At 40.3% G+C, this 144,179-nt stretch overlaps 2 protein-coding genes across 2 annotated transcripts; one reads left to right on the top strand and one right to left on the bottom strand.

Annotated features, from left to right (window-relative positions):
* Positions 1-45,770: 45,770 nt before the first annotated feature.
* Positions 45,771-101,100, bottom strand: LOC124232937 (cysteine-rich hydrophobic domain-containing protein 2). The gene is made up of 6 exons (XM_046649883.1): positions 100,971-101,100; positions 77,548-77,602; positions 77,249-77,404; positions 51,273-51,329; positions 51,047-51,106; positions 45,771-47,194 (listed from the first exon to the last, which is right to left on the bottom strand). The coding sequence occupies exons 1-6, from the start codon at positions 101,087-101,089 to the stop codon at positions 47,144-47,146; spliced, it is 498 nt and encodes a 165-aa protein (XP_046505839.1). The 5' UTR covers positions 101,090-101,100; the 3' UTR covers positions 45,771-47,143.
* Positions 101,101-132,107: 31,007 nt separating this feature from the next.
* LOC124232935 (GS homeobox 2) lies at positions 132,108-133,706 on the top strand. Its single transcript, XM_046649882.1, has 2 exons — positions 132,108-132,681; positions 133,366-133,706. The coding sequence occupies exons 1-2, from the start codon at positions 132,108-132,110 to the stop codon at positions 133,704-133,706; spliced, it is 915 nt and encodes a 304-aa protein (XP_046505838.1).
* Positions 133,707-144,179: the final 10,473 nt, after the last annotated feature.

The raw sequence follows: 144,179 nt of genomic DNA, 5'->3' as shown, positions 1-144,179 counted from the left end.
AGGATTTCATTTCACCCAGTAAGGATTTCATTTCAATTTCATTCAACAGGCCTGAACCGAAAGGCTGACTCTCATCCAAGTAAGAGAGAATTCTTTCCGCCTGATGGTCTTTGAACCAGGACACTGGCTTTTTTCCTGTCTTCAGACTCAGACTGAAATATCAGTTCCTCCTGGGTCTTGAGCCACTCCTATTAAAGATGACGACGTGCATGTTCCTTGACCCCAGCAGCTCCACTTCCCAGCAGGCAAGTCCCTAGTACAAAGCACAGTGCCTGGTTGACTGAATGAAATATGACAGGTAAAAAGGCAAGATTTAGAGTTACGATATCCCAGATCCATCAGTTACGAACAGCTTGACTTTGGGCAGGTAACTCCATCCCCAGTTTCTTCATCTGTGAATGACAACACCTCTCAGCATCGTCATGAAGACGAAATAGGCTAATCTAGGTGCAGCACAGTGCCTGGCACATGGTAAGCATTCAATAAATGGTGGCTATTGTTTGTTATTACACCTCAAGACTGGTTGGTGTCCTCTTTCTACAGGGCGGAATCCCCTCTGATTACACTCATGTGCCGCATGACGATGTTTTGGTCAACAGCGGACCGCATATACGACATTGGTCCCCTACGATTAGCACCATAGAGCCTAGGTGTGCAGTAGGCTATGTCATCTAGGTTTGTGTAAGTGCACTCTGTGATGTTTGCACAACAATGAAACCTCCTACCCATGTGTTTCTCAGAACATATGGCTGTAATTAATTACAATAGATAATGGGAAAGGAGTTTCAGTGTTTTGAATCACGGCATCTAGATCAATGACTCCTTGCACTTTTTGGTGACAGCAAATAGTCTTTACATACCTCAAAAACTTGTGAGACCTCCCTTGACTATGATAATAATTGTAAATTTTTAAACTTTTGACTGAGGAAACAGGAAGCCAAAAAGCCTCTCTAAATTCAGCCACACTTTAAATGTATTTTATTGGCCTCAACAGCATCGACATACATGTTAAAAATAGCAGCGCGTTAGATGTGTGAGACAGATCTAGAGACAATTATTGGTGGGCATCTGGGTTCAAGACCCCACAGGCTTAATTCCAGGGCCTTTCATGGGTCTGAGGCCCAGTGGGATGAAAAACACTGATTTGGTTAAGTAACCATGCAAGTCAGAGAAAAGCCCCACCTTTTCCTCCTTGGGAATTTGAAGTAGTTGTACTTCCTTCTCAAGCTTCCAACAACGCAGCCCTGCCCAGGCCATCTCCTCTTGAGGGGATGCCCTTCCACAAACGTCAGTCATTTGCTCAGCTCTTTTATAGACTCCAGTATGAATATGGGACTATGAGTTATTATTTTGTTCTCAAACTATATTTCTGAATGCATTTGTCAGAAAGATTAAAAACCTAAGGAGATCACACATAAGCATAAGTTGGAGAACTGGACATCTGGTCCTTTCCACAGGAAAGAAGTCATGATACTGAATGTCCAGAGTTGTGATTCTGGCTGTGGTCCCAAAGCCCAGAGCGGCCCATCTGGAGAGAGATTGTGGTCCCCTGGGCCTATGAGGCTTTAATTCCACCACCTCCCGAGGACAACATCCCCATTGGTAGAAAGGACTTGCTGGAGAAAGGAAGACAAACCCAGCATCAAGTCCACAGTCCAATATGTGAGCTATTCCCTCTTCTAGAAGCTAGGGCAAAAATTGGCTTTTCAGGAACCCTCATACACTGCTGGTGGGAATGCGAGCTTGTGCAACCACTATGGAAAACAATATGGAGATTTCTCAAAAAATAGAAATACCATATGATCCAGCTATTCCACTTCTGGGTATCTATCCAAAGAACATGAAAACACTAATTCGAAAAGATATATGCACCCCTATGTTCATCTCAGCATTATTCACAATAGCCAAGACTTGAAAGCAATGTAGGTGCCCATCAAAGGATGAATGGATAAAGAAGATGTGGTATATATACACAATGGAATACTACTCAGCCATAAAAAAAAAACAAAATTGTGCCATTTGCAACAACCTGGGTAGACCTTGAGGGTATTATGCTAAGCGAAATCAGTCAGACAGAGAAAGACAAATGCTACATGATTTCACTCATAAGCAGAAGATAAACAAACAAACAAACATAGATAAGGAGAATATATTGGTGGTTACAAGAAGGAAAGGGGGTGGGGGAGAGGGTGAAAGGGGTAAAGGGACACATATGTATGGTGAGAGATAAAAATTGGATTGTTTGTGGTGAACACAATGCAGTCTATACAGAAGCTGAAATATAACAATGCACACCTGGAATTTGTACAATGTTACAAACCAGTGTGGCTTCAATAAAATAACTCTGTAAAACACTGGCTTTTCAGAGCCAGCCCTGATGGCCTAGTGGTTAAAGTTTGACTCTCTCACTGCTTCCGCAGCCCAGGTTCGTTTCCCAGTCACAGCACCACACCACACATCTGTCAGTTGCCATGCTGTGGCAGCGGCTCAAGTAGAAGAACTGGAAGGACTTACAACTAGGATAGACAACCATGCACTGGGGCTCTGGGGAGAAAAAAAAAAAGAGGAAGATTGGCAACAGATGTTAGCTCAGGGCCAATCTTTCCCCACAAAAAAATAAAATAAAATAAAATATTGACTTTTCAGTGTCTCTAGACGGAGTTGCTTCTAGAGTCTGATGTCTATAAAGGGAGGCCGAGAAGTCATTTGCCCCATGTCCTCAACATACAGCATGCAAATCAGAAAGACCAATGATGCTCCAGACACGAAAAGGGTGATGATCCCAAAGTAACAGATTACGGAGATCCTCATTTATGTGACACACATGAAAACCAGCAGGAAAAAACAACTCCTCTTGGCCACTACTCATTCATTCATTCATTCATTCATTCAAGAAAATATTTATCAAATGCCTACAATGTGTCACACACTGTAGACTAGGTCCTTTACTTTGGAACAAGTACCTCAAGCAAGGCCTGTCTTCATGGAGCTGGCCTTCTACTGGGAGACAGATGGATTATTAGTCAGATAACCACACAAACAAATGCAAAATTGCAAAAATGACACAAAGGAGAGGTTCACAGTATCAAGAGAGCAACAATGCAGAGTATCAACTAATAAGAGAGGACAGGGAAGGCTTCCTGGGGACAGACGCAGAAGTGAAGAGGAGAGGAAAGCCTTTTCCAGGCACAGGGAACAGCCTGTGCAAAGGCCTGTGGGTGGGGACAAGTCTCAGGAGGAGGAGGTTTAGATCTTCTCTACCTTGAAGTTGGATAAATAGGCAATATTTTTTTCTTGCTCTTTTATAGTTTCAATTTTTACTTTTTTTTTTAACCACCCTGGAAAAAAATTCAGATCGTGATGGTGTGAACATCACTAAGAACCTCTGTTCATTCCCTCCCTGATTTGAAATACCTCCTCCCCTTGGATCTGTTTCTAGTTTTCCTTTCAGTGTCATTGATTTATTTTTGTGCAAAAACTATACTATTTTTATTATCAAGAATTCGAAATATCTGGCAGTGCAGACTCCACATCCCCCTCAGTCTTCTTTTTGGAAAAAGTAAAATGAAAACAGAAAATCGTGGAGAATAATATAACACCACCTACCACATAATATTAGCAAACGTTAACATTTTAAGATAGTTGCATCAGGCATGTGTCTTAGCAAAAGGAATAAAATATAACAGATCAACCAAAGTCCCTTATGGGCTCCCTGCCCACTCCCCTTCCTCCCACCATAGAGGAAACCACCAACATGCACTTGACGTGGAAGATTCCAGTCCATGTTGTAAAACTTTAACTTCCTATCTATCTACTCATAAGCAAAACGCTATATTGTTCTGTGCATTTTCACTTCTTTATTCTTCCAGGTGAATTTGAGAATCATCCTGTCAAAATCCCTGTAGGCTCCTTTTTTTTGGATTTTTATTGGAGATGCATTAAAGGGATTTATTACTTTGGATGGCATTGACATCTTTACATTATTAGTTTTTCCCTCCAGGGACAGAGTATGTTTTTCATCTAGTCGAGCCTTTTTTATGTCCCTTTGTAAAATATTGCCATTTCTTTCTTGTAGGTCGAGCACATTTCTTGTTATTTCCAGGTAACTTATGATTTATGTTGATGTCAAGAATAGGATTTTATTTTTGCATTACAAATGCTAATTCATTCTTCTGATATAAAAGAATTAAGTTAACTTTTTAATACTTATTTTATAACTGGCCATATCACTGGATTCTTATTATATCTAATACTGTAGCTTTTCAGTTGATTCTTTTGTGCTTTCTTGGTAGACAATTACACGTGATAACGTAAGTCACGTGCCGCATGACAATGTTTCAGTCAACCACAGACTGCACACGTGACAGTGGTCCCATAAGGTTAGTACCACAGAGCCTGGGTGTGTAGCAGGCTATGCTATCTAGGTTTGTGTAAGCACACTCTATGAAGTTTGCACGACGAAGAAATCAACTAATCCGCGTTTCTCTGAAAGTGTTCCTGTAGCTAAGTGACACGTGACCGTACTAGAAATTTGCAAATAATGATCATTTGATCTGTTTCCTACTGACAGTGACATCCCATTTCTTTTTCCTGTCTTGATGAATTAGCGAGGACTTCCAGATGATGTTACATCATGACGGTGACAGCAGGTAGCCTCATCCCGTTCCTGATCATAAGAGGCGGGCCTTGCATGCTGCACTTTTTTAGAGTGTCAACTGCTGTTTGACACAGCCTTGATCATGTTTTTTTCTTTTAGGATAGTGAGAGATTTTTTTCCAACCTGTGCATTGTTACAAAGCAGAGTAGTTTTAAAAAAATCAAAACACTACATTTTTTGGTAATACTTTGCATAATTGGAGGTTCAACCCTCATCAGCAGTCTCTTTGGTTACCTGGGTTGGAAGGAACATGAGACAGGTTCCCATTCTGGCTGTGGATGGTTTCATGGGTTGGGGGGGTCCTCTCACTTCTCTGGGCCTTCACTGCAATTTGTTAATAGTTTATTGCAGTGCAGACTATTTTTTTTTTAGGCAAACTATTTTACAAAGTCAGCCACACCTAAGTTGATAGGGCTGAAGATCATTGAAAGTTTAGCTTGAGTACATAGAAAATTGAACTGAAAATGGCTCAAAATAAGCAGACTGTGAAACCTACATGAAGTTCATAACTAAAGTTTTAAAAATAATAACTACTTATTGATGTTTACTAGGAGTAAATTTACTATGAGTATTTACTATGTCCCGGTAATAGTGTTTTACTTACAATATAGCCTACTAATTTCTTAGACTAACTCTGTGAAGTAGATAAAATCACTATTCCCATTTTATAGATGAGGAAACTGAGGCATAGTGGGGTAGGTACTCTGTGGATTAGCTTGCCCAATGTCCATTCCAGTTTCCTTCTGGCATACCTTCCTGTATTACATAGCCTGGAACACTAAAGTCCACATTTCCCAGACTCCCTTGCAAATAAGATTCCAGATATGATTTAGCTTTCATTAGTCAGCTGCATTGGCTGGAGACTTGATTTTGAAATGGAGTTCGGCAGGGAGGGGGCAGCATGCAAGGCTATGTTTTGCAGACCATTGCAGGCAAATGAGGCTCTGGTGCCTACAGTTCTGGGAGTGGCTTCCTCATCCCCAGATCACAGTTAACACAGGAGTCCTGGACGCAGTGGCTGGGATAGCAACTTTCTGAATCTCCAAACTGAGGCAGAGAAGTCAGTTCCCCCACAGGCCAGTTCTACAGTGCCCTTCTGGAAGCATTCCCAGAGGCCAATCTATGGCTGCTTCTCCAGCCCTTCCAGCAATGTTGTAAGTACCTTGTCCCCTTATTAAATCCCCTTCTGTTTAAACCAACTAAGGTGACTTCTATTATCTGTGCTTGAACTTGGATCATTATACGCAGTGTAATCTTCCTTTGCTCCTATGCCCCCTTCAGCTAAGTAGGAGAAGCCACATGGTATAATGGACCAGACGCTGGACTTGGATCAGGTCACCTGGGTTCCAGTTCCACTCTATTGTTTATAGCTGCATACTCTGGGCAAGTTCCTTTATTCTTCTGGGTCTCCGTTTTTTAAATCTTTGACATGAGGGAATACAGTGTCACCTCTCCACTAACATTCTGTGATTATCCTCGACCCAGAAGAATATTAAACACCCAAGATGCAGATCACCTGCTCAGCAGTTCACAGTAAACCAGTTACAGACCTGAAACTAGCAAAGCTATGTCCCAAGTCTTGGTTCTTCCTTGGTTCAACCCATTTGGAAGAATGCTCTGTGATGGGCCTGACCCAGACCCCTCCCCGGAGAGGGCCTTGAACCACTGGAGCACCACATTGGAAGTGGGGAGGGGGTCCCAGCAGCAGGACTTAGCTTCATTAGGAAGCTGCTGAGCAGGCAAGCTGAGTGTTACAAAGCCTGTGGCTGCTAGAGATCAAGCCAAGCAAAAGGTCAGGAAGCTGGAAAATCAGGACAGGACCACGGAGAATTCTGAGGGCAGAGGTCAGTCACAAGTCAGGGATGGAAGCCAGGAAGTCTAGCCTGAGGCCAAGGAGTCGACAGCTCATAAAGCTGTGGTCCAAATGGGGGACAGGGACGCGGACAGGCAGTCAAGCCTCACCAGTGAGGACAGACAAAGGATTCAGAGTCCAGGCTGTTGGGTAAGATGAGGGTTCTCATCCGCCCTCCACTTGCCTGCTCAGATTCAACTAACTCAGCGCCTTACATAGTCTGGAAACTCGGCAATGCTTGTTGCATCAGATTGACTTGAGTGAGTGAAGACCTTAGGGGTCATAACAGAGTAGACCTAGTCTTGGAACAGATGTTTCCAGCCCCAGTGGTAAGCAGGAAGTGTTTTTATAAGTGAGCAAATCAGCTGCATTTGGGGAGAATGGTTCTGGCTGACAGGACAAAATACTGAAGTGCAGTTGAATTCTGGCAAATTGTCTGGGTGATGGGGGAGGGTGGGAAGGGAGCTGGAAGGAGCTGCGCTCTGAGCACAGAAAGGTGGACTTCTGGTGTCCCCCCATCTTTCAGGGAGAATAAAGACGCATTCTAACATGAGAGTGTGTCTTAATAGTTTGCTATCTCCAAGTTGATAGTTCTTTTCAACCCCTCTAGTCCACATCAACTCTCTAAATACTGCCCCTTCTAAATTTGCTCTCAGATAGGTCCTTTCCAGCAAGGAAGCTGATAAACAAATTCATAAGATACAAATGATTAAAATAACATAATTGGTTTCCCTTCTCAGAGGTTCTTGCCTTTTAAGAGGCAAACGAACCATGATGAATTTAGAACATAGGGAAATACTGTGGAACAGGAACCAGGTTTATGAAATCTTACCCTGAAGGATACACAGTCAATCTTCATTATTTGTGCATTCTGTATTTGTGAGTTTGCTTACCCACAAAAACTCATTTGTAACTCCAAAATCAATACTTGGCAGTGATTTTGTAGTCATTTGCAGACATGTGCAGGATGGCAAAAAATTCACCCAACCCACACATCCCAGCCGAGGTTGAGCAAGGCGACGTTCTGCCTTCGTGTTTCAACCCTCATACTGTAAACGAGTGTCCTTTTCATGATCTATGTGGTTCCATGTTTTTCACACTTGTGTGCTTTTTGTTGGCAATTTCACAGTTTACAATGGCTCCCAAACATGGTGCTGAAGCGCTGTCTAGTGTTCCTAACTCAAGAAGGCTGTGACATGCCTTAAGGAGAAAATACGTGTATTCGAAAAGCTTCCTTCGGGCATGAGTTATAGTACTGTTGGCCATGAGTCCAATGTGAACAAATCAACAATGCATACTAAATAAGGTGTCCTTAAATGGAAACATTCATGAAGCAAGGTTATGTATTGATTGACTGATAAAAGTCTTGTGACCAGAGGCTCACAGGAAGCCAGCCCTGTATTTCCCCAGAAGCAAATGGTTCAGTATTTGCTAATTCATTGTTCACAGTGACTTTACAGAACATAACTACCGAGAACAAAGAGAATGGACTGCGCTTGGTCTATCTCCAAATGCTTCCTCATCCTCACACTATTGCTAGGAAATGCTTACAGGAGCCTCCTGCATGAATGTTGCAAAGAATTACAATGAAAATATTTGGAACCATTTTTCAAGATCTTTACTTCTTAACCTTTTTACAGGCATGGTCTCAAATTCTCACTGACAAGCCGTGAATGTGACGGCCCATTTAGGATTGCATGTGCTGCTCCAAAAACTGGGAAAAAAGACTGCAGTAATTCTACCTGAATTTTTTTTTTTTTTTACTGTCCTACAGTTTTGAGGGATTTTTCCCCCCAAACAGATTTCTGATGTGAATGGAAAACTCTTGAAAGGGGCTCCTAAGTGATAAATAATTTCACTAAAAAGTGTTCATGTAGAGTTTCCACATGGGATCCTGAGCAGAAAGCTGGGTCCAGGGCAGAGATGGGTGGGCAGAGGATTACAAGGGAGTCCTTCCTCGCTCTCTAGCAGAGGATCTGATTTAGTCACCAACGAAGGGAAATCTTTCTTTGGCACTTAATCTGGACTGTTTGTGAACCTTCCAAAATTATCCTGACTGCAATTGAAGCCTGATAACACTCTGGTAAGAATAAATTCAAATGACACCAGGAGACCTCTGCTAATACAGACGCCTGGTAAAAGTTTTTCTCGATGCTCACTGCCACAGCCAAAGACAAGACCACTGTGTTTGTGTTTAAGCAGTGACACCAGGTAATTCACTTCCCAAAATTGAGTATATTGTAAGGATTTGAGGCGCTCAAATATTAGCTAAAAGTTTTGCTTTCCTGGAAGAAAAGACATTTCAAGGTGACATGGAGTCTCTTTTCTCTGTATTTCTCTTTCAGTCAAGCTGGGGTGAATTTCTTTCCTTGGCATTTAAATTTAGGGGATAAAAAGGAAGCTCTCCTCCCCATCACTCACCGCTCCTCAGGCGCTTAATTGCCACATATTCTGAACTCCACACCCCAGATGCACATTTCTCACAGAAGAGAACTCAAAGGCCTCTCCGGGCATCCTCCCCCAGCCAAGGGGCCCTCCAGCCTGGCCTCCCTCAGGGCCTCGGCAGCTCCCAGCTCCAGGCAGAGCATTTGTGTGGCTGAGTCCAAGGAGGAATTTCTAACTGGGGACTGGGGTCAGGCGCCTTCCGGTTTTCTATTCAGTGACATGCTTTCTCACACAGGGGTTGAGAGTTAGGGCCTCACAAACTCGTCCTTCGAGATGAGCTGCTAGAAATGTTTGCTTAATAAGAGTCCTTTCCTTTTCCCTTGAGACACTGAGAGTTTGAACCTCAGACCTTTCGATCCCTCGACAGAAGCTGTAAACCACAAATGTGTTACATGTTGAAAGGACACGCGAGTGACCAGCTCTTTAGTCTCTCCCTCGGCCGAGCGCTTGGGCAGGCTGCCCACACTGTGGGGAGAGCAGCGGGGAGCAGCTTCCCCCGCCACCAGGGAGCCATCAGGCCTCAGTCAGCTCAAGCTGGCCGTCCATCCTCAGCAGGCCTTTGCTCGGCCCCAGGCCGGGCCCAGACACCAAACCACTCTTGGCGTGCTGTGGATGGCCAGCTTGTTGACCTCGCCCTCTGGGAAGCCGTCGGAGAGATCTCATTTGGCCTGTGCTGTGAGACAAAAAGACTCAGCTGCTGCTCCACGGGGACATGGGGAGCTAGCACCATATGGCCAGTGGGGACCAGGAGAGCGGCCACCTTGTGCTCCACCCCAGAGCCAACGGGTGTGGACTGTAGAGAACTCATCACGGTGCAGGTTTCCTTCCTTCCTTCTTTTTTCTAATTGTTTTTGCAAATATTTTTAGCAAGTGTTAAAATGGACTACATGTGTGTCTGTGTTTAGGTTTGCTTTCTTTCGGAAAAGGGAAAAGCCTGAAGAGAGTGCAGGAGGCCACGTGGAGGTGAGGGCGAGGCCGGGGGCTCAGTGAGCGGGGGAGGGCCACCCCTGTCCTGAGCCAATGCCATGAACTCCGTGTCGCTGCATCTGAAGCCCTGACTCGGGCCTCCTCCCCACACCTCGGCCTCTGCACTGACTGCTCCCCAACATGCCTTCACCCTCCCAGCTCTCTCTCCTAGACTTCCCAGGACAAGCTGCAGGGGCTTCTGACCGTAGGTGTTCTGGATGGTGGCAGGGGATCCACAGGTGCGGCTGGCCTATAGAGGACAGAGTAGGGGTCCATGTGGCGGGGTCCTAGGTGTGAGGGAGGGACCCCTTTTCTCTCCTGGGTCCTGCTCAGGTTCCTGACACCCGAAGTTCTCTTCTCACAGCTGTGTGTTTTGACTTAGAATTTGTCTTCTCTCAAAATGCAAGTGTCCTCAGGGAGAGAGAGCACTTTAAAAAGTGTGACTACAGAGACCATATTATCCAAACACCAAATCAGAATATTTTACAAAGCACTTTGCCTATCTTTCTTTTTCATTTAATGAATTTTATTTTTCTAGAAATTTTTTTCTATTATCCAAGCCAGTCTTAATTGTTGTAAAAGAATTTTTTAAATAAAACAAAGGAGTGAAAGGAAACCTACTCCTCCCCACACATCATCCCTCTCCCATCTACTTTGTAGGAAGGATAGCCTGGTTAACAGTGTGTGCTGTATTCTTCCAGGTGTTTCTCTGTGTGTCCATGTGCGTGTGCATGTATGTGTTGTTTTTAACAAAAATGCATTCCACTTTACACACTTCAGTGGTATTTGATTTTTTTTTTCACTCATTGCATTAGAAACGTCTTTCTAGAAAGAGCTTTTTTCAGTCTATAAATAATACGTGAAAAATCTTCGAAAGTTAAATGTCATTTAATATACATTTAACAGATCACCTTTGTTTGTGTTATTGTCCTTGGTTTTTATTAAATAGAATAAAATCACAGGAAATCAAGGATTTTCTAGGGCAGTGCTGTCCATTAGCACTTTCTATGATGACGGAAAAGTTCTATATCTGCGCTGTCCACTATGGTGGCCACCAGCCACTTGTGGCTATTGAGCTGTTGAAATAGGATAGTGCTGAGGAAATGAACGTTTAATTTACTTAATTTTAACTAATTTAAATGCTAAATTAAATAGCTACATGTGGCTGGTGGCTACTGTATTGGACAGTGCATTTCTAGAAAATTTGGGACGAATCCATCATCTACTCCTAGAGGAGCAATAGGAGGAAACTTTGAAGCCAGACTTCCTGGATTTGAACCACAATTTCTTCTACTTCCCAGAGGTGTGACTTTGCACAAGTCACTCAACCTCTCTGAGCCTCAGTTTGCTCATCCATAAAATGAGGGTAATGACAGAAATACCCTATTGTGTTGTCATGAGGATTCAGTTCGTTAATACTTGTAAAGCAGTTGGACCAGTGCTTGAGCACATAAGTGCTCAATAAATATTAGATATATTCTTTCCTAAGAATAGGAATGGAAGGGGGAAAAAACCTGGGGAGGGGAGGAGGCTGGAGAGAGGAACTTTTGAGAGAATGAAAGGGTGCCTCATTTCCTCAGGAAAGCTGGTGGGTGGTGCTAACGAGCCACTGGAGCCGCTCAACTCTTCTCAGACCTTCCCTGGACCAAGTCTTTCAGTGACAGGGACTGAGCAGAAAGTGTCTTCTGGAAAGTGAACTCCTTCAGCCCTTTATTGAATTCTTCTTTTCCCCAGAGGAGTCCTCTCACAGTGGCCCAGCCTGAACCCTGCCTGGGGCCATGCCAGACAAAGCCCGCTCACCAGCCACTCTGCCCTGCCCCTGCAGCCTCAGCCTCCAGCCTTGGTGGCTGCCCAGGCCTCAGGGCCTGCGGTCAAGCCCTCAGCACACTGTCCCCAGTCCCCAGGGCAGACCTTGTCCCATGGCTGCTTTAAGACTAATTCCACTAAAGGGCAGGGAAGAAGAACCTAACTTTGTGGCAGAAGTGGGATCTTTCTTCCACAGGGAAAACAGTCTTCATAGTTGGAATAAATTGATGAAGTGAAGCAGGTATTTTTCTCTCAGGCTCTTTAAGAGTTCACAGATTCATTCAGATCCTTAGCCCTTCCCTCCCCCAGACACACAACCTCCCATCCAGAATGTGTGGAATGCGTTTCTCCAGTTATTGCTACCTCCTAAAACACCACAATGGCTGCAAGATTGGTTGACCTATTTGTCTCTCTAACCCCTGCCCAGTGAGTGATTCATGAATGAATGAATGGATGATAGATAATTGAGTGAGCCCCTGAAAACATATTCTAAAATAGACTTTCTCTGAACACTAACCTTCATAAATTATGAATGGGGTTTAAATAGGAGAACGCAGTATGTTATCAGCCTTGTCAGCGTGGATTATAAAGGATGCCAAGAAACATGCCCTTGTCTTAGGAAAAGGCACCACCACCAGACTGGCCCAGGACGCCTGGGGTCGAGTTCCAATTCCGCCTTCCAGCACAGAGCCTCGACTTCCTTTTTGGTCAAAATGTGAGAGAGATACAGATGACCTCCAGGTAGAAAGTTCACACAGCCTACACCAGCCAGGCTTCCCCGGGGTGAGGCGTCAGGCATTTTCCCAGCCAGGAGGCCCCTGGGCAGGCTTTTTCAAGAGTGGCAGGAGATTGCTGCTCTTGCTGCAGCTTTGAAAAGGCCGATTATCCCAGAGGCACCACAGAAAGGTCCACAGCAGTTGTCTTCCAGGGGAGCCAACCCCATCCCTCCAGACACTAGTTACGGCTCCCATCACCTCTGTGGCTTTTGAGGGGGGATTTCCATTCACAAACCCCATTCAGAGGCTTTTTGGAAGCCTTCTGTCCTGGTGCAATGAAGCAGGCTGTCCCTTTTTCCACCAAATGTCCCAAAGGGAAATGACATTCACCAAGAATTTGGACAAACTTTTTTGGGAGAAGAAACAGTGTGAAAATTGCACAGATCCTTGTTCCTTAAAGCATTTGAGAAGAAAACTGCAGGAAGTGGGAGATTGGGACATAAAGGACATCATTTGCCTGCCTTATTATCTCATTTTTCAGTGGAGCTGACAGGACAGCTGCCTGTTATTACAGGGCACACCAGGAAATGTTTAGCTGCCAAACAGAAAAGAACGAGTGAGGGATTAGCAGCCCTGTTCATGCCACACAAATAGAATTCTTGCACCTGGTCGTCACGCAGTTAGATTTATCATCTTCGTAGCGTATGTTACTTAAATCCCATTTACAAAGACACAAAAACAACCCAAAAAGGTGCCTTAATGTCACTGTAATTATGGTAAGTATTAGTAACCATTTTGCAGGTTTTAGTCTAGATTAAATTAATTGGTGGTGGTTTCCGTTTAATCACACTAATCTTTTATTTGGTTTCTGTAATGTTGTAAATTCACTATTTCATGTTGCAAATCGAAAGTGTACTTAAAAAGGAAAGATCGATAACAGTTTAATCCCCCAGAAGGCTGCTATCATTAATGATGCTGTGTGACCATAACAATCTCTTTGCAAGGTAGCAGATCACCTACAGAAGTGATATTTCAAAGAAAGTCAGTAATTTCCTTTCTCAGTTTCATCTTCTAACGTCCAGGGGTGGAGAGGTGGCGGTATGGGAGCCAGCTCCTTGAGTCAATAGTGTAGCACAGATCCTGAGCCCAGAGCCAGAAGACTGCTGACAGACAGCAGGAGGCCTAAATGGTGTCCTTGTTCCCACCAAGAGTGAATTCACTTCACTCCTGCCAAGCCCCAGGGAGGAATCGAGCAGGAGGAAAAAGTGAGTCTTAGATCCTGTGAAAACTATCCTTTAGCATGAACCTTTGACTTAATAAAACAGCGAACTCCTCATGGAGACTTGTTGCTTAAAGCATTAGGGTAGTAACTTGAGATTGTCAACCCTTCATTCCTCTTTTGGGATCTCCTAGGACCTCTCTGTGCCAACCCTTGATATAAAGAAGAAAGAGACCAAGTTGGACCCTGTAGGAGCTCCTCACAGTCTGAGAGCACCAACTCTGTCTGGAGGCCTCAGGAATGTTTCTTTCCAAGGGGGTATTAGTTCTCCAGGGGGGCAGGAGTCAGAGGCATTCCAGACACAGGGAACCAAAAGGTACACAAAAGACACGAGAGGGGACCTGCAAGAAGTCGGATAGAACTAGAACTCTGGGTGGCTACAGAGGAGGGAAGGGAGAGGAGGCTGGAGCCAGAGGATATAGGGCCTTGAATGCCCTTCTAAGGGGCATGGTCTTTGTCCTCCACACAATGGAGGAGTAACATAGCACTGGTGATGTTTGTGAAATTTACTCCTACAACATGAATTTGAAGAGGCTGAAGAGAGAAAAACGTAGGAGACGCAGGATAGTCTAAGGAGGAGATGCTGAGGCTGCACAGTAGTGAGCATGGAGAAGAAACAGGTTCCGGAGAGCCTTAGGGCATAGCTTTGACAAGACACCTATTGGATATAGAAAAGAGGGCTGGATTGCCTCCTTGGGCACCTGTGTGAAGAGCAGTACCATTAATAAGATGGGGAATTTAACAGAAGAATGGATTAGGGATTGAGGAAAGAGTTGATTTGCACCCTTGGAGTACGCCAAGTTCAAGGTACTACGGGATGTCCACGAGGAGATGTCTGTCAGTAGAGAGTATGAGCATTCAGGCACCAGTGACCTGGTGCTCAAAGGGAGCTCAGGAAGGACAGATTTGAGACTTATCCTTAGAGCTATTCTGTACTCATCTGAATAGAGATAGAGGCTGAATCCACTGGATTCAATAAAATCACTCAAGTAAGATGCGTTGTGAGACTAAATACAGACTAGAAACCAGGGTAAAAGAACACCTCTTGGTTCTTTTCTGAATGTTTGTGTCCTCCAAAATTCCTATGTTGAAGTCCTAACCCCTCAGTGTGATGGTATTTAGAGGTGGGGTGTTTGGGGAGTCATTAGGTCATGAGGGTGAAGATCTCATGAGTAGGATTAGTGTCCTTATAAAAGAGACCCCATGTGAGGTCTTGTCCTCTTCCAATCTGTGAGGACACAGTGAGAAGATAGCCATCTATGAACCAGGAAGCAGGCTCTCACCAGACCCCGAATCTGCCAATGCCTTGATCTTGTATTTCCCAGCCTCCAGAACTCTGAGAAATAAATGCTTGTTATTGAAGCAAACCAGTGTATGGTATTTTTCTTATAGCAGCCCAGATGGGCTGAGACATTACTCTTTAAATGCAGACGTAGAAAGAAGAGATAGGAGGCCGGCCCCGTGGCTGACTGGTTAAGTTAGAGCGCTCTGCTTTGGCAGCCCAGGGTTTTGCCGGTTCAGATCCTGGGTGTGCAGACATGGCACTGCTCATTAGGCCATGCTGAGGCGGCATCCCACATACCACGAATAGAAGGACCCACAACTAAAAATACACAACTATGTACTCGGGGGCTTTGGGGAGAAAAAGGGGAAAAAAATAAAATCTTTAAAAAAAAAGGGGCCAGCCTGGTGGTGTAAGGGTTAAGTTCATGTGCTCTGCTTCAGTGGCCATGGGTTCACAGGTGCAGATCCTGGGCATGGACCTAGCACCACTTATCAAGCCATGCTGTGACAGGCATTCCAGATATAAAGTAGAGGAAGATGGGCACAGATTTTAGCTCAGGGCCAATCTTCCTCAGCAAAAAGAGGAGGATTGGTGGCAGATGTTAGCTCAGGGCTAAATCATTCTCAAAAAAGATGAGACAGCAGAGGAGAGCAGTAGTCCAGAAGCCAGGGGAGAAGAGAGTTTTCATGAAAAAGGATGTTAGCAACAATTTCACCTGCTGGACAGGCCAAGTCTTCATAGCAGTTGACAATGAGGAGGTCACTGATCAACCTAGCAAGAGTTTTCCCTTTTTGAGGGGTAGAGGTGGGGCTCTGGTAGAGAAAAGTCAGGGCCTTGAGTAGAAGTGCAAAGTTGTACCGAGACGAGGAGAGGAGAGAGCTGGAGGGCGTGAAGAGTATAAATACAGACTTTTTAAAGGACTCATAGGAAGGAAACCCAAGAGGAGATACAAGTTTAAGGGAGGATTTTTGTTTTTAAGATGGAGAAAACCTGAACCTGCGTGAGCTGCAGGCAGGAAACCAGAGGAGAGAGAACGGAAAGAGGAGATGAATCAGAAGCAGAGGTGAAGCTGTTGGCCTTGTGCTCCTGGAACAAATGACTTTTCTCTTTGGTAAGAAGTGGTAGGACTGGGAAGAGGGCAGCTGAAGTACTTGGTTTATTGACCCAGTTGCATTTGCCTTTGCTTAAGCTCCTCTCTCCACTGGAAGGGCTCCCCTTTGTCCCTCTGCCCCCATCGCGTCCAAACCAGAATCTGCACCCTTCAAGGTGCCCTCAAGTGCCCCTGATTCTTCCGTCTGTGAGCGAGCTTTCCCTTAGCAGAATCCTGGCATTTCATTAGCTCTGTTCTCAGGGCCCAACATGTTCTGCCTTGTGCCATTGTTATCTGAAGTCACGACGTGTCCCCGCTATTAGATATTTAGTTCTGTGGGGGGAAGATCATACCCTGAATCATTTTGTGCCTTCCACATCCACCCACAAACCCAGAACAGTGTGTTGCACACATTAGGCATTCAATAATATTCTTTAAAAGAACGACTGCATAACCTGAAACTAATTTTAATCTCCCTCTGGCTTCAATTACTTCTGATTCACTTCCTGCCGTCATCAATTTCTATTCTCTAAAAATATAAAATGGTTTTCGTTTTAGCTTGTATAAAACGTATTGGAAAGATAAATCTGCTGTGATCAAAGTCAGATATAAAAATATTTGAATGATCTTTGCCATCCAGGGCAAGTTATGTAACCTCTTAGAGTATGTTTTCTAGATCAGGAAAGTGGGAATAATAATAATACCTACTTTTTAGGGTTGTTTCAATCATTAAATGAAATAATGTGTATACAGTGCTTAGCCCAATGCCTTGCATATAGTAAATGCTTAATAAATAATAGATATTATTATTATTATTAACCAACTAGGTAATCTCTGAGACCTATTCCAGTTAAGTTCTATGATTCTTTCTCCACTAGTCAGGTAATTAAGAGTAGAACTTACCTATAAAATATGCACTTATTCGATAATACACTAAGCTCATGAAGTTAGGGTTAATTTTACACTTAAAATTTAAAGTAGAAAAAAAGTCAGAACTTGAAGCAAACTGAGAAAACACCTCTTCGATATTCCTTTCTATAAACCTTTCTAATGTAATAAATGGCTGTTGGGGCTCATTCATTTGCTCACTGCACAGACAGCTGAGCACTTAGAATGTGCCAGTTGCTCTGGAAGGAGCTGCAGAGGAAGACAGGATGAATGAAACACAAGCTTTACTCTGGGGTACTCTGGGGTGGGGAAATAAGCAAGTACAGTATACACAAATTACAGTTCGCTGTGATACCAGAAGACACTGAAGGAGAAACTAGGCAAGGCTTCAGGAAGAAGGGGGTGGACGGGACAGCAGCACTAACAAAGAATTCTGCACCAGGCACGCCGATTTAGAAGCAAAAGCCTTAAGAGCTTGCCCTTCACCACACCGGAGTGAGAGAAAACACGCTGTTCTTAGGCTACCTTCTCTCCTTAGTGCAAACTCTTCACAAAGGTGGGGAAAGGGACAGACTTGTCAACATCAAGCACTCGATGGGGCTGCCACTGACCACTTTCAAGATGACTTCCATTATCCAGCCAGCTGGACTTATCAAGTCCTGAGGGGCACAGCGATTTCTATAGGAAAGTTTGGTGGTGAATCTTTTTTTCTTCTTTTTGGAAGTCCTCAGAAGAGCCAACAGAATCAAAGCCTAAAAGAGAAGTAGTTTGGGGGCAGTGCATGGAAGCCCAAGTCTTCCTTAAAGACAGACATCTAGCAGGCTCCCTGACATCACTATCAGCAGGGAGGCGGCCTCGTGCCCCAGGGAAAATACACTCCTCAGAAAGCCCAGCAAAAATCACGGGTTTCTGAATGTGAAGCCGAGGGGACTTTAGACAAATGCTTGGTCGTGGCAGGGATTGCACGAGAACCGCCCTAGAGGCCACTTGTGTAGTCTGCTGGCCTGTCGTCTCCAGATGGTGTCCAGAAGTATGTCACCAGCGAACCTGAGGGTCAACCCTTAAGTCTTATTTCAAGAGCAGTGTCCCACTCTTACCAAAAAAACATGTCCTTGGCTTTAAAAATGTCGAAACTGACCAGATACTGGCAACAATTTGAATTATTTGTGTCAACACGAGTTTTTGACGTCCTTAACAGAAGCTTTAGAGGACAATGAAAACTATTTGCAGATACCTTGGATTTTTTAATTAGTACAAAATTCATTAGAGGAAAAAATTTTAACTACTAATGCTAAAACCTAGCTTTCCTTAAACCTAAAGTTCATTGTAGAAACCTTATTATTCTATATAAATCAAGTAAATTTTAACTCTCAGTTTCAAGGGGATTAAAGCTCTGTCGACTAAAAGCTGCAGGAACTAAATTCTCCTGAACAGTCTCATTTACATATGCAATTAATTGAATTCCATTAAAAATTTTAAGCTGCACTATATACTTAATATATTGGATCTTTTCCAGCACTTCAAATGCTGCTTTTTTCTTTTTTTAAAGATTGGCCCTGAGCTAACATCTGTGGTCAATCTTCCTTTTTTTCTTTTCCTTCTCCACAAAGCCCCCCAGAACATGGTTGTATATTCTAGCTGTGAGGGCCTCTGGCTCTGCTATGTGGGGCGCCGCCTCAGCGTGACCTGATGAGCGGTGCCATGTCTGCGCCCAGGATCCAAACCAGTGAAACCCTGGGCCGCTGAAGCGGAGTGCACAAACTTAACCACTTGGCCACGGGGCTGGCCCCCAGAAAGGGTTTAGAAACTCAGTCAAAAGAAATTTTTTTTTTTTTAAAGATTTTATTTTTTCCTTATTCTCCCCAAAGCCCCTCTGGTACATAGCTGTATATTCTTCGTTGTGGGTCCTTATAGTTGTGGTATGTATTATGCTGCCTCAGCGTGGTTTGATGAGCAGTGCCATGTCCGTGCCCAGGATGCGAACCAACGAAACACTGGGCTGCCTGCAGCAGAGTGCACGAACTTAACCACTCGGCCACAGGGCCAGTCCCATCAGTCAAAAAATTTTTAAAGGCCTCTCTATGAGTTTCAACTAAAGATGACAAATTATACTCTAAATTGGGGTTGCATTTCTCTAACAGGTCAAATGCTCCCTTACAAATGTTTGAAATACCAAACACTACACATCATTCTCAAGATTACAAAAATCTCTTCCTAAATTTACAGAAACATGCTAATCCTATGGATTTGATTTACTTCACCGCCTCTCTACTTAACTCTTTTTTGTTCAGTTTTTTTTTTTTTTTTGGCTGAGGAAGATTCACCCTGAGCTAACATCTGTGCCAATCTTCCTCTATTTTGCATGTGGGTTGCCGGCACAGCATGGCTTAATGAGCAGTGTGTAGGTCCTCACCTAGGCCGCCAAAGCAGTGTGCATGAGTTTAACCACTAGTCCACAGGGCCTAAATCTTAACAGTGTTGAAAATTCCATTAAGAAAACAGGTATGCCATCCCAAAGGAGTGGAGGTCCCCACTTGAGGGAACCAGCATTCATGTGGGCAGGAGGGTTTGGGCCGAGGTATGAGTTTATTCTCCCCTTGATGATGACAACACAGTGTGCTCTTTTTACAGTTACCATAGCAAAAACAACTCCAAGTCCAGCCCCCCTAGAGACTGTTGTTTTCTCCCAGTTTCAAGATACATCATTACTTGTCTATGTACATCCAGATCCTGCCCATCTTCTTACTACTTTACTAGGCAGAATTATTCATTTATGCCTGATTCTATTCTGAATTTTTTCTTATTCTTCCAGTCTGGTCAGGCCATGACTCATAACGATCTAAGTGCCATCCTACAAAATTTTGCATATCTCCCTTTCCTTTGTCTGGCTCTGCTTATCGCTTGATCAAAGTGATGGCCCCCAACCAAACTGTTCCCCTTCAAATGACCCACCTCAGCTCACAGGAAGAGGGAAAGCTGACATGTGCTCTCTTCCTTTTCCCATTAGGTCCAACTCAGATACAAGGAGTTTTGTTTGTTCCTGAAGGGCTCCACTCAAGTTCAAACGCAGCAGACCAAGTGAGGTAGAGAAAGTGGCTCTCTTTCATAACACTGCCTGTCAAACTCTACAGTGCACATGACTCACCTAGGATTTCATTCAAGTGCAGGTTCTGATGCAGCAGGCCTGGGCTGAGGCCCAAGATTCTTCATTTCTAACAACCTCAGGTGATGCTGATGCTGCTGATCCTCAGACTGCACATTGCATAGAAAGAGTTTGACAGTTGATCATATTTGAGCTCTGTGGTCAATCTGGCCCCCAATTTCTATACATTATGCACAGCAAACATCTAGTTTTCCCTCGCTAAAGTCTTTCAGTCTCTTTTATTACTCATGGGTCCTCAGCTCATTCTCTGTCTCTCTCTACTCTCTCTCTCTCTCTCTCTCTCTCACATACACACATGCACACACCCCATTGTCTTTTTTTCTGCCCCTTTTAAACCTGCCAGTGAGAATCTAATTCTTTAGTCACTCTAAAACTACTCTCTATGTGGAGTTGGAAAGATGGCTATAGAGAGAGAGAATACAAATTTCACCTATGTATTAATAATAATAGTTACCATTTATTGTGTGTTAGTTACATGCCAGTCACAAGAGCTATTTGTCTCATATAGTATAATCCTATGAAAAAAGGTATCATTATTTACATTTTAAAGGAAGAGGAAACTGAGGCTCAGAAAGGTTAAGTATCTTGCTCTAGGTCAAAGAATACATGACAGAGCATGGCAGCTAGTCAGACATTCTCCAAAGCTCATCCCACCAGGCTGGACTTGTGACTAACTTTGACAGAGAGAATGTGGCAGAAGAGACTTCCAAGCTTAGAGCTCGGAGGGCTTGCAGCTTCTGCTCTAGCCTTTTTAGAACACTGCCGCCTTGTGAACAAAATCAGGCTCATCTCCTGGAGGATGAGACTTCATGGAGTGGCCCAGTTAACCCAGTTGTTCCAGCCAAACGAGACATATGAGGCCAGAGAGGCTATCTGGGACCTGCCACCTCCCAGCTGACCTGCCAGCTGACTGTGGACATATGAGTGAGCCCAGCCAACACCACGTGGGGCAGAGATGAGCCATCCCAAATGAGCCCTGCCTAAAGTGCCAACTCAAAGACTCATGAGTGAATAAATAGCTGTTGTTTTAAGCCACTAAAACATGGGATGGTCTCTTATGCAACAATAGACAGCTGAGCCAAGATTTGAACGCCAAGGATGTCTGACTCTGAACCTCTTCCGGGCCCAAAGCTGTGACCCATCAAACCCTAATTCGATGCTCCATAACTGGTTTTGGTCCTGCTTGCTCCTCTCCTAGTTCCAGCTCTAGGCCTTCTGATTTTCCTTTGCCCCCTCCTGCCACTCCCCTTGGACTGTCTGCCTTACATTCTTTCTCTTTGGGTCCCAGTTCCCCTTCAAGACTGCCCTTTCTGCTCTTCTTTGAGCTATCGTCCCGGTAATCTTGGTGTGGGGTTCAAGTTCTGGTCCTCCCTTGACTCTCTAGGCCAGTGTTTCTTACATTTTAGTGTGCTTAAAAATCTTCAGAGGATTTTGTCAAAATGCAGATTCTGGTCCTGGTGGTCTGGAATGGGACCTGAGATTCTGCATTTCTAATAAGCCCCTAGATGATGCTGAGGCTGCTTGCCCAGGATCACATTTTGAGTAGCAAGGTTATTCTGTGGAGCAACTATCCCCCTGCTCCCTCGTTCATATCAACAATGATCATAACTGATGGGGGTCGTAGCCGGACTCTTCAGCCGAACAGGGAGCCTCAGCTGTGCACTGATCAATGATCTTCATGCCTGCACAGAGAGGAATCTGAGGTCATGTGCTGCTATGAACTCATCATGCTTAACCCAGGGAACAACGTAACAGAGAGGAAAGGATAAATGATAAAGATTCCATTTTTGAGGCATGCATTCAGTAATACAATAAGTATTTACCAAACACTTATGCCAAGCACTATGTGGTAGTATCTATGTGGGGAACCTCAGGACACCCTCTTTTGGGGGCCTGGATCCCCTAAGCAAATACCATTTTATAAGGAAACTTTCTTTCTCAAGTCACCAGACAGTCCACCGAATTAGATGAAGCCTGCGGACTTTAAATATAATGCTGGTTGATGCAAATTTGACTGTAATACAGCAATTTGGGCTTAGGAGCCAATGTTGTGTTTGAAATGTCAGAGAGTGGTTAGCATTTACCTGCCTATATGTGGAAGAATGACACTTCTTAAAAAATGTGTGCCTGGGCAGACCACCCCTGTCTTAATAAGAGCAGGGAGGCACAAAGGTAACCTCGTGAATAAGGCCAGATACTTGTCTTATTTGATCTGAGCCCCAGCAGTCTTTGCTTAGGGAATACAGGCCCCCAAAGGAGGATGCCCAGGGCTCCCTAGACAGATACTACCACACACTGCTTGGCATAGTTACTTGGAAAACGTTTGTTGTATTATTGAATGAATGCGTTGAAAACTATCTTTTATCCCTTTTTCTCTTTTACCTTCTGAGGCCTCCTACAACAAGTGCTGTCTCTGCCCTAAGTAGATGAAGGAACTAGTTTCCCTGGGGACCAGTCAGATGCAAGAACAACCCCACCCTCCTCTGACATCAACGTCATGCCCTGGCCTGGAAGGGTGAAGCACTATAATTCTTACTTCTCTCTCCAGTCAGGGATCCACCTCCTTTCTTTCCCCCTGTGCCTCAAGAAGAGCAGAGTGAGATTACATCTTGCTTTGTTTTACCCATTCCTGGGTTTGCAGTGCAAAGGCCTACCTCTGGAACTGTAAACTTAACCTTTAGTTAGCCTAACACAGGTAGGCAATGAAGAAGCAATGGTGTGAGACAGACACAGTCCCTCCCTTCTCGATGACCTAGTGAGAGATGCAGAAAAGTACCTGGGAACTAAAGATAAACACACCGCAATGGGGAACATACCGTGTTACCGTAGTAGTGCTTAGGAAGGACACCCACCCTAGTCTTGGGGATGGAGGGGGTGGTTGGGACAGGAAAGGCTTGCTTAGGAAGTTGTCACCTAAGGTGGGTATTAAAGAATGAGTAGCATCAATCTAAGCAAAAAGGAAGGGAAGGGTGGTAAGAACATCCTGAAAGAGAAAAGCCATTGTCTAAAAGAAGCTTGAGCAAATTGTTGAATCAAACTCAAACCAAGTGGCAATGCAGTACGATACGTGGCTAGAAGCTCAGTAGCTTGGTTTCGGCTGAAGATGGATTTGAGGAAGTCCCTGGGGCCTTTTTAGTTTAAACTAGGTATACCTTGGGCCGGGCCGGTGGCGCAGTGGTTAAGTTCGCACGTTCCGCTTCTTGGCGGCCCGAGGTTCACCAGTTCGGATCCCGGGCGGATATGGCACCGCTTGGCACACCACGCTGTGGTAGGTGTCCCACATATAAAGTAGAGGAAGATGGGCATGGATGTTAGCTCAGGGCCAGGATTCCTCAGCAAAAAGAGGAGGACTGGCAGTAGTTAGCTCAGGGCTAATCTTCCTCAAAAAAAAAATTAAAAAATAAAAAAAAATAAACTAGGTATACCTTATCATTGTTTATAGAAAAGAAATAGAATGCAAAACATGCTGTTTCTTAGTATTTGGAGCATGCTCCATTCTTTACAACTGAGCTCACTTCCAGAAAGTGAAGGCCACACTGGAAAGCTTCCCTGGGGAATACGTGACAGTGGACAAAGCTGGGCTGGTGTTTACCTTCGCTTCACCTGCAAAGAAATGATTTGCTAAGACAATGAATAGAGCAACTGAAAGCAGGGCATGGACTCAATCTACTTCAAGGACATATTTTATTCAGCATTTTGTAACTACACTATATGCAAATGATGTTATGCATTAAATTAAAAATCAGCCTCACCTAGTCATCAGAGCAAGCAGTGGCTTAACATCTACTGGGAAACATTCAGCCATTATAAAAATAAATTTGAATTCAATTATACAATGCAGCGTTTCCTAAGTATTTCTATTAAAACTTTGTATGAATTCAGCCTACCTCCTTCTAACTCATCTGACCTGTGAGTTTCACCAAATTTGATGGATGCTGAATTGCCCATGATGACTTATATTCTTCTTACCCTTGCGTATGGAAGGTTTCTAATTTTTCTGATATTATCAGTTTAAGCCAGACTATAACAGTCAATCAAAATAAGCTCATTTATTAATACAAAACTTAGGCCCAGCCTCTTTACCTAATTGTCTTATGGAGAATTTATTAGTAGAACAATTTTTTTTAAATGTTCAGCAAAAGGTATCAAGAAATCATAAAATGTTGAGCTTGACAGTAGCTCAGACATTTTTTAAACTTGAAGCCCTCTTTTTACACTGAAATAATTAATATCTAGAGAAATGAACTCATCTCCTGTAAATTCACAATTCTTAGTCAAAATATCAGTATTGGTTCCCCTTGTCTCATCTGCAACTCTGAAATTTCAAAGGCTCTTAAAAACAAAAGTTGTTTGTTTTTTAAGTTTAGTGCCAAAACTTATTTAATAGCAAAACCTGGCGTAGGCCTACATGAGGCTATGTATCTCTCTTAATATGAATATTCATACATGAATACATTCATGCATACATTCATTCATGAATATTCATATATTTCACTGAAGAAACACAAATGCATTTGATTATGGAAAGTTTTCCAAGCTTTCGATGGAGTGCAAATGCAGCATAGATCCTTTCTACAATCTGAAGAATTCTGGATTATAAAACATATCTGGTCTCAAAGATTTTGGATAAGGTATTATGTATTCCTAACAATAGGTATTAATTATTGAGCATTTGCTTTGCACCAGATACTGTCCTAAGATTTTAGATGCATTTTCACAATCTTAATCTGACACGTTCCACTCTGACCTCACCTCCTATCTTTCCAGTTCACTCTCTCTAGTACGCCAGTTCCTCCAGTCCTTCCAACCCGTGGGGCTCTCCAATCCACTGGTCCTTCCCTGCATTTTACTTGAGGATCTGTCTTCTCCCCTCGCCCGGCTTAAACTCTTTGGTCAATTATCATGCCGTCACTACTCATTTCATCACTCCTGAAATCCCTTACCACTCTTGCTTTGTCACACTTACTTAGCAAAACCACAACCCTGGCAAAACCCAACTCTTTGCCTGTACCGGAATGATTGAACATATCTGATGAAAAACTCAACTGTGCTGACCGGCCTCATTTTGAGCTCATGATCATTAACCCTTCAGTGGGCCCTTAATGCTGCCTGACATTTATAGCATGTTCCTCCAGACCATTCACTCTCCTATTCTCCTAGAGAACAAGTTCATACTTTCTTCTCCCCCCTCACTCTCAGCTGATTACTCTGCTTCCTACTTCTCTAAGAAATTTGAGAGAACCAGAAGAAAACTTCCACAGACTCCCACAACCACATCTACCCCCCTACCAGCAACTGCACCCACATCCTCTGCCTTCCTGCCTGTTACCATACAAGAACTCGCTGTGTGTCCTCTGAGAGCTAATCCCTCGCACATACTCAAGCACATCCCTCCAGTAACTTTTTCTCCTCTTTCCTGCACCATCAATATGCACTCAACTGGATCATTCACGCAACTGGATCATCAGCACACAAACCTGCAATTATTTCTCCCATAGCCACCCCCCCTTCCTCCTACCATGACCAGTGATCTTTGAGAATATTGGTCAATTTTAATTAAAAAATTTTTTCATATAAAATAAAATATTGGTCAGACAGGCTCACCATAGCACTCCAGGTTCTGAGAATAGCCTCAAGGTCCTATGCAACTGAATCTGCAGTTACTTCTTCCCTCCACGCCACACTAGCTTCTTTGCTCTTTGCTCTCAAACATGCCTGGCACCCTCCTGCCCTCTGCCCTTTGTACTGGCTGTTCCCTTCACCTATCCACATGGCTTACTCCCTTGCCAACTTCAAATCTTTGCTCAAGCATCACCTTCTTGATGGGGCCTACCCTGTCTACCCTTGTCTACCCTGTATAAAATTGCAACCACTCCCACCCTCCCACATCCCCCAACTCTGTCTTTGGAACTCTTACCTGTACTATTATTTTCTTAGCACACAGAACTTCTAACATACCATGTATTTATGTTATTATGTTTATGGTTTTGTTTTGGTTATGATCCCATCTCCCTATCCTTGCTAGACTACAAGTGTCACAAAGACAAAATCTTTATTCTGTTCACTGATGCATCCCAAACACCAAGAACAACTCCTGGCACGCAGTAGGCATTCAGTACATGCTCATTGAATGCAATATTTTACTTAAACTTTACAATAACTTTATGACTTAGGTTTTATATTATCCTTATTTTCTGTATGAAGAAACAAGGCTGGGAGAGGTGCCCATGGTCATATCACAAGAAAGTTGACAGCTAGGAATTCAGTCTTTCTGACTCTACAGTCTGCTTGCTAAATGGCCATATCATGTGGCCTCCCTACCTTGTGGCTGCCTCAGGGTTTGGAATAAACACGTTGAATTACATACACCATAAATAAACCACCATCCAGTGCCCCAGCATCTTACTATGTCCCCTTGGGCACACAACAGTTTGGTAGTTTTGATCTAAGGTCAAATGTTACTCAATTTACTTCCTTACTCCAGAAGACAACAGACCAAAAAGCCAGCCAAGGGCTTGGTTTTCACTCATGTATCCACTCATTCCTTCAGGGTATATTTATTGAGCACCAATGTACTGAGGCTACACCAAGGACGGTTGATCTGGATGCAGTCAGTAAGCCAAATCTCCCCCTTAAACCACCAGGAAGGAAAAAATGCCCCCATCATTTTTGGAACTAAATCCACAAATGAAAGATGATCTTTTCTCGAACTTTATCAGAATAGTGCTCCCCTCAGCCTAGAAAGAGCCTCCGGTCCCAGCCCCTAGGGCATCCAACCCGGGGAAGTAAAAGGCCTGCCAGCTGGGGCCAGATCGGGTATCTGCTCAGTTAATGGCTGATAGCTTGCTAGTTCTGAATAGCCTTGTGCTGGAATTTGGAAGGAATGTGTATAGTGCTCAATATGAAGCTCAGTTTGGCTTCAGGGACCATTTTAATTAAATTAATTATCTCTAGAAGAAACACTTAGTGCCGCTTAAGCCTCAACAATAGGTACTTGTTCTCATTTCTAATAGGAGCCGCCTTGTGCAGAGTTCTCTTGGTGAGCTGAGGACAATACCACCACCGGATATTTAAGGAAGCCCCTCCCCTCTCGTTCCCTCTCCTTCTCTTTTGCTCTCTCTGCACACACAGTGAAGGGACTTTCAGAGAAGGTCGCAGAGCCTGCAAGATGTAAATGTCTGGAATCTACATGAGTGTGCCCTACCACTTCATGGACTTTCCTAACTCATCTATGTCTTGCATTTTAGTTATGGACCCTGAGTCATACTTCCTTGCCCTGTATGGTTGGTATTTCCAGGAAAAAGGGTCCCATCTTAGTGGCCCTTGTTGTTACCCTAAAGGAAAATGTGTCACCTCTTCTCTATTATGTTCTCCCCTGCTCCATTTCCGCCTAGTGTTTCCTTGTTTGCAAGAACTCCAGGTTGATTTTTTTTTAAGATAACGTATACCTGCTTCATTGCAAAAAAAGATTAGATCTGGCCCATTTGTTCCATTCTACCTGTTTTTTTAAAAAAAATTGCAGTGCAAGGAAGTAAAGTCAGTCAATATCTCCCCTGCCTCAATCTCCTCTCCTGCCCCTCACAGCCAGCCATGCCCCACAACCTTGTCACCAGAGAAGGGAGGGTGAGGGTAGGGGGTTCCCTTTAGCCTCAGATTCACTCTTCAGAGCTGTGTATTATCTTTCAGGGTGCCTCACTGTTTTGTGAGAAAGCCTTGACACTGTGGGCATTTTTTTTCATTACAATTGCAAGGGAGATGCTTAAAGCCTTTCTGTGCTGTACTAAGCCCTCCTCCCTGAGCCTTCCCTGAGTTTGATTTACCCTCAGCAGAACCGTAAATGGCCTCTATTCTTTGGTGGCTCTCCCAGTGCCCAGTGGACATGGCACACAGCTGAGAGCCCTGAAGGCAATCACTACGGTACACTGATGGACAATGGCACTATTAAATGTCAGAGGGGCTGGTTTGCTGGAATGAGTGCAAAGTAAGGACCAGAGCTTGTCAAATTAGCTTCCCATAATAATAGTGTGCAATGATGTTGGAAGAGATGGCTAAAGCCCAGGACACAGGCTAAACAGGTCCCGTCCATCTGTGACTATCTAGTTATTATTTAGCAAGTAGGATTTGGTCTGTAGCATAACTGGTAACTCCACTATTCCGGAACTAAAGTGATAAGTAATAATGACTGTCCAGATAATTTTAAGCTTACTTTTGGTATTCTAATTCATTAATGATGGGCAATAGAGAAAAGAAGGAAAACAGATTTATTTTATCTCACATAGTTATTTAAGGGGAAAAAATTTTGTTGTAGTTAAAATCTCATGACTAATTGTTAATGTTTTCTTTTTTTCTTGATGATCCCTTTACAACCTATTTGGCAAAAACTGTCCTGTTGTTTTGAACAGATAGTAAAATTCCAAGTCTTTTCAACAGCATGTGTTTACAGATAACAATCAAGTGGGTAGACCATGCACAAATGACCACTTTTAAAGTTTTTGCAATCTGTCTCGTTACCATCAGTTTTGTACCCTAACAATAATGACTAGAAGACTATTGCCTCCCTCAGATAAGGAAGCAGAGACGTAGTAAAAATTAACAGCAGAGAATGCGGTAACGGATTCGATTGAGACAGCCCTTAATTCATGAACTGCTAAACTTTGCTTTAGCCCACGAGCTACCCGTTTCCTAAAATCAACTATCTTAGGATACAGAAGTTTCCATAGTTGAAAACAAATTTTGAGTAGGAGAAACAAGGTGAGTTCATCACCCTCTGCTTTCCACCTGTAAATGCTGAGCAGAGTTCACCCAGTACACACACGTTCTTACACCAGGAAATACATTTGGATTAACTGAGACTAAGTTTCACTATTTCATTCACTTGAAAAATTAAAAACAAAAACAAGCTTATACAATTTCGAGACAGAAGGATTATTCTCTGGTTGGAAAAGCGAGTATTGCATTCTTGGGACTATCTTCGAAACTCTACTTTGGACAAACACAAAAGGCTAGAAACGTTTATGCTGCTTCTCTTTCCTGTGCTTTTCTTTATGGGACAGTCTGTGTGTGGTCTAAAATCATGACCTGTCAGAGATTTACATATTTTCAAAGTAGACTCAAGCCTTTGCCTCTCTTCACATCACATAATACTGTGGTTTTACCTTTTACCAGTCCCGTCAGGGAAGTAACCAGGTTTATTCAAGTAGAGTCAAGCCAGATACTCAAATGTGTGGGAGATTTTTATGACAGTGTCTCTATTTTTCGTTTTGGCCTATACTAATAACTTACTGATAAGCTTCCTCACTGATGTTTATTCAAAGACACTACTGTCCTTCTTTTCATTCTGAAGGGGTGTGGAGACTGTTATTTTTCAACAGTGGCTGGTGTAGATGAAAGGAGTGACACAGCTTCTCAAAGTAAGGAATGAGGTAATGAAGCCACGGACACACAGAGCATAGGAAAAACAAGGCACATTTTCCCAGGGTCAAATTGGTGTAGTAACACCAGTTTTATAATAAAACAAATATGGCTACAAAATTTATTTATTCAACAAGGTTTATTGAGCACTTATCTGTCAGTCAACGTCTTTGGTGCTGGGAACTGAAATGGCCAAACAAGGTCCCCAATCTCATGGGATTGATGTTCTAGTAGAAGACATATCAAATGACAAAAATATGAATAAGATAAATGTAGACAGTAAAAAATATAACAAAGAAAATAAAGAGAGGGGCTAGCCTGGTGGTATAGTGGTTAAGTTCATGTGCTCTGCTTTGGTGGCCAGGGGTTCACGGGTTTGGATCCGGGCACAGACATATGCACCACTCACCAAGTCATGCTGTGGCAGCACCCCACATAAAATAGAGGAAGATTAGCACAGAAGTTAGCTCAGGGGCAATCTTCCTCACCAAAAAAAAAAAAAAAAAGAAAGAAAGAAAGAAAGAAAAGAAAATAGGTAGGCAGCTGACTGGGTAGAAGGGCTAATTCAGACTGACTGGTTGGGAAAGGTTTCACTGATGAAGGGACATTTGTGCTGAGACCTGGATGACAAGAGGAGTGAGTCGTTCTAGGCAGAAGGGACAGTGGATAAAAGGCTCTAAAGGAGGACTAAACTTTGCCTTTTTTAGTAACCAAAAAAGACCATGCAGCCAGATGGGAGTGGGTGAGACTGGGTACTGGGAGGTAGGAAATGATGTCAAAAGGTAGGCAAGGGCCAAATTATGCAGGAAGTTGGAAGAACAGTTAAGAGGCTACTGCACTAATTCAGGTAAGAATGGACAGAAGCTAATGGAAGCTTAGACAAAAGTGAAAGCAATGATATGGAGAGAAATTAATGTCCTGAGGATGTATTTCTGAGGTAGAGTATGGGAAGCATGGGAAATGAGGAGAAATGACAACTCCTGCGTTCTTGTCTTGAATATCTGAGTGAAAGGAGCTGCCATACACTGAGATGAGGAAGAATGAAGAAAAAACAGTTTTCACAGAGGAAAAACCAGGAGTCCTGCTTTGGCCACTTTAAGTGTGAAATGCCTGTTATGCAAGTACAGAAGTGTTAAGCTGGCACCTGGAAATCCAATTTTATAGCTTAGTGGAAAGGTCAGAGCTGGCAATATAATGAATTTGCATATAGATAGTATCTAAACCACAGGATTAGATGAGATTGGATATAAAAAGAGAAGAGTAGAAGTCAAGTCCTAGACCTGAGCCCTGGAGCACCCCAACATTCGAGGGTTAAGAGGAGGAGCTGGAGCCAATGGGTGGAGCAAGGAGCAAGAACCTGGGAGAGCATGCTCTCAGAGAAGCCAAGAAAAGACAGTGTACGAAGAGGATGGAATGGTCAACTGAGAAAATGCTTCACACACAGAGAAGTCACTACTGATTTGGCAAAGTGGAGGTGTTTGGTAAACTTGACAAGAACATTTTCAGGAGTGGGTGGGAGGGGGTAACCAAAATCTAGTTAGGGTGAGCAGAGGTAAGCTGGAAGGTGAAGACGCTTTTGAGAAGCTTTCTGTGAGGTGTGAGAGAAGTGGGAGACGGGATGTGAGGTCCAGGGAGAGTTTTATTTAGTTTAAAGATAGGAGGCAAAAGAGAATGTTTGCTGATGGAAAGATCTAGTAGTAAGAGAAGGTTGGCGCTGGACATTTGAAGAGGGCAGTGAAGGTATGACAAAATAACTTTGGTGAGTAAGAGAACAAACATATTTGGGAAGCATAGTAAGATCTTTGGGCAGTAACTATTTGACACTTGTGGTAATGAACTGAAAAGAAAATTCATCAGCACTGGTTCCAGGCTTTTCTCCTGCCCCATTCAGCTGATAGGTGCAAGCACAGAGTAGGGGATGGCTGTGTCTAAAACAAGTAGAGACTCCTAGGTGACGATGACAGAGGGAGAGCAGATAGAGGAGCTGATGTAAGTACAAAGCAGCCATTGCTAAGGACAGGCTTGGATAAGTTGAACTCCTAGTGCAATACAAGATGACATTTGATGAATAACACAGACCTGGAATCGAGTTTTATCACTTCCTAGCAGGGCAAGTTATTTAACTTCAGCTTAAGTTAACACCTCCTCTGCAGAATAGAGCTACTAGCGTTATGTCCAGGATTTCATTATAACTTTTGTATAGTGCTTCAAATAGTACTTGGCATTGAGTAACTACTCAATATATCTAAGTTTCAGTTCTGCTTTCCAAGCACTATTTCTTTTCTCTTCCTTCCTCAGTTATTCAACAACCATTTCTTCAACACTTCGTCTGTGCCAGGCATTGCACTAAGTGCTGGGGATAAAATCACAAGGCTAACAGGGACCTGCTTTCATGGTGTACCAGGGAACACATATTCTATAAACTACACTCAATAAATATTTAAGGTCAGTCATGATAAGCACTGTAACGGTCGACAGTGTTACATAAAACGAAGATGTTGGAATTAGATTTTAAACTGTCTTTCAGTTCAACTTTTGTAAAAGTGTTCAAAAAATCTGTTGGGAGAAATTTAACATTCTGATTTATTCTTTTTGAGCATGAAAAATACTAACTCAAAGTCTAAAACATAAGAAAACTCTATTCACATAGAAAAGGAGTAAGAAGGGGCTGGCCCATAAGGTTGGAACAACACTATTATATTAATCTCAAAAGTAAACCAAACTGTTCATCATGCTAGGGTCAGAAAGCATTTGAATTGGGCTCAAAATTACAATTCCTTAAGAAATATTTTTGAAGCTTTAACTTTATGCCAGGCATTGTGCTAAGTGATGAAAAAAGAGAAAAGCAGCCCCTGGCATCTGGGAGCTGGCTTGTTACTATCAGCTGGCCTCAGTGTTCTCCTGTTGGACACAAACTTAATCTCGCAGGGCACTAATATCAGGCAAGGTCACTCTATGACCCTGCTGAAATGAGACAAACAGATAAGAACTCTTCATAATTTTGCCTAAGTACAGATGAAAACAAAGTCACAGTGCAAAGCACAAAATACCAAACTTGCCCCTCTCCTACCTTCTACTAGTGACTACTACTTCTTTACCAATTACAGCTTTAACTTCGCTTCATCTTCCCACCTTCTAAACAAGATCCATTAAGATACCCAATAATAGAATTACCTCACTTTCTGAGAGAATCTAAGTCCAGAGCAAACTCTTGCTTCCTTGGAATCTTCCAAATCACCTAACATGAGCCCAAATACTACAATAAGGCCTTTTCAGCACTCTGAGTGAAACACCCCCACTGATTCCCCATTGTGTGCACTCTAGTTTCAACAAGCAATAAACCCAATTTTGTTCAACTCCTTATGTGTTTCTGGTGGGTCTTGGTTGGGTGGCATTGCCAGTGGAATATATACATTATATGGTTTAATCCTCACAGTTATTTCTTGAAACAGGTCTAAATCTATTTCACAAATGAGGAAACACAGGGCTGTTAAGTAACATTTCCAGGGTCACACAGCTACAAAGCGGCAAAGCCAGAATTAGATTCCAGGTTTGACTCCAGAGATTCCTTGATAATGTCCCACATAATTATGCAGAATTGTCAGAAGGCTAGTCTTTCAGTTAAACAAAGGGTAAAACCATTTTCAACACCTCCATTCCTTTCATCTTACTTATTATTTGGTCTTATTGCTAAAATAGTTAAGTTCTCTAAGGAATTTTGACTTGTTAGCTTTATAGGTTAAAACAGATTAACATTGGGGCTTATTTATTTTGGCTTATTTCAGGGTCAGAGTGAGCTTTATCAATTACAGATCTGATCAGGTCCACTCACCTTCTAAAAACTCTTCCATAGCTTCAGGTTAGAGTTAAAATTTCAGCCTGATTCACATGTCCTTTCTCCCTTTTCTGGCCTTATCTCTTGATGCTTCCCCATCATTCTTTAATTTAACAGATAATTACTATGTACCAATCTTCCTGTTTTCCAGTCATGCAGAACCCCTCAGTTTTTGAACGCAACATATTTCTCTCTCTGCCTTTGCACACATCCATTAAGTTTTAACAGATCTTTTGAAATCACCTTAACTCTTTTGAGGACTTCATTGACCTTCCCATCCAAAACAAAACTTATCGCTCCTTTGTAGCCCCACCGCCCCCTGTAATTCCCTTGATGACTGGCACCTATCATACCATATTACATCCTTATTCCTCTAGCCTCAACTCTTCACAAGCAGAGAGTTGTTACTTCCCTTGATAGCCTTTGTACTTGGCACAGTTCCTGGGCATGGGCGAAGCTTAGCACATTCTTTGAACCCTTCCTTCATCAAACCAATTTAAAGTATAACTCTATTAAGGAGAACAATTCAAATGTGTCCAGTCTCATTAGTAACATATTTCTAGCTCTGTTACCTGGCACTCAAATCTACATTAATCATTCAGTAAACTGTGCATTAGCCATGATGGTGGACAATTGGTTTGCAGACTGTTTGCCTAAGATCTTTTGCGGATTGAAAGAAAATTACGAGCTGGATTTTTTTTCTCACCCAAGAATAGAAGTTCAACAGGTCTTTAGGTTACAGCAGCATCATTTCTCAGAAGTAAACCATGATTTTTTTTTGAGGAAGTCTTCTTCTGCTATTCCAGGCTACTATTTACATAATTTGGGTACACACTATAATAAATCTCTTTGACAACTAATAGGAAAATAAATACTAATAACAAAAACAAAAACACCTCATGATATAATAATGACTTTGTGGAATCAAACTGAAGAGAATGGAAACTAGCAACCACTCTCTTTTAAAAAAAAACTGAATTCTTTTTTGTTTCAGGAAAAAAGGATTAACTAACCATTTATTTAAAAAATGTTAAGGATAAAATTGGGATCAAAGAAAACACATGCTAAAAGTGGTATTAAAATGACAATAATAAATTTTTAAAATTTGTTTTCTCTTGTTTTTAAGAGATGTCTTTGAAAGGCATTGAGTAAATAGATTTGCTGTAACAGTAAATTCTATCTTGTTTGAATTATATTTGACATTCTCTTTATTTCTATAGATTTGTATTAAAAACTTTAACATTTACATCTAGCAGTCTCAAAAAACTTCAAAGCCTTAAACTCTCTCTTGTTGAAGAAAGCAAAATATCTGTTTTGTCAAAACAAACATAAAAATAAAACTTAAATTCTGAAATCTAAACAAATGTTATTCCAAGGCAAGACTACTAAGGACTTTCTGTCTCTGGCCAACACTTTGAATTCCTTATAAACAAAAATCGATTTTCTTTTATTCCTTCTGTTTTCAGCTTAAATTACCCCAAGTGATTTTAAACATCACCCCAAAGCATACTTCGAACAAATTTCAACATACTATTTAAGTCGCAGGTTTCAGTATCGCCAGCTCCTGTACATCATTTCATCCTCCTATTTAAGTAAAAACATTCTCCAGTTGATTTTGAATGATTTAATAAATTTCATTTGTGATCTTGATACAAATTCATTCCAAGAATGCAATTTTGATAAGTAAATCAGAGTAGTTCAATGGGAAAACAAAGGAGATAACCAAGAAACCATTCGTGTTTACCCATCCACGTTTGAAAATCTGGCATTCAAGAATCACAGTGCATTTGCAGCATAGTTATAGGGACTCCAAACTGTTTGAAGACGACAGTGTGAGAGGCAACTGTCAGAGTTCAGTAATCTTGCAACATCAAAAGGCTATATTCTTCACTGACGGCTGCTTCTTCAAGAAGAGAACTCCAAACTATGTAAGTTTCTGAGAGTGCTCCAGGCATTCAATAAAAGAAAAAGCACATTCAGAAAAGTATTAAAAATTCCTGTGATTTTTAAAGTATATTCTACAGTTTTCTTTTATCAAAAATATATCTGAAGCTAATTTTTTTTAAGCTGCTAAATTTTCAAACTGGAAAAGAATAAGTTCTTAAATGAGAGATTCTGATCAGAAGCCTTTCAGTCAATAAAAAACAATTTTAGATGTTGCAACTTTTCTGCAATTGAATAGTTAACACACTTTATATTCATGATACACAATTTTACTCCCAGAAAATACCTTCTTCAATCATGGCCTAAAGCCATAATGTCATTATTACAGATGCCAATAATTAAACATAGGGCCCTTCCTATCATTTCTCAGGCACCTGCCTGTCAATTACCCCTAACTGGCAGCCTGCTGGACAGGCAGCTCCCTTGAGCACAGAGTTCTTAGTTCCAACATTTAAATTCATTAGTCAGCCACTATTTCCTCTACAACTTTCAAATTTCTTGTAACTTCACAGAACTTCCCAAAGTATAACATGTTTGAAGGAAGGGCAAACTGGAGTTGAATAATTCTATCTTAATTTTTAGTGAATATTAATTATCAAATATTACATTTTTATACTGTCACTCACTATCAAGATGGTTGATTTCTACCCATGTGGAGGAAGAACTAGAATGGCAAGCCTGTGGTTTACTACATAGCTGAGCAATGATCCTTAGAGTGCCTTTCATTATCCCAAAGCATTTATTACATAAGAGAACACTACATGGAGTTTATGTGCATAGATCTATAAATAATATAACGTAGGGTTCACAGAAATTAATGCTACAACATATTACAGTTACCTTACACTTTAAAATAAAAAGGTAAATTAATGGTGAGGAAACAGGATACAGTTAGCATTACATTATCGTTTGCTTGGAAAATGCAATGAGAACACACACACACAAATCAGTATTTGTAGACCTGCCTTTGTAATTTAAAATGTTAATGAAATGTAAATTTTTTCAGTACAAAATTCATGAATGTTCATCTCTAGGCTGCATTGTGTTCGACCTTGTTGGAGTCCTTTTTTTATTTTATTAGTACCAAAAGTCCCTCATTGTCCATTTCTCTTCCATCTCGCCACCACCAAAGAAAATACATTTGACAATCACAATCGGAATGGTGGCAGTAAAACATAAAATAATTTTAATTTAGAAAACAACACACCCCTCGCATTTTTCTGCAACAAAATCGAGTTTTTGGGTTCCAAGCTATTTATCATGAAGAGAATGTGTTTAATCTGATGTGAAGTTGGCTACCCAGCAGTCTAGTCAGGCTGTCGAATGTTTAACTCACAGTCTGGTAGGCTGCCAGCCATTCTAAATGTTTTCACATGGACTAGCAGTAAATAATTAAATGTCTAAGTCACAGTTCTCAGGTTGGGCAGTACACAGAGATAAAATGTCATCGCTTATGGAGATAAGCGATTTTAGATTTTTTGGTTCAACAATTTGCCTTTAGGTGCTCTAGATACTCTTTCCAGTTACAGAGAAGTAGTTTTGTTAATGTTTTCCGGATTTTTCAAATGATCACTTCTAGGATTTCTTTTAATCCCCAGATTTTCGAAAAGGAAGATTCTATTTTTAGTATTTATTGCAGGAAAGACCTCACATTTGTGAACTAGTGGTCAGTGCCTGGGGTTTTAGTCCTGGGACTGTCACTAACAATCTATGAGACAAGTGACAAACTCCTTAGGTCATTATAAGGTTAGAATGGAAAGGGAAGATGTCTTACCATAATTGAGAAAATTCTTCAAAATATACCTACTCTCCTCCCCTCCCTTCCCAATTCTAATGGGGAAGGGTACAGCCAAGTGTATTTGAAAAAACAAAAAACTCTCCAGCTGATTCTAATGCACATCTCCACTGGACACTTCTGGGGTTTCTTCCAGCTCTGAGACTGCACCTTTTTAAAATGGATGTGGGCTACCAGCAAGACTCAGTGCTGACAGAACTGGGAAAGAAGACTGTGCTTTCCCACACACGTCCTTTCTTCAAAGCTCTCGTTCCTGGTGCAGCTGAATGTCGATGGTCTTGGTAGTATTTAAAAACATGCCATGCACTTATAAACGACCTAACTCAACTTTGCTCTAAGCAGTATACAGATGAAACGGCAGTCAGACAGTCAGGGCAGAGTGGTTGATTTCTCACACTTGCATTCTTTGACAAAATTACCTTCCAGCAGGTAGTAGTAGGATACAAACAGAAGACTACGAAGAGTTGGCTTTTCAGAGTTCACAAATCTTAGAATACTTCTGGTAAATTTTACCTATCACTGAAAAATAATTCCATGAGAGTTCCTGTTACATGTGTGATGCCCAGAGTGAAACCATACTGCTTATGTTCTATGCATATGAACACAACAGGTTTGCCTACCTCTTCAGGTCAGGCTTTCCAAGCATAAGAATTTTAAACCTTCAACTAATTTAAAAGTCAGTTTCAATAGATTCACTCTAATTTGAAGAAAAATAAAGCTCTCAATATGTAGTATAAAAATATTTGTTTCTCACAACCTTTCACCTATAATTCTTAGCTATTTTCCTCATTCTTACAATTCTTAACTTTAGGATTATACCATGGGAGAATGGTATCATTAATATAGAAACCATTGACAAATATAGCCAGAAATACCAGTTGAAAATATAAATTCATCCCTATATTTTTCAACTTTAGTCTCTGATCTGTACCTAATTTTAAAAGCTTTAAAAATATTATGGGATGGGGCTGGCCCGGTGGCACAGCAGTTAAGTTCGCATGTTCCGCTTCTCTGTGGCCTAGGGTTCGCCAGTTCAGATGCCGGGTGCGGACATGGCACCGCTTGGCACATCATGCTGTGGTAGGCATTCCACGTACCAAGTAGAGGAAGATGGGCATGGATGTTAGCTCAGGGCTAACCTTCCTCAAAAAAAGAAATATTACAGGAAAAAAACTGCTCAGAAGTACACGTAAACCAAGATTTGGGGATATAAGACAAAAATTGTTAGTCTGGAAACTGGGATTTTATCCATGAAGCACAGTAGTTGATAGGCATCTTTTGGGGGGAAAATCTACTGAAAATGCACTATAAGTATAGGAATTAAAGATTTCCTTTTCAGATTTTTTTTTATAAATTTCCTATTTTCCACTGGTGGCAGAAAGCCTCTGCAATTTAAGCTTCTTGCCCAGATCATTCAACATTAAAGGACTGATAATTCAGACTTTTATTTTGCTGAGGTAATTAATAAATTGTTTTGACAGAAACAGTCACTTTTCATTTCCAACTAATGCAGGCTTGTTCTTTTAACACTTGAGATGATTCCCTTGTGATCGATTTTTAATTTCCTCAGACTTGTGTAGCTATTTTTCCTCATAGTTTCTGTATTATTTTTGACACTTCTAACTTAAAATGTCTAAGCTTCCTCAAGTTACATCAGTGCAGTATTTGTGTTCTGATTAAAAAACAATATACCAGGCTGTGTGAACAATGTAAACCACTCAAGGGGTGTGACTGTGCCACAAAGGTAAGCCTTGGCACTTTCAGCGACTGCAGCCAAAGCAAATCACTTCACTGGCTCAAGACATGTCTAGCTGGACTCTCCTGCCACTCACAGACAGAATATTTGAGTTTTATAGTAGAAAAGTCTCTTTGGAGTTTAGAATATGATACAAAGTAAGAAGCATATAACTAAAACTTTCAATTTAATCTAGTTAACATCCTTCTCACCTAGAAAGACATACCAACAATATTTGAATATGCTAGTCCTCACAACCAAAGAACTGGTTCACTCATTGGGCTTCCTTTGAAGGACAACTTAAGGTCATAAGGTATAAAAGTCTAGCCTGTCACGCTTGAGGAAAGACTCAAAAAGAGATCTAGGAGTGAGAAAGAACCATGTCTTTTCCACCTCAGTAAAACAGTTTCTCACTTTTTTAATGGCCCTATATTAGTCAGTGAGGTAATCTACGATGTGCCAGCCTGGGCTCCAAAAAGCGGGTGGTCTTTACAGAGGGAGGTGCTCACTCACTCTACCTCTGGCTGGAGCCAGTTCCTGCAGCTGGACCGAAGGCAGCCCACGGACTACACTCAGCACATTTCTTCATTTCTCACTTGAGTGCCCTTCTTTAGTTCCCTTTCAACTGCCCACTTTATATCGGCTTCATTACACCACCGCTCCATTTGTAATGTAAATTGGGAAACTCGGGGAAGTTTTTCTTTTGGCCTTGTCTGCAGAAGAATACGGAGAGGTATTCAAAACGTATTAACACAAATCAATGGCACCAATAAAAGCAAAATCTCCTTAGCAACATAATCTTGATTGCAAAAGGAGAACTGAGAGCATTTAGCAGAACAGTGGCCCACATGGAATACGCATTTGTCTGGAAGAATCCAGCACAAAGCCTAAAAGAGAGATTTTGAAAAAATCCAAAATTAACTCACAGGGAACAGTTACTCTTTTTTTCAAAAGTACACAATTGGCTACATTAAATCTATCGTGTGCTTTTGGCTCAGCAACATTGTATCACACCGCTTTGCAAACTGAAATTACAACACCCTGCATGCTTCACATGAGTTACAGGGTGTTTTTTGTTTGTTTTGTTTTTTGAGGGTTTTTTTTTTTCCTTCGTTGATTTCTTTAGTAAAGCAAACAAAAAAGTCTCAAGAAATATTCATCTCACACACAATGCAAAGAAAACTGAATGGCTATCTAACAATATCTAAGACTGTAGGTACAAAAGGTTAGGCTATCTTTTAGGCTTTCTGTGATGGATTCTAAGATAGTAACCGCAAGCAGTAGTAGCATTTTTGCTTAGGTCTCCATTTGTGAAAAAGGAAACTTAATGCACTTCTGAGAACTCTCACATTTTTCTTGTCAGGATAAAAAAAAGCAAATGAAAGACTAGGAATTCAGAAAATGAGGAATCAATTCTTTTCTAACTATGATATTGAGATGATTCAAGAAAACAGAAATGAACCACAAACACAAAATTTCCCTCTTGGTTTTTAAAAGTTTCAAATAGAATCAATTGTCAGTCTGTATTTTAGCTGTAACAATCCAGGTGAAGGTGGTAAAAGCATCTTTACTGCCTACTGCAAAAAGATGCCTTAGTGAATCATGCATGTGTGTGCGTATATGCACATGCATATATTTTTTTCCATGTAAAGGAAACTATTTTTTAAATGTTTGCACTAGAATTTGGGTCAATCAATTAAAATGAAAAATAAAAGTTTGCATGACAAATAGTCACTTGATACAATGCAAGAGAAAAACTTTAAATACTGCTAAATATGTGTATTTACAGAAGTAGTGATTAGAATTATTTCTGCCTCTTTCTGAAAGCTTAAAAACCAATGCTAAACCTAAACAGGATAATGAAGAATCCTATTTAAAAGCTGTATTGGCTTTTAAAATTTAGAGACAGCTTAAATACGATCTTTGGAGAAAAAAGTAATGCATAAGTTGTATTTTTTTCTTATTCTTTTTTCCAACTATAATGCAAGTTCACGAATACATAATGTAAAATTATAAGTTTACTGTGCATAGTCCCTAAACTTATATTCATAATGTCAATTATTTTATTCCCAGATATTTGTACAGGCCATGTCTACAGAAGAAAATACGTGTGTACATATTCATTCATACAGTCATTTCAACAGATATTATTAGTTTGGTCAATTTTCTTTAAAGTGATTTGATCACTAAGTTCCAGACTTCCTTTTGCAACTTCACCTAAATTGGTTTAAAATTTTACGTAATATACTATGGTCTTTAAAGACCAAATGCTGTGAACTAGCCCGTATTTTAATTTTGAGCAGGGAATCATGTATTGAAGTCACATGTTACAACAGACCCACTTAAAGACAACAAAAAATCCAACTAGCGCAAGCAAGCAAAGAAAAAGTCAGAAAAATCCCCTAGTTCAAATTAGGTCTCCATTTGCTTACTAGAAAAACCTTGTCAACGAAGATTTAATTTTACAAAACTAAATATACTACAACCAACATGGGACCAAAAACCAAGCCACCTTAAATATAACCCATCTACATATTTGTTCACAGTTATGAAGGCCAACAAATTTGTATCTAACCAAAAAACCCTCATTTTAACAAAAACAGGTCATGTTTGACAATGGCTTTAATTTCTTAATAATGAAAGAAAAATATTGTATCTTTAAAATTCAACTGTATATTTTACCAAAGTTATTTTCATTTTTAAAATGTCACTAGACTACCTGAATATAGCTAAAATTACCTGAAAGCATAACAGGGACCCTGATCTTGGGTCTGTATAATTGCTCACCCATCAGAAGCTTCTGATGACTTATTTCATTTGAAAACTATTCCATGCTCATTAAGGACATAGGAACAAATTCCTATAATCACTTAGTATTTTTAATTGTCACACAAATTATAAAAGATAAATAGAATACTTTATTCAAAGGACATGACAGCAGAAGACGACTATCTAGAACAATATTTTTTCTTTTTTTTAAAAAATAATTTCCATTGCAATACATAAAGAATGTGTAAAAGGATACATAAAGCTGTGTGCAGTTCCTGGCCATTGCATAACCTTCCCCCTTGTAAACTAAAGTGTAGGATAACAACGCAGATATTTCTCTCAGCCAACAGATTTCAGCACACTGCTTTCCAATCATGTCTGCCTTGCTTCCACTGCCAGTTTCATAAAGGGTAACTCTTCTGAGAGAACAAAGTGTCATTAGCTCCAACAAACGTAAAAAGAAATAGAGACTTAAGAAGGGCTTTAAAAACTTCAGTTAAAACAGACTTCTGTTTATGAAGACTTCATGGCAATGCAATGAGATTGCTGTAATTACCTAAGTAAATAAGTTGTTACTAGAAGAGAAGGAGGAGGTCTTTTATTTAGTACAAAAGGTTTCTTGAGGGAATAGGATACTCTTCTCCTTCTAGAACATTTTTAATGTATATAGTATTTGTCAAGAAAGAATTGGAACTAAATTAAGAACTAGTAGGACAGGCAATAGGAGAGAAAAACCTGCAGTTTGAGAGTACATTGTGGTCCAATAAAGGAGTAGCCAAAACACTGACCTGTTAACATCTCTTGAAGGGTGGCTGACATTATCTTAAAAAAAAAAAAAAAAAAAAGCAATAGATAGCTTATCTGTCAAAATTAAGACTGTCTGGTGTGGTTAGTTCATTAAACCATTTCTGAGACAAAGAGCTAGGAAAGTAATATACTATTTTTCATAAAGAGAAAAAAAGCAATCAACTCTCAAATTCAGAGCACCATGTTTATGAAGTAGAGGAAACGTTAAAAAAAAAAAAAAGGCATGATTTTGCTTAAGTATACACAATGTAACTATATTTTAAAAGATCTTATTAGAAACTGTTCTCAAGTATTATATTGAATGTTTACCTGACTTTTAAACATGCAAAGCATTATTATAAGTACATATAAGGAGTACTCACTCTAACTCGTTAATATTAAACACAAAATTCGATAACACAAGTTTCTTCTGACATTGTAAATAAGTCAAAAAAGCTACTCAGTCACTACTATTAAACATCTAGCTACTTACTTTTATACAGGACTTAATAAATAATGGCAAAATAAATGATTAAAAAATATGAGGTAGTCATAGTATCTTCCTTTTGTGGAGATGAAAATAAAAGCAAAGAGGCCAAGTAACTTGATGATCTTGCAGAATATCAGAAATGAATTCAAAATCAGGATTAGCATTCTAAATTCCTGTTTTCAGTATTGTCTGTTAAGGCTACAATCTCTGTTGTTTCAATTTGTCATGGGGTGGGTGGGCGGGGGGGTGGAGAACATTGCTCCTGACTACAGAAACAAACACACAGAACGATATTTAGGCTTTTCTTAAATTACTATCTAAAAATCTTTGTAAATGTACAGAACAAGATAACCCAAGATTTAAAGGCAATCCCCTTCAAATCTCAACTCATATAAAATAACTCCTAAAAATAACATAAAGTTAACTATTATATCTGTGGAAAATTAAGAGTTACTTTATTTCATTTTTAAAAGAGTATTTAAATACAAACTATTATGAGATAATCAATAGTTTGGTTTAGGATTGGCCTTGAGCCTATTCTTTCTGCCCTAATACTAGATATAAATCAAGTTTCTTCAGAAACGGTGGTTTGAGAAGCCTCAGATGCAACCATCCTATTACTCCCTCCCTGGAAAGTCTGGACTGATAGGGTCTGTTGGAAAGGAAAACATCAATTGTACCACTCACCAATAGGAAATTTAAGAAACTCCCTTGTAAAAATGCAAATACCACCTTAGCAGAACTGAGCGAGTCAGCTATTCATTACTTAATGTGACTGACTCACTTTAATTGCCCTTCTAAACACCTAGCCAAGAATGCAAAGGAATAACATTGTTACTGGGAGCTTTGGAGAAGGAAGAAAGAAAGGCAATTCTGAAATATGTCCATGCCTGGATGAAGACTCTGGACATCAAGAGGGCAACAAAAGGACCCACAGCGCTTCAGTAGGATAGGAGAAAGAAAGAGGGTCCAGGACTAGATGTTGGAATTCAGTCAAAGACAGTTTAAACACACTGTACTTTTGATTTGGTACTACTGACCAACAGTTGAGCCACAGCCAATATTTACAGTGAAAAATCAGGCATGCAGCTAAAGGTTATAACTGTGAAGCAGAATACCATAAAAGTTGAAAGTCTATGTACATAATGTTATATAAAACTAGTGTAGTTTGAACTCATGCAACTGTGGGTCCAACTATACATGTTACTATTTAATACCATTCTTCTATAACCAAAGATTAATATAGATGATGTCAGTTTTATAGGATTGGTCTGTGTCTACTAATACAAAGAAGCAATCAGAAGCTCTCTACAAATAACACTGAAAACACAACCATGGAGAAAGTTGTGGTTCTTCCTGGTTTAAAATTATTCAATTACAAAACTAGTTTTTATTGTAAGAAAAAGAAATCGTTGTTTACCACTATTCAAGGTTTGAACACTTCCTGATTTTAGGCCAAAATTACATGTTTGTATTTTAAATGAATGAGACCTAGTCATTAAAGTGGCTTAACAAAGCATCTGATGACCATTTTATATAGGTAAGGTGACCCACTTGTGAGACAGAGGCAATATCTACCTTAGAAGTTAAATGTGTGACTTCAGTTCTACTACAGTCATTAGGTTTTGGAGTATACATTTTAAGTCAGATACACAAAAGTCATGTATTAAAATATAACAGGGTTTGCAAACTATATTATTTGATAAAAGAATGTTTCTACACAGGAATAGTGAACTGACTGTAAAATGCCAGTGATGTATAAACAAAGATCATAAATTATTCACTTAGCCTATGTAAAATCTATACTTCAGATTTTCTGCCGATCATACCTTTTCTTGAACAGTTTTAAAAGAACCCATGGCTCATGTCTCACAAACTTCAAACCATATAACAGGAACCGAAGAAACATTTCCTTTGGACTGATGTTCACATCACGTATGCATCTCCAACATTTCCAATTCCCAGTAACATGGGCACTTAGATTCATGATTCAAGAAAGGATAAGCCAGAGGGCTTATACTGGGGGCTACTAATGAAAACCCAAGCGCGGGAATCTAATCACTCTAGGCATAACTGGCTTATGGTAATGCCACATATTAAGCAGTCACAGTTCTTTTCTATATATATATTAGAAATATAAGAGTGCACATTTCTAGGGAATCTCAAAGCAACTGACACATCTCTCAAAATTAGAAAAGCTTTTAAAAATTCTATACTTAACACAACTACAAAAACTATCTTATTGTTAAAATATTCTTATGGGACTAAAATAATTTTAAAATTATAATTTACGGAAGACTAATGACAAGAGAAAAAATTATGTGTAAATAGCTACAGTTCTTCCTACCAAGCTGATCAATATGGTGCTCTATAAACTTACAAAATTTCAGATACGGAACACTGTGTTGCATAGTCTACACAGTCATCACATTTTTCTGCTCTTTCTGAATCCTGAGGCTAAATCACATTCTCCAAACAATAATCTTTCACACTGAAACTACAGAGGAATTCTAGAGTTTTTGAATAACATTACCCTTTAATTGTACTACTCTAAGAGGGTCGGACACACTGTAGACACAAGGTAAATAAAGTGAGAAGTATTTGAATTCTTTGTACTTTGAGCTCTTCATAGGAAAAGTGCTTTATGAATTCAAGTTGGTAAACGTCTTGGGGGGCAGTGAAAACAAATAATTCTCAGACCAAAAAAAAAAAATCCTAGTTTTTAAGATAGTTCCTAATGTCCAATATAGGATATAAGATACTGGCATTCAGCTATTCAAATTTATACAGAATTACAGTACTTTGGAGAAGTACAAAGAAATACTTTAAAAAAATACAGGTATATAAATTAATGAAACTGGTATTTAAAAGATTTAATACAAGGAAAAAAGGTATTATATAGTGGTACCAATTCTTAATACAAATTATTAAGCATAGTTTATATAATTTCAAAAGTTATTCACATTATTGCTCGATACCACAGTTGTATGGAACAAGTTCTAGACACACATTAAAACTTGTATAATTTCAGGCTTATAAAAACAAAAATTTACTACACATAGGCCATTCAGAAATTTAGAAAAGTTTTAAAATGCATGGAGATATACAACCAAAAGGAGAAAAAAGAAATGTATGTTTGTATATATTTAAAAGAAACAAGCTGATCTGATTTGAACTTATATGTCAAACTCTCAATCAAAAAAGTACATGTAATTGTACTGAAAGCAAACTAGTAGATAAAAATAGTACTAAATATGTCCTCCAATTCTTAGTAATAATCTGTTCTAACTATCAATGGGGGTATTAAACACCTGCTTATTTTTAATTCTAAGACTTGCTTTCTTTCAAAAACTTTTCAGAAACATATATCTGTTCCACAATTGTGTTACATTGGGAGAAATATTTTCCTTACAAATTTTTAAAAGGAGTATTTCCATATTTTTGTATAAGATTTGATAAACAATAAAAAATAACCCAAATAAGGCCATTATTATCATCTTGATCAAAAATACACACAGATTGCAATGCTACTATATTTTGTGATCCTGAGCTCTAGTAACCATTAGATGCATGCATACCATTCAGCAATTTGTCTATTCTAATAAAAATAATTTAATCCTGCCTTACTACCTTTGAAGACAGAAATACTTTCAAAACTTTTTGATAGGTCTTCATAATGTTACAGATATTTCTGCTGTAAACAGAGCATTGGGAACTATATGAGAAAGAATGTTAGGTTCCAAAAAGCTATTAAAGAAAACTTACTGTTTGAAAATAATAACTATGTTAAATTTTAAAAGGAAGAAAAATAATACAAAGAGTGTGCTTGCTAGAATAGATAACTAGAGCGTTAGAAAGGTGTTTTTCTATATTAGGAATTAATAAATAAAGGAATGTGTACACCTTGGTGATATAATAAAAAAGGCTGGCCACTTTTTATGCTAAGTTCAAATGTATTTTTTTGATAATACAAAAAAAGTAATCCTTGAAAATCAGAATACATAACAGAAAAGAGCACAATAACTTAAGTATTAAACATCTGTATGAAATAACTGTTGCAAAGTTTGACAAAAATGCACACTTAGAACATGCGGTTATTAAAAAAAAAAAAACAGAAAAAAACACCACACGATTCTGTAGAACCAATGTTATGTCACCACCAGGAGAGCACCAAGCAAGGCACCATTGGAAAGACAACATACTTGGAAAGTCTCTATAAATAAAGTAAACGCTAATCTGGTCGAAAAATCGGTGTCTTTGGTAAAAATTCTATGAGGATGACCTGTAGAAGGAGAAAAAAAAAGTTTTAAAAAGATTTAAATAGATTTTTACCTTCAAAAAATTTCAGTTATATTCCATCACTTAAAACAATTTTGATATTGCCACTGACACACAGGAGAATGCATGGATGAATGAACGAGAAAATGGAGCCAGCACTTACTGAGAACTATATATAATATCAAGTGTTTCATACTATATAGATCTATTTAATCTCAACAACTTTTCTACGTGGCAAGTATTATCATTCTCATTTTACAGGTGAGGAGACTGATGATCTGAGAAGTGTATCACCACGGATTGTGGAGTCAGTATTTGAACAAAGGACTGTCTTAACTCCAAAGCTTTGCCCTTTCCACTGCACCATGTGGCTGCAGCTGACCCACTATTTACTTCTTCAGGCTTTCTCACTTTTATCTAACTCAATTCCATGGGTCTTTAGGTTCTAGACTTGCTTTCATTTTACTGTACCAGGATATGTGATCTCTAGGTAAAGGGTACTGGTCCCTTTATTTCTTTTTCTTTTCCTTTTTATTGCTGAGGAAGATTCACCTTGAGCTAATATCCATGCCAATCTTACTTTATTTTTTAGTATGCAGGCTGCCAGCACAGCATGGCCACTAACAGAGCAGTGTAGGTCCGCACCCAGGGACCAAACCTGGGCCTTGAAGTGGAGTGTGCTGAACTTAACCACTAGGCCACTGGGTTCGCCCTGTTTCTTAATTTTTTTTTAAAAGCCCCCTCTTAGGTTAGCAAAATTAAAGGCTAAAATTTGTTCCAAAGGACATTTTACTAGGAAAACCAACATAAACAAAACATAGTAACATAGAAAGATGCAAGTTGACCACAGCTCATTTTTATTCCAAACTTAAACTGTCTTAAATTACAATCAATTCTTTCCCTTATTCCAACTCTGTATGGAATAGACGCTAAACAAATACTTATTTGATTTCCACAGTTCCCAAGTTTGGTGAACTCCTCATTCTTTTTCAGAAACTATATCTTGATATGTCCTCCAGGTTTGGACACTCTTCTACATTCTGGACCAGAAACCTTCATTTTCACTCTTCATTCTCCTGGCTTTTGATCTGCCTCAATAAAGAAGAGACTTCTATATTTGGCTCAAAAATATTACTCTCCTAGATTAGCTATCACTACGCCTTAGGTGTCACCTTTGCCACTCTCCTGACCTGTTATTTGCCTATAAAACGTTCACTAGCTCCTGTCTAGCTTCTTTAGTTGAGGTAGATCCCGTTTCTCAGTTTCCTCATCTGCAGAAGGGATTGGACTAGATGAGAAGATTCTTTGCAGCTCTAAAAGTTGATGATTAAAGTTTAAACTACTATGAGTCAACATTCAATAAATACTTTCATATGTCACATATGTCCCCAATCAAGCATCTTGACAATTTCAGTATAGGCATTACAATTTACAATGTATACTACATACTGCAAAATAAAGGCTATCTCTGAATATATTTGAATTATTACTAGTTTTAAAGAATATTTCACACAAATTCTTTTCCTTCAGAAGCCACACACAGAACCTGACCACTTGTCTCACTTCTTCTAAGTCATACTGCTCTACCATATCTGATAAAAGCAAAGTTGGTATCAAGCTGGTATTTCTTCTAGACTGTCTCCAACATTCAAAATATAATCAAGGAGACTTATTTTCCTTTAACCAACAAATGAAATTTCTGTAAGTTAAAAAAAGTTGAGGTTACGGGCCGGCCCGGTGGCGCAACGGTTACATGTGCACATTCCGCTTTAGCAGCCCAGGGTTTGCCAGTTCAGATCCCGGGTGTGGACATGGCACCACTTGGCACGCCATGCTGTGGTAGGCATCCCACATATAAAGTAGAGGAAGATGGGAATGGATGTTAGCTCAGGGCCAGTCTTTCTCAGCAAAAAAAAAAAGGAGGGGGATTGGTAGCAGTTAGCTCAGGGCTAATCTTCAGGGGAAAAAAAAAAAGTCGAGGTCAAAGAGAAATACATGGTAAAAAGGTCCCAATTCATTAGATAAGGAAGCACTCTTTTCTTTACTATCCTAACTTCTAAAAATCATTTTCTAGGGAGTTTTTGAAATTATGTTATTCCCCCGTTCAACTCTCACAAACATACATACTCATAGAAAATTTAGAAAAAATATATTTTTTAGCAATATATATTTTATATAAATATAATATTTTTTTACTACTCTTCTGGATATCTTCTATGATGATGTGAAAAATAATATAATGGCTTTAGTAGAAGTGTTTAAAAATTCATGATAAGTTAAAGGAAACTATTTTACAAACAAAGCACATAGCTCAGAATGTTTTGGAAGGTTAGTAAATTAAATCATCTTTAGTTAATAAAAGAATGTCATAAAAATAAACATGAATATAATGAGTATATTTTATGAATGAATGACATTTATATAGTTCTATCTGTAAATAATAGCACTGGGAATAACTTTTATGTTTTCCTTTCCAAGCAAATTTAGAAATGTGCAAAGTAAATAAATAAAACCATTGGTTTTAAGCTTAGTGTTTGAGTTATAAATACAGCAACTATCTTTCCACAAAATTCTTTAAATCTCCTACATATCCATCCATCCCCCAAAACACATAAACTCTTTTATCATCTGTGATGAAAATACAAGACTAGCATTTTCATAGGTCAATCTCAAAACAAGACTTTTTTGTTATAATAAGTATCAAGTGTCTTTCTCATCATCATAATTAACATGTTTGATATAATGGATAATGATAAAATCTACATTATTTGGTTCACTGAATAGAGCTATTCTATGAAAAAAGAGACATTTTAAAGATGTCTTTTATGTTCAAGACTAGAAATGGGATTTGACTGTATGATAATGAAAGAAAGGGAAAATGCTGCAGAGAAAAATCATTTTATGATAATTTCCAACTATTTAAGCACTGTTTTAATCAATCTTTAATACACACACACACACACACACACACATATATACTATCTATGATGGCTATATTGTTTCAAAGAATAGACAAAATTTATCAGAAATGATGTGCCAGGTACTTCACAAATGCTATGACTTTAATTTTCAACGATTAACTCAACTTCCTTAGATCTTTTTCTCTTAATATAATAACCTTTACATATCTAAAATAAAACATTCAAGCTCAAAGTAGAATAAATAAAAATTCATAATTTTCTATACTACTCTGAACTTCTGAACAGGAGAAAAATTGTTCAAGTAGATCAAGGAGTCAGTAAATTAAATCCCATACTGAATAAGTTCTAAAAGTCATTGCATACATGGGCCAATTAGATCTCTTAAAGAATAAACTCAGGATGAGCAACATCTCATCTCCTGCTTACTTTTGATAGAATTTTTGCAAAACAATATTCTAATAACACTTTGAAAGATTCTTTAAAGGCCACGGAGGTAAGGACAGTTAAAATCTATAAAGTCTAAAGGTTTCTTAAGCTCCAACGGCTTGGCTGAAAGGTTTTCTTCCATACTTGGAAACTTGATTAGCATTATATAAAAAAGCCATATCTGACTTGCTGCGTAACCAAAGTTGTGGTTATTCTTTATACAGCATCTAAAATTTCACACTCCATCAACACATGTTCAGGCTATTTTATCTTGGCAATTAATTTATTATTTTTCAGAACACAGTGAAGCCTTGTTTTCAAGTCATTCATAACTTTATAAATCAGTCTTGCACATGAAACCATGCATCTGTGAACCGTAGAAAATCCTTGCGCTCAGGAGATTAAGCTCCTGACACCTTTGCTGATTAATAATCATGGAAAGAATAAGATCAGAAGCAAAATAAATGATCATTTAATAGAGAAACTCACAAAACAGCCCTTTAACTTACATATTCCATCATGTTATTCGTTTCACATTTCCTTTTGCTCAGTCTCCAGTGCAAGCACAGCTAGACAAGTAGGAGAGTAAAGGAAGAAAAATGAGCTCTATTTTATTGCAGTACACAGACTACCCCATTTGTCCACCTTTCATATTTTTAGTTCAACAAAAGCATCTGTTTCCATACTGTGCAATTCAGACCCCAACAGTACGAAGCTGCTCCCTGTGGTACTCACCTTGTGGTATAATCTATTGTTTTCCCATTCTAATAACTTCTCAATCGATCTTCGTGTCTGGAAGACAAATGAGAAAAAAGTTTACTCTTGACTGGTTTTAGAAAAACTTTGTTTTGCAGCTGCTTTTTGTGTGAAAAGGAGAAAGATATAAGACAGTGACTGAGTATAGGGTGGTCTAGTCTAGCACTAAATAGTAAACTGAACAGAAATAGTACTCTATTTTAACAAAGATATGGCTTTGTTTCTTAGCATTGTATCTTCTTTTTAACTGTTTCAAACTTACTAGCCTCTGATTTAAAACTATCCAAGTCTAAAAAGCTAATGTTATCTACCAAATACATACATTTAAATCCCCATTTCTTTCAAAAACATTTTTGTAATACTTAAACAGTACTAAAAGTTCTTTAATATATATTTTTAAACAGTGGGTATTTAGGTATTAATTAACAAAATGCAAATGGCCTTTAGGGTAAATTCAAAAAAGAAACAATTAAAGTTAAAAAATCAATTAGCTATTAAATCAAACTAATTTTCACATCATACTTAAAAATAATATCCAAATTTAAAAGCTGGTTTATCTATTATTCCACAAATAAAGATTTTCAAACAGAGGCAAAACTGTATTTAAACCAACAAAAATTACAGTAAAACCAATTCTTAACTCAATACTACTGTTAAAGGAATCAACTGAGAAATTTATATTTAAGATTACTTGATTTTTGCAATATATGCTATGCGGCATGAAAGGTTTCTTGCTTGGGAGTATGAATAGGAGAGGATAATTCATGATGCCAGGTGTTAGGATGAGACTAACAGAGCTGCAGGTGCAAAAAGGACAGCGTTGCCACAAGAATCAACTGCAACTTGGTGCAGCTGCAGCTTCCTTGCAAGGGAAGGAAAAAAGCATCTAGCGCTATTAATGTGGCACAACTTTAAACAAGTACTAATAACCAAATATGAAAATTTGCATGTCAAGGAAGGATGAGCTAGGTGAAAAATTGTTATGATCAAGCTGGTTTTGAATAGTTTACTGTTACATAATAAAGTGTTTAATATTTATTTAAAGTATTTATTGTAATCTAGTTACCATATTACCTTTAGCATGTTGAACATACTAAAGACACACCACAGTCATGTAGGTGCCAATTATAATTCATAACTACCAATCACTTACCACCACTGCCTTACATTTTCTAAGCTTATGTCACAAAAATCAGAAAATCAACTAACTCTCTGGGTAATAATACACCAATGACTAATTTATTACATTATTTTTTTTGAACAGTATTTTTGGCAAGAATTTTAAAGTAAAAAAAAAGTGCCCTTGTTAACAACGATCAGCAGACCTCACTTGTTTCTTTGTAAAGATAGCCTTTTAGAGGCAGCTCTCCTTTTAAATGAAAATAGGGCAGCAGTTATGGTCACACTTTTTGTTAATTTAGTTGCCAGTCAGCCCCAAATCAAAAGAAAATAAGGCTGCAGAGTGTAATTAACATTCAGTTCAGTCGTTTTGTCCCTTGTCTAGCCCCCAAGCTTTGTTAAAATTGCCATCTGAATGCTGAAGGCTGTAGGGAAATCGATTTGATTCTAATCGCACCATGAAAAGAACATGATCTAACTGCTTTCAGCCCTCCGTAAATCTGTACTAGGTCTTTAGCACAATGCAACTTCCAATTTAAAAAGCACTGAATGTCTCGTCAATGACTTTGTGAAGAAAAAAGAACAAGGAGCAGACATAAAAATTCCAATAGTTGTTTAAGCATTAAAGTTCATTTGCATCACAGCGAACCTGAAAAGGGCTGACCTCTCAAACCGCCTCTCAGGTCTATGAAGTTGTAGCCTTGACAAGCTCACATTGACAGAGCTCATTGACTCTGAAAGGCTACTCTATCAATGGTGAAAAATGGCAATAGGTTCTACTCTGAGCAGGCATCTGCCTGCCCACCCGCTGCTAAACCAATGGCAAAACCGATTCAAAACCTGAATCTACCTTGTAATCTTCCTTTCTGGGACCTTTTAATAATAGATTAAGATTACTATACAATTTGAGGTTTTACTTTTACTGATGGTTTAAAAGGGGAGGGGGTGAAAGAACTAGGGTGGGAGGAACAAGCTTTCCAAGTCTGTTGTCTTATATTAATGTATAAAAATTAAAGCTTAACATTACATTCTGCAAATATTCATTACTCAAAGAAAAAAAGCGTAGTTACCACCATCATCATTTCATCACAAATTTAAACCCATGCTATATTTTAACGAGAATGGGTCTCATTATGAATGGATCTCATGTTGTATATGGTATATACACAAATGATCAATTTAGAAAATTAAAAATATTTACTTTAAATAAGACAACTACCAGTATTTGAGTAAAAGATAATTATACAGTATAAACCTTAAATTCCAAAATATTTATGTAGGGATTCTGAATTTACTCTTTGCCTCTAATTAGGAGTTTAATGATAGGGTTTGGTATAATTATTGTATCTTACAATATTTAAGAATTCTAAACTAAACAAACCCTGGTATGCCATATTCTGAATAAGCACCTAAATATAAAATATTTTTACACACTTGACAGCCTGGAGTAGAAGCTATGAAACAGCACCATCTAATCTTGCTATAAGACTTCTCTCCTGCTTGACAGGTGAAAAAAAAAGCACTTGCACGTGCAGCTTAATTAATCATTGCACTTGACATCTCAATGATTTACAGTGAGGAGCAGGTGAGAACATACAAAACCAGAAAGGAACCCTTGATCTGAGTGGAACATTTCTAGCACACTAAGGTGACAAGTATATAGATTCTAGCAGTCGTTAAAAAGGAAAGAAGGAAAGAAAAGGAAAGAAAAGAAACTGTACCACAAATTATTTGTTAGTAACAACAAAAGCTCAAATTAAATGGAAAAAAAAAGCTTTAACTACTGAGAATGTTTAATATTCTGCAATTATTTTTAGTTAACAAAATCAAAATATATTTTCAAGATTAAATACAATACCCGTTTGGCAGATACTAAAACAATATATGACACTTCAGCATTTATAAAAGCTATTTAAAAGCCTTTAAACATGAAAAGAAAGTACCTTATAAATTGGAGTCATCTAGAAATAAAGTTAAAAGCTCACGTCCACAAGGTTGTCAGATAGCTATTTCTAATGTAAGATTCAACACTGCCAAACTCTCTAATTACTACTGGACAAGCAAACCTAACCGTATAAAAATCTGTCCTTAGTTTTTAAAAGTTACTATCAACCACCAAATTCAACATAAATTAAAGCAAACTAATATGCATCAGAAAAAAATAGTATGTATAGAGTCGTCAATACCAAATACCAAAAAGAAAAACTCATCTGTCAGTATTCTAGGCCAGTAGATTTCTAAAACGAAGTCACCTTAATTTTTTAAAAGAATTTGGCGCTTGTGAAAAGTACCAGATTGATAGTCATGGGAACTAAAACCCTTCTATTTAACTGAAAGAGCAGGGGAAAGGGCAGTGCAGACTGCAGAGCAAGCTTCCCTACAGTGGTCCTTAATCCTCTTCAGTGCTCACATCCTGGGGGGAGAGGACAGGTTAGTGGTTCTTTACCAATGAATCCTCAGTCCTTCTGCATAAGATGATCAACCAGAAATCTAATTTTATCATGGATTCTTATCTTTAATTAAAAGGACCAAGACCAGCAACTCACACCACGCAGGAAAAACAAGTTTTTTATGAGAATGACATCATGCCACTAACCTGACCTGGAAGAGGATAGCTCCAAGCATCTGGGCTCCCACTCATCTCCCTCATCACAGAGCTCACTTTAACTTTTTTCCCCACACATTTCTTCATTTCAACACCTTACTAATTATATTTTTCTCACTGGTGAAGTAGTTCTAATATAACCATTTAGCAATGTTAAAGCAAAAGTAAGACAGATTCAAAAACATCACTTCAATTACTAAGTAGACTTATTTATTAAACTTGAGTAACAAGTAGTAGTAACAGAAGGACAGAAATTTTGGCTTCTATTTCTATTGCCTTTGATTCCTTTTAAATTTTTGGTAGAATTGTGGAAATAAGTCAAAACATGAAAACTGCAAGAGAAGTAAAATGGCCTAGATAATTCACAAAATGGCTAATTAAATAATTATTAATCGATTAATATTACGTATGACATACCCCTATCAATTTCCAAAGAAGCATCTAAAGTAAGCTTACAACACTCAAATACATATGAAACACACAGAAATAGTAAGTTACCACAATTGAAAATTAGAGTTTCTTGAAAATTCAAATCTGACATTATGAAGAAGCATTTTTGTAATTTTTATAAATATAATTTTCTAAGAAATAAATTATTATTCTCTATAAACAATTACGCACCACTAGATATGTCTTTCAGGGCAGTGAAGACTCATCCAGAAAATCCTGAATGCATTACTTAGTTACCACTATTACTTAACAGTATATTCATTACCAATGATTCATTTATTCACAATCAATTGTATGAAAAATTAGTTTTTCAAAGAAGTGGTTTTCTAGAAGTTGCTAATAAAATCAATGGAAATCTCATGGATTTTAAAGTACTTAAGGCCAAATAAAAAATGTTAAATGTAGAAGCTATAACAAAATTTCTCTGAATTTTCCCCAAAGAAATAGCAGTCTTTAGAACATAAAGATGCTAAGATACATTAACAAAATGTATAAATAGAATATCTCACTAATAACTTAAGTTCAGCTATTTAAACAAACTAAAATTTATTTGAATGGGATTTATTCATAACATCACAGAATGTGACAGTGCAATTTTATTTTTCCTTTTCTGCTTTTTCTCCCCAAATCCCTCCAGTACACAGTTGTATATTTTAGTTGTAGGTCCTTCTAGTTGTGGCATGTGGGACGCTGCCTCAGCATGGCCTGATGAGCGGTGCCAAGTCCGCAGCCAGGATCCGAAATGGCGAAACCCTGGGCTGCCAAAGCAGAGCGCTCGAATTCAACCACTCGAACTTAACCACTCGGCCATGGGGCCAGCCCCATGAAAGTGCAATTTTAAATGTTCAATTCTGGGGCCAGCCTGGTGGCGCAGCGGTTAAGTTCACACGTTCTGCTTCAGTGGCCCCGGGTTCGAGGTTTGGATCCCGGGTGTGGACATGGCACAGCTTGGCAAGCCACGCTGTGGAAGGCATCCCACATATAATGCAGAGGAAGATGGGCACGGATGATAGCTCAGGGCCACTCTTCCTCAGCAAAAAGAGGAGGATTAGCTAATCTTCCTCAAAAAAATAAATAAATAAATAAAAATAAATAAATGTTCAATTTCTTATTTAAAACAAGTTTTAATGTTAAACTCGTAAGTTTACAATGAATTAAGCTTTAATTAGAATAATGCTTTGAATGCATTGATAATCTTTTTTTAACTTAAGTATTTTTAAAATATAGTCTATACTTATCTTTTGACATCTGTGCAAATTCAGATTGCTAAAATAAGCGAAACAAAAATGTTCTTAGTTATAAGTCATTATAAGGAAAGCATATAGAATTTTAAATATACTTATTTTAACAAGAGAAAATTACTTGATTCACCTGTTTGTTCTGAATTAATATAAATCTTATATTGCGGTGATATGCAGAAAATTAAACAGCATATCTCAGTATTATGATACATAAAAAAATCTGGATTCACCAAAAAGACAAACTAGAATATAATGAGATTTCCTAGAAGAATTTTTAAACAAATTCCCTTCCTGTACTTAAAGGCTCCTTTTAAAAACTTTATGTGAACGTTAACTTTTAAATAATTTAGATAAACTAAAACATCCACCAAAGTATCACTAGAACAACTCTTTTAATACTGTTTTTTAAAAGTAATATTTTTAGAAGATAAGCTATACAACTGGAAACATTTTGTGTATCAAAAATAATTCTTAACTTACTACTGAGCAGTGACTTACAGGTACTATCTTAAATAAGGTATGCTTAAACACAATTTCATCAAGAGTTTCTGACCTAGGCTGGTAGTTCTTCACTTTTTTAGGTTACTCTGACTATTTTGTGAATGATGAAAAAGGCACATATGCACAAATACACCAAACGTTGCAGACAATTTTAAGGGGGTTATCCACTAACCTCTGATAACATATCAGAAAATACTGATGTCTCAAAAAACTAATTTAAGTTTCATTTGACAGCAGAAAATTAGAAACACTGTTCATAAGACAAATGAATTTCACTAAGCTAATATAACCAAAAATATTACTATCGGCGATTTTAAAAAGCTACATAATTACAGAGGAGGAATCACTGGTTAGGACCAACATAGAGGGGGAAAACAAAATCACCTGCTCATGGATTATAATGGACAACTGGAGAAACAAAAAGGGGTAAGGAATAGTATCAGTCAATCCTCACTTTGGGTTGGACGCCATGCTAGGTGTCTTCCCTTTGTTACTTTATTTAATCTTCACAACAAACCTATAAGACAGCTTGTATTACTTGCATTTTATATATTAAAATTACGGCTTAGAGTGGTTAAGAAACAAAGCGACACTAGGAAATGGTGGAGCTAAGATTTGAAACCAGGATTGTATGGCCTTCGATATCATGCTCTTTCCATTATATTATAGAGCTATGAATTTGTAACTTGTTAAACAACATGTCCATGACATGCAAGGTATCTAAGCCACTAAGTAGGCTGTCAGCCTTAACAACCAACTTACTCTAAAACCAATGTTTTTCCAGCTCTAATAATCTGTGCTTCTAAGGTCTGGGAGATACCCCTTCCACTCTTTTCTTCGGTCTCAATGAGATTTATCAAAAGTGTTATTTTATTTTTGTTTATATCTTGTCTTGTGCAACAAAACATGACTTGAGGTATATAGTCATGTATCACTTAACAACAGAAATACGTTTCGTTAAGCAATTTCATTGTTGTGTGAACATCATAGCATGCACTTACACAAACCTAGACAGTATAGCCTACCACAGTTCTAGGCCATATGGTACTAATATTATGGGACCACGATCATATATGCAGTCCGTTGTTCATCAAAACATCATTATTCGGCCTATGACTGTATTTCTCCTTTATAGATTAGGTAAATAGGCTTACAGAAGTTAAATGGTTTGCCCAAGGTCACACAACCAGTAACAGTAATGATAGGATTCAAACTCAGACCCGCAAACTTTAAACCCAATGCTTTTCCATTTTGGATCAGCAAGTATAATTATTTTTAACTTACATCTGAATTATGTGACATCAATTTATAAATCCTTCAATTCAAGGCACAAACATAAAATGAATGCAAGGTCCTCATAAAAAGTATTGGTAACACAATTTCAAATGTGAAGAAATTTCAAACAAAATGCTGAAGAACAAGATAGAAACAATCACATCACTCTTTCCCTCCAAACATGCAAAAAAATGGCCTAATTCTTTACATAAAGCAAAGGTAACTGGAGACTTACACTTCTGGGTAGGATGCAGTAGCTAGTGTCAAGCTAACACTCCTAACACAAATAAAAATAGATAAATTGAAGAAGAAAAAACTTACATTATTTGTAAAACATCAGAAAATTCCAAAAGCAACAAGGACTAGATGACATAAAATCCAGAGAAGGAAAGAGCCCTTCCTAAATCATTTGATGATTACTGGCCATTTCCTTTCTTTGTTGATTTTAAGGGTAAGCTGAGGATCAGGTCTGGTACAACCAGCGGGACTCTACTGAGGGAAGGAAAAATCAATAGAACTTCGGCAGGTTGTGCAGCGTGGCTCAATGTTTTAGAAATTAGATGTGCCCTAAAATGCAATGCCAGTTTTCCCTAGAGGCATTACTGAGTTCTGGGCAGCAGGGAAGGGTGGGGGAAGCCAAAAAGGCAGAGAAAAATTACCTAGTCTCCCAGGGTTTAGGAGACAAAATTCTGCTAGAGGGAGGAGGATCTGCGACAAACAAGATTGGTCTCCACCCCTCAAGACACTTGAACCAGCATGAGATGGAAGGGTAAAAAGCCAAACTCAAAATATCCTAAGGGTACAACTTTTAGGGTGGAGGAGACAAAGACCTGTCAGACCAATCAAAAGTCTAGAACGGCCATACTTGGGAAACAGGGAAAACCAGAGGTGGACTGAATCCTACTAAATGTGCAACCCAGCTCAATCTCTGATTAGACCAAAGTGATCATTCCCCCACCCCGACTGCCTGATAGAGGAAAGAAGGAAGCCTTGATTGTGGGAGGTTTCACCTGAAGCTCCTATTTCATTTTCTGTATAATTATCTAGCATAAAATAAAATGTAAGAGGCAGGACAATGTGATCAATAATCAAAAGGAAAAAACCCACAGAAACAGACCCACTGATAATCTAGGTGTTAGTGTCCGTGGACAGGACTTGAACTATGATTAATATGTTCAATAAAATAGATGGACAAAATGGACAAAATGGGTGAGAAGATGAAGAGCTTCAAAAGAGAACTGGGATCTATCATCAAATTGACATTCTAGAAGTGAAAAACAAAACAATTGAAATTAAGAACTCATTGGACAGATTAACAGAAGACTGAACACTGAAGAAAGGTAAATCTTACCACAAACCACCACACCAATACTATGTTCTAAATATTCAGAGAGAACTGAATGCCAACCAGCCCCTGGCGAAACGCATTTTCAGAGTCTAACCCATCTTTAAAGTCCCAGTGCCACCGCTGTACTTTTAAAGCTCACAGTTCAATTTATGTCAGTATCTTCTTTTATGATGAGAAGTTAGTAACATGTTTTTATTCCAATTAAAAACAAACTGTCAGTGTCATTCATACAAATGACCATAATTTATTTAGTTTATATAAGAATCTGTTTTCTAAATTTCAAGACTAAAGTATTCTTTAAAATGAAATAGCGATAAATATATTCCTCTGGTTATGAGAAATCTTTTACATGAGATTCCTTTTCCAAAGCAATTGAAATAAGATTTCAAAGAGGTTAAACCTATTTCTTTATGCTGCATTTTATAATATGGGAAATACTGAGGCAGGAGCAAGAAACCACATACTGAACACCTTGGAGTGACATAGAAAACCCAACTCTACCTTAGGTGAGAGTCCCTGCCCCTCCTATCCTGCACTGACCCCTCAGATGGCGTTCTCAATCTAACAGTAAATACACAAGTTTCAAGGAAAGACATAATATTAGAACAAAATACTTTACCATAAATCATGTGCACTTATTTGCTAGGGAGTGAGAACCTGGTAAATAATTTTTCAAAAACAGGTATGTTGATACTTACTTGTTTTTATGAAAGTAAAACAGAAGCAAAAGCAATATATCAACACTTAGTTATCCAACTAGAATTTGTATGAAATCTGATTAAAATGTACTTTTCTCCTGCATCAACTTTACTCGCTCTACGGCATCCTTTCTTTACTGTGAGTTTGTATCTTCAAGAAACATAATTTATTTAAATCTTAGAAAAAAATAATTGGAAAGATAAATCTGCTGAAAAACTAAAAGTATTGCAAAAGCTGATATAAAATGCTTGGACATAGTTAAATCAACTGGATAAACTTAGGTAAACTACAACATCCTATGGGCCTGAATTTCCTAACTGGTAAAATAATGATCTTTTAAGTATCTTCTAAACCTCTAAAATCCCTCTGCTTCTAGGTATAGAATCAAATTATGGTAGACAATTAAAAAAGAGCTTGATTTTGTATCCTTATCAAAGAGTGAAAAAAAAAAAAGCATGAGATTTGGAACTATAAGCCTGGGATTCCAGTCACAGCTTAGCTTTGTAGACTGTGGGACCTCAAAGAGATTACTTAACTTCTGAGCCTCATTTTCCTCATCCTTAAAATAGGAATAAGATGAATGTCTAACTCTTAGAATTTAAGGAAGATTAAATGACACAGTACAAGTAAACTGACTAACAGACTCCTTGGCATACAGTAAGCACTTAATAATTATTAGATGTTATGATACTTACCACACAGGACTGTTGTTAAGATTAATTTAAAAGAGAATGTGTAGATTTCACAACATACACATATACCAAATCACCATATTGTACACCTTAAACTTATACCATGTTATATGTCAATTACATCTCAATAAAGCTGGGGAAAAAAGAGAGAACGTATGGGATAAATCTTATGTTAAATATTCTTACCAAACACACACACACAAAACAAACAGGGAGGGAAGGAGGAAATTAGTGGAGGTGATGGGTTATGTTTATGGCACTACATATGATGACCGTTTCATGGGTGTATACTTATCTTTCAATTCATCAAGGTGTATAACATTTAATACATACAGCTTTTTTGTATGTCAATCATACCTCAATTAACAAAAAGATAAAAAAAATCCAAAAAGAGAATGCATATAATATGCCTTGCTAATAGCAGGTGTACAATAATAATTATTCTTCTCTTCATGTGCTCCTTGGAGTCAATTATTCCACTGCATATCACTATAGATTTTACATTTTATAGCAAAATATTTTAACCTATGTAAATATCAGGAATTTAGCAATATGGAGTGACTTGTCTTGTAAACCAAATGTCAGTATCTTAAATTACATTAAAGTACGTGTAAAAGTCAAACATCCAAAATGATGTGAAAGGTTTTCTTAAATATAAAGTTAAGATGCTTCTAATTTAAATACACAAATGTATAATTCAAGTTTGCTTCTCCCGGTTTATATGACATAAATTTCTGTAAATCATATTTTATATTGCTAACTACTATCACTGTACATTAAAACAGCATAAAATTTCCCCCACAGCAAAGATCAGAGGTTCCTGAAAAACCTCTGTAATAAGAGCACGTGAAATTCAAGAAAAAAAAGGATTCTGAAGACTAAGAACATTATTGACCACATGAAAGCCCTTATAAACAATTTTTTATATTTACAGAAATAAAGCAAATTGAATAGCATTCTTTAAAAAAAAGTTAGCATTCACTTTCTACATCTTCAGTCAATAATAATTGCTGCCGTAAGAATACATTTCTTTCATCATCCCTTGTTCACTAGAAAGTTTTCAAGATTCTGCCTTCACCAAAATTTCATTAAGATGCTTTTAAGGTTTTCTTATTTATTTCATTATCTGCAATATGTTAGAGGCGTTTTTTTCTCTTTTTCTTTTCTTCTTCTTCCCAAAACCCCCCGTCAGTACATAGCTATACATTTTAATCATAGGTCCTTCTGGCTGTGCTATGTGGGATGCTGCCTCAGCATGGCTTGATGAGTGGTGCAAGGTCTGCGCCCAGGAACCGAACCAACAAAACCCTGGGCCGCCAAAGCAGAGCAAGAGAACTTAACCACTGGGCCACAGGGCTGGCAATGAGGCATTTTTCTTTATTTAATTCTTCATCCAAATGTTCAATGTCATTCTCATTTTATGATTCAGTTACTGACTACAAATGCTCAAATCCCAAACGCAGAGTAATCAGAGTTCTGAAAGTTCTGGGTAACTTTTAATACTGTCATATAACTGAGTAAGTATGTTTCAAATTCCTCCCATATACAAATATTCGTAGCATTTTGATTATTATTCCCCCAGGTTCACTTTCCATTTGAGTTTCTTTAAGTCTTAACAAGGCTGCATTCTCACTCAAAAACGTCTTCTCCTGACCTCTCTCATTTGGATTTTCACCCCTTAGTGCAGCCCAACCAAAGTAACTCACAATTATCGGATTACTAAACTTGAGCTTGAAAGAAAATATATCCAGAAGTAAATCTAAGCATACAACTTAAAGTAAAAAGAAATACAGTTAGACAGGATACAGGTCTTTTTCATCAAAGTTTCAAAAACTAAATAGTAATTATCTTAAAAAAACCAGAGGAAAAAAAAAAAAAAACCCTAAAACATCTATATGAAAATATTTCACTAAAATGTTAATTCTTTAGATTTGAAATAAAAATCAACACTGAGAACTTCTTTACTTAAAGCGTGGAAATAGGGATGTTTTGTAGACCTACACAGCTCAATGTTCAAAGGATTATACATTTTCTGAGCTGGAAAGTACCTGAGACATCAGTTAGCCTCTTCTTTTCTCAGATTAAAAGAAAAAGAAAGGGGCAGGAGGGAAGAAAAACTCCAGGCTCAGGGAGGTTTTATACACCTCTCTAATGGTCACCCAGCTTCAAAACAATGATCTTTTATACTTTATCACATTCCCTCTGCAGAAAAAAACATATGTTATTTACTCTAAAAGACAACATCTTTTTATTTACTTAGGAATCTTGTTTTGAATAGTAAGGACCATATCTTCTGAAATGTTATGATTTTACTACTCAAGGATTTCAAAAGCCAAAGAGTACCTTCATCAATAATATTTATTGAATACAAAGTAGAAAGCGAGGCACTGGGCATGCAGTAGTTAGCAAGACAGATACTGGGAAGAATAATAATAAAATGATAATAATAGCAACTGTCATTAACTAAGCACCCACTATAGACAAAATGCTATATTAAGTACTCTACATGCGCTTGCTGTAATTCTTTTTTTTTTTTTTTAGATACCATAGCTCTTAAGATTGTATGTGAGATGAAGTTTTTTAAAATTTTTATTGAGTTAATGATAGGTTACAATCCTGTGAAATTTCAGTTGTACATTATTGTTTGTCAGTCGTGTTGTAGGTGCACCCCTTCACCCTTTGTGCCCACCCCCAACCCCCCTTTCCCCTGGTAGCCACTAATCTGTTCTCTTTGTCTACATTGTTAAATTCCTCATATGAGTGGAGTCATACAGAGATTGTCCTTCTCTCTGTCTGGCTTATTTCACTTAATTCCCTCAAGGTCCATCCATGCATGTTGTTGCAAATGGGACGATTTTGTTCTGTTTTACGGCTGAGTAGTATTCCATTGTATATATATACCACATCTTCTTTAGCCAATCATCTGTTGATGGGCACTTAGGTTGCTTTCACGTCTTGGCTATTGTAAATAATGCTGCAATAAACATTGGGGTGCACAGGACTTTTGGAATTGCTGACTTCAAGCTCTTTGGATAGATACCCAGTAGTGGGACAGCTGGGTTGTATGGTAGTTCTATTTTTAATTTTTTGAGGAATGTCCATACTGTTTTCCATAGTGGCTGCACCAGTTTGCATTCCCACCAGCAGTGTATGAGGGTTCCTTTTTCTCCACAACCTCTCCAACATTTGTTACTAATTGTTTTAGTTATTTTTGTCATTCTAATGGGTGTAAGGTGATATCTTAGTGTAGTTTTGATTTGCATTTCCCTGATGATCAGCGATGATGAGCATCTTTTCATGTGCCTATTGGCCATCTGTATATCTTCTTTGGAGAAATGTCTGTTCATGTCTCCTGCCCATTTTTTGATCGGGTTGTTTGATTTTTTGTTGTTGAGTTGTGTGAGTTCCTTATATATTATGGATATTAAGCCTTTGTCAGATGTATGACTTGCAAATATTTTTTCCCAGTTAGTGGGTTGTTTTTTGTTTCAATCCTGTTTTCATTTGCCTTGAAGAAGCTCTTTAGTCTGATGAAGTCCCATTTGTTTATTCTTTCTATTGTTTCCCTTCTCTGAGAAGACATGGTGTCCGAAAAGATCCTTTTAATACAGATGTCAAAGAGTGTACTGCCTACATTTTCTTCTAGAAGCCTTATGATTTCAGGTCTCACCTTTAGGTCTTCGATCCATTTTGAGTTTATTTTGGTGAATGGTGAGAAAGAATGGTCAATTTTCATTCTTTTACATGTGGCTTTCCAGTTTTCCCTTGCTGTAATTCTTAAAACAACACTGCAAGGACGAGATTAACTCCACTTTAGAGAGGAAAAAACTGAGGTTTAGAGAGAGTGAAATGATCACTCAGAGTAAGTGTCACTTTCCAAACCAGGTCTTTCTAGCACCAAAGTGCAGGTCCCAGCTACCACATGTTGCAGCCTACTTCCCTATTCCTAAGTGAATACTTCTTTGATACAGGACTAAATACAAATAAGAGTATAAAAGGGATGGAAATATATACTACTTACAACAAACCCATATATAGAGCACTTTTAGAAAGCCACACAATTCTGGTCATCATTTGTAAGACAGAGATTAAAGCACTAAAAGAAGAAGGTAAGACAACTAACAAGATTAAGAAGTTGGTATATAAACAGTCTAAAACTTAGGCTTCTTCAGTCAGAAAGGATAATGGCCGAGAGCATATATTTAAAAAGTCTATAAAGTGACAAAAGTTGAAATGATATATATGCGCAAAATCTCAGAAGACTGAAAGTAATAGTTACTTTAGGATGGAAAACGAACCAAAACAAACAAACAAAAACATTACAACACAACATACAGTAAAATTTTGAAACTTGTTTCCTCAAAAACTCAGCCAGACTGAAAGCACGTACAAGTCACAGAGAATTCACTTACTTGGACATCAATTTTCTAAACTATAATACTACAGGTAAGGCACAATCAAGAAGCAAATTATAAACAAAAGTATAAACAAAAATAAGCTTTTGCAAAGCAAATGCCATAAAATTAATTTAATAAAGCTAAAGTATTTTATTTGCTTATAACCTCCTCAGCCTCTTACAAAGAACCTACTAAAAGGCTGAGGTTTCCTGTTTTATTATCTTCTAAGCACTTATCACTATTTGTAGTTACCTCATTGCTTTTTGTTTTTTAAGTCTATAAGAGGAAACACATTACCCCTAAACGGCACCTAAACAGCATCTAAAACAGTACCAAGCCCACGGTGTGGCTTCAGGAAATATTAATTGAATTCACGAATAAGTAAATTCCAGAGAATGGCACACTAGCAGCACAACAAATGGCAGTGAAAACCAGCAATTTCATAAGACACAAATGCTTATCTTCCAAGAGTATCAAGTTTACTCAATAAGCCATTTTAAAACACTTTCTACTGAAACAAATATATGTTATATAATAGAATGAAAAATTCAAATCAGTGCTTGAGATATAAAACAAGGTTTCAAATATATTATGTGACTGCACAAGGCCAATTCATGTTTCTAGACCTTAAGGACACAGATTTATTGTCTTTTATTATTAGAGCTACTTCATGAAAAATATGACAAGTACTCACAAACTTAAACTTTCTCTACATCACCTAGCCAATTCTCCAAATAGACTATATGCTCTTTGAGTAGATCATTAACATACATCTTTCTATTCCCAGAACCAAGCATGGTACTTATGTCAAAAAATGCTTCTATAAAAAGAAGATATTCAGACTTTCACTTTTAGCAGAGATGCAGCAATAGGCACCAGATTTACCCTCTGGCCTGAAACAAGAAAAAAGAGACATAAACATATGAAACTGTTTTCAAGACAATCGACAAGAGACAATGAAAGACAGTGATTCCTCAGAGACCAGAAACAAATGACACAGACCCTACGATTTCCCAAGCTTACTGATGTAAGAGAGCTTCCAGGCCAGTGAATGGAGGGAGAGTCCAGACAAAGCCTGGGGACTCCCTGAGTTAAGGAGACAGAGCTGAGAGTCTGGGCAGACAAAGGCAGCTAGAAACCACAGAACAGAGTACTAGAGAGGAGAATGTTGCACAGAGAATGAACTCTAAAGGTCTGCAGATAGTCCCTACTGAGCAGTAAGGTGAGCATCGAGCAACACATGCAGGTAAGGAAACTACCAGAGGTGGAGCAAAGAACTACTAGAAAGAATTAGAGGTAACAGTGGCCAAAGCTCACAAAGATCCAGGACAGTGCCTCTTTCCATCAGCCAGACTAGAAAACATCAGAATTCACAGGCCATTGAGTAGAGTATCTAGAAGGCTCTTGGCTCACTAGTGGGAAATAACTAGCCCTAGACTAAACGCTGCTCTGGTTCCTCAAGAAGCTGAACACAGAATTATCTTATGATCCCATACTCCTAGGTATATACCAAAAAGAACTGAAAATAAGTATCAAACAAATATATGTACACACATATTCATAGCAGCACTAGTCACCTTTTGGGGGGGAATAGCCTAAATGTCCATCAATAGATAAATGGATAAACAAATTGTGATATATACATACCATGGAATACTATTCAGCCATAAAAAAGAATGAAGTATTGACACATGCTAGAACATGGATGAACCTCGAAAATATTATGCTAAGTCAAAGAAGGCAAACACAAAAGGTCACACATTGTACAATTCCATTTACATGAAATATCCAGAATAGATAAACCCATAGAGACAAAACACAAACTGGTTGTTGCCAGGGGCTGGAGGGAGAGGGTAATGGAGAGAAACCACTTAATGGGTTAGGGGTTTTACTTTGGAGTGATAGAAATGTTGGAATTAGATAGAGGTGATAGCTGTACAACACTGTGAATGTACTAAATGCCAATGAATTGTTCACTTTATAATAGCTAATTTCTATTATGTGAATTTTACCTCAACAAATTATTGTTTAAAAAAATAAGGCAGAAAATAAAAATGGAAATAAAGAATTGATGGGGGGAAAAAAACAAATAGAAAAATGAAAGACTTAAATTTAGCCATATCAATAATCACAATAAATGTAAATGGTCCAAAATCTCTAATTAAAAGGCAGAGATTGTGAGACTGAATAAAAAAGCAAGACCCAACACTGCCTATAAGAAATGAACTTTAAATAAAGGCACAAACAAGGTCAAAGTAAATAGATAGAAACAGATATGCCATGCTAACGTTGATCAAAAAAAAGTTGGAATGACTATATTAATATTAGACAAAACAGATTTCAGAGAAAAATTATTGGAGATAAAGGTCAATTTCATAATGATAAAGACATCACTCCACAAGACATCACTCCACAGAGTAGACACAAAACCTGAAAGTTTATACACCTACTTAAAAAGTGACAAAATACATGAAACAAAAACTGTAAGAACAGACAACCCCACAATTACATAATTACAGAGATTTTAATACTCCTCTCCTGAAAATTGAGATAACTAGCCAACAGAAAATCGGTAAGATTATAGAAGATTTGAACAACACTATCAACCAACTTGACCTAACTGACATTTAAAAACACTCCACCCAATAACAGATGAATATACATTCTTTTCAAGTGCACAAAAACAATTTATCAGGATAGTTCATATTCTGGGTAATAAAACAAGTCTTAATAAACTTAAAAGGATTTAAAACATATAAAGTATTTATATAACTACAATGAAATTAAATAAAAAAATCAATAACAGAAAGATCTCTACAAAATTCCCCAAGGATTTGGAAGCTAAATAAAACACTTCTAAATAATGCATTGGTCATAGAAGAAATTAAAAGAGAAATATAAAAGTAAAATGAATTGAATGAAAATTAAAACACAGCATATCAAAATTTGGGCAATATATCTAAAGCAATACTCAAGAAGGGAATTTATAACACTAAATACCAGAAAGGTCTCAAATCAATGCCCTTTGTTTCCACCTTAAGAAACTAGAAAAAGAAGAGCAAATTAAAGCCAAAGTAACAAGAAGAAAGGAAATAATAAAAGTCAAACTGAAACCAATGAAACACAAAACATGAAATCAATGGAAATAATCAACGAAACCAAAAGTTGGTCTCTGAGAAGATTAATAAAATTGATAAACCTCTAGCCAGACTGGCCAGGAAAAAAAAAGAGTCAAGGGATAAATCAGTAATTTTGGAATGAAAGAGGTGACATCACTATACATTTTAGAGATAGTAAAAGAATAATCAGTGAATACTATGAACTGCATGCCTATTATTCAACAACTTAGATAAAATGGACAAATTCCCTGAAAAACAGAAACTATGAAGCTCAATCAAGATAAAATAGATAACCTGAAAAGTCCCATATCTATTAAAGAAATCAAATTTGTAGTTAAAAAACTTCCAACAAAGAAAACTCCAAGCCCAGATGGCTTCACTGGTGAGTCTTCCAAAATTTAAGAAAGAAAGAATGCATATTCTGCACAAACTCTTTCAGAAAACTAAAAAAGAAAAAAATACTTCCCAGCTCATTTTATGAGACTATCATCACCCTAATGCCAAAATCAGACATTATGAGCAAAGAAGACTCCAGAAAAATATACCTCATGAACACAGATGTAAAACTTCTAAAGAAACTTTTAGTCTATCAAATCCAACAAAAGTATAAAAAGAAAAACAGACATGAGCAAATAGTGCCCATCCTAGGAATGCAAGTTGGTTTAACATCCAAAAATTCAATCTTTGTAATTCAATATATTTCTAAACTAAAAAGAAAAACCATACAACCATCTCTAAAAAAGCAGGAAAGGCATTTAACAAACTCCAACATCTATTCCTGATAAAACTTCTCTGAAAACTAGAATAAAACTTCAAGCTGATAAAGCACATCTACAAAAACCCTACAATTAACATGATATGGAATGATGAAAGTTTGAATGCATTTCCCCTAAGATCAGAAGCAAGACAAGAATATCTGTTCTCACTACTTCTAATCAATGTTTTTTCTGGAGATTCAGAAAGTCAGTGTAGTGAGGCACAAAAAAGCAACAGAAAGCATCCAGATTAAAAAGAAAAAAGTAATACGGTCTTCATTGTAGACGACTGTCCATGAAAAATTTCAATAACTCTACCATGGAAGAAACAGGTGAGTTTAGCAAAGCTATACTCTATCAAGGAAAAATAAATAATTGAAAATTGAAACATATTTACTATTTAAAATAGCATAAAAGATAAATACTTATGGATAAATCTAACAAAAGATATACTAGACAGGTACACTAAAAACTACAAAACACTGCTCAGAAAAAATTTTAAAGACTTAAGTAAATGGAGATACTGTTTCTTGGGTTAGAAGATTAAACATTTTTAAGATGCTAATTTCCCCAAATTGATCCATAGATTCAATGCAATCCAAACTAAAATCCCAACAGGATTTCTTTTGTAGAAATTGATAAGCTGATTCTAAAATTCATATGGAATACAAACAACCCAGAAAAGCAAAACAACTCTGCAAAAGAAGTACAAAGTTGGAGAACTAACACTACTGAATTTTAAGACACAACTATAAAGCTACAACACTCAAAACAGTGTGGTACTGGCATCAAGACAAACAGATCAACAGAATGGAACAGAGCCAAGAAACAGATGCACATGTATTCCTACAACTGATTTCCAACAAAGGTACAAAAGCAATTCAGTGAAGAAAGAATAGTCTTTATAACAAATACTATTGGAACAATTGGATATCTATATGCAAAAAGAAAAATAACTTCAATTCATACACACTGCACCATATAAAAAATTTAACTCAAAATGAATCATAGCGCTAAATGTAAAACCCAAACCTATAAAACTTCTAGAAGAGACATAGGAAAAAAATCGTCATACCTAGGCTTAGACAGAGTTACTAGATATAACACTAATAGCACAATCCATAAAAAACCAAATGGATAAATTGGGATTTATTAAAACTAAAAACTTCTGCTCTTGAAAGCACTGTGATGGAATGAAAATACAAACTACCTATTGGGAGAAATCTTTGCAAAGCATATACTTGTATCCAGAATACATAAAGAATTCTCAAAACTCAACAATAAGAAAACAAAAAAGGGGCAAACAGTTGGAAGAGATGATACTTCATCAAAGATACATAAATGGCAAATAAGTATAAAAGGATGCTCAACATCATTAGTCACCAGGGAAATGAAATTAAAACCATAATGATAACTCTACGCACCTATCAGAATGACTAAAATTAAAAAGATTAACCATGCTAAATATCAATAAGGATGTAGCAGAAGAGACTCTATCATTTCCTGCTGGTGGGAATGTAAAATAATAGCATTATTTTGGCAAATGGTTTCTCAGTTCCTTAAAAAGTTAAACATATATGTACCACATGATAAAGCCACTCCATTCTTACGAATTTTTACTCAAGAAAAAAGAAAGTATATGTCCATAAAAAGACTTGAACAAGAATATTCACAGCAGTTTTATTTATAGAGACAAAACTGGAAAAAACACAAATGTCCATCAATAGGTGAATGGATAAACAAATGTGGTATATCCATACAACAGAACATTATGCAGCATTAAAAGAGAATGAACTATTGACCCAACAACATGGATGAATCTCAAAAAATAATTATGAGTAAAAGAGGACAAAGAAGGATACATACTATAAGGTTCTATTTATATAAACTCTAGAAAATGGAAACTAACCTACAGCGTCAGAAAGCAGATGAGTAGTTGTTTGGAAGGGGTGGGGAGATTACAAGGAAAACAAGGAAACTTTTGGGGGTGATGAATACGTGCACTATCTTGATGTTTACATGTATATACAAATTACATGTGACAAAACTCATCAAATAATACACTTTAAACATGTACAGTTTATTGTTTGTCAATTACATCTCAATAAAGCTGCTAAAATATAAATAAAAATTGTAAATACATCATTAACAAGATACACTATATTTGATGCCATAAAATAAAACTAACACATGAAAAAAACTGAAACCACATGAAATATGTTCTCTAATAACAAACTAGAAATCAGCAACAGAAAGCTGTCTGGAAAACTCCCAAATATTTGAAGATTAAACAATGCACTTCGTGATAACACATAAGTCAAATATGAAGTCTCATGGAAAATTAGAAAATATTTTTAACTCAATGAAAATAAAAACATGGCATATAAAAATTTGTATGATGTAGTCAAAGCAGTGCTTTAGAGGGACAAGTTTTGCTTTCTACGCTTAGGAAGAAAGAAAGCTCTCAAATCAATGACCTCTTACTCCCACCTTAAGAAACTAAAAAAATAGTAAATTAAATCCAAAGCAAGGAGAAGAAATAATAAAAATAAGAGGAAAAATGAATGAAATTGAAAACAGGAAAACAGAAGAGAAAACCAGGACTAAAGCAAGGAGTCCACTCTCATCACTTCTATTCAACATTTTACTGGTCCTACCCAGTGAAAAAGGAGAAAAACAAATAAAATCCATGCAGATTAGAAACCAAGAAATAAAATTGTCACTATTCTCAGACAACATAGTTATCCACATAGAAAATCCCATGGAATCTATAAAAACATTCCTGGAATTTTATAAGTGAGTTTGGCAAGGTCACAGGACATGATGTCAATATACAAATATCAACTGCGTTTCTTACGTACGAGCAATGAACATTGGAAATCAAAATTTTAAAAACAATACCATTAACAATATCACCAAATACAAAGAAATACATACATATAAAGCCAACAAAATACATGCATAATCTGTATGCTATGCAAAAAAACTACAACACTGATGAAAACGATCAAAGAAGACCTAAATAAATGTAAAGGTATGCCATGTTCATGGTTTGGAAGACTTGTTAAGATGTCAATTTTCCCCAAATTGATCTATAGATTCAATCCCAATCAAAATTCCAGCATTTTTTTTTTAGATATTGACAAGCTGATTCTAAAATTTATACGGAAAGGCAAAAAAATTAGAATAGCCAAAACAATTTCAAAAAAGAACAAGTTTGGAAGATTTGCTCTACTTGACTTTAAGACTTACTATAAAGCTCTAGTAAACAAGGCCATGTGGTATTAAAATCGAGACAGACACAAAGAGATCAAGAGAACAGAAGAGTCGAGAAATAGAGCCACATGAATATGGTCAATTGATTTTTGACAATGTACAAAGGCAATTTAATGGAGAAAGGACAGTCTTTTCAACAAATGGTGCTGGAGAACCTGGAGTCATATGCAAAAAAAATGAACTTTGACCTATATCTCAGACCTACACAAAAACTGACTCAAAATGGGTCATAGATCTAAAAGTAAAACGCAGAAGAGATGATAGGAGAAACATTTTGTGACCTTGGCGTAGGCAAAGAATTCTTAGAAATGATATCAAACACACAATCCATTTTGTAAAAATTGATAAATTGGGACTCATTAAAATCAAACACTTTTGCTCTGCCAAAGACATTAAAAGAATGAAAGGACAAAAGCTAGAGACTGGAAAAATATACTTGCAAGTTACATATCTGACAAGGGACTTATATTCAGAACATATAAAGAACTCTCAAAACTCAATAACAAGAAATAACTATTGAAAAATGAGCAAAATATCTGAATAAACACTTTAAACAAAGAAGATGTACAAATGGCAAATAAGCACATTATAAGCCACTCAATACCATTAGTCATAAGGGTAATGCAAATTAAAACCACAGTTAGATGCCACCATATTTACAGAATAAATAAAATTTCTAATACTAATAATATCAAGTCCTGGCAAGGATGTTGAGCAACTGGAACTCTCATATCTTGCTAATTGAAATGTGAAATGGTATAGCCACTTTGGAAAACAATTTGAAAGTTTCTTATAAAATTAAGCATACATTTACCATAGGACCCAGCAATCCCACTCCTAAAAACAGAAAATTATGTTAAAACAAAAATATGCATAGGGATGTTTACAGTAGCTTTATTCAAAATCACCAAAAAGTGGAAACAACTCCATGTCCTTCAACTGGTGAATGGATAAACAAATTGTGATGCATCCATACAATGGAATACTACTCAGCAATAAAAAGGAATAAACTATTGACACATGAAACAAAATAGATGAATCTCAAATGCACTAGTTAAATGAAAGAAGCAAAACCAAACAGGCTACAAATACTGTGAAATTCTGTTTATATAACATTGCAGAAAAGGCAAAACTGTATGGATAGACAACAGATCAGTGGTTGCCAGGGCTTAAGAGTTGAAGAGGGGGGCCAGCCCAGTGGTGCAGCAGTTAAGTTCGCATGTTCTGCTTCGGCGGCCAGGGGTTCGCCAGTTCAGATCCTGGGTACAGACCTACACACCGCTTGTCAAGCCATACAGGTGTCCCACATAAAGTAGAGGAAGATGGGCATGGATGTTAGCTCAGGACCGGTCTTCCTCAGCAAAAAAAGAGGAGGATTGGCAGATGTTAGCTTAGGGCTTATCTTCCTCAAAAAAAAAGGGAAAAAAAAAGAGTTGAAGAGGATATGACTACAAAGAGACAGCACAAGGAAGTTTTTTGGAGTGAGAGAACTGTAATGTATCTTGATTATGGTGGTGGTTATGGAACTCTATACATTTGTCAAAAATCAGAACTGTACGCCAAAAAGAGTGACTTTTATTGGATATTAAATACTTTTCAAAAACAGGCTACGGCATTTTTCTTTAAAAAGGAAAAGGCAATTTGGAAGGTCTAATAAATAATAATAATCATAGCACATACTAAAAACAAGGTCTCCAGAATAAGACCAGGTCATAAAAAGGGGCACTCAGTTGGGGATGGGTTTCAAAGGCAAGGCAGAAATACAGTTATCCAAACTAAACTATTGAATAATGTCAGGAAAGTGAAAACACTGAGCATATAGAGTATGCCCTCGGTCCTGATTTGTCTTAGAGTTTGAGACAATTCTAACTGAGAATTTCACATCACAAATGAGGACCAAGAGAGGTTCAGAGACTGGCAATCAGGTAGGGTTTTAGCTTTTATTTAGACTAGTACCTCTAAATCAAGGGTTCTTAACACAGAATACCAAGATAGAAATCCAGGAATCTATGAAGGTGCATGGAACAAAAATTCACCTTTATTTTCACTAACTTCTAACTGAAATTAGTATATTTCCTTAGGCTATGAATGTATGCAACTAACTGTGGTAGATTAAACAGGACCTGTATCTTTATCACTCATAGAAATCACAGATTTTTCCTATCACATCATATTACCACGGATCCTCTGGTATCTTATTTTGTATGCATTAATAAAGAAACATTTACAAATCATATATTTGAGGTGTTTTAGTAAGTTGACAACTATATTTTATATAATTGGTTTCCTTTATAATCTTATGTATTTTATTGTATACATTTAAAATACATTAAATCTTTTAAAATACAAATAAAACATTACACTAAGAAGGGGTTCATAGGTCTCCCTAGACTACCAAAGGGGTCCATGACAAATAAAAGGTTAAAAATCCCTCCTCTGAATTATCCTGCCCCCATCTTACAAAGCACCCCTTTTTCAGGGCCTCTAATACCCTTCACAAATGCATGAAATGTCACCTCTCCATGGTTAGATAATAGTTTATACCCAAGACAGGGAAAAGCGCAGCTTTTTTCAAAACAGTAATCATATCTGTTTATGCTCACTAGATGGTAGAGTCCATATGAACATAAAAATACATATCCAAAGACAGACCTTAGACCGAATACCACAATGTTAAACGAAATGTACTTTCTGAAACTACAGATGAGAATAGCCTAAAAAAAAAAATCTATCTTATGTCTCAAATAAAAAGGAATTTAATGAAAGCATCTGAAAAATGATCTTAAAGATGTGTGGAGAAGGGCAGGAAATTTACTTTTGTTTTCTAAATCCTACATTTTGTACACATTGCAATATCTTGCTTACTCACTTATATGTAAAAAAGCAGAGGATTCCAAAACTTCAAAAAACAAACAAACAAAAAATCAGATCACAAACGTTTCTAGAGCCATAAACTCTTATGATTCCTCGGGTTAAATAACAGCAAACTGCCAACCAAGTGAGATACAGCAGTCATTTAAACAATGGAAATGCCCACACAGGAGGAGGGTGTCAGGGGATCTAAACTATAAGAGCTACAAATTCAACTGTGGATCCAGGGACAACCAGAGATTTAAAAGAAAAAAAGAAATACTATGGTCTGAAGACGATCTGGTAAGAACTATGGGAAAAAAAATACATTCTTGGAGAAAAGTAAGTATTACAAATAGTACAGTAAATATTATCAAAGTAATGCTACTACTTATCTCCTTCCTATCAATAAAATGTACTAGTTAAAAAATTCTTTGAGTAGGAATATACCTCATATTTTATAATAGGAACAGAATTTGCTTTTCCATATTTTCTTTCATTATTTGATGACAAAATGAAATGCAGCCACACAAAACCATTCATTCAGTTTCAACTTAACAGTATTTCAGGGGCCAGCACCATGGCCGAGTGGTTAAGTTCGCACATTCCACTTCAGCAGCCCAGGGTTTCGCTGGTTCAGATCCTGGGTGCAGACATAGCACTGCTCATCAGGCCATGTTGAGGTGGCATCCCACATACCACACAACTAGAAGGACCCACAACTAAAATATACAACTATGTACTGGGGGGATTTGGGGAGAAAAAGCTAAAAAAAAAAAAAAAAAAGAAAGAAAGATTGGCAACAGTTAGCTCAGGTGCCAATCTTAAAAAAAAAAGAGTATTTCATTTTTATACACATAATTACATAATTTTAAAAAACTTTAACAAAAATGTAATGCATTCAATCTACACTAATTTGCTACATCTCTACCCACAACTTGGAAATTTTTTATTATAAGCAGTCAAAATTATGACTCTTCAGACCATTTTTTCTGATTACAGAATCACAATGTATTCATCATAGGAAACTTGTAAAATAAAAAAAAAGTCCTCATAATCTTAACAACTAGGATTAAGCACTATAACCATTTTATTTTTTCTATGGGTACTATCTTACATATTAGTAATAATGCTATTATTAAATATCTATTAGACACTTACTTGAGTTATTAGCTAAGAGCTTTACAAACACTATGTTATTTTATCCTTACAATAATCTTCTTCAAGTAAGTAGGTGAATATTGTCACTTTACAGATATGTCAACTAGAGTGGACAGATGTTAGAAAACGTGCCTAGGGTAAGAGATAAATAGGAGACCCAAACCCAGCATTTTCAATCACTACACTATATCACCACCGATGTATATATGGAGAATGTTGTATTCCACTCTACTCTTAAGTAACTTCCTATGTCATAAAAATTATAAATATAATTTTTAGATGACTATTTAATATAACAGCATGTGGACATACCATAATTTACTTACTCACTCCTCTACTGGATCAGATTATTTTTGTATACTATTCAAGATGGTGCAACCCAATCAACACAAAAAATAAAAACTAAATAAATGCAAGACTTGCTTGTCTACTCCTAAATTTAAATTAAAATATATAATTCAACTTACTCTTTTACTGAGGCAAATAACTGGCCACATACTGCAACCTAAAGTGCAGCAGCAACAAAGGCAGCCACAAAGTAGCCAACGGACATTAACAGGAAGGTTCTTCTTAAGACAACTGTTAACTCTGTTGATGCTGGCTTTAAATTCTTCAGGAGCTACCTAAAGAAAAATTTTAAGAAATAACAACACTGCAATATTAATGTCAATAAACATGTTTCATTAGAATACATTTTTCTCTAATTTGTTAGTAAGATTTTAGTTTTGAGGCATATATAGTATCTAAATAACTGAGAGACACTCACTTTTCCAGTTAACGAAGAAGGAAATTCAGATTCAAATTTGTTGCTCAGTCCAAATCTATTTTTAAAAAAAGAAAAATATGTTACTACACGTCATTGTTGCAAAAAATAGACCATTTAACTTAATCAAAGGTCTAGTAAATCGAGTACAACGTCATATACAAAGTAACAACGGAAGTCTGACACAAAAACAACCAGCAATTTATGAAATGTAACAACGAACTTTAGTAGTTGAATCAAAACTTTTGTAGAAGAGGCTGAGAATACAGAAAGAAATGACTTCTTCGGGGGTATCTTCATGAGCCAAAGATTAACGTCCAATTTTGGGCACATTGTCCAATTTTGTCAAAATTACTAAGATTCTTCCGACTAAGTAACAGAAAGCTAAAATCTCTGCTGTTGATTACTCTTTAGGTCAAGAGCCTTTGTTAAGGCTCAAAGCAGTAACATGTCTAAGAATGCAAACTGATTAGTTAGCATTTTCTGAGATCAGCATATTTACACTGCTATTACAGCCAGATAACACTAACAACACCTGGAACAATGCGATAGCTGCCCTGGCTACTTACACTTTCAAGTACCCAAGAAATTTGGTATACAGACCCCCAAAGAAATGGAACCAAGGTAGTGCATTTTAGTATCTTTAAGCTTTTAAATATCTGCAAAGATCATGAGGATTGATTGGGTACTTGATTATTTCTCTGCATAAGTTATTAGGAAAGAATAAAATGCCCATAGACACATTGGTAACGGCAGATTGTACCCTAGAAACAAAAACTGAGATACTTAAACACGACGATTTTTATTTGATCCTGGAGCCAAAATTTTTCTTCTAGTTTTATTAAGATATAATTGACATATAACACTTTATCAGCTTAAGGTGCACAACATGGTTTGATACATGTATATATTGTGAAATAGATTACCACAGTAAGTTTAGTTAACATCCATCACCCCACTAGTTAAAAATTGTTTTTCCTATAATGAGAACCCTTAAGATTTACTCTCTTAGCAACCCTTAAATACACAACACTGCACTTGAGGTAGCTGGCAGTGGTAAGAGGGATCCCTTGAGATATTCTGTATGAAACAGCTGGCCAGGTCAGCTCCATCAGTGGAGCTAAACACGGAAATCAAATCAGGTGGGCTGTGTGAAGGCAATGAGTAGTGATGGAGACTGGCTAAGTGGAGGGATACTGTGTGTATGTGCGTGCATGTGTAGTGCCATGGGTCAGATCCAGTTGATTACTGTCACACTAGAATGCAGACCCACTTACAATTTTCTAAGAGGAGCTGGAAAACCAGATTTGTATGCAAAACTTCCCACCTTTAAAATACTGTACAAGTCAAACAAAACACTTCTGTAGGTCAGGTTGTGGTTTACATCATGATCTAGACTGACCCACATGTGGATAGTGGCATCTGAGACCATTTTATCACCATCTTAAGTACTTTCATATATTATGTAATAGCAGCATTGAAATAACATTTATCTGTCTTTATAAACAATGGATACTACTCATGAAAAAGATTACACTACTATTACCTAGGTCCAAGTCCAAGATCTTTTCACACTAAATATAAACTAGCAACCAATACTGTTTAATATAATTCTGGCATTAAGGCCATTCTCTTTTTAAGATTGGAAAACTCTGAGCTAAACCTATTTTCTGTCTATGTGCGGGCCTCAGAGTAATGCAGCTCTACTTGAAAAAGCCCCTACAGATAACTGACCTCCAACCTTAAAGGTCCTTGCATGAGGAAGAGGTGTGAAGCGCTTGCTGACAGCTCTCAGTGAGGTCTCTAGATAACGTACTTCCTTCTCACCTATTTCTTTTAGGGAAGGTGCATGCCGTCCAACAACTGTTTACCAAGCATTCAACCTTCTAAACTATAAATTTCCATCTCTTGTGTTATCTCCCTTGGTCTGAAGACTTTTTCCTTCAATCAACAGTTTCCATTTCAACCACGTTTATTATTGCAATTAATCATCTCCTTCCAACTGGTCTTTGAGATTTTTTAGAGCAGCAACAACCAGATACCCCCCAGTCTCCTGAAGAGAAATGTCTTCTCCTTCCATCCCTAGCCATTAGACATTTAAAACAGATTATTTTATTGAATACCTATAGCTTGCCAGGTAATAAACTAAGTTGGAGGGAGCAGTCCAGTATGAGTTTAAACCCTAATTTCCTTTCTTCTCAGAGTCTGGATACTCCCTTATTGACTGAGCAGCTAAGTGTTGATGCTTTGCCGAGGGAGTACCACCAGCTAATTGCCCTGCTGTTCTCGCAGGTCAGGGTTTCTTTTAAGTCAGGCTAGTAGTTAGTTATTCTTCTGGGTAAGAACTGGTAGTTCCAAGAACATTGTTTAGGCATTCAGTTCCTCTTCAGTCTTACTTTTTGTTAAGTTGTATCTTAGGAACAGATAGTAATCCCTTCTCTTCCTTTATATCACCCCTAAAAGAATGTCCCAAGAAAAATCACCCAGTGACATGATTCACACTAGATATAGAGTGCTTAGCTTTCCCACCAGCCATTAACTTGGTGCTGATGATTTTTCCATCCCCCCTTGCTTGTGTTTCCCACCCACTGAACAAGAATACCTGGAAGGAGTGTCAAGAAGATGCTGCTGTTGAAGGCCTTGGAGTCTCCTAGTCCACAAAAGCCAATCCCAACTGCAATTTGCTTTCCCTTCGAAAATCTCTAAACAAGACCTTTAATATTCAAATCAAGTACTTCAGGAGCATAGACAGAATGAACCTTGAAAATCAGGCACCCTTTCTTCATTTCCATTTGGAATACAGTACTTTGCTACATGGGTATTCAAACATTTGGTGTCAGCACCTTTTTGCTCTCTTAAATCCTTGAGGGCCTCAATGAGTTAAGTTCATGTGGATGATATTTAAAAATATTTTGGATTATGCATTAGAACTGAGACATCTAAAACATTTTAAAACTTTATTCATAAACGAGCCCATTATATGCTAACAAAAATAATATTTTTACGAGAAATTATTTTTCAAAACAAAAAACTTGAGTGAGGAAAGTATTGTTTCACTCTTTCACATCTCTTTCATGTCTGACAATGGAAGACAGCTGGATTCTCACCTCTCTTTTTGCATTCAATCTGTTGTGACAGGCTCTTTTGGTTGATATTTATGAGGAAAACTGGACCTTGCCAGATATGTAGTTGGAAAATTGTGTATACTCTTCTTTGATACTATACCAAAACTTGAACAAGTGGTAGTTTCTCAAGACTTTTTTACAAAGTAGGAAAGTGAAACTGTATCAATGAACTTTTACAACTCTGTTAAACTTAAATCCATGGGTATATCTTGGATTTTGAACACTTTTTTTTTTTTTTAACCCATACCTGATTTCATAACTTCATGAATTTATCCTTTGGAAAATATTGGCAGACTGAGTTATGCAGCTCTCTCAAATGTTAGCAGGCTTCATTGTGAGTTAACAGAATCATCACATTCATCACTGATCTCATCAAAAAAGTCTTTAAGTATTGGAAAGCTATCAAGCTCACAGTGGCAGATATAAGTTTTCCAAATTCTGATTTTCATATGAATACTGGAATTTTATTATTAATAACAAATGCTATCACTTGTTTGCCTTGAAGTGACAATCTTGCTTAATTTTTAAAAAATAAGAGGCTGAATGCTAACTAACCAGCACTATATAAACAAAAGAAAAAATGGTTCATTTAATTTGAGCTACCACCTACATCTTAAAAACTAACTTCAAAGCATATTATTTTCATAGATGGCTTTTTTTCTAGCTTTGAATGTTATTGGTGGAGATAAGCAGTGGCTGTGAATTTTTATAGGTGTCTTTGGTACACATAGGCAATAAAAGCAGGAGAAGGAAAAATGTAGGGAAAAATGGGGAAGGAGAAGTAGAAGAAAAGGGGAAGAGAAGAAATAAAAAAGAAAATGGGAATTGGCAAAGTGCTACCAACAAGTGTCTCATTTACCATTCAATACCTATTAATTGTCAGTCCATTAATGAAAGAAAATGTAGACATGTGCTATACCTATATCTATTCCTACCACTGAAAGGACCTTTTCTTGAATCATGATTAACATACTCATGGCTTTAGAATTAATAAAAGATTTAAACTATTTTCAAAGAATGGCCAAGATAACGAGAAGATAAAATACAATAAACTCAACCTATTTTACTCTTACCTATAAGTTTACAAGTCTACTAGTACTTGGAGAAAAGAGAATTCACTCAAATTACAACTATTAAGCATCTTGTAAATAAGACATCATCATCACAAGGTTCTACAATAGAAGGCTTATACAGCTTAAAAAAAATTTTTTTTTGAAGAAAGAAAGCATGTACAAGGCCAATTTTTACTTTTACATAACTTGAGATAATTTTGAAAGTTCATGTAATACACCTGATAAAGCTTTGCAGAGGGACTACAACTTTACACCTAAAGCTAAATGGAATATTGAAATAGTCTTGCTTTATCATAGCCCCCATACTTTTTCATTTCACTGTCACCTTGTTCCTACAACCCGTAGCTGTAACTCAAAGTGTAACCTACTCCAGTCTTCCTCTCATCCTCCGATTCACAATCTCCCTCTCCTGAGAGATCCTTCCCCCTCCAAACTCCTTTTAATATTTAACTTTGGAACCCCTAATCTGTTGATCTGCTACCTGGATACCTCCTTAAGTCTTGTCTTTAATTTTTTTTCTTCATTTTAACCAAAAATCCTGTTGACATGACACCTTTTCCACAGAAAGCCTCAATTATAGCTCATTTCCTGCAGTCCATCTTCCAGAGTTCATCTTCCATGTACCCATAATATCTTACTACATTCTCTCTGGTACAGTCCTCATCATATCTTATTATAATTATGTTAACAAGCCTAACTGCCTACCCTGATAAATAATGAGTTGTTTATGGGTAGGTATGGTATCTTAATTATCTTTATACCCCAAATGTCCAGCCCAATGTCTGATAAATATTCAATAAATATTTGCTGAATAAATCATCAATTTCCAAAACAGAAGAAATATCTACATTCCACTAACTCTTCATTGCAAACTCCCACACCATTGTTCTATAGTCCTCTGATGTCCATGATTTCTGGTTATATCACACTGTTCCAAGACCCAACCACCATTTTCAGCTTCCAGGTCACTCCTCCTCTGTTGAGAGTCCATAAGACCATCCTCAGGTTCAGTAATTCACTAGGAGGACCCACAGAACTCAGCATATAGTTGTACCCATAGCTTGACTTATTAAGGCAAAAGGATACAAAACAAAATCAGCAAAGGGAAAAGGCACATGGGGAAAGATAAGAAACCAGGAGCAAGCTTGCAAGAACTCTTCTCAGTGAAGACACAAAGGACATGCTTAATTCCTCCAGCAACTAGTTTTGACAACATGTATATGATGTAGTCTAGCAGGAAAGCTCATTCGAGACTCAGTGCCCAAGGCTTTTATCGAGGACTGCTCATGTAGGCACGCTCTACTTAGCGTGCACCAAAATTCCAGACTCCCAGGGAGAAAGCAAGTATTCAGTATAAACAACATTGTTTGTAGAAACAGTTTAGGCACAGTGAGCCATTCTTATCAATTCTGAAAATACTGGGAAACCTCCCAAAGTCCAAGTTCCCAGACACCAGCCAAGAGCCAACACTGCAAGCAAGGCTTTCTAAGGATAGAAACAGCAAGCCTGCTATGTTAACTCTTTTCTGCACACCTTCATACTCTGTAAGGACACAGACATTCATGTCACAGTTTTTCTCTTCACCATGACTCTTGTCTTAATCCAAATTAGTTCAATATTCAGCACCAGAACCTAACTGGTTACCTGACCTCATCTATTCTGAGGAAATTCACCTCTATTTAATTCACCAACTCACTCACTGTGAAAGTCTGGATATTGTCACCATTTGGAATTGTACCGCCACTGAAATTTTGAACTGCAGAATTCTTCTCTTAATATTATCATGAATCATTTCATTTCTCCCATCCTTACCAAATTTGTTTTTTTGTCTCTGGTTGTAACCTACTACTTACCGCTCCTCCTTGCTTTTCTACTCCATATCAGCTCCCTATGACTCCACTTCCTTCCTTATCTGCCAGAACTACACAGTCAATCAATTGTCACCATACTCCAACAAACATCCTTTATCTTCTGCATCTTTAGAGTATCTCTCTTCAATCCAACTGAAATGTTTACTTCCCACTGCCTGCAGTTACAATAGAAACATCACATAACTATTATAAATATATTATTTCTAACTTCAGTTGGGTTAATATTATGGTAATTTTTATTCATTCCTAATCAGCTCCCTACTCCACACTTCATAGTTGTTGCTCCTCTCTCTGCTGAACCTTATCCTCACAACCCACATTTTTTGCAGATAACCATAGTCCTTAGCTTCAGCCAGAGAAAAAAGACCTTGAACATAAACTGCCCTGCCTTCTCTCCCTTTCATTTTTAGATTTACCTATGTCTTCAGTATCTTTACCATCTTTCTCAACAGAGGCAAGCTTCCCAAAGCTAACCATTTGCTCCTGGTTGTACCTCCTCCAGTTTCCTCTGCAATCCACTGTATTTCTCCTGCTCTTCTGGCTCCTTACACATTGTCTACAAATCTTCATAAGTCAACCCAGGCTGAGAATCTGAACCCGTACGTCCTTCTCCCTTAATGTATGATGGCATCCATCTCTTTTCCTTCCTCATCCAATGTGTTGAAAGAGTACTCTACATTCACTATCTACCTCCCACTCATTATTCAAACTACTACAATTCAGGTTTCAATCCACATTTCTCTACTGATGAGACTGCTCTCAACAGAGCCGTTGAAAACAACTGTTTTCGCAAGTCCTTCTTCATAAAGCATGCTTACTCCTAGCAAAGAGCCTGAGTGTCAGAGTGAGGAAGGTCTTCTGTGGCATCGGTTACAGCAAATACCTCCTTTGCTATGTCTTTTATTTCTGCCAAAGTCTTTTTTTTTTTTTTAATTCTAGGCCAACAAAAGACTATCAGATAAAGTTTTAACAAGACCATCTCATTTTATTAAATGGATAAGAGAAGTAGCATTTCATGCTTGTTAACATAACTGAAAAATATCACTTTCAATGATTTTGATGTGACATAAATTACTTAGTTTTGATACTACCTTAGTTCTGGTTTTGGGTTTTATTTTTTAAGTTTGGCAGGAGGTGAGGTTTGTTAGCAATGAAAATGAGATATATGCTTCAGTTTAACTTGACAGCATTACAAATTACTCCTTTTATCCATTATGTTCCTTCAAGTTCAGTTTTTAAATATGGTAAAAATAATTTACTTTATTCTAAGTCAAAGTATAATTAGCCCTGAACAGTATTGGAAAGGACAAATTTCATCTTATAAAATGATAATTTGACATGCTTGAAAGAAGAGCAATGGGTAGGAAGCTGGACTTTCTTCTAACCTAATAACATAACATTCTATTAATCCAAAAAGCTGGAAGTAGCATTTAATAATTTTAAAAGATATGATTCAAGGTGGGTGGCATCTTAATTCAGTTATTTACAAAGACTAATAAATAAAATAAAACTAAAAAAATATTTTATCTTGGCAAGAAGGTCTTAAGATGGAAAATATCATGCACTGTCAGTGGAACCATACATTGTTATAACCATTCCAGAAACCAATTTAGCATTAAAAATATTTATACCTTCGTCACAGTAATTTCTCTTTTAGGAATCTAGCCTAAAAAATAATCTGGAATGTGGGTAAAAATATACATATAAATAAGTTCCCTAAAACTTTACTCACAACAGAGAAAAATAAACAAAATAGCATTATGGGAATGCTAAGTAAATTACAGTATCTTAGTAAACAGACTATTAGATAATTATTAAAAACGAAGTCTGCAAACGAGTACCACAGAAAGTACATATAATATACTGTTAAGTAAAAAAGAAAACACAAACCGTACATATACCATGATCTCAACTGTGAAGAAAAAAAACTCACAGAATGATAGAACTTTCAAGAGTACAATTCGATAGTATGTAAAAAGAGTCGAAAAAATATTCACACCTTTTGACACAGTAATTCCACTTCTAGAACTGTATCAGAAGAAAAGAATTTCAGTGCACAGATATGGTAACGAATAATCAAGTATCCTGCAATGTTATTTTGGTGAAGAAGTATTAAAGACATTCTGTTTCATTTGTTGTTTCTTAAAATAGGATCTATTTTTCAGTAGATGTATAGTAATTGCTAAGTAAATAAAAGTATTTTACAATATAGATTATCACCATCATAAATTTTCTTCTATTTGAATCTTTTATTTGGTATTAACTAGGTATTTTATATATATATTATATAAGTAAACAGGGAGTTTTGGGTTCACCAGTCAATAGTTTTCCTGAATGCATTTCAACCTTTTCTCCAGTACTAGTCCATTTAATCCCCAGTCCTTTTTACTAACATTTTAAATTATTCTATGTTCCTTGTATCTCCTCATATTAGTATCTCTCAGAATTCACTAATGCATTGTTATTTTGAATTAAAATATGTTTTGAACTCATGGTGAATGTTGCCTTTCAAACACAGAACTGCAAGAATCTGACTGCTTCAATTTGTTTTTTTCTCCATTTATTTTCCTTGCTTCAGAGTTGCAGTGCTAGTTTTTTGGGTTTTTTGTTTGTTTGTTTTTTTAATATCCGCGGCCAATCCTCTTCTTTTTTTGTTTTTAAGATTGGCACCTGAGCTAACAACTGTTGCCAATCTTTTTTTTTCCTTTCTGCTTTTTCTCCCCAAATCCCCCCAGTACATAGTTGTATATATTTTAGTTGTGGGTCCCTCTCGTTGTGGCACGTGGGACGCCGCCTCAACGTGGCCCCTGATGAGTGGTGCCATGTCCGCACCCAGGATCCGAACCAGCAAAACCCTAGGCCGCCGTAGCAGAGTATGCAAACTTAACCACTCGGCCACGGGGCCAGCCCCGCAGTGTTAGTTTTAACAGTGAAAGTTTTAAAACGATAGAAATGCCCTGCAATTATATTAATTATAATACATCAATTTGAAAAGATACTACACAGCTCAAATTCATGTGTACTAGAGAGAAGCCTGTTACTCTGAGTGCCTGACTAGGAGGAGCTCCTTACACTCTGGCAAATTAGACCACAAATAGTCATCTGCTTTAAGAAAAGCTAATCCCTAGGCTGGCTAGCAGCATATGGGATAGCAGAGCCCAAGAGTCCTACCCAACTTGGACAATATTAACTAACTCAATCTGATCCTCTTTCTTCAAGTATCTGAATAAGAGACAATAGCTGGTAACATGAAGCTTAAACTGAAACCAAGATACAATAAAGCCATGAATAAGTAGAAGCCAAGAATAAGCTGAAGCCAACAGTAAGCAGAAACTATGAGACAGGGAAAAAGCGGTCTACCAGATCATGCTTCAATAGCAGAAACTAGAACTGAAAGTAGGTAAGTCATTGCGACAGACACTAGACCAGGGAGCAAAGGACACATGCTGCTGAGAAAAATGACAACTTCATCATCTGAGCTACACTATATCAAAACAATAATATTCCAGTCTCTTTGAAGCCTGGCTGTACAAATGGCAAAGCTTCCTCTCTTCCTTAGTCTTCATGCGTTCTTACTGTAAACTAGCACTGCTTAAGGCCCCCTAGGCAGTTCTGTTCTTTGAAATCCAATAGAGCCTAATATTCCATACTTTTTAAGACTCCATAATGATATTAACAAAAGTTCCCAAAAGGTCAAATGAAAAATGTAGAATACAAAATACTTTATAAGTATGGTCTCAATTTTTTTTTTTTTTTTTTTGAGGAAGACTGGCCCTGAGCTAACATCTGTGCCATTTTCCTCTACTTTATATGTGGGACGCCTGCCACAGCACGGGTTGATAAGTGGTGCGAAGGTCCACACCTGGGATCCCGACTGGCGAACCCCAGACCGCCGAAGCAGAATACGCGAACCTAACCACCGCACCACCAGCTGGCCTCTCAATTTTCTAATAAAAATATTTACATACACATAGAGAAAAACAGAAACAGTTAATCCATCAAAATATTAATAGTGTAACCATAGGCAATAAGATTATGGGTGATACTTCACTTTTTATATTTTCACATTTACCAAAATTTCTATAATAACATATATAGTAGTTCCCCCTTATCTACGGTTTTGCTTTCCATGGTTTCAGTTACCTGCGGTCAACTGTGGTCTGAAAATACTAAACGGGAAATTCTAGAAATAAACAATTCTTAAGTTTTAAATTTTATGCCCTTCTGAGTAGCGTGATGAAATTTCATGCCATCCCATTCTGTCCCACCCAGGACATGAATCATCCTTGTCCAGCATATCCACGCTGCATAAGCTACCTGCTTGTTGGCCACTTAGTAGCCGACTGGGTTATTAGATCGACTGTCATAGTATCGCAGCGCTTGTGTTCAAGTAACCCTTATTTTACTTAATAATGGCCCCAAAGCACAAGAGTAACGATGCTGCAATTCAGATATGCCAAAGAGAAGCCATAAAGTGCTTCCTTCGAGTGAAAAGGTAAAAGTTCTCAATATTAAGTTGAAGGAAGGAAAAAAAAATTGTATGCTGAGGTTACTAAGATCTACAGTAACTTTTATTAGGGTATATTATTATAATTGTTCAATTTTATTATTAGTTACTGTTAATCTCCTACTGCACCTAATTTATAAATTAAACTTGGTCATAGGTATGTATGCATAGGAAAAAACATAGCATATATAGGGTTGCATACTATCTGCAGTTTCAGGCATCCACTGCAGTCTTGGAATGTATCCCCCACAGAAAAGGGGGACTATTGTATTACTATTTTAAACTAAACAAAAGATTTCTGGAAAAATTCTTTTAATAAGGACTAGGAACAAAATACCAAATGTTGAATGGTACATATGGTAATGGTACCTGTATGGTAAACTGTATGGAGCAAACACCAAAATATTAAATGAGCTATGCCTTTTGGTGATTATAGACGGTTTATTTTTCGCTTCACTAGGAAGTACTACTTCCCAATTTTTAAATAATCTGTATATTTATCATCAGAAAAAGGATTAAACCTGAAGAAAAAATAGATGATTAAAGGGGTTTTGTTTTTATTTTTAAGTCAGACTGAGGGAAATGAATGTGCAATTGACATGTCTAGATTTCAAGATAATTCTAGTAGTTTTAAACTATATTTTAGAGTATATTTTTAAAGATCTTTAAAGTATGTTTAAACATATATTAAGTAAATTGTAAAGAATTGAGAAATTAAAGAGAAAAAATTCTTAATACAACAGTAGAATCTCAGAATCTAAGAGCTAGAAAGGACCACAATTATCATTCAGTCCAAATATTTCATTTTACAGATGAAGAAACTAACGCATAAGAGGCAAGTAACTCCGGTGTCATGGCTAATTAAAATGTAGGATCTAGGCTAGAGCCTTACTCTCCAGAACCCAAGCCCAGAGCAATTTCTACTACAGAACAATGCCTCTAATAACTTTCTCTGTAAGCAGAGAAAATGTTTACCTCCTTGAACTAGAAGCTTCTAAACTGAGAAAATACTTGAGAATTGGAGGAAAAAAACTTCTTTTTCCATCAAACAAATTTTAAAATTAACATATATTTAAAAAGTGAATATTCTCATGGATTTAGAAAAAAATCTATTTTTGAGCTTTTCACATTTATACCTAAAACGCCAAAATAAATAGGATTTTGTTATAAATGTTTGTGTTGATGAATAATATAGAGAACACATAAGTGTGTTGCTTTGGTTCAATAAAATAAAAAGCAATTAAGCAAACACACTCTGGAGCCAGAGTGCCCAGATTGAAATCCTGACACTGCCATTTACTAGCTGTGTCACTTTGAGCAAGTTAGTTACCTATTCTGGGCCTCAGTTTCCCTATTTATACACTAGGGATAATAACAGTGCCTAACTCATCACACGCGTTCATATACACTGTTCAAAACAGTGCATGGCATAAACCCTAAATGTTGTAAATGCTTTTATTATCATAAAACAACATAAATGTCTGCTGTGTTTTTATTATGGCTATTATCCTTCGAATAAAGTGGGCAATATCATCATTTAATATCCACTATGGATAACCTGATAAATTAGAGAACGTCCAGATCTCACTGACTTCATAACGTACTCTTCAAACAGCTTAGCAAGTAGAATAGCCAATGATCAAATTGGCTAATGTTAACTGTCAAAGATTTTCCGACTTTTTGCCAACCTTCTTCAAGGTCAAGGGGTGGCGTGGAAGCAACAGGGTACACAGAGAGGTGCTGGGTTCAGGAAAGTCAGGCAATATTAAAGACTTCATAGCTAATATGGGCCAGCATTAGGCCAGGAATCCACACAGGTGAAACAAAGGTTGAAAAGCACAAAGAAGTTATTGTGGTGAAGAGGGAAGAGTAACACAGTGGAGAGACAGAATACCTGAATTCTAACCCTGTTTCAGATATAAAATAGATATCTTACCTTAGGAAAGCAAATCTCCCTTCTAGTTTTATTTGCCCAAGTAAGACAACTGGCCTCTCAGGGTTATATATGGCCCAAAGGTCAAATGCTGTCCCAAAATTTTTAAGAAAAAAAAAGAAACTGGGATGGCCTGGTGGCAGAGTGGTTAAGTTTGCATGCTCCATTTCAGTGGCCCAGGATTCGTAGGTTCAGATCCTGGACACAGACCTACACACCACTCATCAAGCCATGCTGTGGTAGCATCCCACATACAAAACAGAGGAAGACTGGCACAGATGTTAGCTCAGGGACAATCTTCCTCAAGCAAAAAGAGGAAGATTGGCAACAGATGTTAGCTCAGGGACAATCTTCCTCACCGGAAAAAAAAAAGAAAGAAAGAAAAGAAAATTAGCAAGGTTTTCTGAGTTCACATTTTATAGATGGGACAGCTGCTACAAAACAGGAAGAAAGTTTTAAAACTTTATTCTTGTCAAAAAAGTTTGAGTTTTTTTCTCTTTGCAAGAGAAAGCTGTCAAAAGTTTATACTCTTTATCAAGTCTGGCTCATCTCACATTCTGATAGAAGAAAGTATGAAAAAAGAAAAATGTAGCACACAGTAAGGGGGAGGAGGTTGAGATTTAATTTTAAATAGGAGAGCAGGACTCATTAAGAAGATAACTGTGGGGGCCGGCCCAGTGGCGCAGCGGTTAAGTGTGCATATTCTTCTTCGGCGGCCCAGGGTTCGCTGCTTCAGATCCCAGGTGCAGACATGGAACTGCTTGGCAAGCCATGCTGTGGTAAGTGTCCCACATATAAAGTAGAGGAAGATGGGCAAAGATGTTAGCTCAGGGCCAGTCTTCCTCAGCAAAAAGAGGAGGACTGGCAGCAGTTAGGTCAGGGCTAATCTTCCTCAAAAAAACAAAAAAGAAGAAGATAAATGTGAAAGATTTGAAGGAGGTGAAGGAGCTAGCCATTTGGCTATCTGGGGGGAATATGCTAGAAAGTGGAAGCAGCCAGTGCAAAAGCCCTAAGCCAGGAGAGTGCCCGGAATAATTCAGAGAATGGAAAGGAGTCTAGTGTGACTAGAGTGGGGTAAACAACTGAAAGAATAGTAGAAAAGAAGTCAAAGAAGTAATGACAGGCCAGATGAGATAGGGTCTAGTAGGCCATTAAAAAGGACTTACTACTCTAAAGATGGGAGCTTTGGGAAGGGTTGATGCAAAAAAAGAGACATGATCTGATTTATGTTTTAAAAAGATCACTGTGGCAGAGTACCAAGGAGACTGTAAAGGTTGAGAGCAAAGGTGGAAGTAGGGAGAAGAAAAGTCTAACTACAAGGCAGAAGACAGACAATGACAATTCATGCCAGCAGTGAAGATGGTAAAAAGCAATCAGATTTTTAATATATTTTGAAGACACAACCAATAGATTGATTTCTTGACAGATTGGATACGGTAAAAGAGAAAGAGGGACATCAAGGATATGTTACGCTTTTTTAGTCTAACCAAATAGGACGCCAGATCCGCTATCAACTGAGAAAGAGAAGGCTGCAGTTAAAACTGATTTGGGGGAAAGATTATAAATTTAGTCTTGGATATTTTGGATTCTGAGACATCCAACCTGTACAAATCTATAGACTCACAGAATTTTACCTTCCTATAGATGTGACAAGACCTATGAACATATAAACTAGAAATTTCAGATTCAAACTGAACACATGGGTTATGCAGATGGCAAATGAAGACAGCATTTATCTCCTAATGCTGAACTCTGAGCTCAATGCAATTGGCTTTTTTACTTGAGGAGGTGAAGTCACAACTACAGAAGAATTACAGACTTTAACGCATAAAAAAATCACACTTTAAATTCATCTGGCTGCCTCAACATACATCTGAGTATCAACGTGGTTCGAGGAAGAAGGGCTAGAACTGAAAGTGTACGACGTTTGCCCAGAAGATACAGAACCCCTGGAGTTGGAGACACATATATGAGTCCTAGAACAAGTCTAAAAATTTTAACTGTGTGATCAAATTCTGAACGTTTTGGTTCATCTAGCTCTGTGACTGTGTTCATAAACTAATGAAATCAAAGACTTCATTATTTAAATCATGTATTACATTCACTTCATCATAAACCTCATCACTATATACACTTCTATAATATTCTAACATTAGAATTTTATTAATTTTCAATTAAGATTATATTTTCAAGTATTAACAGATGATTACATATGTTGTTAAATAGTGAAAGTTATGTAAACGCATACTGATTAAACTTCATGTTTTTAACTTCTGATGATACAGGAATTCAACTAATCCACCTCAACTACTTCAAATTAAGGAAAAAAGATTTTGTATACCTAATTTATACATATTTTAGAATATTCTTCATACTTACATAAATCTTATGAGAAACACAATGATGATAAATTATTTTAAGAAATAATATATGGTGGAATTGGTTTATGGTATAGACTACCAAAAATAGCAATTTCAAGTAATGTTTACAATTTAATAGTTTAGAATAGTTCAGAAAGAAGGCTGGGGACGTAGGAAATCCTTCACTGGACTAACCAAGAACTCCACTGTAACTACGAGGCAAGACCAAAGAGAACAAAACAAGGAGCTCTCGCAGGAAGCATATATATGGGTGCGTGTGCATGCGTACCCAAAAGTCCAACCAACTCTACCCTAAGAAACTTCATTTACTAGATGGTAGGATGGAAAAGAGCCTTTAAGAAGAAAAAATCAGGCCAGCCCTGTGACTGAATAGTTAAGTTCACGTGTTCCACTTCAGCGGCCCAGAGTTTCGTCATTTTGGATCCTGAGCGTGGACCAAGCACCACTCATCAGGCCATGCTGTGTCCCACATAGCACAACCAGAAGGACCTACAACTAGAATATACAACTACGTACTGGGGGGGTTTTAGGAAGAATAAAAGAAAAGACGGGCAAGAGATGTTAGCTCAGATCCAATCTTAAAAAAAAAAAGAAGAAAAAATCATTTTTCCAGGTCTTTGTGAGAAAATTTCAGCCCTTGTGAAACCAATTTAGTTTTAAGTGTAAAGATGTAAAAAGCACAATCTTTTCCTCGAATCTAATGAACAAATCATTGTCAAACACCACACATCTTGTAGCTAAAGGCTACCACTTTGAAGTCCTCACTTCAAACTCTATGATGTTGTGGGAAAGCCCCTCTCCACTTCTGCCACATGTCTGTTCTCTTGGCATACTAGCTGCCCTGTGGAAGCAGAACAGGAAATGCAGGCGTGTCATCAAGATAGTCTCCAGTCAACAGTAAGGGCAGCCACAGTTGTTTGACCTCACCCTCTAGAAAGCCAAAACAAAAAACAAAAACAAAACAAACAAAAAAAAACCCACAACTAGGGAAAGAGACAGCAAAAGCAGCCATTGCTGTGTTTTCCCATACCTCATGGAAAAGCTGTGAAATTTGACAGCTTATGGACAGAATTCTAATACCTCCTCTATCTAAAGATTATCACCCTCGACCTAGGCCACTATCATGTCTCATCTATACATGTTCCAATAGCCTACCTACCATTCTCCCATTTCACTTTAAGCCCTCTACAATCTTTCTGGACCCTTCTGAGCTCACTAACCTCATTTCCAGGCACTAAGCCCTTTGTTCACTATACTCTAACCACAATACAGAAGTATCCTCTCAGTTCCTCAGGCAGGTCAAGCTTATTTTGCTATCCTCCAGACCTGAGGTGCTTTTCACAGGACTCTTTCATCCTTCCTAAATGTTACCTTCTCGGAGAGGTTTTCCCTAATCACATTATTTTCAATCACTGCACTCTATTGGTTCTATTTCATAGCAATTTTTTCAGATATAATTTGTCTATTAGCTGTAAACTCCATGAGGGCAGAGGAACTATGTGTGTTTCACTCATAACTGTATACCCAGAGCCTCACATAATACCTAGTACAAAATTTAATAAATACTTTTTAAATTACTTACCAGGAAACCTCAAGAAGACAACTGATAATGAAGGATTAAGCAAAAAATGCTCTGAGGAAACAAATTATCTTAAAATCCAACTATTAAAATTTAAGCATCTGAGGGGCCGGCTCCGTGGCTGAGTGGTTAAGTTTGCACGCTCCACTGCGGCAGCCCAGGGTTCGGATCCTGGGTGCGGACATGGCACCGCTCATCAGGCCATGTTGGGGCGGCGTCCCACATCCCACAACTAGAAGGACCAGCAACTAAGATATACAACTGTGTACAAGGGGGGTTTGGGGAGATAAAGCAGAAAAAAAAAAAAAAAAAAGATTGGCAACAGTTGTTAGCCCAGGTGCCAATCCTTAAAAAAAAAAAAAAGAGGAAGACTGGCAACAGCGGTTAGCCCACATGCCAATCTTTAAAAAATAAAATAAAATTTAACCATCTGAATCCAGCACTCAGAAGCAACTTCTCTTACTTTATACAGGGTTCTAACAAGGTTGGTTGCCTCATTTCTAACCTACAGCTGACCAATTAGAAAGAAACAAAGAAGGTAAACAGGAAGCAACAAGCCACACGTGAAATTCAAAAGAAGTGCCATTTAGAGAAGACCCTCAAACCCCAAAACACCTCAATGGCCTCTAAGCATATCACTGTATACCAACCTGGTAATAACTGCTCTTGATTAAATGTTTCCTCTACTCAATCACATAATTCAATCTCAGGATCTTATTTTAAAGCAAGAAAGCATATGTCATATTTTAGGTTGCTTTCCAAGAAAATGGTATAATTAACCAAAAAATGTGCACAAAGGGATAAACATCAAAATACGTGATAAGTGATAATTTGCTGAATGGCTACTGTGGTTCCAGGTCATGAGATAAATTATTCCTGACTCTCACACTTAATCTCTGAGACAGATATCATCCCTTCTGCAGATGAGAAAACTAGAGTTCAGAAAAGTTAATGGTTAGAGTTAGGAAGTACCTGAGAGTTGAAACCAATCTGCTTGACGTCAAAGACCACACTCTTGCCACAGCACCGTCTACTACTTTCCAAATGTGTCTGACATGAGAATCTACCTAAGCTCTTATTAAAAAGAAAAATTCCTATACTCTTCCCCTAAAGATTCTGATTGGGGATATCTGGGGTAAGAACCTAAAATGTGTATTTTTAAAAATGCCCTTAGTGATTCTGATAATCAGGCAAACTTCAGAAATCTTGTACTGGGAGTAAAGCTAGACTGCATAAACATGGAAACACTGATATGAGATCTGATTTTATAAATGGATTCCAAAACAAATTATGAAAACTCACAAAAAAGTTTTACACAAAGATAATGAGGTACTCAGAGTAAAATACTAAGAGTCTCTGTTGCTATATGTTATATTTGAAGCTTAATTTTATTGAGAATGAAATCTTAAGTAGCTTTATAGTAGATTAGAAAGCTAAGCCAGACATAGATACAACAGAGACTTAAAAGATTCCCTTCTGAGTATACAGTTAGTTAGTCTCATATCCCAGGCCTTCAATCTGTTAGGAATATAAACTCAGGTTGGAGTTCAAGAACGGTTCTCAAAAATATTATTCCTTAGAATAATATTATTATTTAGAGTAATGTTACTTAGAATAATAGTATTTGATTATTTATCATCATAAATAATTTCATATAACTTACTTTTCACCATTTCATCCCTGTATTCCACTTAGCTAGTCAAATAAAATTTTGAGTACTAGTCAATTTCACATCTGTTGGTAGGCAGCAATCCAACACTGAATTATTTGGACTGAAACACCATGTGAATCTCAAATACAAATATGGCAAAATTTTGACACTTCAGTTTACTACCATATTTCTCATTTCTTTAAGAAAGTTTACCCACTGAGAAGTTTTAGTAGTTGTCCCAATTAAAATGTTTAGCATTTTTTTCCTTCATATTATCAAAGATATGTTCAATGCTATATTCTAAACCAAACTAGTCTCCTTTCAAATTATAAACAGTAAGAAAAATCTCTGGGAAAAAGAATGTCTGCCTTAATTTGACAACTTCCTCATAATCACCAAATTTTGTTCAAAAACAAAAAGAGGGGGGGGCCAGCCCAGTGGTGTAGTGGTTAAGTTCACGCACTCCACTTCAGCAGCCTGGGGTTTGTGTGTTTGGATCCTGGACACAGACCTACACACAGCTTGTCAAGCCACACTGTGGCAGCGTCCCACATACAAAGTAGTGGAAGACTGGCATAGATACTGGCTCAGGGACAATCTTTCTCAAGCAAAAAGAGGAAGACTAGCAACAGATGTTAGTTCAGGGCCAATCTTCTACCAGAAAAAAAAAAAAAAAAAAGAGGAGCCAGTTATCTTTTGAATGTGATTTTATGAGTTCTATTGTAAAATATTGTTTACCTCCATGAGGAGGTACAGAAAATGAAGAAAACTGTTATTCCTTTGGCAATTCTGACAAGACCCATGGATGTATGCAATTAGCTCCCTTATTTAGAGAACATTTCAGCCCTATAATATTCCAGACACTATATTAAGTAATGGAGAAACAAAGACCAATAAGCACAATCCCTGTCCTCAAAGAACTTTACAGCCTTGCAGAAAAACATCAATAAGGTCTTCAAAAATCTCAAAAGTTTAATCTTTCAAAATGGAATATGCCTTATAAATTATGCTGGTTGGGGGAAAGGAAGAGAGAATTATGAAGTTTTAAAAAATTGTTTAATTGAAGTGATTCTGTTATTTGGGCAAATCATGTTCGGGTCTCTTGGTGGTGGTAACAGTATCTAGTAGCAGTTTTGAAATACTGATAACATTTCAAGATGGACAATTTTTCATTTACTCTATCATTTGAAAAGTCAATAAATACTAAGGTGTTCTTGTGATGTCTTCTATAGAAAGATCCTATTGTACTCCAAGCAGTTTCCAAATTTGTTAAAGCCACATTTGTAAATCTTCTGATTTTCTACAGCATACCTGAGACAAAGATGAGCAAAGAGAGCAATGTCCCACAGCCAGTGATTAAAACTGGTGCTGAAGGGTAAGGAATTATTTGTAGAGATGGTCGGAAGATTACAGCTCAGAAGAGAGTACACAAAGACAATAATTTAGTGAAATTAGAAGAGAATAAAATGAAAAACAAACCTCAACAAAATAACTTGGCTCTATGACAGAGCTTAATTTAGAAGAGAAAGAGTACACCTGCCCTAGGAAAGCCCCAAGTTTGATTCTGATATGGGAGGGCATAAAGTAAAATAGGAGCAAATAATGTCAGTTATGATAATAGTTGGAAAATACTCACCTGAAACTAGTTTTAAATTCTAATTTTTAGATTAACACATCATTTAGCTCTATCATTATGAAAAATCAAAGTCAACAAATGATCATTATATTTTGCACAAATTTATTCTGAGGGGTAAAGAACTCCATAATTTAAACATATTAACCAATGTGGCCAATACTACCTAATAAATTAGTTTCTTCCTCATCTTCATTACATGATGAGAAATCATACACACACAAACAGAAAATCTACTTTTAACTGAAGTGTGAGCTCAAGCCTTTTCAATCACACGTACATAAATATTATGTAACGATAGGAACTTATCACTTTCCTCCCTTCTTTCAAATACCACTTTTCCTCAAAATATGCTTCTGCACAAGATTTCTCCCTGTTGGAGCTACCACTCTGTTCCATATTTTCTACATGCAAATCTAATATGAAGGAAATTATTATACTCATCCAGAAGAATGTCAAGAAAGAATACTGATCGTGTTGAAAGCACAAGGTATAAGTCTGACTTGGGGTCAATACAAAAATATTTGTATTAAACATGACATTAAAGCAGACTTTGTTTAGGCAAATTATACATTGTGCATCCTTACGTCCCAAAAATCTGATTATGCCCCCAAACCAACCAAGACCTGCCTGTGTAGCAAAAAATGGAAGGTAACTTACTTTCTCACATCACTATAATGACATGCCAAATCACGCCATATTGAGTATACAGTGATTTCTAAAATAAGAGTAATATTGTAATGCCATATATAAAGTAGGGAGAAAAAAAGAGTTGAAATATTCAACTATAAAGGTCTACTCAAAAGTGAAATCTGTGAAAACACGGATTACAGACGATTCAGTTTACATTACCATTTACTTTCAAACTGGTAAGGGAAGACCGCTCTGACCAGCTCCTCAGTTAAAAAACGGTGGGGGGAGAGGGGCAGCAGCAGTGATAAGTTTAACCAGTCTTACTATAACTGTTTTAATAGCTCTTCCTCCTTATATTTAAAGGCAAGAAAAACTGAATATGCTCCAGTTACAGTAACCCATAAGCACCAGTTTCAAAACCTTTATAGGTGCTAACTGGGCTACTCATTGGCATAGTACGCCTGTGAATTATGCACGACAGAGTCATATTAAAAAAAGTTTTGTATTACTATGCTTATCTATGTCATCACAAAACAGGCTTAGGTTTTCAATGCAGCAAGATCCCTATTAACTCTCATCAAAATAGTTCACATAGTAATTTAACCTCATATAAACTGCTAAGAAATGGGAAAAAACAGACTAAAGTGAATCACTGTTAGGTCTGAAAATGGCAGTTCAGATTTCTTAGTACTCTGCTTTACATGTCTGTTTCTCAAAGTGGAACACTATAGGTGTGAAGGATAATTAATAAAGGCTGATATTTATTGAGCGCAGTACTACACAATGTGATGAATTCTTTGCATGTACTGTCTCATTTAATCCTTAATAATCTTAAAAGTTAGGAACTATACTATCCTGATCTTAACTGAAGAGACACAGATAATTTACCCAAAAAGTGGCAGAGGACAGATTTGAAGCCAGAGTCCAGAACCAAGGTAATATGGAAGAGCAGGAAGTGTTTGAGGGAGATCACAGAAATACTAACTCTCAATGTAGAAAGGCATCCCGTTTACTGGTAGCATATAGTTCCTCCTTATCCTCTGGAATAGTGGTTTTCACTCTTGGCTACATATTAGAATCACTTGTGGGACTTTTTTAAAAACCATCCATTCCTGGGACCCTCACTCAGATACTTGGCCTTCAATTGTCCTGGCCTAGGGCAAAGACTGGGCTGGGTTTTTTTAAAGCTCCCCAGGTGATTCTAACGGGGAGCTAATATCAAAACCACTAATAATTCTCTCACACCCTGTTAACCTCTCTGAGTAGCCAACTACAATCAAATTTACTGATCACCTACTTGGCTCTGAGCACTTCACCTATTATATTTTCCATTTACCCAAGAGTGCTTAGCTTTTCTTTTCCTTCAATAGAGGAAACATTACAACTACAGCTGCCCCTTTCTAAATAACAAAATTTTGCCAGCTTTCTTTGATATGAGGAATGTAGGGGGAAAGGTGGGCGGATAGCATGAAAAAGTTTGAAAATCCCTTCTTTAAGCACCCATATAACCCTCAGGTTTAAAACAATGTGAAAAGGTCCTGAGAGCCAAACTAAAAATTAAATGGCAGGCTATGAGTCTAAAAAAGTTCTGTGATGTATGTTAAAGATTTAATATCTATGATATTTAGTGACATTTCTTAATTTTGCTGGCAATGACAGTTACAACACTAAGTAAGTTACTGTGGTGATAAATTCCATTGTCTTCTCATGGCTCTGTGACAGTGATTATGCAGTGTTTTTACCCTCTTAGCCACCTGAATATAAACTAACAGGTGCTAAAGAAATCAAAGAATTACATCAGGATACCCAAACAACAGTATGTCTGGTCATATCATGTACTGAGAAATGCAAGGATTTTGCTGACAATCTTATATGGGATCTTATACGAGATGTCTCACTGTTGGACTAAAACTTATTCCCTGCACATCCCACTCACCCTATACCAAAAATATTATGAAAACTGTTCCAGACCGTCTCAGACTTGCTGGCCCTTTTATTTCACCCAAGGTGAAGGGTGAAGATATCTGACAAGCAGGGAAGTTTGATCTATGATTTGAATAAGCGATCTAAAATGAAAAAGAGTACAAATACTTCAAGTTGTACCAAACTCGACTTCTCGGAGAAACATTACAAAACTTCCTGCTTCCGGACAGCTCATTATTTGGTTCAAGTTTTCACATTCCTTTATTAGTCATAACCTTTCAGAAAGCTCTCATTCGCTATTGTTTGAATAATATCAGACTTCTAAAACGTTGCTAACTGGACTTACAGAAACCCTTACCAAATGAAGCAGCCACCCTAGAGTTCATGCCCAAGGGAAGGACTTAGATCACAAAGAACCCAACCCTCAGTAACCTGAGCAGAGTGTGTCCATCACCTAGATTTGTTAAAAAAAAAAAAAAAAAATTAGTTGTAAAACATCTATAGTGCTGCATATCTTACATACACGTTCCTCTATACATTTTTATCACATACAATGACAGAACTTGCACGAGCTCCGCAGAAACTGACTCTGCGAGAAACCAGGACGACCTATGGGTATGTGCGAAATGGACACCACGACCGTGAACCACTCGTTACCGATTGTCACTGGGGTCTCACACGGCCAAGATCTGGCCTTTGAGCCATATGTCACTAGGCTCAGAGGCACAGACGAGGAGAAAGAACCACAGGGCAACGGGATGAGACAACGAGGGGGAGGCACCTCATAAATACGTGTACTTCCACCCCGAAGCCGAATGGGTGGCCCGAAGGGCAGACCCTACAGAAAAGCCCTGTCTTCTGGGACCCGTCACCGTCCCGGGCCTGTAGGGCCTGCTGAGAGGTGGGTGTCGGGGAGTAAGGCAGCGTCTGTCTCCACTTCGGAGACCTAAACAAACGAAAATACGGCAAGTTCTCACTTCCTGGTCGCCTCCTCCTCCCGAAGGCCCCCGGCACAGGCACAGGACAGACGCCGCGGAAAGAGGGCTCCCGAGGAGGAAGGGCCCCCCTGTCAGCCCTGCACCTCCCGTCCTCGCCCTCGCCCTCCTCCGGGCCTTACACGGTGACGTGACCGGAGCCGCGGACCACCACCGGGTCCGGGGAGTACTTGAGCAGCTGCTCCTCCAGGGCCCGCTCCTCGTCCTCCTCCTCCTCATAGATCTCGTCGAAATCCGCCATCCTGAGCCTCCGAGGCCCTCTGCCCGAAGGGGCCTGACTCCAGGGGCCGCGGCCGGGATCCGGGCTGGCGAGGCGGCGGAGGCTGCGGGGAGTCGCTGCCGCGGGCTCAGAGGCCGCGGAGTTCGCTCTTGGCTGTCTCGGCTCAGGCTACAGAGGAGATGGGGTCCCGGCCGTCGCCGCAGCCGCCGCCATTACCGTCAGCAATAACAACAACACAATGTCAACATCCGCCCAACGGCCGACACCTCCACCAGCTTCGCCGCCGCCGTCGCCGCCGCAGCAGCAACTCAGGCAACCACAGCAACAGCCAGGGCTACCCGCAGCGGGAGCAGCCGGCTACGGCATCGCGAGACTTCCCGGGAGTGCGGGCGGGCGCGTGGGCGCGTGGGCGCGCGGGCTGGCGGGCGGGAGCGCGCACGTGAGGCCTCGCGCGCTCCCAGGCCGCCTTCCTTCCCTCCTCCGCTTCTCCCCCCGCGACGACGCCTTGGGCGCGCGCTCCCGCCGGCCGGGCCCCGCCCTCCAGCAAATGGGTCGCCCGCACGCTGAAGGGGTGGCCCGGCGGGCCGGAGGCGTTGACCCCGATTCACATAACAGAGCTCGGAGTGTCTGGTGGGGCGCTTAGTTCCCCAAAGTAATCTCTAACCAAAACAAACAGCTAAAAATAAAAACCCGGGTGGAATAGAGAATTTATTGTGCGTGTGATTGCCAGTTTATCTAATAATCGAATCTCGCTTTTCGTCAGTTTTTTTAGTTTGTGATGAGAACCAGAGTCCGTACTTCCCCAGTTAGAGGAGCCCAACAGGCACACCGCAAATATTTTTGTCCACCATAGTACAGGACTTTTCAAAACATGTCCAAATTCAAACATCTTGACCCATCATCCCCTTAAATATAGTCCAATATGTGAGGCCAATGACGCTGACTTGTTTTTCCTTACAAGAAAAGTCATTGTAGTTACTCTATGAAACAAAATTGACAAATTCTCTGGACTCCAGATACGACGATGCAGTTTCCTGCCCCAGTTCCTTCATCAACCATAACCTGTTTTCTTCCATTAAAATCTTAGGGAATACCTTTCTCTTCCTTTCAGCTCTTCTCACGAAAGGGAAGGGGAGCTGGGAAAGAGTTTAATGGATTCTGCTTGCCTTCCTGGACCTCTGGTAAAGTCCTACGGGTCACCTTGGGTACTTGGTTTCATAGTCAAGAACCTGTCCAGGCATCCAAATAATTCCAGGACAGGAGTGGGCTCCTGAGAGAGCCCTGGACATTGAGCATATACTGTGGGGAAAAGGATAGTCATAGTGGACCCAGCGCTGGTCAGACTATTCACCAAGTACAGTGTTTCCATCCTGGCAGTTCACTTTAGGTGGGTCATTGTTGAAGTTGAGAAAGTGCAAAGGAGGGCGATGAGGACAATGAGAAATGCCAAACAATCTCCTTTTGGAAATGGTTGAAGTAAATGAGCATAGTTAGCCAAGAAAAGATGAAGGAAAAACACAGTAATGTGTCAGACTTGCTATGTAGCTCCCCAGAGGACATTTATTCATTTATTCATTCACCAAATGTTTACTCAGTTCTAACTATGTGGAAGGCACTGTGCAAGGGTGGGTGTGTGTGTGTTTGTGTGTGTGTGTGTGTGTGTGTGTGTATGTATGAATGAGACACAGTCCCTGCCTTCCAGCAGCTTGTTTATCACTACGGCAAGCAATTGTAATTCTGTCAAGTCCTCCCAGAGGAGTATACAGAGAGTGCTAACAAAGCACACAGAAAGGAGCTCAGTTTGGTGGTTAACAATGGCCTCTGGAGCCTGACTGCCTGCATTTGAACCTCAGCTCTGCCCCTTACTCTGTGATCTTGGACAAGTCACTTAACCTCTCTGTTCCTCATGTGTAAAATGAAACAATACCGCACTGGGCTGCTCTGCAGATTAAATGGATGAATATATGTGAAGTGCTTAGAAGTGAGCATGGCACGCAGTAAATACAGGATGACAATAGGGGATCTCTAAGGCCCCATCCAGCTAATCAGTTCTATGAGGTTCAGCACAATTTTTTGCATTATGTAATGCTTTACTTTTTATGAAGCACATATATAATATATCATTTGATATTCCCCAAGAACCCTGTGAGGTAACCAAGGAAGATGTAATTTATTCCTAAGTTTCAGAGATGCTATGTGACTTTCTCATGGCCAAATGGCTATTTAAGAGTCAAACTCAGGGCGTCAACTCCAGTGCACTGGGTAGGCCAAGCTCCTGAATTTCCTTCTTGGCAAGAACCAGGCAGCCAGTGGCTTCACTCAGTTAAAGGAGTGGCTTAAAACAGGAGGGTGAGAAAAGGAAACAAGAGGAAGGAAGGTCAGTGTGTTCTGGGCATGGCCCACACCCTGTGTGCTGTGACTGAGAATTCACCTTTCTGTAGAAACAGTGGCCAAGATAAGGGGCTAGTGCCCCCAATACCTAAATCATCATGTAGCTGACAAATTCCCAAGGGCAGAGGAAGTCATGCACAGCTCCTTAAATCTCTAGCACTTTCCACAGTTCCTGCTTCTGAGAAGGAGCCCAATAAATGTTATCTGAATTAAGATATATTGTTTCTAGTGCTATTTCCAGAACATCATGAGTTAATTAGACTTCCTAGGACTGTGAGAACCTCACCCTTATCTTAATGTTGGTTCTGTGTGGGGGAACTGTTCTTACTCTAAGATCAGTTCAACAGAGAGATCTTTGTAACTCCCACTGCCTCAGTGTAAGGCAGGGGCTGCCTTATTTTTGCTCTTCCTATTTTGCTCTTCTTTTTCCTGCTCTGAAAAACCTGTCAGAGCCAGCAAAAGGGTGTGGGATCTGGGAACGAGGCCAAGAGGCTGAAGGAAGATGAGTCAAACATTTCCCTGATGATGGTTGACATCATAATCCCAAACTTCACCCCAACCCCTCAGGGTCCAGTTTCCCGTCAGACTCCTTCCCCAGTCTCTTCCTGAGGACAAACTCCCCTTCTCAGTATCTTTTCTCTTAGTGTTCAGGTGCTCTCTGGCTCTCTGCTGTATCAACTTCTCTCCATCTGAGTTCCCCTTTACATTCCTGCTTCACACACTTTCATGTTTACCTTCAGACCAAAATGCTCAAAACCAAACAGGATAATGCCTCAGGGCCTCATGAGGCAACAAATCTTCTGTTGCTTTTAAGGCAAATATTCCTAGATTTGAAAACTTCAAGTTCTGTCACTACCTAGCTGAGTGGCCTTGGGCAGATTCAACTTTCTAAGCTTCCTTTTCTTCATCCTGAAATGGAACCTATGTCATGAGGTTAGCAAGGATCAAATGAGGTAATGCATGTGCTGTGGACTGAATTGTGTCCCCCAAAATTCATTTGTGGAAGCCGTAACCCCCAATGCAATGGTATTCGGAGATAAGGATTTGGGGGGTAATGAGGTTTGGATGAGGTCATAAGGGTACGGTCCGCAGGATGAGATTAGTGCCTTTATAACAAGAGACCAGAAAGCTAGGTCTTGGTCTCTCCCCCCCAACTCTCCCCTTGGTGTGAGGCAGAAAGAAGACTGCCAATTACAAGCCAGCAAGTCGGGCCTCACCAGGAGCCAAATCAACCTGCGCTTTGATCTTGCACTTCCAGTCTCCAGAACTGGGAGAAATAAATTTCTGTTATTTAAGCTACCCAGTCTATGGTCTTTTGTTATGGCAGCCTGAGCTGACAAAGGTGGCATGTAAACCCTCATTTGTTCACTCATTCATTAAACAAATATGCATTGAGTTATTCCCATGTGCCATACTCTGTGTCAGGAACTAGGGTTTAGCAATAAGGTAGTAAACAAAACACAGTCCCTGACTTCATGGAGCATAAAGTCCATTGGGAGGGCTGACAGACAATTATAAAAATGGTTAACTATTAGAATTGTGATCAGTCCTGTGGAGAAGAAGAGGGGTGTCCATGAGATTAGTTAACAGACCTAACTCACTCTGAGAAATCAGAAATTCTTCTCTGGGGAAATGACATTTAAGGTGAGCTAAGAAAAAGTATGAGGGTGGGGAAATAGAAGAGAGGAGAAAGTTCCAGGCAGCAGAAACAGCACATTTGTCTTAGTTAGTTTGGGTCGCTATAACAGAATACCATAGACTACATGGCTTATAAACAACAGAAATTTATTTTTCTGCCCTCATGACCTAATCATCTACCAAATGCCCCCATCTCCTAATACCCTCACGTTGGGGGTTAAGATTTCAACATGTGAATCTTGGAGGAGCACAAACATTTAGTCTATAGTAATGTTTAAAGACCCTGAGGCAGAAAAATGCATGACCCAAATCAGGTACAAACCAGAGCTAGTGAGGTTGGACCATAGTGAGGAAGGCAGAGACAAACTGAGATGGGGGTGAAGAGGTTGGGAGAAATTTGAAGGCCTTGGTAAGGAGTCTGAAGTTCATCCTAAAAGTAAAGGAGATACACTGAGGGTGTGAAGCCAGGCAGTGACATTATCAGAAGTGCATTTTAAAATCTCCAAATGGGAGACCAGTAGTCCAACCTACCCAGCATGCATCCCCACTTCTTCTCAAACAGTACACATCCCCCTCTTCTTGGATGATTTGCGGTAAGTTGTCTCTCTCCCACTAACAGTACATGTGATTGGGTTAAGCTGACCCCATCCCCAATTCCAAGAGTGGGCATGTGACCTAGGACTGGCAAATCAGAGAGCATGGGGCACAGTGATTGGTTGGAATGGACATGTGATTCAGACAGACTCAATGAGATTCAATAGCAGAGCTTTTAATAAAACTATTGGGAAGGTGGGAAAAATCTCTTTTTCTGTGAATCTGCTAGGAGCCATGTTGCTCTTGCAATCGTAGAAACTGCCCGAGAATGATGACAACACTGAAGAAACTAGGGCCAAGGGATGAAGCAAACATGACTTCGTCCTGATAACTGTGTTTGAGTCCCCTGAGTTCAGCCTCACTTAAAGATCTCCCAGGTTTGTAGGAGAGGATAATGAATTCAGTTTGTGGAATGTGAGACACCCAATGGAGATGCCTCGTAGAACATAGATAGACAGAGATATTAGATAGACAGATGAATAGATGTGTGGGTGGATGGATGGATAGACAAGACCAAGGGGGGAAAAGGGAGAAACAGAGGGAGAAGCTCAAAAGAGAAGTCTTGTCAGGAAATAAATACATTTGGGATCTATCAGTTCATAGATGGTAAAGATAGCCATGGAAGTGACAAAGATGGCTCAAAAGCCAAGAGGTGAGATGGCCTGGAGAGAGAGTGAGAAGATAAGAGGATCTAAGATGAAGGAATTTCAGTGATTAGAGATGGGGAGAGGAGGAGGGACTGACAAAGGAAATTGAGAGGGAGAAGCCAAAGTGGTGAGAGGCAAACTGAGAAAGTAAAAGGAGAGAAAAGTTAAAGAAGGAGGTAGTAATCGTCCATGTGAGATTCTGCAGAGATGGTGTAAGATAGAAACTAAATGGTGACCACTGTATTTAGGAGAATAGCAAATCCTGGGGAAGGACTCAACAAGCAACTTGACAGAGCCAACACAGAATCCCTTCACTCTACACACACATAGAAATCCTAGATCAAACATAACCATTAAGAAAACAGTAGCAAAGGGGAGCATAACTTGCCTCTCCTTAGGTGTGGACTACGTGTAGACACTTCCTTCCAAACAGTACAGTGTAGAAAGCAGGGAAGACTGACTTTACAGTGGCGACAGCTGACAAACACTACTGCAGCCAGGTAATCAAGATCAACATCAACAACCACAAATCCTGTTGATAGTAGGTACCTCTGTTATGATATGATGAAAAGAGCACTTAGGCTTTCTGATCTTCCTCCCCAAAACCCATAACCCCAATCACAAGAAAAACATTTGACAAATTCCAGTAGTGAGGCATCCTACAAAATACCCAAACCATCTCCTGAAGACCGTCAAGGTCATCAAAAACAAGGAAAGCCAGAGAAACTGTCACAGTCCAGAGGAGCATAAGGAGACACGACAACTAAATGTAATGTGGTATCCTGGTTTGGATTCTGGAACTTAAAAAGGAAATTAGGTAAAAACTAAGGAAATCTGAACAAACTATGGACTTTAGTTAACAGTAAATGCATCAGTATTTGTTCCTTAATTTTAGCAAACATACTGTAAGATGTTAATAGAGAAAACTGAGTGCAGGAATATAGGAAACTCCCTATACAATCTTCTCCATTTTTCTTAAAGTCTAAAACTGCTCTAAAAGATAAAGTCTATAAAAGAATAGTAATACTGAAAAAAATTAAAAAATAGTAAATGTAGAATTCAAAAGAGAGAAGAAACTTTGTAGTGTGCCAGAAGTAAAGATAAAGCTTAAAGCTTGAGTGATAGACTCGTAGACGATCCCCTGGGCTGGGAAGAGGAAGAGTAAAGGGAATTACTGGACCAGAAGTAGGTCCCAGCAGTTAAAGGCAGGAGGTTTTGTTTGTTTGTTTGTCTCATCGAGGTCACATTGGTTTATAACATTATGTGAATTTCAGGTGTACATCATTATATTTCCTCTTCTGTATAGACTGCACTATGTTCACCACCACAAGTCTAGTTGCTGTTTGTCACTGTACACATGTGCCCCTTTACCCCTTTCACCCTCCCCTCACCGTATTCTCCTCTGGTAACCACCAATCTGTTCTCTGTATCTATGTTTTGTTTGTTTGTCTTCCACAGATGAGTGAAATCATATGGTAAATATCCTTCTCGGTCTGACTTATTTCACTTAGCATAATACCCTCAAGTCCATCCATGTTGTCACAAGTGGCAAGATGCATATATACAATGGAATGCTACTCAGCCCTAAAAAGGCAGGGGTTTTAATATCCATGCTGTGATAGGAGACTTGGCCATGGGTAGGTTAAAGGCAGGACCACAGCATCCAACTAGGACGGGCTACAAGAGAGAAAGCAGAAAAACTCTGCCCATGGGCCCAAGGAAGCAATGTGGAAAATATTTCTCTTGGAATTCTGGTTTGAAGAAATATAGGTCTCTGATGAAAAATCAAAGCCCCAGGCCTGTACTCTGCTTGACTGCCATGTCTAAATTTACACCAAGCTTGTGATACAGGAATGGTCAACCTAAGAAACTAGTTGAGGGAGGGGTCATATCTAGCATATGATTTCTGAAAAAGGCAAATGGATGGGACCTAGAACACAGTGTCTAGTAAACACACAGAGTATGTTAGCTATTTTTCTTATTACTCAGTCTTTATTAACACTTAACAAGTGTGTTAGAGATAATAATACTAACAATAATGTATGATTTATGAAGTTCTGAACCTAGTTTATTTGGATGGGGTAGACGTAGTATGAGGAAATGGCTTCAGGAGAAAAAATATTCAGTGTCAGTCGTGAGCAGCATCTTCCAACCATGAGCAGCATCTTCCAGCCATGAGTACTATCATCCTAGGTGTGAGGAAGGATTTTAAATTGCATCAAGCAGGTTTTTTTCTTGTTTTTCAAAATACGCTTTTTGGTGAGGAATACTGGCCCTGAACTAAGATCTGTTGCCAATTTTCCTTCTTTTTTTTTTTTTCCCTCCCCAAAACCCCAGTACATAGTTGTATATCCTAGTTGTAAGTTCTTCTATGTGGGATGCCACCACAGCATGGCGTGATGAGTGGTGCGTAGGTCTGTGCCCTGAATCTGAACCAGTGGATCCTGTGCCCCAGAAGTAGAGTGCGCAAACTTAACCACTCGGCCACGGGGCAGCCCCATCATCCCTATTTTACATATATGCAAACTGAGGCAAAAGGAAATTACGTAACTTGGCCCAAGGCCACACAACCAGAAAGTGGTAGAACCAGGAGCTGAGTCTAAACAATATGTTTCCTTGCCCCATGATCTTCCCACTGTGCTCTACAGTCTTTTTTTTTTTAAAGATTTTATTTTTCCTTTTTCTCCCCAATACATAGTTGTGTATTTTTAGTTGTGGGTCCTTCTAGTTGTGGCATGTGGGATGCTGCCTCAGCATGGCTTGACGATTGGTGCCATGTCCGCGCCCAGGATCCGAACCAGCAAAGCCCTGGGCTGCTGAAGCGGAGTGTGTGAACGTAACCACTCAGCCACAGGGCCAGCCCCTGCTCTATGGTCTTAAATACCAGCAGAGAAATATTCAGATTGCTTCATTCTATCTTCCCAATACCTACAAGAGTGCCTAGCATATAGTCATTGCTTTATAAATATTAAATAGATGGCTACACGTATGAAATAATTCTGTTTTCATTTTTCCCTTGATCATCTCACACTGTACATATATATTTAGTTCAACGTCTGTCTTCAATTATTTTTACAATTTATCTGTAAAATCCATGTGGATTCTCTTAGATTACCCTAGAATATCTATGGCTGCTCAGTTGATTTAAACCAACACTGTAAATATGACATACAAGTTATACTGGATCTTCCTCATGCCATCTTTTAAATTCACAAATGTCTGGAGACTACTCCTAAAATCATAGGCTCATAAAACAGAATGGAGTCCAGAAGTCATCTCATCCACACTGGTCTCCAAAACCATGCTTCAGTCTCAATCATGTGGTGCTTCTTTCTCTATCGAACATCTCCAATAACTATATTAAATATCTGTAGCTTATTGAACATATACAAAAATACTTTATTATGTTCTGCCACAGTTCTTAAAGATTATTCTTTTTCAAACTGGAGTCTAGGACTGTGTCTTGGCTATTTTTTTTATTCCAAGCCCTTGAATATTGCCTGTAGTCCAAGAGTCATTCAGGATATCTTCTTCTGTTAATTCTCTGGGGAGACACAAAACAAGCTTACTCTTTCTTCTAGGTGACAGTCCTTCAAATAGGTGAAGATATCTCTATCTAAAATCTTTTTTCTTTGAGCTAAATATGCCCATTTACTTCAATCATTTTTCCTCCAAGAAGTAGGTTCAAGTTCCTAACTCTACAGAGGCTGCATCTGACTGCTATCAACTCTGTTTGGTCAATAGCTCTGTTTTTTATTATCTGGGGCTCAGAACCAGACGTAGTGTGATTTGACCAGTGTGATAGATAGCCTCCGAGATGATCCCTAATGAGCCTCATCAGCTGGTATTCACATCCCTCTGTAGTCCCCTCCCACAATGAATAGAGCTGACCTGTGTGACCAATAGGATTTGTGAAAGTGAGACTATGTGACTTCTGAGGCTAAATTATAAAAGACATGGCAGCATCCACCTTATTCTCTTAAATCACTCACTCTGGGCGAAGCCAGTTGCCATGTCATGAGGACACTCAAACAGCGCCTTAGGGAGGCTCACAGGGAGAGGAACTGAGGCCTCCTGCCACTCTTATGAGTGAGCTATCCTCAAAGCAGATGCTCTAGCCCTAGCCAAGCCTTCAGATGACTACAGCCCCAACTAACATATGGACTGCAATGCTAGGAGAGACCCTGTGCCAGACCACCCAGCTAAGCCCCTCACCACTTCCTAACCCACAGAAGCTGTCAGAAATAACAAATGTTTATTGTTGTTTTCAGTCACTAAGGTGTGGGGTAATTGGTTATGTAGCAATATAACCAAGTCATAAGAAAAAATAAAAAAGGGACCAGCACTTCCCTCTTGACCTGGACAACATAAGAAACAGTAGAAAGGCAAGGAAAAATTGATTGAGTAGATTGATCAAACTATTAATTTTTAAAGTTTTGGAGGACGGTGTGGCCCCATGGCCGAGTGGTTAAGTTCGTGCACTCTGCTGCAGGCGGCCCAGTGTTTTGTTGGTTCGAATCCTGGGCGGGGACATGGCACTGCTCATCAAACCACGTTGAGGCAGCGTCCCACATGCCACAACTAGAAGGACCCACAATGAAGAATATACAACTATGTACCGGGGAGTTTTGGGGAGAAAAGGAAAAAAATAAAATCTTTAAAAAAAAAGTTTTGGGGGGATTTGTGTGTCTGTGTGTAAAAGTTTCTTTGGTATCTTTTTTAGTGAAGTTATTTTACTTATCCCTCTGTAGTATTGCCCTAGTGCCATTCTTAACTTATATAGACACTCAATACATGACTTCTGAAATATTGGGCTTCATCTTGAAGGCTTGAGGAGCACAACAAATTTTTGCTCCTAAATGGGTGTGAAATTTTCACCTCCTAAATGAGGGTGAAAATTTACTCTCTACCCCTTTGAACTCTCACTGGGAGCCAATGACCTTCTTACTCACCCATGTTAAGATTTTCCTAAACTTCTTTGAACATGGTACATGGAAGAGTTGGATTTCATAGTTATAATCGTGGTGGACTCCTCATGCGATTAAGTTTCGGCAGTACCCAGCTTCACATGGGAACTTCGAAGAAAACTTGCCCTATGCCCTCTCTCACTGCTCCCTCCCCACCCCACCACATACACACTGGCCTTGCTCTGGTGTGTTTTCACTCCTATCTACCTTTTTCTTATAATATTTTCTCATATCACTTTCTTTCTGAATGTCTGCATTTTACATTCATACTTTTGAACTTTCTTTTCTACTTTCATTGACTAGTATGTTTCAACCTCTTCTTAAAACCTGTGTTACATGGGGCCGGCCTGCTGGCACAGTGGCTAAGTTCACATGCTCCGCTTTTGGGCCAGGGTTCCCAGGTTTGGATCCTGGGCACGGACCTACACACTGCTCATCAAGCCATGCTGTGGCAGCATTCCACATAGAAGAAGTAGAACGGCTTACAACTAGGATATACAACTATATAACTATGTACTGGGGCTTTGGGGAGAAAAAATAAACAACCTGAGTTACTTTTATATAGAACTAAAATTTTAAAGATCAAATTCTCTCAAGTAAGTTAACTTTAGGGCTGCAGTATCCAAGGTATTCTGTTGCTCCTAGTGATGTGAAGCACTTAAGGAGATGCGTGAATAATTTCAGGCTTTGGGAGATGATCTGCTAACTCTGTACTTGATATATTTAAAGATATCAGTGTGTCCTTTGAAGATGTAATGCACAACGAGGTAAACTGGAGATTCAGAAAATTAAACACACCTTACTTACCAGGAGAATAACTTAGACATGGAGGAACAAGATAGTTCTAAGTAAACTTCTTCAGAAGTCCTTCTATTATCTTTTCTGTGGTAGTTAATTGCAACATTTGGAAGATATTTGGATATGAACGTGTAAAAGAATGCAATGTCTCTATTCAGAAAAATAAGGAAAAAATGAGGCAAAGAAAAAAGACCATCTGTAAGCAGAAATAACATTTAATTCTGTGTTGGCCTAGTGGTTAACACTTTACAAAACAATTTCATTCATAATATCTCATCTGACCCTCACAACTCTCCAGTAAAATAAACAGAAACATATCATTCCTATTATATAGACTTCAGAGAAGACTGAGTTAAATGACTTATTCAAGCCTAAATGGCTCCTAAAAAGCTGAAATACAATTAAAATCTGAGACTCCTTTTGTTTCTGTGCATAAGTTCCCACTACAAGGAAGGGAAGATAAATCAGAAGGAAAAAATATAAACTTAATGAGAAAATGAGGATAACCATTTTTATGCAGTATAATGAGGAATTGCTGAGTGGTTCCAAAAATTGTCATTTATCTCCCCAAACATTTAACAATCCCAGGATGATATTTAAGACGTGGGAAACTGGGTTGACTCAGTACCTGTTATCCTCATCTGTGCAGTGGAGCTAATTATAGCACTCATTGCATAGAGTTGTTGGGAGGATTAAATGAAATTACATATGTAGAAAAAAAGGAATTATATATGTAAAAAATAATAAGTACTCAATAAATGTTAGTTGTTATTAGTGATGACGATGTTATATCACTCAGGGTGGATAGAATACTGGAATAAAGAGGAGATAATGCATATGCATTTTCATGCTGCATTATAATCAGTCTATTCTTAATTATCTTCCTTCAATTCTCTTATCTAGAGCATGAGGACAATATTCCTTTCTAGCTGCCTCTTTCACAGAAACAATTCACCATGCTGGACCATGTTCTGAGCACCTACAAATCCCTGTAGACATACAAGAAGATGCTGCAACCATTCCTCTCTTTCAGTCTTTCTCTCTGAGCAAAGCCATACTCTCGGGTAGTGGAAAGGGTTTATGAGTGACTAGGCATCCATTCAGACCTACACAGTTGCCAGACAACTTAAGAATTCAATGAGTGAACTGGAAGAAGAGTCAGCTTGATGTTATTGTTTACCAAGATTCAAATGAACAGCTCACATTATCTATGAGAGGTTCATTGAGGTAGCAATGCATGTGTCATCTAAGGAATGGACAGATTATTTCCCATGGATTAGCATAATGATTAGCCGTGAGAGGTTTATCCACAGGAGATGCTTCCTCTGAATGTCCCAACAAGTCTGTTGTGGCTACTGCTCACTTTAGAAGTCATCCCTCCTTGCCCAGAGATCCTACTCAGTCTGTTAAGTCCCTGTAATTTCATTTCCACAGCAGCCCTCCTGCCACCCCACTGCCAACCATGAAGACCTGTTTAAGGACATGTCACATGAGCAGTTGATCATTCTTGTTAGTATCACAGCGCTGATCATTCATGATTAGAGCATGACTGTTGACTAAATCAGGGTCCATTTGGACTCATCTACACTCTGTGGCATCAGCATGTGGTTCTATCCTGTCCTGTCTGACTTGAGATGCTTTAGGAATGATGTAACTTGGCAAACAAACCAAAAATCAAAAGCTCTTTAAACGATAATCTCAGATCAACTAGGAGAGATGCCAATCAACCCATGAATGTAATGTTTCCCACATGTTGATTCTATAATTAGTGCCTACTAATACAGGTTTTTTCAGGTTACTGAGTTTACAAACTTTTGGTAGCTCAGGACCCTACCATCACACACACGTCAAATGTCATTTTGATAAATGTCGTTGCCAAAGGGTCAGATATTACTTTCCGTTCTCATTCCTAAGGTGATCAAAGACAACATTTGGATGGTCCTGTTGAGCAGAGCAGTTCGGTCAGATTTAATTGAGTCAGATTAGGCTCATACCATTAGCGAATAGTTCCACAATCCTTTTTAATCCCCATTTTGTTTCTGGATCATCATTAAAATAGCATAGAAACAACCTAATATAATTCGAATTATGTTTGTCTGTAATGAGCCTATCTTTCATTTTTCTGTCCACTCAACCTTAAGAGATCTTTTTGTGATTTATTAACTATTGTCTTTATGTTTTCCTACATGACATTAAATTATACAATCTTAGAAATTTTACTGTATACTTTCTCTCCCAAGTTAGTGTTAAAACTTCCCTTTTTAGAAAATTGATTTTTATCCCTCCTTTCTGTTTTCTTCTACCTTTTCCGTATTTTCTTTCTCCCGAGATATATTCTTTCTTTCTTTCGACCATAATCACAATGGCCTCTTTTTTTCCCCCCTTCATTTCCTTAAGTAATATCTCAAAGGTGTTTTAATCACTCACTGAAAAACTGTGTTAAAAATGTAAACCACCTACCATCTTTGAAGATTAACATTTAATATTTCTTTGGACTTAGACTATATAACAGTAGATACAAAAATATTTTTTTAAATATAGGAAAGATCTTTGTCAAAGGGATGCATATTTTATCCTCTCTGCAACATTGGCTAAAGGCTATAGTCTGTCAAAATGAACATTTTGCAATGTGAATTTATTCTGAGAAAATCTAGTCCTGTGAAATGCTTTTAGAAAAAACAAAGGAGAGTGTTTTTTCTTTTCTTTTCTTTTCTTTAGTGTCAATTGCTATGCTTTGTTTCAATTAGCAAAATTAAATTCAAACTGTCTTAATAAATAAAGACATTTATTGGCTTCACTGATGGTTAGAGTATAGAGGTGGGGCAGTCAAAGTGCAATTTGATCAGACCTCCAGCTCCATTGTGGGACTCTGTTTATTTCTGAGTATTAAAGTCTTCCCTCTTCTCTGCAAAATGACTGCAGTAGATCCAGCCCTCATATTTACACCTCACAGTCTCCAGAGCGTGAGAGAGGATCAGAGTTCTTGAAATCCCCCCCAAAAGTTCTGAGATCTGCTCTTATTGGACCTTCTCAACACATGCTGCTTACCAAGCCAGTCACTGTGGAAGGGATAACATATACTGACTGGCTTAGGCTAGATCACATGTTCCTCTTTGGAGCCATAGATAGCGTCAGCTTCCCCAGAATTCCAAGGCTGAATCCAAACACTATGAATGCTGTAGAAGCAACCAACAGGTGACCACTATAAACAAATCTGGGAGATACTGGCTTAGACCCACTTCTTAATTCAAGCACAATCTTGAAAATGGAGAAGACTTAAAATCTGGAGAACAAGCATGAAGAAGAGACAGGCTCCAAGAGATTTATCATTGCTAAAACGTAGTAAAAGGAACTGTTAGAACATGAGCCCCATTAGGAGAAAATTTTATCTGTTATGTTCACCATTTTTCCCGAGTGCCTTGAAGAGTGCTTGACATATAGTCAGCACTCAATAAATACTTGTTGAATTAATGAAAAAACTGGTTTCTAATGAAAGGTCTTTCATCTGAACTTTAGCAAGCTTTGTTCACAGAGGGAGAGAGGATCCACAAAACTCTAAGTAAGCCCCTTCTGAGGAAATGGACCTGAGGAGGAGCGATTTTTCCCATTTTCCATGAGGTTGGCTTTTTAGTTGCTAAGGCAGATCCTACTTTCCTTACTTCCCCGTCTATCCTTACCAAAAACAGTCTGCTGAAGGAAATGGAGCATCCATGTGTTCCTGCAACCTAAAAGAGCCTATTTAATTACAGCATTCAGTACATGGCCCTGTACAAGGAGGAATAGAAAGAGATCAAGAAAATGCCAGAAACTGTTTTGGGTGGGGGGGCGTTGTGGTAAGGAAGATTGGCCCTGAGCCAACATCTGTTGCCAATCCTCCTCTTTTTGCTTGAGGAAGATTGTCACTGAGCTAACATCTGTGCCAATCTTCCTCTATTTTATGTAGGATGCCGCCATAGCATGGCTTGACAACTGGTGCTAGGTCTGTGCTGGAGATCTGAACCAGCAACCCTGGGCCGTGGAAGTGGAGCGCATGAACTTAACCACTACACCACCGGGCTGGCCCCCACAGAAACTATTTTTGTCTTTCAAAAAACAAACACTAAAAACATGATGCAATGGCAAGATTACCAACTGCAGAGTCTCAAAGACATAGGTTTGAATGCAGGTTCTGCTCTTTACTAATCAAGAGACCTTGGGCAAATTACTTAACCTCTATGAACCTCAGTTAACTCATCTGTAAAACGAGGGTGATATGCTCCTCGCTTTACTGTGACAATCAAATGTAATGACAGCAAAATGCTTAGTACAGCGCCTGGCACGGAGATACTCGCTGAATGATCGTTACTATCATTATTATTCTCATGATCTAAGAAACTTCAGATTTACTTAGTCAAACAGTCCATTCAACTCAACCACCTCTCTAGGCGATGCTGAGGGCTAGTCTATAAGATATTGCTCTTTAAGATATTATAGTTACTACATATGTAAACACTGAGGAATTTTGGATGATTTGCATTTCACCATTAGGAAGAAAAAGTTCTATGAAAAAGCTGTAGTTTTGAGGAAGATTTTAAAGATTAAATGTTGGATAGATGATTGAGAAAAGCATAGAAGTACTTTAAGTGGGGAAAGGTGTCAGTAGGAAGCCCCCAGTATGGGGCTGTGTGTACCATGGGTCACAAACAGGCCCTTCTGGTTGAAGCAGAGAGGTTGATCCAGAATGTGATAGAATGAGAGCAGTTAGTTAGGTAATGAGGTGACATGGAAAATTAACAGGACCAATAAAAAGTTATAGCTGGCGGTAAATGGTGATACTGTATATGATTTTGTACATTTATTTATCATTTCTACCTCCTTTTTCCATCTACATGGGATCTCAAAGATGAGCAATCTTCTTTCTGAAGATGGATATGACAGACCATTTTGCAAGCACTTTAAGTCCTTCAGCAAACGCAAACAAACATCCTGTGACGTGGAACAGTCACTTAGGATTCTGACTCAGACTGGGAATCTGAGCAATGCTGTGGTAATACACCAGGACCAGGACCAGGCCATAAACATCTACCTGCCTTACTTGATGGGTTCTTGGCATGTTAAGTTGTCAACAGGCCCTGTGGAGATAAAGTTGAGTCAATCAGAAAATGTCTAAAGTCTACACAAAAAAGGAAGCCTTTGGGAAAGAAAACAAGGCAGGGTGTCTGAATTCTACATCAGGATTGCCCTACTTACTCTATTTCTGTTAGATGGGAGGGCATGAGGAAAGAGTGCTTAGGCCAACTTTCTAAGGCTCCTGGTTGGCTATAAGAGGCTATGTATAATTCTAATCCCATATTCACACCAAACCACCTTACAACTGATTTAGTTTCCAAATCCACTGCATTCTGGTCCCACTGCCAAGTGGTAAGTGCTTGATTACCCCTGCACAAACAGACCAAGAGATTTTTACAATTTCTGAGAGCAGGGGAGTGAGACTCTGGAACAGACTCAGCATTCAACAAATATGTTCAATACTATGTGCCAATTATCCGATAGGCACTATACCAAGACTACAACCTTGAGGCTTTTCCTGACCACTGTTCTAACCATCACCTCAACGCTCAGTAATATCATCTTATCTTAATGCTGCAACTATTGTATATAGTTTAAATACTATAGGCTGATACCATTTTTATTTCCAACCCCTATTTCTCTTAAGTTCAGATCCATATTTCTAACTGCTATTATACATCAAAAATTTCCCTTTGGCTGTTCTGACAGTACTTACAACTCAAAATGTCTAAAACCAAATTGTTTATCTTCTTTCTCTTCCACTCACTCTATCTACAAGCCCATCCGAAACAATGAAAACTGTTTATCTTCCATCTGTAACCACTGTATTTGTTAACACCATTGTCGTTAACACAGATGCCTGAGCTAGAAATCCAATTCCTCATGGACTCATTCTTCTTTCTGTACCCACATCCCATCTATTTAGTAACAAGGACTGTTCATGCTCCCTTCCGTATGACTCTTGAATTTATCCTCTGCTCTCCATTCCCACCACCACTGATTAATATGATTCTCATCGTCTCGAGACTGGACTTTAAGAATTTGCTTCTGCCACTCATATGAGGGATTTAAAAATGTGGACAAAGAGAACAGATTAGTGGCTACCAGGGGAAAGGTGGGGTGGGGGGGTGGGCACAAAGGGTGAAGTGGTGCACCTACAACACGAATGACAAACATTAATGTACAAATGAAATTTCACAAAATTGTAACCTATCATTAACTCAATAAAAAAAAAAGGAATTTGCTTCTGCTTTCTCTCTCTTCCAATCCATCCTTTACAATGATTATAATATAACCATTTCAACTTTCTGTTTAGCATCCTTCAGAGACTGTCCATCTAATATAGAGATATCTCATACTCCTTCACCTGCCACTCAGACTCTGCTTTCTGCTGCTAAGCAACCCTTGATGTTTCTCTCTCCTGAATGCAGCTATTCCACCTCCACATAACGCATATCCATCTTCCAGGCCTGTGCTCACTAACAAACCCTTGGCCTAGAAGTCTATTCTCTCACTGTTGTTATTATTGTATTGTTTTTAATCTGAGCATATCCTGTAAATAGTTCAAGGCCCAATCAGAGTCCCTGATGCCAGTGGGAAGAACAGCTCTCTCCTCCATGGTTCCATAGATTGTTGCCTTACATTATCACACACCTATTAGAATTCATTGAGAGCTGTTGTTAGATTCTATACCTAGCACACGCAGGCACTCAGTAAATAATGGTGAATTAAACTGAACTGAATTTCAATAGCAACTGTAGCTCTATTTCCGGAAGTTCCTCTAACAATACGACTCAGGCCTTGTATTTAAAAGCAGCCATTATTCTGATAAGCTTTGTCTTTTACTGACATCTAAATACACTAAGAATCCCATGTGGTTAGGGGTCATTCTATGGCCAATATAAGTGGTATTGTGATTACTATTAGGTACATTGTTTAGAACACCATTACCTTGCCTGATCTCAAAAAGTACAGGTAAAAAGCCCCCTCCAGAAGAACAATGACGCAGTTAACTTTGGCTGCCATCACTTCTTTCTGAACCATGCCTTCTGCATTCATAATTAACGTCTCTGTTGCTTTTGAGCACCTGGAACAGAAAAATAGTGTATGACGGAAACATGTATTAAATTCTAAATGGAGATGGCATGGAGATAATCTGTGAATAACCAAACACTGAATTAATATTTCAATAAACAAATTGTTCTTTTCCTTTTCTTGTCTCAAAATGTTTAAATTTTCCCCATTCACATAAAAAAGTAACAATTTATGCCATTCAAGGGATAACAAAGAATTAACTGTCATTTATTTTACTACATGTGAACATCCTTGAGGAAAAAGTATTGTCTTTAAAAATTTGTTCAGAATTGGTAATTTTGTATTTACATCAATTTTCTGATTTTTTTTGGCTTTTTACTTGACATATGACTTTTTTTGACTACTTTTGTAGTTCAATATGACAAATTCTTGCTCTAACAGTTACTGATTAATAACTATTGACATACCAATGCTCTCGGAAGGGGAGGTCAATTATGACTAGTATCTGTGGAAGACAATGGTGCTGTGCGTGCCCAGAGACTGAGGGACATTGTCTTGCTCAATCAGTTTGCAGTCAATGAGCTCATCAGCTAAATCTGATGGACTGACAGAGAACCCAAACATGAGGAAGGAACTGTAATACACTGATGAAGGCAGTATGTTGGTTTGCCCAGAGCAGTCAGACAAGGGAGGGCATCCAGCCAAATCCAGAGATTCAGGCCAGACTCCAAATGAGCTCGGGCTAACAACAAGACAATATCTCTTGTTTCCAACCCCATGCAAATTATAAAAACAAGAGGATGTGGCCATTGTGCTAGCTCCCCCAAGCACCGCTCATTTAGCTGGGGCCTGGGCAGCTACATAATACTAAAGGCAGACAGAGGAGGGAGGGCCCCAGCCCTCATCCCAGGGCCAGGATTTAGAAGAATCTACAGTGAATCCAGTAACCTATTAGTTTTCCTCATTTAGCCAAGAGGTCTAGAATAGAGAACTTGTCTCCCACTGAAAAAGACACTCTGATTTAGATACTAGTTCTGGATCGGACTTGGGCAAGTCCTTAAATCTCTGAATACCTTATTGTGGAAATAACAATCAAAATAAAAAGTCTTGGGGCCGGCCCATGGCCGAGTGGTTAAGTTCGCACACTCTGCTTCAATGGCCCAGGGTTTCACAGGTTCATATTCTGGGCAGGGACACAGGACAGCTCATCAAGCCACGCTGAGGAAGCGTCCTACATAGCATAACCAGAAGAACTTACAACTAGAACATACAACTAGGTACTGGGGGGTCTCTGGAGAGAAGAAGAAGAAAAACAAAAGAAGATGGGCAACAGATGATAGCTCATGTGCCAATCTTTAAAAAGAAAAAAAAGAAGCAAAACAAAGTCTTCTCTAGCTTATGTAATTGTGCAGATCCAGTGACATTAACACATTTAAGACTACTTGTTAACTCCAAAGTTCTATGTAGAGGTAAGATAGAGTGGTGATTAGGCATCTGCCTAGAACACTGGCCTTCTTTCAATCCCACATCAAATATTGATTGAGCACCTACAGCGCCAGGAACTGTTCTCAGTGACCCCAACGGACAAAAATATCCTCCAGGAGCTTTCAGTTTCACAGGAGGTTCAGGCAATAAACACATAAACTCAGTATGTTATATAGTATGCTGGAAAGTGCTAAGTGCTATAGGAGAACAAAACAGCATGGTAAGGGGGTTGGGAGTGCAGAGGGCACAGGAGAGGCTTTGGTATTTTAAAAAGAGTAAGAAAGTGCCACTGGAGGGAAGACCTGAAGGTGAGGAAGTGAGACTTGTCGGCGCAGGGAAGAGTTCTCTGCAGAGGGGAAGCCAGTGCAGGAGAGAGCCAGACAAGCAAGGAAAGCAGAGCGAGAGAGTAGGCCAATAGGAGAGGAAGTCAGGGAGACAGCCACGGTCAGACCATGGAGAGGCTTTTTGGCCATTGTGAGGTCTGTGATTCTTGCTCTGATCTGATCTGACTTCTCTTTTTAGAGGATCCTTCTGGCTGCTGGGTTGAGAACAGACTACAGAGGCAAGTCTAGGAAGAAGGAGCCCAGTCTGGAGGCTAGACTGTGATGGGGACAGTGTGGTAGTAGTGGGAGTGCTGACAGTGGTCAGTTTCTGGATATGTTTGAAGATAGAACCATCAGGAATTTTTTTTAAATGAATTAAATGTGTGGAGAGAAAGAGAATAGTCAAGGAAGATTCCAAGGGTTTGAGTCTGAGCCACCAGAAGATAAGAGTTGCCAGCAACAGAGAGGTGCCCATATGAAAGGGCACTGGAACTCCTCTCCCTTTTTTCCTCCCAGTTGCCAAGGCATCTTCCCACTAAGGTAAAACTGTGGCTAGAGGAACAAAATTGAGATGGTCCTACTTGGTGACTGCTAGAGGGAGAGACCACTTACACCACTTCTCTCTGGACCTTAGTTGCTCTAGTTGTAACATGAGATGCATCAGCTGAATAATGGCAAAATTCCTTTTCAGCTGCTAAGTTCACAAACCTAGATTCTGCAACCAATTCTCACACTTTTCAAGATGTCTTTTTGATGTATTTTTTCTTGAAAAAAATCTCAACAAGGAAATTCAATTTTTGAACATGTTCTTTTGGTTTAAAATAAAATTATTTTATGATCCTAGTTAAACATCAAAAAAAGAATCTTAATAAAACAGCCTTCTTTAAAAAACAAAATACGCCCTGCAATTGTTTATACAGTACCTTGTTCCAGGGAGGTACGTGGCTAATCAGGAAACTTATTTCCTATGTCATATATCATCAGAAGTTTGGCTCACAAGGTTAAATTACAGCACACATTTTGTGTCACTGTGAAAATATTCCCTTTCACTTTCATGGTACCTGGGCGGACTAGAAATGCTTCAAGGCTGCCTTAAAGGACATTCGGCTCCTGTGGGTGCTTGCTGTCTTCCCCCAAGACTTCATTTACCCTTGACAACAGCACTATTGATACCATTGGTCCAGGAGGAGAAGCAGTTATTAGAGAAAAATGAAAACCAAACATGTGATATAGCCTGATGCTAGACAGGAATGTAATACTATTATACACAATTTAATTTAAATCCATGGATAATCTCTTAAACTTTCTAGCCCACAAATGCAGCATCTCCCCTTCTCCACAACATTCCATCAGGCCTGGGAAACGTCATCATCACCATCATCATAGCTTGTATATATTGAGTGTCAACCACGTTCCAAACATGGTGCCAAGGGTTGTTGCAACTTAACTCATTTAAAGCTCACAGCCACACTTTGAGATGGGCCATTATTATTTCCATTGTCAAGGGAGGAGGGATTCACACCCAGGATATCCTAACCCCTAGCCAAAACTCAATAGTGCAGTGAAACTGTTGAAGTTGGAATGGAGACAGACTGCACATGCACTTATTTCAATGCATTGTCTTATTGCTATCACTATCTGTCTTATAAGCCCTCCCCGCCCCTCTGCTTGAGGGCAGAGACCAAGATTTATGTTTGTATCACCAGCAGTTACACATGAACAGAAAGCCCTAGGGAAGCCCATCTTGTTCTCCTGGTTTCCCCTACACCTAAAGGAGAGCCTAGCATACTGAAGGCACTCCATAAATGCTCACTGAGTAACTGGACGGAAAGAGGATCCACAGAGTGAGCGAAGAAACCAGGGGCAGGTGAAACGGGCCCGCAGGCGATGCTCCCAGCGTCCCTCCCGCTTAGAGCATCCCGATTTGGACGTGAGGAGACACTCCCGTCCCCTCCTTCAGTGACGTCCCAGATTCCAAGGCCCCAAGCTGACTCTGCACTCAAAACAGCGGGGCAGCGCAAAGCAGCGCTGGCTCTGCCCCCTGCCCGCCCGCGGGGTAGGAGTGAGCCCCCGAGGGGCGGGGCTCGAGGAGATGCGCCCCACGCACGTGCCCCCTCTCACACGCAAATGTCCCACACACGCTCTCTCCCAAATCCACACTCACACTCACACGCCCACACCCCCACCTATACTCTTCACACGTGTGGCCCTCGTGCATACACATTCTTACACAGGCACACGGCTTCGCACATACTCACATTCGGACGCTCACTCACACTCTTGACACACGCTTGCCTCCACATCCATCCTCACACACTCAGTCTCTCTTATTCGCACATTCCCATGTTCACACATTCCTATATTCACACACACTTAGGCTCACAACCCCCACTCAAGCTCTCAAATATCTACACTCTTCACTTATACACTTACATATACGCACACGCTTCTACTCATACACTCTTCACCTCTTCACAAGCTTGCAGACATATACATTGACTATGCACACCCCCTCACGCACACACACACCGTGTCACACTCCCACGTACGTTCACTCCCCACTCACACACTTCACACGAGCTTGCGCACACACAGGATCCTGTTCAAGTCTCCCCCCAGCTCTCACGCTTGCGCATGCGCACCTGTCGCAGCGGGGACGCCGCTAGCGCCGGCGCTGGGGGGTTCGGGGTTCGGGGACCGTTGCCGGTGGAGGTGTTTTCAGGCTGTGGATTCAACGCGATAGCTTAGAGTCGCTTCGCTTTCCAGTGAGAAACGGGTTAGCCAGGCAGAGGGGGACCGAGGCCGGAGAGCGAGACAGATCCCGGGGAGGAGGAGGTGGCGGTTCCCGCGCCGGCGGGGCGGGAGCTCCGGAGCGCCGCGCACAGCCTCGGAGCCTGTCGGCCGCCGTCTAGGGAGCGGCCTCTCCGGCCTCTTCCAGCTTCTGCCTCCCTCGGCTCCACCCGCGGCGGGGGGGCCCCGGAGGAGGACTTCATGCCGGCCCTGGTTCCCGCGCCCGGTCGCGGTGGCCCAGGCGACACAGAGCATGAGGCTGTGGGCTAGGGCGAGAAGGCGAACAGAGTCTTAGGGTTAGATCTCGGGTTGAATCCTCCCGCTGCCACTTCCAAGCTGTGTGGCCTTGGACAAGTTGCATAGCCTCTCCGTGCCTCAGTTTCCCTGTCAAGTGAGGAATCCATCGTTCAATAAATATTTTTCTCACTCCCAATATATGCCAGCTCCGGGCTGGACGTTTGACATACATGGGCGAATAAACAAAACAGACCCAGTTTGTGCCCAGGTGCAGGTTGCAGTCAACTAGGGACTGGGGGGGTACGCAACCAGCAATGAAGTAAACCAGCAGACGTATGTATTGATTATGATGAAGGCTTTTGAAGTAAAAGAACAAGATGTTGCTTTCAACCACTCAAATGTCTTTCAGTACTTACTATGTTCTGGGCGCAGGAGAGCAAAAACAATCACATTCTCTATCCTCATCCCAATTCCCATCTGTGCCCTTTCTGTCATATGGGCCATATTAGACTGGCCTTTATAATCTCTAATATATAGGAAAACCACACTACCCAAGAAGTGGACAACAAACAAGTAAATAATAAAAGTATCTACCTCACAGGGTCATTGTGAGAAATAAATGATGCATTAAAGGCTTAAGTCATAGCCAGTCACATAGTAGGTACTCAATAAATGCTAGATATTAGTAGGAGATAGTATTGCCTAGTGCCTAAAACTCAAGGCCCCCACATTAGACTGACCGGGTCTGAATTCTGGCTCTGCCATCTCTAGCTCTGTGGCCTTGGGTAAGTCTTTGAATTTCAATAAGACTCAGGATTATTATCCAAGAAACAGCCATACTAATGGCGTTTTATCTGGTAGGGCAGTTGTGCGGATTAATGAGGTCATGCAAGCAAGGCTCCTGATTCTGGGCCGGCACCCATTGAGAGCCCAGGAAGTGGTGGCTATGAAGATTGACATACACCTGTTTCCTCCTCTGCAAAACAGGTCAGCAAAGCTGGAAGGTTCTCCAGTTCACCGAAGCAGTGAAATTTAGGGCACAGTCCCAAGAGGGGACTGCCAGGATGAGAAGTCTTTGACAGGGGTAGGGAGGTGGAGGTGGCAGCAGTTCCCCTGGCAGGCCCAGGTTGTTGAGGCTGCTGAAGGGAGACAGGTACGCCTCGGGTTGGGCACCATCGGGGCACTGCAGAGGAGTCTTGGAGAGCAAAACTCTGCCCAGAAGAGACGCACCAGGACAGAGAGATGATTGGGCAGTGGGCTCCGGCTTCCGGGTTCCTCGCTGCAATGCCCAGGGCTCTGATACCTCATTCCTAAGCCTCCAAGGGCACATGGACCTGCAGGTCCCAAATAATAAAAGCAAGAGATGCCCTGAGCTCTTACGAGGCACCAGACTGGTGCTAAGCAGCCCTTATTGCCTCACAAGGACCCGAAGGTGGCGGGCATTTTTCCTGTTTCACAGATGCAGAAACTGAGATTCTTCCACCAATCTCCCTGGCCTCCTTTCCCTTCTTGCGATTAGCCAAGAGAGAAACTCTGCCCCGCTCTTGTGCACGCCCTTCAGTGGCCTGCACACATTCCCCGTCCCCCTTTCCTTCCCAGGCCAACACCAGTTTACTCATCCTGTGGGTCACTTCAGGCTTCAGTTTTATTCAATCCCAGAGCCATGTGGGCTTTTCTTTCGCATTCTTGCCACCTTTTGTAATTTATCAGCTTTGAGTTGATTTGTTGATTCATTTAACTCGCTGGAAACTCCCAGGGGACAGGTCTTGTGCAACAGAATTCCCTAGCACGTGGAAGGCACTCAATACACACTTTCAAACTATCAATTACTGAACGATGTTCAGAGAGGTTGTTATTCTCTTCAGGCTCCAGGATAAGCAGGAGTAGGAGGTAGGAGATATCCATTATTTCTCAACTCTCACCTGCATCAGAACCACGTGGAGAGTTTGGGAGGGTCTTTTTGTTTTTTAAATTCTGACGTTCTGGCCCCACACCATTAAGTCAAAATCTCTAGGGCACTGATATTTTTAAAACACTCTCCAGGTGATTTTTGTAGATGACCGAGGTTGAACAACAGAAAGGCCAGATGGCTAAAAATTACAGTTTCACTCTCTTTTTGGTAACTTAAAAAAAACAAAACTGCCTTGAGTCCCATTACTAAGCAGCTATTTCTGCCCAATGCTTTCAGCAAACTTAGGCCAAGGGAAGTGGAGAATTGGTATGCGTGTGAATAATTCAGCCCCCACCTTACACTCCCAATTTCACCCTCCTGACCAAACAAAAAACGCCGTCTCTGAAAAAGGTAGAAAAAAAAAAAAAAATGGCAAGCACCAAGGGAACTGGAAAGGGAGGGAGGAGGTGGAGCATTTGCTTCAATTATCCGGATAATTGTTTCCCACCTCAGGCCATTGTTACCGAAATGAAACAATATTCTATTGGATACAATCTTGGCCTTTTCAGGCGTGCTCCCCGCCGCGCCCAGCACACGCTGGGCACCGACTAGGCGCTCAATAAATTTTATTCTGATGACAGAGGAGAGCTTTAAGGGTGAGGGAGGGATGCCTTGTTACGCTTAAGGATTTGGGGGTGTGCGAATGTTAAGGTGAAGTGGGGAGCAGAGGGGCTGTGCGGCGCCCATTCGGGGCCATCAAAAAACTCTGTTGGGAGGCCCCGGAGACGGCAGTTCCTGAAATTCGGAGCCCAAATCCTCACTCCTTTCCCAGAAGCGTCCCCCACCCCCTTCTCCGAGGCCGAATTGAACTCTTGCGCCTGTGGTGAGCACAAAGGCGAATTCAGGTTTCTCAAAGGCCCATCCGCTCTGAATAAACACTAGGGAGAACCAAGATCATTTTTTGGTGATGGGCGAGCACAAGGCTCGTAGCCTGCCCTCTCGGCGGAACGGCCTCGCCCGGCCGCGCATTAAAGGTAACAATCTTGGGACAGCTGAAGGGGCAGCCGGGCGCCTGAGCCCCTCGTCGCTCAGCCAGCGCAGGAATGTGGGTACTGACTCTCAACTGCCCCTCTTTCATCCTGCCTCACAGCTTTTCAAGAGGGGCTTGGGTTCTCTATGAGTGTGTATTTGCTAATTACAGCCTCGGCTTTAATGAGACTCTTTTAAGTCCCCCAAGCCCGTTTGCAGGTTGCAGCCTTATCTGGGGACCCTCGGTTTCCACCCTGGCTACACATCCTGTGAACAATCGCCTCTCCGGCGCCTGAAAGGAGAGCGAGCGCCCCATTTCTGCTGAATGCACGTCTCAGTTCATCCAAGGCTGACGGGCTTTTGATGGCCACAATGCAAGTTACGCCCAAAGAGTGTCTCTTTGGTCAGATCGACAACGCTTGGCTTCACGTTTGCAAGTTAAACGGGCAGAAACCCGGCTGAAACTCCCACGCCAGACGCCGGGGACATTTCCCTCCGCCCTGCTCGGAGCAGAACTGGGGAAGAGGTCTGGGCAGGGGGAGGAAAAATGGGAGGGGAAGTTGTTATGAGGGGGGCGCGGGAAAAAGACTCCTGATTCTCAGCCGCCATCCAGAAGAAGAAGGCGGGGGGGACCATTTTCTCTAGCATTTCCCTTCTATTTTTATTTTTCCATTTTGCTTTGTTGGCAGTTTTACCCAAACAACGACAAAAAAATAAAATGAGAGCGTTTTCTCCTTGCCTTCACCTAGGTAGCTGCTTTCCTCCAGCCCCTGAAAATGTGACTCCTTCATAAAATCAAAATTTATGATTATTCAAATGTTGGGGACTGTGAAAAGAGAGGAAGAAAGAGAGAAAATTAATATTGCAGCTGTTCTTCTGATTAATGAGAGATAATTGCTCATGAAAAGTCACCCCTGTGGCATTTTGTTGTCTCCTGGATCTTTGTTCTTTTCCACTATTATTGAGGACTTTCTTGAAGACTAAGCGGTTCTTTTCAATTTTTGGGTATTCAGAAAGGGTTGCCTGGTTACAGAGAATGGGGAAATCTCGGGCTATATCGGGTAAGATGTGCCACAGACAGCAATATCACAATGCCACTCGGAGAAAAGGATGGATACAAGTTAACGATGCGCTTTCAATAAAACATTCATAGACTTGTTCACGCTTTGATAATGACCTCATTAAAGGGAGCTGGGGGCAAGTAAGTCCTGTCTCCTGTTTGTGTTCAGTTAACAAAACCCAGCTTTGAGATCATTCATCGCTTTGGAAACTAATATGAAATCAATGTAAGAGGAGCAAATAAATCCAAGGCGGCCCCGCCAACTCCTGGGCTGTCCCGCCCTGTTCTCGGCCTCCGTTTGGGACAGGAGAACCGTGTGGGCAAACGCAGAAACTGAGAGAAAAAAGGACTAGGGATGGGGGTGGGGGGGGGGGTGCACGAGGGAGGGCAAAGTGGGAGCTACAGCCAGAAAAAAGGGCTAAGCACATCAGTGGGTCAGAACTCTAGGGCCTGTTGAATCAGCAATGCTGAGTCTGCGCCCTTTACCTTCCCTGACTTTGCCCATGAAAGGAAACCGGAAGAGAGAGAAGGAAGAAGGGAACGTGGGTTTCAGGTCAGGTGTGACCCAGGATGGGGGCAAAGTACTGGCAGACTTTCTGAAAGCTGCAACCAAGAATTCACATCTCAAGTTTGAGCTGAAAGGAAACTGCTTCTCCAGGCTCAAGTTAGAGAGTCTAGGGGTAAGAAGGCAGTGTCTCTGAACTGCTTTGGTTTCTTCTCAATTGAGGGTAAGCGTGGGGTGTCCTGACCAGGGAGGGGCGGGGGATGAAGGAGGGACAATTTTGTTACCTTTGCATTTGTGACACTGTCTTGCACTCAAGGAAGACAAAACCATCCTCTGTCATCCCAAGCAAGAGGGAGGAAATCAAAGGATTCCCACCCCCTTAAAAGAACTAATTTTCTCCTTGAATTATGAAAGCAATGGCTTAGGTAACAGCCTGTACTCTGTACCCAACTGCTTAATACCAAATAAATCCTTCCACGTGGCTCCCCGAGTCGTGGCAATTAGAGCTCATTATAGGCTCATAAGAGCTCTCATTTCAGGGATTACTTAATGGACGATGAAATTTTATCAGACAGAATCACTGAGAAATAAAATTGGGTGGCAGCAGGGGCACCATGGGAGCATGCCAACGGTCTGCTTGGGGTCCACTCCTGCTCCAAGCGGGTTCGAGATGCTGCTGTCTTGGGGAAGGGTCCGGCTGGGCAAGGCCAGCCACAAAAATGCCCAGGGACTTGGAGGGTAGGCTTCGTTTGGGGAGGGGAGACAAGGCACAGTGGGGCAGGCTTCTGAAGATGGGGCTGCAGTGGAGGAAGGGAGAAAGAGGGAGGGAGAGAGAGAGAAAGAGAGAGAGGGGAGGGGGACACTGAGAAATCCAAAGAGAACTAATGAGAAGAGTCTGAGAAGATACTCCAGTATGGAGCATGACCCCAAAATACTTGCTCTTGGGGGGCTCGAGCAATTAACCAAGTACTACAAAAGGTAAGTTTCTCAGACACGGTCTGCTTTCAGCCTCAGTCTGGCCCCAGGCTGCTGGTCCCCTTGCAGCCCTAAGCGACCCCATGGGCCTCTCACTTTTCTCAAAATTCCTTAGCACTCCAATTGCATGTTTCTATAGTCAGACATAAAATGACTTAGATGCTCAAGCTTCATCTTTTGGATTCTCTAAAATAAAATGATCCTCACATAAGCACAACTTCCAGCACATTAGCATAAGAGTTCTTCCTAGGGGCACACCCAGAACCAGCAGGAGCACTGTGACCCAAACTGTCAGCCCAAAACAGACTTTGGATAACCTCCTTAACCCAGAGTGGGGACAAGGAGAGAGAAAACTATTACTCTCAAAGAGGCATTTTATACATATACATACATATATATTATATATACATTTGCAAAGTGAATAAATACATATAAATATATATTATGTAAAATTTTAAGTGAAAAAAATATATATACTTTGCAAAGTGAATGTAGAAATCATGTCGCCTATTTGGACAATTTAGGCCTGTAAAAAGCAGCCTGCCACGAAGCATCTCTCAGTGGTTGAGCTCCCAGTCTTCTTTCTGGGGCTGGAATGATTCTGGGGACTGCCTGGATTCTCCTGACACTAGTGAGGGAGGGCGGGCTGGGCAGGCAGGCTGGGTTGAGGCTGAGCGTCTGCATCGGCAAACCTTGTGGTACAAAAGTAGTTACAGCTGAGCTGCCCTGAGTTAAGCCCTGAAACTCCTTAATTGTTGTCACAAGTGTTGGATTAGCACATTTCTGGAATAGCTGTCTGTTTACACTCTAGAGACCCACCGTCCACTAACCGCTTTCTAATTGAATTCTAATCACATTCAAATAGCTCAATAACCAGCCTCAGCTGCAATTCATAAAACTTTAATTGCCATCCATAAATCCTGGGCTCCCCAGAGCGGGGCGTCCCTACAACCCAATTACACTTCTCTAGCAGGCAGGAGAGAGGGTCACAGAGATGCAGAGGGGAAACAGGAGACAGAAAGAGGAGAGAGGAAGACAACCCAGCCTCCAGCTGAGAAGTGGTGCTCCCCTAGGATTTGGGCACTTGGTTCTTGCAAGCGGAGGGAGTCCTGTCCCCAAGTTTCTTAGCACCATCGTGAACTCAGGCCTGAAGTGTGCTGTTTCCAAAAAAGGATCCGACTTGTAGCTGTTGCTCACCCTCCCTACTCTATCCAGATTTTTACGTGGGGAAAGAAGAGAAAGCTGTCATATCTGCCGTTTGCTTTCCCAAAATATCAACAGCCCCTCTGGGCAGCCACCCTTTCCCACACACCCACTGGTATACAAGTCTTCCACTGGACCCTCTGCCAGCCAGAGAGACTTCCTTTACTAAGCAAGCCACTTCTCCCATCCAGAGGCAGGATTCCTTGAGTGCCTCAGTTCCCTTCAAACTTTTTGGGCTTTTAAAGGGGTGGGGAGTGGAGAGTGCTTCCTGGATAGCCTGCCAGCTGCCCTAGAACTGTAAAATGCAGAGGGGCAGGAGATCGCAGGACCCAGAGCCAAGGCCTCCCCCAACCCCTGCCCAGTCTCCAGGAGGGCTGGGGCTTGGGTCTTCTCTCCAAAATCCTTGGGATGGAGTTTGTAGGATTGGCCTGGAAATGCAGCGCTGAAACCCTTGGAGAAAGAAAAGAGGGACTCTTCAACGTCTCTCTCTGAAAAAAGGAGGAGCTGCCCATTAGAGGCACAAGGAAGGGTCGTTGTTCTGAGTGGCCCCAGGAAGGCTCCAAGTGTAAAGGCATTTTAGAGCTTCTCAAGCATCAGAATGAAAAGCTGGGCAGCTTCTTAGCTGGGAGGCCTCACTGTTACGCCCGGGATCCGTCACAAACTAACCACCTGAATGACCTCGGCCAAGTGCAAACCCTGGGGAACAGCGCGCGTATGTGTGCGCTTCCGCGGCCCAAGCTGCACTTCGGGACTGGGCCTCTGCCAGTCCGCCGCCCGCACAATTCTGCTCCAAACCTCAGGCCTCACACTTTACTGTGCCTCAGCCACCGCGGGCACCGAGGAGCAGGGCGCATGGGGCATCCCTATTAAAAAGCCTCCAAGTCCCCACCTGGTGCGCTTTGCGGCCGCGGGGCGCGGATGAGCTAGACTGGGGCCTAGGCTAGGGAGAGCGATGGGATGAAGGATGGAGCTCTGCAATTTCTCGAGAAAGCGTGGAGAAAGAGGGGGAGGAGGCTGGCCTCCCCGCGAAATTAACAAAACCTACACTTTGCAAAGTCTCCCCCATCCCCCTCCTCCGAGTTCTTCCCCGCCGCGCGCCCGCCCCTCCTCGCCGCTTCTGTTGTGACTCGGGCAGCCTATCCCGAGGGTGGGGAGCTGCCGAGGAGCCTGAGCCGAGCGGTACTCCGCAGCATCACGTGCCGGGGTGGGGGCTATAAAATCCCAGAGCCGGGGCGCCAGGCGGGGGACGTGAGGACCAGCCCTCTCCAGGGACCCCTTTGTTCGCAGCCCAGACGCCAACACCTCCGCGTCCCCAAGGGCTTGACCGCCTGCGTCCGCGCCGCGCCCGGGGCAGAGCTCAGACCAGGAGAGGGGAGGGGGCGACTCGGCTGGCCGGGCCCTCCAGCCACCCACCCCTCCCGACATGTCGCGCTCCTTCTATGTCGACTCGCTCATCATCAAGGACTCCTCAAGGCCCGCGCCCTCGCTGCCTGAGCCGCACCCTGGGCCAGATTTCTTCATCCCGCTGGGCATGCCGTCCCCATTGGTGATGTCGGTGTCCGGGCCCGGGTGCCCATCCCGCAAGAGCGGCGCGTTCTGCGTTTGCCCGCTCTGCGTCACTTCGCACCTGCACTCTTCTCGTGGGCCGGCGGGCTCTGGCGGCGGGGGCGCAGGGGCCGGGAGTGCAGGGGCCGGAGGTGGCGGGGCGGCTGGGGGCGCCGGGGCCCTGCCCCTGCTCAAGAGTCAGTTCTCTTCGGGTCCTGGGGACGCGCAGTTTTGCCCGCGCGTGAGCCACGCGCACCATCACCACCACCCGCCGCAGCACCACCATCACCACCACCAGCCCCAGCAGCCTGGCTCGGCCGCTGCCGCAGCGGCTGCGGCGGCAGCGGCAGCGGCCGCGGCGGCCTTGGGGCACCCGCAGCACCACGCACCTGTCTGCGCCACCACCACCTACAACGTGGCAGACCCGCGGAGATTCCACTGCCTCACCATGGGTAGGGCGGGGTCTCTGGGCACCTGCGCGCCGCGCCTTCCCAGCTCCCTGGAGCAAACTTTCCGCCTTCGGTGGAGGAAGTGGGAGCCCGGGGGGGGCGGGGTGGGGAGAGAGGAGGGGCTTTTGGTGTAACTGTGGAGTCGTCCCCAGAAGTTCCACGAAGGTGGAAGTTAGCTTGCCAACCTCTCAAACAGCCTGGTGCACTTCATTCCTGGTACCTGGTGCCCAAGTCTTGCGTAATATCGGGGCCTTTGGGACTTCGCGCTTGAGGGCTGAGAAACGGGAGGTTAACTGACTGAGGTTCGGGGTGGCTGTGTTTGAACTCAGATGTGGCATTCTGGCCTCGGGGCTGGCTAATTAGCGTTTCGATGTTTTTGGCTAAGCCCGCCTATCTCTCCTTAAGGCTTGAAGGGAGACGGCCGGGCAATGCCAGCCCCCACCCCTCGTTTAATCCTCTGACTTTACGGCCCGCACATCAAAGGCCTTCACTTGCTTTGGGCGTCTCTTGTCCTTCCCGACTAAGTAACGATGTGCCATGAAATGGGAAGGGATGAGGGATGGATACAGGTGTTTGGTTGAGTGTCGCGGGTGGGTCCTTGAGAGGCGTCCTTCCCACGGGATGGCACGTGAGTGGGAGCGCCTCGCCGGAGAATTACCTCTTTGCTCTCTCTTGGCCGGTCTGCAGGGGGCTCGGACGCCAGCCAGGTACCCAACGGCAAGAGGATGAGGACAGCGTTCACCAGCACGCAGCTCCTGGAGCTGGAGCGGGAATTCTCTTCCAACATGTACCTGTCTCGACTCCGGAGGATCGAAATCGCCACGTACCTGAACCTGTCGGAGAAGCAGGTGAAAATCTGGTTTCAGAACCGCCGGGTGAAGCATAAGAAGGAAGGGAAGGGCACGCAGAGGAACAGTCACGCGGGCTGCAAGTGTGTCGGCAGCCAGGCGCACTATGCGCGCTCGGAGGATGAGGACTCCTTGTCGCCGGCCTCAGCCAACGATGACAAGGAGATTTCCCCCTTATGAGGGAGGGCTGCCCCTCTTTCACCACCCGCTTCCGGCAGCCCCCTCAATGCCAAGGCAGGCACCAAGGGCCCAAATCCTCTGCTATTCCATGGTCCCATCTGGAAAGGAACGGACCCGAGAGTTCCTGGGTTGTACATGCCGCGCCTGACCCTTCACGCCTTCTCCTTGACCTATTTGTTGAGGGCTCCACTCACAGTTATAGATCGTTTTTTAAAAATGTACATAATCCAGATTCAACTCAGTCTGGTCATAAACAGAGAAGAAACAGGGTTGGTTTAAGTTTAACACTGTATAGTGGTTTTTGAAAGCGCATGTCATTTCCCCTTCCCTACTGTCCTTCAAAACGTGATCAGAACACGGGGTTTCTTGATTATTTTGTTGTTCTTTTAAAAATGAAAGTATTGAATTGCGAATAATTTAGAAAACTAAACCCTGTAGGTCTTGCTTTCTGAAAATTTGCCTGGGGAGAGTTTAAAATTTAAAATCCAAGCCCCTGGAAGTCCCTTTGTATGTGAATAGTTTTATATAAAATTTATATTTATATTTATTTAAATAAATGAAACAAAATCAAGGTTTTAAATTCGTGGTGTTTGCTCTCACCATCTTCCCCAGTCTCTCTCTCCTCCATATCTAGAGAAAGGCATGGGAAGGGAAAAAAAGTATCTGAGAATTCAGAGGAAAGTGTTACTAAAACTTGGGAATGTGGGTCTCCTGGTTGAGGGAGTTTGTGGCTCTGTGGGATTTCTCTGTAACAGGAAACTTCTGCCAAGAAGATGCTTTCAGTCATGATGCTGCCTCCCGGATAGTACTCCCATCCTCCAAATAGCTAACCTCCTCACAGTTGACAGGACAAATCACTCCATTTAGAGTGACACTGACAACTAATGACAGGCAAACCTTTTAATTCATTTAGTAGGGAAAGTTGAAAATCCCTAATCTGAGATTTATATTCTGTGGCAGCCCGCCCGCTTTGTTCTTCTTCCTCAGCTCTCTCAGTACTAAAAGCTGAATTATGTGAAGGAATTTGAATAGTCAGAATAGTTTTAGGAAGAGCTACAATCCATCAAACAGGTTGGAAGCAAATACATGAAAACTTACAAATGATGCTGCAAGTGACTACAAATATTACGTTTCCTGATTGTCTTGCTAAGAAATTAGCTGGTTTCCTCAATGCAGAGAAAGCAAAAGGTCAGGGACAGGGAATTATTCTGTCCAAAGATTTACATTCTCATTTTCCCAAAATAGTTCAGAGGTGCCTTCTGGCTCTTGGGTTTTTTTTTTTTTTTTGGACTAACTTTAACCTAAATTGGCTCCCTTCTAGTCCCTGTCTTCTCATCACCTTGCAGAGTTAATTCCTGCAAGCCTGGCCCTGGAAAAGACTTACTCTGGCTCTGTAGGGCCACCTGGGTCTCTCCTTAGTGCAGCCAGGGCCTGTCATCTAAAGGAGAGAAGTGAAGCTAGAAACATGGAAACTAGGAGATCTCATTCCTTGCAACCGGAGTTCCACTAACTCCCACTGCTGTTCTTTCTATTTTCTGTAAAGATGCCACCTAAGGGGTTCAAGTGATATGAACTGTTTATAAACACATACACAGACTTCTTTAGGTCTGATTTACTTTAGGTCTACAGGAACTGGAACCTCAACAGGTGGGGTTGGGGCTCTAAAACTGAGGGCAGAAAGCTAGTTTGGGAAGAGGGAGAAAGGAGGGAGGTTTCCCCTCCCAGAGACACACACTCTCTCTCTCTCTGTCTCTCTCTCTCTGTCTCTCTCTCTCTGTCTCTCTCTCTCTGTCTCTCTCTCTGTCTCTCTCTCTCTCTCTCACACACACACACACACACACACACACACACACACACACACACACGGAGCATCAGGAGGCTTAGAAGGAAAGTTCCCCTTTCAGACTCCCGAGGCCCTGAGTCAACTGCCATTCTGGTACCGGGTAGCGGCCGGGGCAGGCAGGAGGGAGGAGAAACCGCACGGTGTTGTGCTGAATAGGGAGCTGCCGCCGCTTTGTGCAGCGACCTGGGCCTGGTCCTGCGCAGGGGTCACAGGCATCCAGCTTGCTGCTGCCTGGGCCTGGGGGGCTCAGCGCCTGGGTCTCTCTCTCACGCAGAGTCTCTGGCCCCTCGCCGGCTCGCCGCGAAGGGAGGAGGCGGCGGCCGCTGCCTTTCCTGAAGATCCCATCTCCGTCCTTTGCAGTGAACAGCCTCTCCGGTCACTAGCACAGGGGCAGGAGGAAGGGATTTTTCCAAGCGCAAAGAACAGGCGTTTAAGGAGAAGTACTCCTTCTCAGGAAATAACAAAAAGGACAAGGAGCCCTCTTGGAGCTCATGCCCAAAGCGAGGCCTCATCTGGACGGTGGGCAGACTCCGTCCCTCTCGCATCCACACCCTGCCCGGCCACTCTGTTGCCCCGCGCTCGGGCCGGCTCTCCCCAGGTCCATGCCCAGTCGGGACCGGAGCCTCTGCGCCGCACTCGGCTCCCCAGTGCCAGACCCTGCGCCGGGAGCGCGGAGCCATCCACTTGCCACACCCAAGGCTGATGCTTCGCGGCGCGCCCAGCTCCGCCGCCCTGCGAAGGAGTCGCGGCGCCAGCCCTCCTCGCCTACCTTTGGGCTGCGTACGTGGTCTCAGTCTGTCTCCGTACTGTCTTTGGGGACATTCCTTAGGGAAGAGAGAATGAACAATGGATCTCCCACCAGAGGCAAAAAGATTCAGGCAAAGATACCCATCTAGAAGTTGGGCATTCTCCGAGGAAGGGCTCTCCAGGTTTCCCAGGGAGGTCCTCCTTGTCTAAGACATTCGGTGCCCAGTGACCTTCTTGTCACTTTCAGAGTGGACCATGAGGTCTCCTTGTCTACTAGGGTAGATTTTACGTTCCCTCCTCCCCCAAAATCAGTTGATGTTTTTGAAGTTTGCATATCACAATAAGACTTTGGGAACCTGTCTGATTTCAATGGCCCCCAGTTTCACCTCAGGTCAAGAACACCTGAAGCCAACACTTAGACACACAAACTCAGACACACAAATACTCTGTGAAATAATCTTGATATGAAACACTCCAAGTGCAGTGTCCCCAGATTTATTAAAGATGAATGTTGAAGATGTGTTGTTAGCAGTGCATTGGGTTCTGGTTGTCCCCCAGGAGAGAAATCAAGAGAAACAACAAATCCAAGTAGGAAACTAAAAGTTTATTAGCTTGTGCACAGAAGAGGCACAAGGGAGCTGGCGCGGAAAGGAAAGCGGCAGGTGACTGTCTCATTAGGGAGCGGGATATTAGGGCTTTTTATTAGGCAAAGGCTGGGGAGGAGGACCTTGTCATGTATGTAGAGGTGGAGTTTTTTTCCCTTGCGCCTGCGCTGTTGACATACCACCATATGCATTGCGTATATCATTAGCTTGCTAATTCTCCACCCCGGGTGTGATTTTTACTATGCTAATGGAGCTAGGGTCACCTCCAGTGGACTCCTGGTCCTAGGGAGCATGCTTAAGCCAGGGAAAGTCCCATGCTGTGGAAGGTGGATCTTGGTGGTCTCTATCTGATTCTCCTTGCTTGAGGATTGGTTAGGGGCCTCATCTTGTTAGGCCAGGGGACTTGCACATGGCCCTGTCTCTTTAGGCTGGTCCCTGTCTCAGTGTGAGGTCACCTTTAACAGTTTTACTTCTTGGGAAGACTAGATGCTAGCTTTTCAGTGTGCCTCTGCTTGAAAAACAGAACTTTGTTCCCCCAAAACATGGCTTCTTAGGGGCCTATAAACACATAATGGAAAGAGAGAAAGAGAATGAAAATGAGAATTAGAAATGAGGACCTTGCTCCACTGAGAGAAAAGAAGTGAGCAGCAGGAGCTGTTTGTGTGGCTGAGTCCACCTCTTTGAGAACACGTCCTGTGGTAGCTTTAAATAGGAAAAGAGGTGGGGGCAGGGGAGAAGGGATGGAGGCCAGGAAGGATGAACTCCTGCCATCCTGCCCTGACTCATTCCAGACATTGTGAGCAAAGAGGAGGAGCAGAGACCTTTCCCCTTCACCCTACTACTCAGTGACCAACACAAGCCCAAAGCCAACAGCCTAACACTGATAGCGACACTCAGCAAGCCTTCTTGATTGCAAACCATGCCCAGAGCAAAAGGGATCCAGCAGCCCATCCCTGGGTGTCCATGGGCCCAGGTGATAGAGACACTGATGATGGTAGACCCCCCCCCCCCCCTTATTCTGAAATGGTCATCATAGCTTAGGAACCCCCTCCCCCCATCCTCCCAAGGATATCCAAGGATGTTTTATGAAAAACAATAACTTGGGGATGTGAAGTCTTTGATTTCTGGCTTCCTCCTCTCTCGCTTCACCCTCCTCCCCACTCCCCACCAATTCTGCCCAATTACATCTGATCAGGATTAGAAAGTCAGTTTGCTTGGCTCACCCTGACTGTGGTCAGAGAATTGCCAGAAAGGTGATTGTTATAACTCAAAGTAGTCACAGAGGGCAGCAGGGTCTGTATGTGTATGTGTGTGTATGGGGGTGGGCAGGGTGAGAGAAGGAGAAAGAGAGGGAGGAGAGAGAAAGAGAACTCCATTGATGGTGGTCATGTATGTGAAAAGACAAGAGTGTTTTTCACCAGATTTTTTTTTTTCTTCCCACTTCTACCTTGCCTGGAGATTCCACTCGCTTTTCAGGGCACTTCTTGGGAGATTTCTCTCAGGGAGGTGGGGAGGTGCTCAGAGCTGGGTTAAGGGAAGGAGAAAAAGCTGAACATTGAGGGAAGAGGGACAGAGCTCTGGGTAGGGTCTCAGGCCCAGCCTGAAGGGTGTGAGGAGGGGAGGAGAATGACACTTCCAATAGAATCTATTTGCTAGAGGAAACTGGGTTTAAAGGAGCAATCACTGCTTTAAAAGGAGCTCCTCCCATCCTCTCCAAACAGCCTAAAGCTGTCCTAGACGATGAATGCGGCTCAGTGCATCAAAGCAATTGTTCCTATTTTCATTATTCACAGGGAATCTTTGAATGTACCTGTTAAGGTGACAGACCTCTTAAAAGGGAACATTTTTTCCATGCAATTAAATAGTGCATTTACTAGGCTTCTATTAACATAATTTAATATAAATCTATTTTATAAATCTTTAGGCTCACATTACTGAAAATTGAGCTTCTCTGAAAAAAAAAGAAATGCCCACCTCTCTTCCCTAAATTAGATGGAATAGAATCCAAAAACTTGTTATTCTAAGCCAGCTAGAAATATTAAAAGTAGAGAAATCTTTTGTATTGTCTTTGTTAATGGTGGAGGTGTGAAGAAAAGAGACAGCTTATCTCAAAGAAGATGAGAAATTGCACAGGGGCGCCGGGCTCCTACACCCAAGGCCCTGGACCGTGGGGTGGGTAGCACAGGGAGGGGCCAACAGGAACAGGAACTTCAAGAGATCTCCTAGGAACAGAGCTGAATCAGGGCTCAGATGAACAACCAACCAACCCTGACTCCTATTTGGAAGCAAAGTTCTGTTTGGGGAGAGAAAATCCACAGCCTATGAGACCTCACAGTCCTGAAAGCTGCTCCATGTGGTGGTAGATACCCTTGTCTGTTCCCATAGCTGGACTCCCTGTTCTCAAGTACACCCTCCAAAATTCTGGGCGTGCCATTGTCTCTGATAATAGTGTTCTGTGTGCCCTTATGTTGACGTCAATGCCTCCCTTCTGCACTGGGCATTGCATTTCTTCAAGCTGAGCTCTGTGTTTTCCTGAACCTTGTCCTACCTTTGTTGAGCCTTCCAAATCCCAAACCCAGGAAGGCCCCAGGGGCTCCTCTGAGTGAATCCTGACAGATCGGAAGTGTGTGCTGTGTGCTTAGGAAAGTAACTAGTTTCAGATTAATGAAGCAGTGACAATTTCAATCTGCTTAAAGGCGGAGGTTGGCACTGCCCAGGCCTGAGCGTGGGGAGCTCGCCAGGCTGGGCTTTATATTGTCCGCTTTTCTGAAGAGCAGACAAAGATGGATAGAGAGACATTGAAAAGCAGGGGGCGTATTTCAAACAGCCCCATAAAGAGGGCTGTCACTTTAAGACAAGAACCATAGTGCTTTGATGACTTTGTATTAGCTGCACCATTTCAAATAAGGAACTCAAGTCTCTAGTGAGAGGGAGGAAAAAGGAGATGGAGAGAGGGAGAGGGAGGGAGTAAGGGAAAGAGAAAGAGAGAGAGAGGGAGCATGCAATGGAGAGAGGAGGCAGAGAGAACAGAGAATGTAGCAATATTTAGCTACATTCTCTACACAGCTCACACACGGCTGTGTGAGCACTGCAGCAGGACTAACTCTTAGGCAACTGCTTGATTTTTGAAGTTCAGGGAGAAACCACACAGAGCAGGTGCAGAGAAAAAAGGCAGGTGGGAGCTGCTCCTGATGGGAAACAGCTCCCTGCCCATGGGCAGCAGCCGGCTCCGAGGAGCTCACGACAGCTTGGCCTCAGTTTGTTGGGAAGGGCTGGAGAGGGACGCGCAGCTCGCGCAGCTCGGCTGGCCCCGGACCGCTGAGGATTATAATGGAAATTTTTGAAAGCGTGAAAGAGAAAGAATAGGAAGGAGGGGGAGGGCAGGCTTTTGGAGTCCACCTTCACAAAGCGTAATTTAAATTGCTTGGGGTCAAGCAGCAACAAGCCACCTCCCCCCTTTCCTCCTTAATTAATTAATGACCACGATTAATTATTAGAGTCCTGCATCTCAAGACTTTAAAATGCCTTCGTCCAAGGGCTGATGAGCTGCTTGAGCCAGACACGTGGTTTTAACTTGGAAGAAGGGAGTGGAGAGTTGGCAGCGTATTTGTTGTCTGTCTTCATCTCTGCTTCCCTCTGGGTCTCTCTCTGTCTCTTTCTGCCTTGGTTTCTCTCTCTCCTTTGTTCTCCAGGGCAATCTCCCCATCCTCCTCCAACCTCCCCTGGCCCTACCTCAATCCTCCCAACTCCAGGACCCCAGGTGTCTGGTAGGAGAGGAGGATGCCCTGTGAGGCTCCCACCTGGGGCACCGGCATCTCAGAATTCCACCGTGTCTGGAAGTGACTGTGTAGCAGTATAATTTCACTGGCTGGATCAAGAGTTATTGACAGCTTAGATTTTTTTTCCTGCCAAAGAAACTTTTTTTTTTAAGGATAGGGGAACCCGGACAGGGAAATCAGGCCAGCTTGGAAGGCCTGCAGAAGGGCTCCCCCCACGGTGGCACTGGAGAGAGAAGCGTTTAGTCACTGTTTCATTAGGCACTATTTGAACCTTGCAACATGTGGTAATTTCTGGGGCAAGCTGAAAAGGGGGGATTATGTAGGAGGGACACAAGGAAATTAGCGAACGGTTAATTTAACTCGTTTTCTGCTAGACTTTTCGATACATTCCTAATTGACTGAGGGGCAGGTGAAGCTCCCGCCCCAGGCAGGCTCTTTCACGGTGGGAATAAATGGTTCTTTTTCAACTCACACTGCTCACAATATATCATCAGGGAAAAGACATGCAATGAATATGTTTTTTTTTTTTTTATTAATGGAATTACACCCTGCCATGCAGGTGTGAGGGTAAAAACCTATACTGCAATGAAATAAGATTAACAATGAAATTAGAATTTTATTAGCTTTATATGTCACGTAGACCTGTATTTGAACTGTCAAAACAAGCAACAAGAAAAGATATTCTGAAGGCAGCCCTGCCAATCAACTAGCAGAAACGGAACAGCATCTTATCCAAATCATAATCAGCTTCCAGTTCTGATGCGGGAGGCAAGTGGGCGGAGGGCCCCGCGTGGATACCAGCCTGGTCTCTGGAAGCGCAGGTAGTAGATGGAAAACACCACTTGGGCTCACAAGAACCGGACTGGAGCAGGCCCCAGCCGTGGGGAGAAGGGCTAGGATGGCCCGAGGCCGCCAAGAGGTCAGCCGGAGGGCCGGGCCACCGCGGCCTGTAGGCCTCAGGCTTAGTGTCCCCTAAATCAGCTGCCCGGCTGGCCGTGACCCGAAGGACTGGAGAGAAAAGTCGGGATGCGAGGCTCGAGGCAGAGGAGGATGACTTTCGGAAATCGGACTGAGTTTTGTTACCCGGGGGCCCCAGGAGCTTCGGGGCAGCTACCTGGGTCTGGCAGGCGCAGAGGTGCCCTATGCAAATAGTTCTCTATTAGACGAGAAAGAAACACTTCAAATGCCCCTTTGTAACCTTCTATAGAAAATCGAGGTACTCTGCATGACAAAGCACAATTAAGCTTTCTATTCAGGAGTTCTGCAGCTGGTAGCCCATTGGGAAAGTGGGAGGGAACGCGAATATGTTAATAGTGTGGCAAAAGTTTTTTGTGTGCGTGTCCTTTTCTGGGTCGGGGGGTGGGGAGGGGCAGTGGGTGGACCCGGAGGGGAAGAAGGCTCAGCCTTGGATCCTTGCCACCTGAATAACATCGTCTCTGCCCACGTGGAAAGCCTCGCTTGTCTGGCAGCCAGGACTTTCTGAATGGTTGCCGCGACCCCCCGCGCGCCGAACAGGGCCGGGCGGACCCGCGGGCACCAGCGCACGGGCGGGGCGGGACGCGTGCCCCGGCCTAGCCTCCTCGTCCCCAGAAAGCTGGGCCGAGCCCCGGCGCCCAGCTGTTCCTGGTCACCCGCGCAGGAGTGAGGCTCCCCAGTCCTGGTGCTTCGCCCAGACGCCGCGGCAGGTGGTGCGCATCGGAGCGCGGGAGGGGATGCTGCGGAGGGAGGGAGACGCGGGAAGGGCAGAGGCAGTTTTCCGTTCAGCTCCAACTTTTTCCACCCCTTCTCCGTAGTTGAGGTTCCTCTCCTAATCGTTCATTTTCACAGTCCGTAGGGAGAATTTTTTTTGCTTCTTAGTAAAGAAGGGTCCTTAGCCAACTTTGTTGGTTATTCTCCGTTTGCCCCTCGAGACCCATTTGCGCCTTGATCCGGGTCCTGATTGGCGCCCGCAGACACTGATCTTTGAGGATTGTGTGATTTCCTCTATTAACTGTATCACCTGCAGCCTCTTGCCTCTGGCTTCCGTTTGGGTTTGGTGACTGAGTGGTACTACAAATACCAGAACAACCTGAGGAGAGAGAAGAAGGCCTACCGGTTATTTCCGGGGAGGAGGCATTGCCCCGGGTCTGGTGGTTGCTGCTACTGTCCAGAAATTCCCTTTCACTCTGAGAGCCTCTTCTCCAAACCTACAGTTCTTAATCACGGTCCCCTTGGACCTTCATGGAAAAGGGTGGAAATGTCTTCTCGCTTCTACTAGTCTCTAAGCCCATCAGAATTCTTGTTAGTTCCATCGGCCTTACACACATCTCTGCAAATAGTCACTTAGTTAAAAAGTTTCTTCAAAAATTCCAGCTCAAAGTGGCTGCCTGGTGGCTTACCAGCTATGCTATGCTTGAGTCAATCTCTTCTATATTAGGGAGCGCGATTGTCTCCTGATTCTTGCTGGAACGACTCCTGGGAGAGGAACTCTGTGCTTTGGCCCATTCCATTTTCAGACAGCTTTGACCATTAGGAACACTTCCTTGTACTGAATCAGGATCTTCCTTCATGATTTCTATCCATGGGTGCCACCTAATTCTTTCCCCTGGGGCTTCTAGGTGTCTGTCTTCTTCCCGATTCCCAACTGTGAGGTCCTTGACGACAGCAACTGTGACTTTCGTCTCTATATCTTCAGCATTCATCACAATGTCCAGCACATAGTAGATGCCCAATAAATACCAGCTGGGTCAGAGCACCATCTGCTTCCATGTCTCCACGAGTTCCCTCAGGCATGGGGGTTAGAATATATGTCTTTGTAGCTGTGTACACATGTATATGATAAATATATGATAAACATATATACGTATATGGGATAAATATAGATAGGATGTAGAGAAGGTTCTGGAATCAGTCTGCATGCTCTACCATTTACTAGCAGTGTGTGTAACCTTAGGCAATTCACTAACTTCTCTAACTTTCATTTTCCTCATTTGTACAATGAAGATAATTAGCAGTATCTTCCTCATAAGGATGTTGACGATTAAATAAGAAAATATATATGAAAATATATAGATGTTTACATAAGATAGAGAAGTTCTAACTGAAAAAGTAGCTTTTTTAACCACATTATCTTTTTTATGTGTGTGTGAGGAAGACTGGCCCTGAGCTAATATCTATTGCCAATCTTCCTTTTTTTTTCTTCCCAAAGCCCCAGCATATAGTTGTATATCCTAGGTGTAGGTCATTCTAGTTATTCTATGTGGGATGGCACCACAGCATGGCTTGATGAGTATAGGTCCATGCCCAGGATCCAAACTGGCAAACCCACAGCCGTCAAAGTGGAGAGCATGAACTTAACCACTCGGCCACAGGGCTGGCCCCTGAAAAAGTAACTTGTGAGTAAAGACCTGAAGGGAGTGTAGGGAACTGACTGTGTGGTTTGCTGGGGCAAGAAAATTCCAAACAGAGTTAGCAACAAGTGCAAAGGCCCAGAAACATGCCTGGAATAGTTGAGAAACCA

Source organism: Equus quagga, unplaced genomic scaffold (assembly GCF_021613505.1).
Source record: "Equus quagga isolate Etosha38 unplaced genomic scaffold, UCLA_HA_Equagga_1.0 146_RagTag, whole genome shotgun sequence".
In the NCBI taxonomy this organism is placed as follows: domain Eukaryota; kingdom Metazoa; phylum Chordata; class Mammalia; order Perissodactyla; family Equidae; genus Equus; species Equus quagga.
The sequence above is the reverse complement of the archived record's forward strand: the minus strand, read 5'-3'. Positions and strand labels throughout refer to the sequence as shown.

Bases quoted from the DNA above. Each gene is read 5' to 3' on its own strand.
- LOC124232937 (XM_046649883.1), bottom strand. From the start codon at position 101,089: ATGGCGGATTTCGACGAGATCTATGAGGAGGAGGAGGACGAGGAGCGG. The intron at 51,330-77,248 runs GTAAGTTGAATT...TTTGTCTTCCAG, and splicing joins TTATTTGCCTCAGTAAAAGA to ACACGAAGATCGATTGAGAA. The intron at 47,195-51,046 runs GTAAGTTAAAGG...CTCCTTCTACAG, and splicing joins CGAATAACATGATGGAATAT to GTCATCCTCATAGAATTTTT.
- LOC124232935 (XM_046649882.1), top strand. From the start codon at position 132,108: ATGTCGCGCTCCTTCTATGTCGACTCGCTCATCATCAAGGACTCCTCA. The intron at 132,682-133,365 runs GTAGGGCGGGGT...GCCGGTCTGCAG, and splicing joins ATTCCACTGCCTCACCATGG to GGGGCTCGGACGCCAGCCAG.